A 144,179-nucleotide genomic window follows, 5' to 3' on the forward strand; every position below is an offset into this window, starting at 1 on the left:
AAAACAACAAGATGTGCTAGTTTGCTCTTATGAAAGTCGAACGTCTCCATGTTAAATCATGCATCTTTTTTTGGCATGTATTTTTACACTTGCAAACCTCTGCCATGGCCTTATCATGGCCTTATACCAATGTTAAATAAGTCACACAGTTTATGATTACAGCATATATAACAGTTAGATTACAGTATTGAATCGAGAGAGTGAAATAAGATCTAAGCCTGCTGAGTGGCACATGAGCAAAGCTTTCACTCAATCATTGGGAGATGCAAGTTTGAATCGCGACAATGCCATAGCCATCCATGGCCATGAGTCGAAAAGAGCATATTTGGTTGTGCTGTCTGTGTGGGAGGGATGGTCTTACTCTCTCCCCTGTTGATCAGAGCGATGCTAACTAATTGTGGGTGTTCTGTGAGCTCATGCATGTGGAAAGGGCAGTTCGTGCTTTGCTCTGAGTTCAGCTGTCCTTTGACATACTGTAGCATGAGCAGCAGTTTGAGATGCAGTGTCTGGCTTCATATGTCTCAGAAAAGTGTTAGCCTCTGTTCACCCTCTCTGGTTGGTTGTGTGACAGAAGAGAACCAGCCAGTGGGTGTGAATTGGCAATGAACAATGGGGTAAAATCCCCCAAAAGTCCACTGGATGCAAATAAATGATGTAAAATTTATTTTAACACTGTCAACTTTACAATTATTGCATAAACATTTCTTGACATACATCTGGATATACAGTAAGTCTGACAGATCTGCCCCACTCAGTCCTAACCCCTGGATTTATTTGTACATTTTTTTTCACACAGTAGTAGGCAGTACAACTGTGGTAGACTAGCCGCATGGTAATTTATTCATCATTCATAATGTTGGCTTGGCGTAATGTTGACTCTTCACTCCAATTGACAATGATGAAAATAAGAGCAGGACAGGATGTGAAAGCAAATGCTCTGTTGGTATGAAGCAGAGTCTCAACTCATCACAGCAGAGGGGAAAGTCCCAGAGAGACTGACAAAAGAAGAAGAGAGTGAGAGAGAGACAGAGCGGGAGAGAAAGAGGTAGAGATAGACAGCGTTATCTTATATCATGTTTTAATTTTTGTCATGTCATTGCAGTGCATGGTTGTTTTGCTGTGTCTTTGGCAGTTTGTTCTTGTGATAGCACGGCTAGAAGATGACGCAGTGCGTTGTGTCTTGTTTCACCTTTGACCAACTTACGTGCTTTTGCTTGTGATGTTTTACATCTTATTCAGCATCTACAACACAGTACAAAGAATATATGGCACAGGCACTAATTAAATGCTTTTCTGTGGTAACCTAATATCTGTTATTATAACACTACCTGTTGTTGCAGCACTGAGGTAAGTTCCAAGCAAAGTCACTAGCAGCTTATGTCCTGTCATAATAAACTCTTGTTTAATACAAAGCGTATTAGCAGGTTTGTAAATGAAATCTTTTGCCAAGTATAAAAGAATGAAATAGAAAAAAAAAAATAAATAAATAAAGCAAGGGTAAATAAAAGAAGAAAAGAAAACAAATCTCAGTTACGCTGCGTGAAAACAGTCTACTTTTGAACGTAGAAGTAGAGAAGTATAGGAGGAGCACTTCTGAGCTATTTTTGTCCATTTGTCTGCTCTACAAATTAAGCAGTGAAGTGCTAGTGTTGAAGTTTAGCTGAACAATGACTGTAACAGTGAAATTTAACTGATAAGCAGCGACCTCCTTTTGAGTCTTATATACTGTACATATATATATATATATATATATATATATATATATATATATATATATGTATACTATTTGCAGAGAGGCATCATTTAAAAATATATTTAACTCAGACATTCTTTTGTTCCATCATGGAGATCAGTTGTTATTATATGTTATGAATTTTCCACTCACTTCTCATCATCTCACTTTCAAATTTAGTACACTGTTTTAGGTTTGTGTGAGGCATTTTGATTTTGCAAAATCAAAACTTATTATATGAAGCTTTATTGTTTTTACTTCCTGCAGGTGTAAAGTGTGTTAAATAACAAGTCAATGACAGTCACTGAATTGGTGCCGACATATTTATTTTAGACCTTTATTAGTGACAGTCTTTGTGGTGTCAGCTTTGTTTAGGATAGTTGCAAAGAAATCTGTTACTAATTAATATTATGTTAAATATAACATTAAAAGACATCTAAATACAAAAAAATCACTTCAGTTGTGGTTTGGCACTGCATTTTTTATCCAGACGTTTTGTCCAGGGGAAGAACTGGCCATTTATGGGTGTTGATTGTGTATGTTAATGACCACTGCTCCCATTGTCTATATCAATAAAGGGCGGGGTTGACTTTGTGCAGGGGTGCTAAGTTTAACAATGTTTGCAGAAGTGAATTGAAACTATGACCACCGATGAGTGCAATAATGGCAAATTCTGGTTGATACTGGGCAAAGTTAAAGAGAAATATTGGCAGTAAATCAGCACTTACACTATTATGTAGAATTTGGTCACTGAAAATAATTTTCAACCATTTTTTTTGTGTGTGTGTGTGTCCTAGCTGGCTGCCTGAGAGAGAATGAACACATGACCCATTGTCACTAATGAAGCCAACAGGGGCATGTTGGTGTCTTTTTACAGTGGATATGATGCAAACTGGGGAAAGTGAAAACAAAATACTGAAAATATAAATTCTGCGTGTTTAATTAGATGGGGTGATTGATCATTTCTGTGTCACAACAAGTGACAAAATCAGCAAGTCTGTAAAGTCACGTTTTCTGAAAATACAACACAGAGACGGTTGTAGTGTTATTTCTACATACAATGACTCACATATCTCTGGACTAGCAGGGAAATGCTATGCTATGTGTCCTTCATTTTAATACTTTTTTGGTAATGTAGCAAAAGATGATACATACATTATATGAATATGAAAATACGACCAATTAATTTGCTGTCTGTAAATAGAAATCAATAAATTAAGGTTTAAAAGGTAGAAATCAGTACATTAAGGTTTCAGGATGTCATTCAGGATTTATCTCACATCACACACAGGATCTCTATTTTTTTTACTTCTCATCTAAACAAATACATGGGATCACACAGATAAATACATGTGCTCAAAATAGTAAGGCTGTGGTGAGAAATGTGACAAACTGAGAGTAGGGCAATGAGGCATGGGCTGTGATGTTTGGGCTGGTTCACAGTGGTCACACTGGCCCTATTAGACACACTGATGTTGTACTGTCGATGGAGTGGGGGGTGGAAACAAGCGAGAGAGCACGAGCGAGAGAGAGAGAGAGAGAGAGAGAGGGAGAGAGAGAGTCAGAGAGCAAAAGCGAGAGAGGGAGAGCAGTCGTCTCTGTGTAAACAGGCTGTCAGAAAAGAAAGTGCAGAGACATTTCTGCACACTGCAGCTGAGAGGAGAGCATTGCATAGAAACAGCAGACGGATAATCACGAGAGGAGAGATGTTTAATTAATTCATGCTGGAAGGGGGAGATGTTGCCACTGAGTAAAAAGGCTCAAGTGCTGTGTGTACACTGCTGCCTGTAGCTTTGTGCTCGTGCCTGCGTGCCAGTAAGCGGGTCTGTGCTCTGACCATTTGAGAAGCTCATGATATCATCACCTGGATTACCAGAGGTAGGATGTGATGCCCTGTTTTTCTGCTGTTTTCTCTTTTTTGTTCTCTGTGAGCCACTTTTGTTTTTCATTCATTTTTGTCTGTATATGTGATACACAGAATGTAGGTACCTGATGACTGACATCCTTGTGACCATTTAGCTCTCGGCATTACACTTGTGCTCTATATACTGTAATGCTTATTACAAGCAGACGGCAGGCGTTTAGGAACTGATTGTCATGTTTAATTTTGGGTCTCATTAGGCTGATTGCATGTTTTGGTTTTCTAAAACTGCATATAAATGCCATGTTTAAGCTTTATTTACCCACATAATTAAACACATACTTACTGTATGTAGCTTGGCTGAATATTGTATATTACATGACATTCTTTTTCAGTATGACTGTATATATGTAGTAGATTGTCAGGTTGGGGAACATGGTTACTACTTCATTATGATCCAATGGTTTATGTAGTCTTCTGTATGGGAAAAACATCAGCCTACTGTGTGTACATTTTACATCCTGCACAGCCTCTTACCAAAAAGATAAATACCATAATAGTAAATTGTAGTGAGTCTGTGGGAATGGATTTCGGTTATGTTGAGACGAATACACCGCTCAACCATTTTGCTTTAGGTTTTGCACTTCTTGCACTGCAACATTGACTACCAGTCTGCCTTGTTTCTAATCAAATACTTCTGTAGAGCTAATATGTACATTCCCAACATGTGGAGGGTGTAATCAATAGCAAGGCTTGCTTGCTTAGATATGATCTAAGAGAAATCTCAAATACCATGCTTAATTACAGCTCATTGTACAAACATATGAGGTTGTGGTTCTTCGGGTCTTGTAAAGATCTATGATACGGACATTAATCGCTCTCTTTATGTGTATGAATGTGTATGTACAAATTATGTCAAATAATATGTCAAAGTCTACTGGGAAAAGAACATCCCAAGAATCTATACAATATTACATACGTTAAGCATATATTAAGTAGTTAACTCAGATGACTTTTTCAGTATGTCCTTAATTTCTTATGATCATGACCAAATAAATGTTGGCATAATGTTAGAAGAATGTTTATTTGACATATTAGGAGAATCAGAGTTGAATCCTGCTAAAGATCAAGTACTCCAGTCATAAGATTTAATCACTAAAATAATAATTCCATTAACTGTTCATTTGAATGCAATTACCGGTCAGTAATTGTGTGTGTGTGTGTGTCTGTGTGTATATGTATATATATATATATGTATGTATATGTCAATATCACTGTTATAATTGTTTATATTACATACATGCTATATCATACATTTTACCAAGTTAAGAGGAGACCATGTTGGTATGTACTTATTCTGATATGTATGTATGTATTTCTTTATTTATTTATATTTATATGCTCCGAGTATCAGAGAGTGAATCAAGTTCTATATGGGTTCTTTGTGCCATTCACCATCTCATTTTACACCTCTTTACTGACTTTTATTTCCATTAAGAGACACTGAAATGAGACTGTACAGAGGGCAGCAAGTTTAAGAGAAATAGAGCATGTCCTGTTTAGATTGTGGCTTTTTTTTTTTTTTTTTGGTCATTGCATTGCAATTTCAAACTAAAACCTTCTGTTGCCATGACATCCATCCAAGCTTTCTCTAAATAGTTGCAGTATTTTTGAGCTCACAAACAACCAGAAGATAGTAAAAGACAGTATTGTAATATCCTTAAATGTATAAATTTATTTATGAGTTCTTATAAGCTTGTATGGTTTTTTTATGTTAAGACAACTATCAATTTTCAGAAATCATGCAATATTAATGAAACATTTGAATCATTATACGAAATGGTCATGAAACTTGGAATTTTCAGAAGAGACAGAACAGACTAATTTATTAATATATTGAGAAAAGATAAAATTGATACAAGATTAAAGCAAAGGCAACTACACATAATTAATTTAAGTGTTTTATGAAAGGCAGGATTTCCCGATTAAGGGTTTCTTAAAGTGTATAATCCATTTGTTGGTACTGGTCTGATATCAGGATATGAATTTTTTTATTTAAAAGAAAAGACTGAAAAAAACCAACAACAAAATGCTATCATATGAATAAAAAACTGTGATAATAAAACTGTGCTTGTTTTGGATAAGTATGACTCACAGATGCTTGAAATCATGTGAAAATGGGTAGAGATGCAAAATGAGTGATATTGCCTGAACAGAGTGATGGCACAGCTCTGCGTTATCGTATTTTGCCTATCCAAAGCAGGCGACTCAAGCACACAAATTAGCCAAGAGGCCTAACAGGTGGTGGTGAATTCACTCTCTTCAAACAGTGCCTTAATTCTGTTAACACTATAGTATTAATGTTGCTATTTTCATAATTGCTTATGAACATGAAGAAAATATGAATCAGCGTTTTAAACTTTTCCCATCAATCAGAACACCAGCTATGTGATAAAGATGTAAACAAATTGACTAGGTTGCTAATGTTGCTAATGCATCATGCAGAAAAATTCCTTCAGTTCCTATAGCAGCAGTAAAACTTTTCGTGGACACCTCCATTGTGTGTGTGTGTGTGTGTGTGTGTGTTTTAATGAGAGATTTGACTGCTTTCCCACTTGTGCCATTGGTGTTTTTGATTTTAAAAAATACTGATTTTGTTTATTAAGCTTTCAGTATACAATATTAGTAAGGTATGTGTTTATATCTAAATCCTCTAAATTATTTTAGGCAATATTGCAGTATAAATTATGCAGTATGTAAGGAATAAAAAACAACTGTGCATATTTTATAGGAAGATAATCAACAACAATGCGGTGTGATGTAGTCCTGTGTAATGCAGAGTTACTGTTATCACCCCAAAGTTGATTCTTTTCTTATAATAATATGCCCCGAAGTGTTTTATTCAGTCTATACCACAGTAATTTGCCAAAGATTACAAATTATTATTTATTAAGAATGACACTTTGTATATTTTATCAGTTTATATTTATGTTTAATGTTGCGGAACATCCAAGAAACAAATTAGTTCCTGTTTTCTCTTGTGTTATAGTAGCTATATACAGTCATTCCCTCACCAGCCTCTCTTTTCTCTCTCTAAAAAAATGCAGCTTGTCATGTTACTGAAAAACCACAAAGTCCTCTAGACTTTCCTGTGTCAGAAAACCTAAAGGAAGAGCTCCGCCTCTAACATGTACACACTTTTTTAAAATTCATTTATAACAGAGCACATTAGTACGAGTGCATTAATATAAAGCTGTGGTGTGTTGCAACCAAATTACCATCCAAGTGATTTGAGAGTTTTGAGAATTTTGAGAGATTTGAGAATTCAGCAGCGCTGTGGTGTAAAATACATAGTACTTTTTTTTCATATGTAATTCAAATGTTTGTAAGATAAATAGGAATGACCTAGGAATCTTATCAGTTATGTTTACTTAATCCAGCCCTTCTACTTTAATTTCCATTTCAGCAAACTAGTAGACTTAAGTACAACATGCCTGCTATCAATCATACTATAACTCCCATCATGTTATTCACTATTTCATGCGGAACACTTGTGAGTGATGTTTCCTACTGTGAAATGTGGCTTTATCACTTCTTACCCAGCCACTTCTGCACAATGTGATAATGGCATATACAGTATTTAGCAGTGCTAATATTACATTACAGTCCAGTGCACTTAAATCTACTACAAATACAAATCATTATGACAAGTCAAGTCAAAGTCTAATGTAACTTGAGTGTTACTGGAGGATCTGGAGGACGGTGTCCTGTGTGTGTGTGTTTGTGTGACTATAGCCACTGCAGCTCCGCCATGCCTGAGGGTGTTTATTACAGTAGCATTGTGTGTGTTTATGGGTGCTCGGTTGTTTGCAAGATCCAAATTACCAACCTCTTAGCCTGTGAGTGTCTTATGATCAGCCACTTTTTTCAGGTTTCTATTTAATGTCTGTGTTTGGCCCTGTTGTAGGATGAGGATGATAGCAATGTGGTGGACAGTACTATATCTCTGCAGCTTTTTTTAATCCCACGTGTGATCAGTGTCCTAATTTGGCAATGCAGCTTCTTCAGCGAAGCAGTTAGAGATTCAGAGATATCATTCAAAATGCTTTCTCAAAGAAACAAATTCCATTAGGGTAGCAGAACTTGTCGCATGACATAAAAAATGTACATAATTCAGTTTCAGGCAGGCCATTTGCCATGAAGAATGCAAAAAAAAAATCTGAAAGGTACATTTAATGCTTTTTAGAGAGAGCTGCATGGAAAATGTGGTGTAATTAAAGTGCCAAGCAGGAATTGAGATCAAATGGTGGCTCTGGATTATGTCAAACAGCACTACAGCATAATATTGCAATTTCAACTGCATTTAAAAACTATGTACAATATTTAACTGTTGATTTTTATGTTGTTTGTGAAATTACTTGACAACGCTGGTCTTTAATCTGTTCTGTTTATGAATGTTTTGAACTAAATATAATATTGGACTATTTTGAAACTGTTCTTTAAATTAGAATGGAAAACTCCTGCTAATGGAGATTGTTTGGAGGGAAAATTTTAGAGGTTTTGTGTTTTAAGATTTGTGGTGTTTTGCTTTAGGACTAAATAATCTTAAGACTGTGATAGCAACGCGGTGCTTTATTCGCTAAACAGAAAGACAACTGTGTTTTAGGTACTGTGTGTGGGGTAATATAACTGTCGTCATTAAGAGTTTAATGGGTACATTTCTGCTACTTTCCATAAACTGTCTAATATAATCAGTGGATGAGAGAAAAGCTTTTATTAGATCAGCCGTGTTGTGTAGACAATCATTGGGTGTGGCTGTCATAAAGAGGTGAGCGAGAGGCACAGGCACATAAATTCTACTTCAACAGAAGTGTAATTAAAAACCAGTCTGCTTGTTCAAGGGGGAAAATGAGATACAGAGGGAGGCAGATAGACAGAGAGTGAGAGAAAGAGGAAGAGAGGGGATAAGATGGAGAGCATGACTTAAAATTGATATGAGGGGGAGATTTAAACAGGCTACTATATTGGGGAGAATATAATGGAGTGTCAGTGGAATAGGCAATCAGGGAAAGTACATGGAGGTTCTGCTGTGAGACAAAGAAAGAGCAAACAGGCCGTTATTATAAGACACCTACTGTTTAATTAAGCAAAAGAAGATATAACCCTGAACTTGACTATCATTGAAAAGTCTTCTTGTTTGACCGCACAAAAGAAAAAAAGAAAAATGTGGCTCTGATTGTCCCTTAAGTGGCCGTACAAAATATGTATTTTAAAAGCCAAGCCGAATTCAGAGAAATGTAGTCCGTGCCAGGATAGTTGACAGATGAAATGTGAAAGAGAGACTGTCCAACAGGGAAATGTTCATTCCTCTTTTTCTTTCTGTGTAGCCTGAATACCTGAATGACTCAGGCTCATTATCTCTGTGAATAGAGGTGAGCTATGGAGGACGACAGCGCAGTTGACGCTGACTCTGTCTAAGAGCCTTTTCTTTAAAGTCTCCCTTCTTATGTTTTAAACATGAACATGCTCCGATTTGTCTCTCAATGTGTTCAAATATAGAACATAGTATTAATAAACCAGATGAAATCCTACCTCATCTAACCTGTTCCTGTTCCTGTTCCAACAAACTCTAGCCTTATAATACAAAGTACAGCGTCCTAAAACTGTACATACACTGTCTGTTACAAGTTCAGAACTGAAACGTTGGCACTTTGCTTTTTTTATTTTTATTTTTTAAGCAATGTTCGCCTTTAAACAACCCTAAAAACACTTAAGACAGAGATGTAAGACATATAATAATATGTATTATCACACATACGTATGCATACACATAAATAAAGGTGCAGTTTAAATTATTTTCTTTGCATCTGTGTGCTGGGGTCAGAGGGCAGGGTCAGTCATACTGTGGTGTCTCTGGAGAACAGACGGTTGCTCAAGGGCCCAACAGTGGCGGCTTGGCAGTGCCGGGATTTAAGGAGGTATCTGGAGAGGAAGGAGGCGGTGCTATCCTTGACCTGGTTGTTCTCAGAGCAGCATCAGGCGAAAAGTATAAAATGAGCCATCACTGATACTTTCTGGAAATAGGAAAAACAAGAGCTTTAACTGACAATCAAAAGTGATTTAAATAATATGTGGTATATTTGATGTGCATTGCATTTCCTGATTGCTTTTGTTCTTATATTGTTATGCTGCTAGGCTACAGACAGGTACTCTAATAGTCACACAGAGACACACACACACACACACACATACACACACACACACACACACACACCAAACCTTCCTGTTTCACTTCATCTCCTTGCAAATGTATGACGTCAGGTTGCTAGGCAACTGGATGAGCAAACAGAATCCCTCTCTGCATGGAGGGGTCGCCCCATCCTTCAGATCAGCACGTGCCTGTAGCAGCCCATTAACAATGTACACGTATATAAACACACACACATACGCACATACACACACACACCTGTTAACCTTGACTCTTCTTTTTTCAATGCTTTATATGTTTACTGGCTTTACCGGTCTTACTGCATCCTGCATCCTAGTCTCTAATGTTGTCTGAGAAAACAACTGAATGAGAACAAAAAATATGTATTTTATGCATTTTGAGAAAAAGGAAAGAATGCAAAAGAAAAATGGTTATATTCAACTTTGCTGGTAGCTTTCAAATATTATAACATGCATACATCAGTTTTAAAAATTAGATCTGATGTATTTAACATATCTGTTAAATATCGTATCTTTCCTTGCACAGTATTAATCCAGCATTACTATCTGTCAGTTTGATAACCACAATATGTCAACCTAAAATTTATGTCTTGGGCATTGTGAATACACTCAGCAAACAATGGAATGCCATTTTTATGGCAAATATTAAATTTAAAAAAGTTAATAAATAAAAAATAAAATAAAAAAAATAATTAATTAAGTAATTAATGGTCACTGGCTCTCAACAGTAGATAACACATTTTCCCCTGCAGCAAAAGCTTCACATTACTGTACATCCCTGTACTTCTAGTTTATCAAGCAAAAAATAGGATGTGATAGATAGAGTGCTAATTTGTAAGCTACTGTATAACATTCATGGAAGCCATATTGTTAAAGTAAACTCAATTTGCAGTGATTAACATGATAATTACCATTATGACTATTCATGCAGCAATATATCGGAAATATACAAGATTCCTAAAAACATATTTATCTTTTAATTATATTTCATCGTATTAGTCTGTTATGTATTTGTTTATTTTTAAATTGTCTCATTGTGTTTATAATAATAATAATATCTTAATTTACAATTACAAGACAGAGACAAACAAGAAATAAAAAAAAAAAACAGACATATACAGAGTCCTTCAAAAGCTGCCGTGATTTTTTCAGTGGCGTAGCTGCTCACAGTCCCACTAAAGGCCTCCGCAACGTCTCATACAGCCTGCACAGCTGCTGCGCCACCAGGCACAACCGTACTGAACGCTGCACCATGGACCTACAAAGCAACACAGACACATTGTTGAAGGGAGAGCTAAGTACTGAGAATGTCAAACTGTGCCATCAAGGAAAGAAACAGATACATGGAGACTGATCAAACACTGCACTGCGAGCAGACGGACACATGCCATGCATGTTGGCTCAAGGCCTTAGGAAATCCACAGCAACAGAGGACAAATTCGACTAACATCCAAGAATTAATAAAACAGTAAATAAATACCAAAAATACAAATACAGAAAAATGAAAAAGAAAGAGTAAAATAAAAACTCCCTGATTTCTAGCACTCCAGATTAAAGTCAAGTGTTGAAAAGTGATGGAGTAGATGCTACTGAAAAAACAGGTCTCGGATATTTCTACTCAAGAAAAATCTGACAATCTTAGAGTCTTGAACTACGCACAGGTAATTTAATAATATGAATGGCTGGCTCAAACTTAAGCACTTGCGTAAACAAAGTCTGAATACAGAGAACTTTCCCTGCATAAGTATTGGTCAAATGTTTGAATTTAACTCACTGACTTTTAATATGGTTTTTATTCCTTATCCCATCTCTAATCCCTAATCTGTTCTTAGAACTAGAACTTTGGTGTCTTTCTACACAGGTAATTGAATCACTGTGCCAGAATACACACAGACACTATATTATGCCCGCTATCAATCATATTATAATCCCCATCATATTGTTCACTTTATTCATAAGTAACTCTTGTAACTGACATTTCTGCAGTCAACCACTCTGAACTGTGACTTTATCAGTTCTTACCCAGCCAGTTCTGTGCAATGTGATAATGACACATATTTAACAGTGCTAATATTACAATACCGTCCAGTGTACATAAATTGACTAAATACAGTCAAATAAATATCACCATGACCAAAATGTCAAGCTAAAATTTAATGTAACTTGTAACAGCAACTGAGTGATACTGAAGAACTTGAGTCTTGTATGTGTATGCGTGTGTGGACTACAGCCATTACAGCTCCACCATACCTTAGGGCATTTCTTACAGTAACATTGTGTGTATCTGTGTTTATGGATGCTCAGTTATTTGCTAGGGTGACATTACCAAACTGCCTCTCAGCTTCTTCACCGTAATTGTATTTCACCATAATTGGTATCTGCATACATGCAATGTAGAATCACAATCACAATGACAGAATACATGAAACTGAGATAAGAATTTTCCCCTGAATTTGATATTTGCACAGCTAATGTTTAATTGATTTATTTGTTATGGTCATAGCAGAAGATTAGTGTAGCTTCTATAGTCTTCTACAAGTCTACACTGGCATATGGCTATAAAAATATTAAACAATTAAAACGGGCTCTTAAGTCAGCAGCAGCTAGCAGACGGAAATTATACTCATCTGTTTATATTCCATCATATTATTTCTGGCTCAGGATGATGGAAAAAACTATAAACAGAGTATCACCTTTGCATCATTTAAGAAACTTCATAGGTCAAAGTTACAGTAGAACTAAAATAGGTTCATTCATTTCTGATTAAAAATAAAAACAAAGTCAGGAATGGAAACAGTTATAAACACAGCAAAAAAGATAACTCTACATTTATGACTAAAAAAAGAGAAAAGGAAAGAGATGGTAAGATTGTTATAGATGAAGAAATGTTCAGCTAAGAGACCAAAGCTCTGTTGTGTGATTTTGACATTCTCCTTATCTTACTTATCAGTATTCCACCTTTGATTGTCTTTGAATTTTGTTTCTTTGGAAGTTGCACACCTAGTTTGACTCAAAGGTTTGGGGACATTTTAATAAATGACAAATTTCTTGTTAATATGGAACATGATAAAAACTAATTAGAGTTTGGAGAAAAATATCATACACTGAAACAATGAAATCTATACATTTCTCAGTGATATTTTGCTTTTTTGTGTGTGTGTGTGTTTTTTTGCAGGAGATTTGTGGAGATGGTTAGACATCTCTCTTAAATTAGTGTGATTGGTTTAAGGTGTGGTGGAGCAGGCCTGTGTCTGTTGTCTCCAAATATTTTTTGTATGACTTTGTGTCCACAAAATTTTCACTGGCAGTGATATATACAGAAGTAATGCTAATACTAGTTTTTAAAGAAACACCAGTCTCCAAAAATTATATACTAAAATATCCTGTTCTGATAGAACTCAGTGTATGTTTGACTTTCAAGAAGCAGAAGTACAAAGTTTTATTTAAAGCCATTCTCTTTAAGGCTAAAGCTTGTGTTGATGACTACGGAGGTACCAACAAATCAGTCACCAACAAATCATGTTGCAAGTCATGCTAATACTACATATATGTATCTGAATCTCATGTTTCCAAATTAGGATTCATAATGAGTCTGATGTCACATTTGGCAGGACTATAAAGAGTTTCGATTATAGGCACTCAAAAATGACGTCTGTTCAGTGATCCATGGTTATCCCATAGGAATAGTAAAATCTATTTTTCCATTTCTCCCGGAAATTCTTGAGTTCGGATATTCTAGGAGAAATAGAAATGCATAACTGTTGTTATGGGATAGCAACAAACGTAACACCCCTGATTTATAGACAAAAATATATTGTAAGATTAAATACATAATGTGAATTTTAAACATATACTGTATACGTACATACGGTTGCCATTCATTAGGAGCTATTGTTGTTATTTATATAGCCGTTGTCATTTTCAGACCATCACATACCCTTATCAGATTCTTTTAAATCAAATCATTTAATTAAACATGAATAAGCACCACTAATCAAACCCAATCTAAATCAGTGTTTCAATCAGTGTCCATCTTTGAAAGATTAACATGCCCTATATTAAGTTCCTGTGATGGTTAGCTGCCTCTCTGATGAGACAAAGATAAAACAAAGTGATGGGTTACAATGAAAATCTATGGATGGTTATGGATAGTCTCACAGCTAAACAGCAACTAAAGAGCGCTTATCAAGCTTACATTAACCAGAATATCTGGCAACACCTCCAAGTTCTGGAACGATTTCCTGTTTAATGTGTTTAAAGTACACCAGCATCACTTATTGTGAATATATTCTCACGGCCTTGAATATATCGAAAACTCCAGCATAATATAAATCAATATTTTATTAATGACAGTTTTTGTGAAAAGACATTTGAATTTATTCATTATGATTAGGCATGTATTCATGATTTCACTATAGTTTCCCAACCTTTAATCATGGTTTATAAATATAATATTAGATTTTTTTCTGACCACAATTACTAGTACTTTCCATGTCATCACATGTATTTGCACTGGTTATATCTACTGTATAACTATCATAATTATATGAATCTACCATATAACTGATTATTTACACATCTAATTCATTATACATACAGGCCAAAAGCAGGGAACCAGGCAGTGATTTTTAACCATAGAATAGAAATGGCATAAAATCCTTTTGTTCTTTGTCAATAAAAACGTTACTTTGTCTTATATCTCAATAAAAATAAGTTTTTTCATGTTTTTTCATTATTTTTAAATGCCATTTTTACAGAGTTTGTGCACTCCAGACTGCTCTCAAAAACCTGTTGATAGTAGCAGGGGTGTTTCTAGGATGAATGTGATACTTGGCCAATATCTTTTCTCACTAGTTTAGTCTATGTTAAATGTCATGTTTTTAAAAGGGACTAAACAGGTATAACAGATGTCAGTCGTGTCCATGCAAGGTTGACACATTACCATCAGCTGCACTAAGACTGTGTGACACTATTAGATTTTTTTCTTAATGCGTTCTTGTGCCAGAATTATAGTGGAACAAAAACATCACTATGGCTATTTTGGATGCACTACTTTTCCATTTATTATGTGCTTAAAATAAAACCCAGTGAGTTTACATTTATCAACCTGATATAAATGTTGTGGCATGTGTGTGGGCCCTTAAGTCTTTAGACCTGCCTGTACTATATTTAGTATATATGTATACATAGAAATGTTATAATGTTCAGAAAATTGGAAGTTAGAAAATTAACATTAAAATTTTAAAACATTATACATTATACAAAAAAATAAACATTAAATTAAATTAAATATTTAAAATATTAAAATAATTACATTTTCATAATGTTTCTAAGACAATTACACAGACTAAGTGCTAATTGTGCAGCACGGAGTCTTGATTATGGTCATGTTTTAAAACTAGGTGTCAAATTCATTTGTGTGAATGGCGAGTAGAGCTGAGCTCTACAGTCATTTCTTCAGTCAAAGACACTGGCTGCATATGTAAGATTGATCGGCAAAGTGTGTGTTCATTTTGAAAGTTTATGTATTTTGACAAAGCTGCAAATAATTAAAGTCTGGGCACCCAATAGTGAATTAAACATTTAGGACATAAACAGATTTGTTAGAAACTTGTTTTAATCATATTTTCATTTGATGAATTTTGGCAACTCCAAACAGCAACATATAAATGAAATGATACTTTTCCCATATTACTGGCATGCCCCAACTTCCTAAATCCCAATTTAACTCCTGCTGTCCTCTTGCTCTTTTGCCTCTTGATATTTGCTTGCAGCTAATTAATTTTTATCCCAACTGCCAGAGGCGAAGATTTATCAAATTTATCAAATCAACCAATCAACACTAACACTATGTAATAAATATGTTGATTTCAGTTAAACAAAAAGGTATTCTGATTATGTCACTGCGATGAATTGTTTTGTTTGAGATTGTACAGTAGAACTGATACTGATTCTAGATAGTAAGCAGTAATGAGAAAGTAAAGAGATGTATAATTCAGGAAGCATCTTACATACACTTGTGTGCTGTTAATCCATGAAATCTGTTGGTTTTCCACAAAATAAAACAGAATGAATATTCATCTTTGGCATGCCTTAGCAAATAGAACATCACCTATAGATTTTTCATTTCTTTTCTCTTTGCTTCTACCCACTTCATCATTGCAGTTCCTCTTGATCAGTCTCCTAACAGAGGTTTTATGGGCCTTGATCTCCTGTTCTTCCCATTCCCCATGGCAGTGCTGGGAAACTGCTGTTGATTTTTCACTGCGCTAAACCTCACTCTGTTCTCAGAGAGGGAGATGCATTGATTGGTGCTGCACACTGAGCGCAGAGGCAGGCCATGCACATATGTGATTCAGCTACTAACCGGCCCTTTGAACATGAAATGGTGTGGAAGACCAATGCTATGTTGTTTTCTATGGAGTAGAATTTGGGATTAATGATATAGACACCTTTTCAGCAATATAAAATGAAGAAATGTTTATATGTATAGCACTTCTTCCTATATTGAATTTAAATAATTATTTAAATTTTAATGATACTCCGATGCTGAATATCATTATTGGGCCAAAACTGATTTGAAATTTTGGATCAGTATCATATCAGATTTGACATAAGCTCCCTGGCCAAAAGAATTAGTTGCATCCACCAATAGCATAGCCTTATTGTATGCAGGGTGTCCCAATGGTCTCCGTACGTAGGGGACTATGTATGCCGGCACCACGTCAGTCGTGCCTTCGTCAGTTCATGTTTGTGGACGTCCATTTCTCGGTTGGTCTGCAACACTTCAAGTCTTTTTGAATTTGTTGATAAGTTTGGCAACAGTGTTGTGTGTGATCTGCTTGCTATGTTTCCTGTTAAAGTCTATCGCAACCTTGTGACAGCTTCCTTATCCAGCCATGAGAATGATTTCAATATATTCTTCTTTTGTCAAAGGCATTCCTAAAGGCTATTTAAAAAAAATATATATATATGTATATATATATATATATATATATATATATATATATATATATATATATATATATATATATATATATATATATATATATATTTATATATTTATATTTTTATGTCCAAGCAGAACACAAACAATGTCATTGCTACATTCCAGGATGAAGACTGCAATGTGTGACTTGTTCAAAAAACATGATGGAATACTCAGACCCTTTGGCAATATGACAGTGGATTTAATAAAATGTAGTTTGTTGAATTTGAATTTGACATGCCAAATAAACCCACACTGAGGTCTGGTGATCAGTGACTGGGTCAGTCACTCTGTCCCAGTGTTCTGTCATACTTGTCAAACAAGTCACACACAGATTTGGCCCTACAGTTGTTATTCTGGAATGTGGGATAGGATAAGGCACTGCTATTGGTGGATGCAAATTTTTTCAGATTTTTTTCAATCTGACCTAGTACTGTACTATGTTGACTGACACTTTAATACACATGAATAAAGGACACTAATTGTCTTAAAGCATTTAATTGTTGTGCCTCTGATATTTGTATAACTTACAAAAACTCTGGTTACTTATACTTACTAGTAAATACAGAGTAGTTATTCACACTATTAATTTATATTATGAAGCCATTAATGATTATTGATTACTGTATATACATTTACCCGAAGACTCTATGATTGAAGTAGGTATAATAGTATTTAATTGTCTGTTTGTCTCTGTAGGTTGCTGTGATTCATGGACAGTCAGTTCTCTCCTGTGTGAACTTCCCTGCAGTGCAAATCACAACCCCTTCCTGTCACACCTTGTCCGTTTCACCTTGACTCTGCACTTGTGCCCTCTCAGCTCTCCATTCCTGCGCTTCCCCACTCCAGCACCACCTTTTTGCCATCTGGTCACTGAGGGAGTTGGGATGATGCCAGTCATGCACACCTCCATTTCCTATTTCAACCAGGGCTAATCAGAGGCGTCTCCAAACACCCCTCCTCGCCACACACACTGCGGCCAGCGAGATGGGCGACAGTAGCTGGGTGTGTCTGAGCCCAGCCGAGTTCTCTCAACTTCAGCAATACAGCGAGTGTGAGTACCAAGCAAAAGTCATCCACAGAGCAAGTGTGTTCTTGATGGTCTGAATCCTAGGTCTCCATGCTGGCTTTGCTCCTTCATGTTACTCCAGCTGGCTTTGATTATTTAAATTGTATAGTTTAAATGAGCAAAATGAAGCCTTCATAACTCATCACCATTCATAGGGCCCTATGAATTCAATTTTCATATACATCACACATTAAAGAAAAAATTAACACACAGACTCACATCGAATTGTACTTAATACAAGCGTAGATTCTTTGTAATGTCTAGCTGTATAATATTTGCTTTGGTTTGTATTTTAATTTTCACATGTCCACTGAACCATGTTTTTGTCTCCTAAATGCATAAAAATTTATCTAAGAATGAATATTTCTTAGCTCATTCTTGGTCTTTGTGATGCCCACTGGTACATAGCCTATAACTAACTCAATATTAGTATCACAACAATCACTGCCTTGTATAATAAAACAATAAAAAATAGGAAAGTTGAAGCTGTCCTCAGAAATACTGCTATTATACTAATATAATACTAAATTCTCAAAGACATACCCATCTGCACTATTCAAAGACACTCTCAACCATCTTCAGGTGTATACATATCAACATCAATAGCATCAATACCATCCAAGAGACTAATAATAATACGTTTCTGTCAGCCAAGTTTAGGGCCAAGCAGAAATCCAACATGGGCTGGTACACTGTGAGGCCTGTAAACACACCACTGAGTGCAGCCACAAGCACACAGACAATGAGCACCATCACAAAACACAATAACAGGCAATTAACTTTGGCAGAAACAGCAAGAATCCAAATCACATGAAACCAGGGAGTCAGGTGCAAGTGCAGTGATTTTAATGACAAACAACTAATAAAAAGACTGGAAAAGACCCCAAAACTAGAAAAACCTAAAACAAAGGACTTGACTAAAGCAAGACAAGACATACAAAGAAAACTGAACATGAAAACAAATGCTACTCACGGTGCAAATACAACATAACCATAGAAAATACACAGAACTTAAATAGGGTAACTAATTAGGGGAATGCAAAAGAGGTGTGCGTAAACAAGGAAGGACGCAGGGCAGACAACAAAAGAAGAATTTCAAAAAATGTGAGTGAGGGTGCCCTCTGGTGGTCTTGGGGTGGGTGGGGGGATGGGGGGCAGGGTATTGTCCATGGTGGAGATAACAGAAACCTAACAAAAAAAATGGGGGGATTTGGAATATAAGACAGGATTGAAAAATAAAACAGGAAGCATTCATTCTACGTGTAACTGTTCACCCCTGCAGTGATTTTTTTTTCATTCATCTACATTTTGTTTAGAATTTCTAATATTCTGTATTTTATTTTTAGGCAGTTGAATGGTTTTATTAATTTGTAGTCTGTTAGGAACCTAAATGTAATGTTTTGAACATGTAATTTGGTGATATTATGCACAAATGTCTCTGACACCAGGCTTTTGGGAATGTAGGCTATATTGACAGGAAGTATTGATGCTGTGCTAGAGTTGTCTGTGCCATGAAACATCAGGAAAGGGAGCACCATAGGAACACCCATGACCAGATTTTATTTGGGTGGTGAACCAACCACAGCAAAGTGGTGTTATTCACAGTGTGTGTGTGTGTGTCACAGTTTTGGGTTGGGTATTGTCCACAGCTAAAAATATCTATCTAGTTGCAATCTGTGGTCAGAAACCCACCATCAGTGAAGTACTAGAGGATGAATAACATAAATTGTGCATGGAAAAAGATTCTATTTGGAGTACTATAGTACAGTCATTGGAAAAAGAAAGTACGCCCTTTTTCAATTCTGTGTTTTTATTTATCAGGGCCTAAATAACAATTGCGTGGCCCTCATTAACATCTATAAACAAACAAATAACCTCAGGTGACAACAAAAAAAAAACACAACAGATTTCATGTAGTCATTTTTTCCAAAAAGTAAACCAACATTCAGAAACCAGGTTGGAAATAATAAGTGCACTCTATAATTCAGTAACATGTTAGCAACAATACCTTGTAAGTAAACGTTTTCTGTAGGAGTTTCTCAGTCTCTCACATTGTTTTAGAGAAATTTCGGCCCAAGCTTCTTTACAAAATTCCTTCAGTTCATTGATGTTTAAGGGCATTCATTTATGCACAGCTCTCTTAATATCCCACCACAGTATCTCAATGGGGTTTATGTCTGGACTTTGACTTTGCCATTCCAGCACCTTGATTTTTTTCTTCTTTAGCCACTCAGATGTTGATTTGCTGGTATGCTTGGGATCATTGTCCTGGTCTTGGACTGAATTTGCTGGGACACTCACTCCTGGGAAGATTGGTAACTGTCTCAAAGGCTCTCCATTTGTAAACAATCCTTCTCATTGTAGAATGGTGACTTTCAAAGTGGCTGGAGATGGCCTTATAACCCTGACGAACAGCAGCAATTGATTCTCTGAGGTTATGGTTGATGTCCTTTCTTCTTGGCATGATGTAGACTCATACCTGAGTGCTCCAGATCACCAAACTGCCAAAAGTTCTGCTTTAATAGAGGTAGTCACACTTCTTGATGATTAACTAATCTTGTGCATTTCATTAGTAACACCTGCCTGCTAATTACTCTCTTAATGATTGTGGAAGTAGGAAGGGTGTACTTATTTTTCCCACCTGGATTCTGAATATTGGTTTACTTGTTGGTAAAAAATAACTACATATTGAAGACTGCTTTTTTTGTCACCTGTGGACATTTGTTTATTTGTAGAAGTTGGTGAGGACTACACAATCATTATGTAGGCCCTGATAAATAAAAACACAGAATGAAGGAGGGTGTACTTTCTTTTTTCCCGTGACTGTAGGTGCGTCTAATAAAGTTTCCAGTAGGAATATACAATATTTCAAAACCCCAATAACAGTATCAGTGCTGCATACTCTACCATGGCACTACTTTGTCAATAATACTGGGAAAATTAAAGTAGAGCAATACAAAGCAGTTAAAATGAAACTTTTAGCATTTACCAGATAATAAAAGATAATCAAGGCTTAAACAGCCTAGTACAAAAGCTTTGACCCTCTTTTTTTGACCATACACAACAATTTTGTGCTCCTGAAAAAAAATTGATTTACTGTCATTACGAACTTTGTAACATTGTTAATAATTATTAGATCAATTTATTTAGCCATGGAGATTTCTTATTTAAATATTAGATGACTGTTGATGAAAGTTGTGCACATTATGTATCTACCTCCATTATAAATGGTTTGTTATATTACCCCTGCCAGCGCACGGGTTTGTGTGTGTGTTTTGGAAGAATATACGTCACCAGTGGCCCTTACGTTTTGGTCTCTCACACGTACGGGTACAAACACAGAGGGACTTTTTTTTCCCCGAGTCCTCACACTGTTCAGTAGCTCACCTGAGCATAGCATCTACACATTCAATAGTTCTATGCATATGTAACAATGCATTTTTTATTTGTGTCAGCTGTATAAGTGTTAGTGGACAGGTTAATGTACCTTTAGCTAAGTCAGATGGAAATTTGCATTGTGCTCTCAGGTAGATAGACACCCTGCTGTTACCCTGCTGCCGGCTACAGCATTAATGGCACAAGTCACAAAGCAAATAAATAAAACTCTGTAGGTCCTGTCAGATTTACTCTCCTCTGTGACATTCCTTGTGCATGTGTATGTGTGTGTACCTGTATGTGTGTGTGTGTGTGTGTGTGTGTGTGTGTGTGTGTATCGGGGGACTGACTAGTAATCAGTGAAATATATTTGCAAGCTTGAGTCAACGGCAATGACTTTATAGCACAACCTAAAGAGATGTGCTTGTTGATGTTGTCTCAGTATCAGTGTGTGGAGGTTTCTCAAAGTAAGGAGTATAATGGGTCTCTGGGTCTCTGCCTCATGTCAACTCAAAGCTCAGTTTGTTTAGATGTATATAAATCAGTACTAATGGCATTTAGCTGATGTGTTTGTCAGCGCTGCATGGCCCTCAGTCATCATATGTGTTCATCCTCTCTGTCTAATGTCTGGCATTTTGCAGTAAAGAGGATCATTTACATGGAACTGTGATCAAAACTAAACAAACAGTTTATAAATCACAGACTCGGCCAATGCCAGTGTGAGGTCATACTTTCCTATCTCACTAACCACGAGTTTGCTTTGTCGCTGACTGACCCTGTGGAAAATGGCTCGTTTTTGCTTCAGCCGTGAAGAGGTTAGGTTTAGTTTTTGCTCATCGTTATATTTTGTGAATGGTGATTCATTCTGACTAAACTGGCTCCTTCAATTTGGAGGGAAAATATCTTCCGACCACTCACTCAGTAGTAAACTTTCATAGGTGCATTATAACATTTAAATCCAAATATTGATTATAAAAAGTTATGTTCCTTTTGATTGCTTTGTCATTTATTTTTGATATTGTGATCATTTCATGTATTTATATTTTTTATTTTTTATTTATGTAGAAAAAAAAATCACCTAGTATTTAATCTTGATTTTTAAAATTGAATTTAATATTTAGCTTAAATTTAATATTATAACATATTGTATTATAATAGTATACATTATTGTAAGTTTTTTTATGGGGTAGACAGTAAACAGGGGTGCACAAATCATAAATTCAGTCCCATGATCTGGTTGTCCAGAAACTAGTTAGCAAGAGCTAGTAAGCAAGTAAAGTGCATTACACACTACAAGATACATATTTTATATCAGTGTATGATCCTTATTCTCTTCTAAGAGATAAGTGTATGATCCTTGTTCTCTTCCAAGAGTTTCTAATGTGGTACTTCATGTTACAAAAGTCGGCAATTTGTTGGCCAACATTACATCACATGTAAAAGATATTCAAGTTGGGGGATTTTTACACACAACAGTCTTTAGAGTTCACACAGAATGGTCTGAAAAACAAAACAGTTTTGTGGGTGGAAATGCTTTGTTGATGAGAGAGATTAGAGGAGAATGGCCAGACAGGTTTGTGCTAACAGGAAGGCTATGGTAACTCAAATAACCACTCTTCACAAGAAAACCATCTCAGAATATAAACTGAAAGGGGGGCTGGGCTACAGTAACAGCAGAAGATCACATCAGGTTCCACTCCTGTTGGCCAAGAACAGGAATCTGAGGCTGCAGTGGGCACAAGCTCACTGATACTGGTCAGTTGAAGTTTGGAAAAACATTGCCTCATCCTTTTCCAGACATCTTCTACTGTCCAGTTTCAGTGAGCCTATGCAATCTGTAGTGTACAGGTGCTCCTAATAAAGAGGTTGATGAGTGTGTATGACAGATTTGCACTGGATTTTTGATGAAAACTTGGGTTTTACAAAAGTCAAAAAGGAATATGGCTTTTTGTTTCTTTTTCTGGTTGTTGAACCTACTTGTCTGCTGGGTAACTATGAATAAAAGTTAATAGCCTGGACATGAAAGCTGCTTGACCCAGCACCTATTGGTCAATTGGGGAGATTCCAGTGTCTCCCACTGACAATACATCTGACTCAATGTGAATTAACTGTTTACATCTCACGCTATGAGCGTGAGAAACAGTTCATTCACATTTGACCATGTTGACCATGTCCAGTTGACCATGTTCAGACATGAGAATTTGCCTGCAAAAACAACTTCTGCTGTGGCAAACTAAACTACTAATAGACACGATGACTCAAACATAGACTGGTGGGTAAGAGACAACGGAGTGAAGCTGGGGATGGCAAATTATTAGCTAATAATTAATTTTCTTCTGAAATATTCTCTGGCTTAATATCTCTGTTCAGACTGCTCTCTGTGTCTTCTGTAACAGATAAAATCGAAACACCTGAATTTTAACTCTCTTGGATATAACATTTTTAACATGCATTTTAAGTAGAGTTGATACAGAATGACAAAGTAACCTTTAATCATAAACATGTTTCATGATGGTATATTTATAAAACTTTTATCATTAAAGTACATGGTACACAGCACCACTATTTTATATATTATATATTGTATTTCAGAATAATGCATGTGTGCATTATTTGTTGGCATTACAATCCTTATTGTGTTTCTAAAAGTACTGATATGAATATTACAAATGCATAAATAAGGTACAACACATGCCATTTAGAACTACTTTTACTAGGGTTAACTAACACTAGCTAGTTAGTCCTGCTAATCTACAGTGTCTAAGTCTTAGAAACATTCTGTAAAAAAATAATGGCATGAAAAGTTTCCAAATATAAAAACACACACAAAAAAAAATCTATATTTGGTGTGACTGCCTTTAAAATGTCATCAATTCACTTGCATTCAGAAGAAATAGTAGCTTTCCTTGATACCTTTAATGTTGGACCTTTAATGTGTATCCTTTACATGGAAATGTAGATATGGTTTACCTTTGAAATGATTTACTGTACATAAATGTCATTTATTTTTAGCATAAAGCTTTTACGGTTTAACTACATGCACCTTTCTAGGTAAAAGATACACAAGGTACAAAAGGTGTCCTCTTGAGGGTACCACCTGAGTGAGACGGTAAAGTATTGTTTAGTGCCATTTTTTTCAGAGAGTATAGGTATACCATTGTGCAGTTTTATAAGGAATTCACTTATAATTTGTTACAACCATCTCGGAAAAAAACGCCACATTTCTTCTGCAGATGTTCGTTCGCACTTCCTTCTGTCTCTGCAGGTCCTAGACATAGTTCAAGATGATTTTATCTGAGTCAGTGTTCTTTAAGTTAATGTTAATGTTACTTTCTTTATAAATAACAAATCATATATAGCTACAAAAATTTGTTTGTAAGATTAAATTTATTTGAAATTGAATGGGATCTAAATCTAAATGTTACTATTTCTGCTGACCCACTAATACAGAAGATGTCAAATAAACATAGTATTATATGTCTATGGATTTACTGTAATTGACTAAAATCTATATCTATAGTTACATACATAGTTGTATTTAAAATGGCTTTTTATCATACGCAGATTCCTCTAAGAAGCTGAAAGATGTTTTGGAGGAGTTTCATGGAAATGGTGTACTCTCCAAATACAACCCAGAGCAGGTATGTCTCCTATATGATCTGTGGTGTCATTTGATTAAATGCCAGGTAAATACACATTGTGGCCCCAGGCTATGAGGTAGCAGGACCAATCAGCAGTACAGCCTGATTCTGACCCTGAAGTACTTCATCATCAGCTACTCAGTCCGGCCTGGCCCTGAAAAGCCCATGCATCAAGTTACATTACAAAAGGCAGATACACTGATCATTTGCTTTCTTCCACCTTGACACAAATATTACGCTCGTCTGGGTTTGGCGCCACTGGTTGTGACCCAGAGCCTCACCTGGATCAATACAGAATAACAGTGGTACAGTCAGCAGGTCTGCAGGCAGCGTCAGCGAGCCTGTGGTTTAACACTGCGTACATGCTGTCTTTAGTGCAGAGTGCAGGGCTTTCCAACATATCTGCTGTCATGACAAGGGAATCAGACATAACCAGAAAAGGAAGATTTACAGCCTAGAGAAATGCTTTATCCCTAATGTTTTAATACAATAAAGTAAAAGTACTTTGGCTTAGGAGATGCCCACTACCCATCTCAAGCGTAAGTCAGAGCGTGCCAGGTTTGTCAGAATTATTTTTTTTCTATGTCATTTGGTTTAATAGATTAAAAAATAACTTTATTATTAGCAAAAACAGCTTTACTATTAGCCATATGACCTGTTTGGCTGGATATCAAGAAAATATGAAGTCATTTCTTTGACAATTCTATGAGCAATTATTGCCTTCTGCCTCGGAACACATACTGGACGTGTTCTGGTGAATCTCTTTCTCAGTTGCATGTTTTATCAGTTAATGAGACTTTCATTACTTTGGAATTGTTTTTTTTTTAACATACACAGGTATGGGATAAAACTGCTATCCAGTTCATTTATTATCCAGTATATAATATATCCAGTATATTTATTGTCATTGTTATACTTTGATAGTTTTGAGAACTCCTGATCCAGACAGGAGGTTTTTTGTTGCCTCAAGCATTTTTGCACTTTCTATTCTAGAAGATGAACTTACTCGTGCTGGAAGACAGATCTGGCTCAATATAACACTTGTCGTTAGTATTCATATTGGTAATATAATCATTTCAGATTATAAGGAATTCAAACCTGTCGTATGTAGTCATATGCTCGCCACATTAGTAGTGAAGCAGTTCTTAGCTAACTATATGTGTGTACTATATCACATGACTGTAATGGTACTGTATGTAATGGTATGACACTGAATGGTCTAAAAATGTGCAGTAATTTATGGTGAAGTGGTGTAGTGCCCAATGTGGTCCCTTTATAGCAAGCCTCATCTCACTCACTATGTGTAGCAATGGATTTACATGCATTTACATGTATTTGCATTGATTTTATATATGTACACAACAATATAGTAATCTCCCTGTTACCACATGTTCCCATACTGCATTACAGGCATATACACATGTGTGTTTTCCTCAGTGTGGCCTGTGGATTTATACTAGTGTCACTCAGACTTGAATCTTTTCAAGGGAGATCCGATCATGTGAGTTCATGTGCTCCTTCTCCCACTGCTCTGCTTCGTGCCCTCTAGCCTTTTCATCCTTGTCTCTCTGAATTACTTTGTGGCTTTTACAAAAAAAGGTTTTAATTTTAACAACAGGATAGTTCCAGAGGACTCTGTCAAATGGATCACAGTAGGCCCTGTCATGACCCTCAGCATAACTAAGTCTTATCTTAATCCTATGTTTTTGTTTCCTTTTTTTTCTAAGTTATGTGATGACACAAATCAGCACCAAAAAAGGCAAGGAATAGCAATGATGACATTTTAAATGCTGGTCATCAGAAATAACAGCTAGACATCAGTTCACGGAAGCCTACCAAATGCACCTTAGAGCATTAGAACTTAATTCCCTTTCTGCTTCTATCCTCATCCCTGTGACTGCTAAACAGAAGCAAGATGTTCTCAACCAAGTAAGCCAAAGCCCTCTGGGTTTGCATGCTCTGTGCTTCAATGTGTCTACATGCCCAAACATAATACATAACATAGTGCTCCACTCCTGTTTCTGTCAATGCGTCATGCACAGATCATATTGTCTCCTAAATTTTAAAGGTCATATCCAGCTTCTTCTGTAGCTGCCATTTGTTTAATATCTTTAAAATATGTTGAGTGTTGTCTAACACCATTTTATGTCTTAATATCTTTTGCAACTGTACATTCTTTCTTTTTTATCAGCAGCATTTTTGCGGTTTCAATTTATTTGCTCTGTTTCACGGGGTTTTCCAGTCTTCTTTATAATATCTATATGAAATTGTATATTGCTATACAAGTGCAAAAGTACTTCTGGAAATGGGCATCTGGCCTGTCGCATAGTGCTAGCGAAATAATAGATACCCTACTATAATTAACTGAGATGGGGGTATATTTTAAAAAAGTTAGCCATTACATATGTCCAAAAGAAGTCTGTTTCTTGTCTCCGGGAATGTTCTACATCTTCTCTCTCTCATCATATCTTTGTGTGTTGCCTATAGCCTATCGACTATGAGGGCTTCCAGCTCTTCATGACCACCTACTTAGAGAATGACATCCCAGAGGAACTGTGCCAACATCTCTTCACTTCGTTCAAGAGTAAGACCGGAACAAGCAGTTCCCCTGATGTTCCACGCACAGGATCAGCACTGCTCGGTAAATACGCTTCTTAACTTACTGCTAAATTCATAGATATATATATATATATATAGATTGCTAATCCATAGCCACTCTGAAAAGGTTGTGAGATAGCATCTGCAAAAATAGCCTTGTATTTATTTTCACTGTCTAGTGACTGTATAGGTATCACCAGCTTAAAGGTAAAAAGATTAAAAGATTGGAATAGAGTTTGGTCATAATATGTGAAATGTCTAGGGTTATCATCATTTCCTGTATCAGTTTTTTCTTTTTGTAATCACCAAGTGTGCATAAGCAGAATGTTTATGAATTTTAAAATCTGGAAAAAGCCATGATAGTGATCTTTAAAACAAAGCAGGAACTTATTGTTGAAACTTATTACATCACATAAGTTTGAAACTTGTGTTTGCAAAGATTGTATTATACAAGGACATGCACACAGGTCCATATATACTCACTATATTTTTAAAACAATGAAGTTTCGGGTGGCAGAAGACCTTGAGCCAAACTGTTAGGAGATTTTCAAGTGGCTGCTCTGTTGGTGTAGGGAGACCTGTTTTCTCCCTGGCACTGCTTCCTCAGGCTCTGATTCTCTGTTTATACTGGGTGAGTGAATAAACAGTCCAGATGGATGGATCATGCCCCTTTGCATGCTGAAAGGTTTCAGTCCATAAGACCACCTTCTGTTTAAGGGGGTGGGCTTCAAGTCAATGCCTCACAGCCCTCTGCTCTGTCACGACTTTCTCCACAATGTACAGATTGTGCTACAGAGATGGTCAATGGTGCCATCTAGTGCTAGGAAATGTCTACATTTAACAGTTTTTCAGCTGGTGATGAATGTTATCCTCTAGCAATTACAGATAAATACTGTATCTCATTACTTCAGAAACTATAAATATGTCATCAACATTTCTGCCACTAATTATGTGAAATTTTCTCCCTCACTGCCTTACAAACAGCAAAGAACATTTAAAACACACCAACTTTTTCTGATATTTCCAATTTTTCTTAAACTCATAGTGTCCCCAATCTTTGTCTTCTTCTGTCCCCTCCTTTACTTGTCTGTAACTCACTCTGTCTGCAGAACCCAAGTCGATTGATGCAGGTATCTCTATTCAGACAGAAGTGGCCTGCGCTCCTATAACAGGTACCTGTGTGTACAGTGCAGCCAGAGAGGCATCATCTGTAGCAGCTTTCCACTCCAGAGATACCACATCACCTCATCATTGTGTTGGTTTTCAGTGTTTTGGCAAATGTGTGACAAATCATTAGGATTTTGTGTTGTTATTTTATCTTTTTTAATAGTTCATGGTGAAGTGTAATTGTGCTCACATTTCATATTCCCCATATTCTACCCAGTGTTTAAATACTGTGAAGTGTTGCTTTTATTTCTGTGCACTGTGGTGTCATTCCTCCCCTTCAGCTATGCAGCACTAAGACCTCTGAGTCACTCTCCTCACCTGCAGGATTCTTGCAGCAGTCTGGAAACATTTCCTGTTTTTCTCTCTCCTTTGTCACATCTCAGTTATTTCTGTTTCTTGTCTTAATTATTCCCTCCACAGGGATGAATGGGAAAAGTATTCTCAGTGCTATGGGCAGACACACTCCAGAACACCCAGCTGGTGTGATGCCAGGATCAGGTGCCACCACCTCGCCATGCTCCTCCCGCTCCTCCTCACAACGCTCAGGCACAGGGGGTCACACTCCTCATCGCTCGCCCAAACCCTCAGCAGGCAGCAGCTGCAATGCCCTGGCACCCTCCAAGAGTGCCAACTCCCCTCGACTCTCCCCAGGTTAATGTCCTCAAATCCAAATGTGATTGTTCTTTTTCATTCATTCATCTTTAGTAACCGCATTGTTCTGGTCAAGTTCATTGAGAATGTGAGGTCTATCCCAGGACCACTGGGTTTGAGGTGGGAATACACCTTGTAGGAGATGCCAGTCCACTGCAGGGCACCATGGCCACACACTAGGTCAATTTAGATTAGCCAATCAACCTATTAGCATGTTTTTGGGAGTAGGGAGGAAACTGGACAACTCAGAAGAAACCCATATGGACAAAGTGGGAAAAGAATAACTCGAGCTCAGGATCGAACCAGGGACGCTGCTGTGAGGCAGCAGTGCTACCCATTGCATGTTTGTAATAAGGATGTAATCTTTTTATTCCTCACAAATGTTCTTGTCTTTTTCAAGAAAAATGATTGTACATGTAATGCAGGAAGGAGTAAATGCATTTTTTGCTCAGTATTTTTTACTAAAAGTAGAATGGTATTTAAAAATTTTTTTTTTCCTTCACTGAAAGTGTTTGGTTTTATCTCAGTTTCTCAAATGAACACATCATATGGTGCACTCAAATAGATATCATGAATTTGTGCTTTCAGTGTGGAAGCAATTACATTATACACACACTGGTCATCTGATAAAAATTGGGAGAACATTGTTTTTAGGCAACTGTGAAATAAGGAAGCCTTTCTTTGTAGGAAATGGCAGTGGAAATTAAATTATTGGAAATCTAAACTTTTCTCTTAGACGTGTTAGTAAATTTCTAAGAAAAGACTCTGCATGACTAAAATTGCCCTGTAATTACATTAAGCATCAACAAATGCAAGTTATGTAAGTTCTGCCATATTGAGACCCGTCAACAAAAGAAACCAAAAGGTAATTTTACTGCCTGTGCCATGCCATCCATCTCTTATTTGCATTTCCATTACTTGTGCATACTGTACACCTACCATTGGGAGGACTTCCAAACTCATAAAGGGGTTTTGTGTGTTTAATTCCATTAATATTGTTTATGTTTAAATGAACTAAGATTGATTTACTATATTGGGCATTTTAAAATAAATTTTTAAAATGATATTGATATTGATAAATTAAAAGAGTTTGCTTAATATGATATGATGTCCAATATGAGAAGTAAACATGAGGGTTAAGAGACAAAAACTTGTCTTTAGTACGTGGTCACTGTTATGTCCTCAGAGCGAAGTCGATCAGACAAGGGGGTATTTCTGAGGAAAAGTCCATCCCCTCAGAAGAGTTCCACTCCATCCTCGCCACAGATCGTCTTCCTGAAAGACATTGTGTGCTACCTCTCTCTGCTGGAGCGAGGGACTCCAGAGGACAAACTAGAGTGTAAGTGTGGGATTTGTGTTTAGTAATACACTCATTAGCTCCCTGGGCTCATTCCTCAGGCCATTATTCAGTGAAGAAGAACCATTCAAGCAGAGTAAATTTTAGAACCTATATTTTATTGCAGCTTATCATACAAATCACCAGCACACACATCTCTAACAATATAATAAGAACACACAAGAAATAAAAAAAGAAGGATGCAATAGAATAAATTGGTTACGGCTATGGCTTCTTTATCATATGCTTTACTCTTTATAACGTATACTATAAGCCACTGAGATGACAAATATTTTCCCCATTTTTATATTTGTCCATTATAAAAGACATCCTTTCATATGCAGGTTTTTTTTAAGCTCAGCAAGACACATATTTTTTGCTTTTATTAATCCATTTAGCTGTTGAAGCCAAACATAATTTAATACCAATTTCATAGTGGAAAGCATGTGTTTTTGTAAAGATGAAAAGTCTGCTTTTCGGGTGGAATGCGATTTCACAGAAATGAAACATTTTTAGGAAAAAAAGATTTGGTGTCATTTTCAAAAATGCTTAATAAACTGTGAGAGAATTGCTCTCTATTTCCAATTTTTTTCCTTTCAGTCGTTATGAACACTTACATTGTGCTCAGATTGTATGGCTTAGGACCACAATTAGATGTATCCGGTGACTATATTTATCAGACTCTAAACTTGAATGAAGCTTAATGAGATCTGTGGCTCTGTATGCTGGGCTTCTGCCAGTGAGCAGGAGGAAGGAGTAGGAGGAGGAAAGCTGTGCTTATATTCAATCATATACGCTTCTCTGTATGTAAGATCAGCTCCTGCCCTCAGACAGCATCAACCCGCTTAAGCTCAGGTGATACTTAGAGTTATAGCTACTTAGACCATACATTTAAACCACCATTAAAAATGGTGTGTTGTGTTAGGCTCAGGGAGCACCCATCTTTTCTACATGTGGCCTGTGTGTTAATGAAGTCCCTAACATTTACAGGATGGGCTCTCTTATCTCTCTTACTTTTCTCGCTTTGCAGTCATGTTCCGGTTGTATGACACAGATGGCAATGGCCTGCTGGACAGCTCAGTAAGTCAGCTACAGTTCTTCAGTTCTAGGTTTTATATAAACTACAGTCATTTTGGTTCTATTGAACAGCTACAGTATAGTCTTTTGGATTCAGGACTATTGGATTCATGGATTACTGTATACAGCATCATCAGAGTTCATTCCTTACCTCCTTCTTTTAGCATTAGACAGCAGCAACTTAGAGAGGGAACCTCAGATGATGATAAGTCTGGTTTCAGTAGATATTTAAAGGAAGCCTGACAGGAAATCTTACATTGAAAACCAGGGTCATTCAGAGATGGAGTGGTTTCAGTCTGCATAATGCATTTATTATCATTAAATATTAAACTCAATATAACTCTAGCATAAATATCCACTCAGGAACTGGACCGTATCATCAATCAGATGGTCCATGTAGCAGAATACCTGGAATGGGACTCAACAGAGCTGAAGCCAGTAAGTTCACCCTTGTATCTGAAGTTCATTTGTGCTTATAGTCTACTGCAAAAGTTTGTATCCTCCATTCTTTTTTAAATGAAAAAGGAAAATATATATCTATTTTACAATTTATCCACAAATAACAAAAATTCCAAGAAGTTAAAAATGAAATGTTTGTCCAATCCAATATACAGACAGACATAAACACAAAAATAGACTGAAAACAATCAGAAGAAAAATTCAGAGTTTTGCCGTGATGCTCCTGGCATGCATACCTGATTTGATGAAGGCCGTGTATGATATCTGGCTAAGTTATAGCAAATATGTCAATAAGAACATTACAGTTAGAGCAATTCAAAGGACACAGAAGAGGTTGGAGGCAGATAAACAATTTAACAGAGGATATTTGTATCACTGATATCATTTTCATCAATATTACATAGATGAAATGTCACATAGAGTATTTGATTATTGTCCTCTAAGGAGTATGCAGACTTTTGCATTCAACTATAAACTGTTGTTGTACAATACAGACCAATTTTAGTTGCAAGGAAAAGTTGGATTGTCCTGGCAGTATTGGTAATTACTATTACAGATTATTGCAATTATCTTGCAGATAAATAAGAATATCTCAATTTATTACAGAAATATCATATGTCTAGTCATTAGTGTAATCACTTAAGTTTTAGCCAAGTATTTTCTGACGAGATACCCAGTCCAGCAAGAGAAGTGGTTGAAATAAAAACAATGATTTTGGTATTGAGTGTATGAAGTTCAAGTATGTTGAACCATCATTTCTGAACAATGCATGACTACACTGTACACTTTATAGCATATGATTCATGTCTGAATGTACATATGTGTGCTTCTGTTGCAGATCTTGAAGGAGATGATGGAGGAGATTGATTACGACCATGATGGAACAGTCACACTAGAAGAGTGGATCAGAGGAGGAATGACCACTATCCCCTTGCTGGTACTGCTAGGCATGGAGACGGTGCGTCAGAGTTCCTCTGTGTGCATGTGTGTGTCCTTCTGATACTAAAGTTGTGAACCCAGCTGAACTGAAGGCTGAGCACTGGACTCTGAAACATTAGGGTATGTGTGGTATTTGAGTGATTCTTTCCCTTCTCCTCTCACATGCAGTGTTTCAAACATCTATTCTCAGAATGTACAAGAAGATGGGCAGCATGTATGGAGACTGAAGCACTTCAACAAGCCAGCGTACTGTAACTACTGTCACACCATGCTGTTAGGAGTGCGCAAACAAGGCCTTTGCTGCTCACGTAAGCATCTAATCTGTATGCTGAGATACTATGATGATGTGATGGGATTATAAGGGAAATCCAGTAAGTGGCATTCTCCAACAAGAATATAAATGATAAATAGGAGTCAGGAAGATTTTGGGGTTGGGTTTTTGTCATCTTTTTGTATCAGTTTATGGACTTGCTTCATAGTGTCCATCATAAAAGTGCTTTGTCTTTCCATTTAATTTGCCTGACAGCCATAAACATAATTGCATATAAGTATAATCTGATTTATTTGTGGACATCTCACTCCAACCTTCCCTCCAAGCTTTATGAGTAACTTCCCCAATCCACTCTTCTTTGGCAGTATGCAAGTACACAGTCCATGAGCGCTGTGTGTCCAAAGACATTGCTGCTTGCATCAGCACCTATGCCAAGTCCCGCAGACACACCAATGTGAGTAAACCAGATACACTATACACCCTAACATGCTTTTACAGTCTAGCACAGGTCATTAGTGCCCACATAAGTACCTCCTCTACTATACTATACTATACTATACTATACTATACTATACTATACTATACTATAAAGTAGATCATTTTTCCAAGCCTATTAGCATTACACTGTTTATTTTCCTAGCTTCTGTTTTAGAAAGGCATGGCATGGTGTGTTTAAATGTTTGTTTCTCGATAATCTTATCTACCTCTTAAGTTAAGGAACTTACCTCTATTTTTAAACATTTTTTTAAACATACCTCTTAAGGAAGTATGTTTAAAAATCAGTGTTTCTTAGCAACTACAGCATATTCCAGAGCGTATTCCTATAATATTTGCAACTCACTAATGGTCCGACATTCCATTATTTTTACTAATCTGTATCTAAGCCCTACATCTAAGCCCTCATAAATGTGTCAGGGAGGTTATAAGAACATTTTGTGCTTAGTAACAAGTAGCTGTGTGAACAAAGAGAGAGAGAGAGAGAGAGAGAGAGAGAGGGAGTAGTGTAAATCACGTAGCATAGCTTACGCAGTTAACCTCTAACTTGTCTTAGTGATTCAATTAAACTGACTCCTGGGCTTGGCCTGTTTGTGTTTTCAACAACTACAGAAACGATGCTCAGCATAAGCAGAAGATATGTGTACTATGAGATTTTTATCATTTTTGGTTGCTCATTTTATAGCACATCAATGTTAATTTGGTATAGAAGCTGCTATTACTGCATCAGTTGACAAAATTGTGAGATAATAATGAATATTTTAATAAACAAAATGCGCCCATGTAGAAAGTAGAATGATATTTTATAGTCAGTGATGTTTCTCTTTCTTGGTTTAGCAATTTCAGTATAGAATAATAATACTGTTACATCAGATACTCTGTTCTTTGTGTTGTTGTTTTTTTTTTTGACATGAAGACTTAAATAATTTTTGTAACTGAAGTAACCAAACTGTGGCATACAGAGTATTAAATCTGAGAGGTGTGACTGGTTTACATAACAAAGGCAGACAACTGCAGAGAGTAGAGAAAGAGAAATATTTTCCAGAATATGGGTCCAGTCCTTATTTTTATATGTTGATTATCTAACTCTGCTGTTAGATAATCTCAGTCTGTTATCATAAAAGATTGTATAAGGGCTAAATTGAACTCCACTTTGTTATTGCACTCAGTCACTGTTTTGTGGTCAGAAATGAAAGAGTCAGGTGGCACAACATGGGGTGTTACATTGGAAATGTGCCAGAAAAGTGGCATTTTCGAACTGACAGGATGGGAGAGGGGTAATACAACCATAATTTGGAAAATCTGTTTTTGGTACTGAATTGCAGCCTGTTCATCTCTTCTGTAGGTGATATATCCATTTGTGCAGTGAGAATGGAAGCAGATAAATGCAGATTAAATGAACATATTTAAGAGAAGTTGATGTGTTGATGTGTTATTGGTCACTAACCTGATTTTTTGATTTTTTTGATTTGTGGCCCAATACCTACAATGACATTTCGAAAAAAAATTGAAATTTTTATTATATTTTATTTTATTTTAATTTAGTTTGGTTATGTTTTTATGTTTTTGCATGTTTTCTCTTTCCTCTCTGCAGGCTATGCAGCATGTATGGATGGAGGGCAATTCTCCAACCAAGTGTGATCGATGTCACCGCAGTATCAAGTACTACCAGGGCCTTACTGGCCTTCATTGTGTTTGGTGTCAAATTACTGTAAGTATATATCACTGTCTGGTGGCTGATAACACGTTTACGTAAAATTTCTGCTTTGACTTTGAGCTGTCTGTTGGTGATTACAAGCTTAATTGAAAAAGATCTCAGTGTTTCAGTGTTTGAACAGTGACCTCAATTCTGCACAGTATTTAGATGTATTTTACTGTACATTAAGATTTAGTTTTGATGGAATTAATGAACAATTTTAAAGAATAAATATTCTATTTGGTTTCAATAATACAGAGAATATTTTAGATTAAGCTGTTGTAATGTGCAATTTCTTCCTCTTGGTGGCAATATTTTCTTTAGTTTGTACTATCCTGCTTAACATTAGCATGCCCAGAATAAATAATGCCTACGTTCAGTCAAACTAAATGCTACATGTTCGAAAAACCTTTCTCACACACAGAATGCTTGCAAGGTGGCGCTCAGCGAAACATCAAAATTAATTATTTTTACTAACATTGTGTTCCTGTATGAGTCAGGGGAAAGAGGTGCAGACTTTATTAGCTCAGGCCATTGGTGAGTCTCTAGTTCTTTACTGCAGATTTCTATTTTTATCTTCAGCTCCATAATAAGTGTGCATCTCATGTGAAGCCAGACTGTGATGGTGGAGCACTGAAAGACCACACCCTCTTGCCATCTTACATCTGCCCTGTTGTCCTGGTCAGTCCAGCCTTATAATTCTTGCACTGCATGAGTTTAGTGTTTGACATGCTCTAACACGTTGCATGTTATTGCATAATTTGGACACTCTGCCTTTTCTCTTGCCCAGGATCGTCAGTCTGTAGTAAAAAGAGGAGAGGGCGAATCATCCCCCAACACCAGTCCTGATGACTCCAACCAGTGCTTTAAGTTCACTGGAGATGGTCAAGCACTACAGGTCAGCAATCATAGTGCAAGCTGGTTGTTGTTTGAACAGGCTCAGACACTTTAACTGAGTCTTTGTGTTTTAATGTAGATGTGCTCTCTCTGTTTTTCCTTTCCATTTTCAGATCACCCCTCTTCCTGGAACACATCCTCTACTGGTGCTGGTTAATCCGAAGAGTGGTGGTCGACAAGGAGAAAGGTGTGAGGCGCTTCTATTTCATTCACTTTTTCATGTACTGTGGTATCTCTCACATCCATGAAAATGATTAATTTACCTGACCATTATTTCACACCAGAGCATTCTATGTGTTGCTGTGTCTTACAATTTCATGATATTATGTTGTTTAAGTGATTTCAGGACTTGAGTGTCCTTACTCATAACCATTTCTCAGTGGGCAGCATTTCTGCTTTCTGTAATCATAATGTGCATATCTAGCATGTCTACCATGTCTATTCTGCTATTCCTGCTTGTCACTCTGTCCTAAATATCATCAAAGCAAACAGGAGGCAGCACTGCTGTTCAAGAAGGATGAATGTAGGTGTTGTTACCGCTCTCACCGCCTACCACACATCCTCAATTTGCCGAGGGACCAATTTGGGATCCAGCAGGAGCGTCACCATAGCAACGCACTTATAAATACCAATAATGGCCCGATTATTCCCTATTATTAGACTCGCGCTCACACAAAGACGCGTTAACTGCCCCAGATCCAAAAAAGAACACTATTTGAACTGTTCCCTTGATGCAAATAAGTGAATGTAGTGGTCATCAGTGAAACAGATTTGGTGCCTATTGTATTTTTCCACTGTCTTCACGGTGTTCAGTGCTTTAAAAGCTAGCTCAGGAGGTTTAGACTCTTGACGCTGCCCTTATGTTCTATCCAAGTGAAAGACTGGCATTTTTAATGCTTATAAGGGCTCAGATTATCGCTTCTCCCAACATAATTAGTAATGCTCTAGACTAAAAGCTTTTTGTATGATGTGTTTCAGACTTTCAGACTCTCTCTCTCCTCCTCCCTTTGTTTCCACTACTGAGACAAAGAAAGGAGTAGTGAGAGTTCCATCCATCCATCCATTTTCTGTACCGCTTATACTACACAGGGTCGCTGGGACCATGGAGCATATCCCAGGGGAATTGGGGCACAAGGCAGGGCACACCCAATCCCAGGGTACCCATCCCGGGGCACAATCACACACACGCTCACACACTGTGGACAATTTAGAGATGCCAATCAGCTTGCAATGAATGTCTTTGGACTGGGAGAGGAAACCAGAATACCCAGAGGAAACCCCCGAAGCACATGCAAACTCCATGCACACAGGGCACAACCCTGGAGGTGCGAAGCAAACGTGCTAACCTCTAAGCCCCTGTGCCCCCGAGTAGTGAGAGATAAAAAATAAACGTGAAGGGCATTGCAGAGATTTATTCATTTATCATTTCAAGTAGTACCTGCTTGTCACATATACTAAAAAGCTGCTTAACAGTGTTGTGTATGTGTGTGTGTGTGTGTGAGAGAGACTGTATTAGGTGCATCAGTTGGTCTTCATGTTTGCTTGTATTTATTTATATAATTCTTTTTATATAAATCTCTCCATACCTTGTTATCTCACTCACTATAACTCACAGTTGTTTGTTTTTCTCCATAAGGGTATTGCGGAAGTTCCAGTACCTGCTTAACCCCAGACAGGTTTACAGTCTAGATCGTGGAGGACCCATGGTAGGGTAAGTCACCAGAAAGAACACTGAACATGAAAGTTTGAAGGATTAGGGAGAGTACTTTTGTGATCTTTTCTAAAGGCTTGTGGATTTAGTATAGACTGAATGAATTACGCACTTGCCAGCCTTTTTTTTTTGCAGAGTATCTCTGCCTTCTGACTTTGGAGTATGCTACTAGGAAACCAACTGACATATGAATCTGGAATGACTGACAGTTGCATAGGTGTTTTGAATTCCAATGTTAACTGATGACCCAGAAGCCCTGCCCCCTTACCCTCATCTCACATATTAGTAATCTCAACTCGATTTTCTTGCTAGAAAGATATGGTGCACTCACTTTCCATCAAGGTAAATGGAGAAGGTTTTGAGTTCATTAATGTAAAATAAACTCTATCAATGTATGTTTGACTTAGCTAACATTAGACAAGTTAACATCAGTTAATTGTATTTTATTCAACCAAAAACTTCCAGCCAAAAAATCGTCAAAATGGCACTTTTTTAATTGAAAGAGAAGAAAAAAAACAAAAAGTTTAAATAGGCCTACAACAAAGTGTCAAATCTATGACTTTTAATGGTAATGGTAATTAAAAATTGACTAAAAATGCTGTTGGTTCTCCTGCACCATTCAGTACATACATGTTCATGACAGTCATTGGTTCAAATGGTCAAGCCAGTTGCAGTAGAAACTGGAGTGTACATATATACTGGGGTTTATGGTAACTACCAGGCACTTGGAAGAGCACAAGAGCAGCAATTTTTTTCCTCTAAAGCACCTGGTGGTTACAGTAAAAACCCAGTATATACGTTCATTGCAGTTTCAACCTTGGACAAGTGATTTGTGAGAGTACTGTATTGAATATGTTCTGTGTTTCCTCTGTCCACAGAAAGCACATATCACCACTATTTGATCCACCAGTGCTTTTGAAGTCATTGTTTCTTTGGTGTTGAATGCCTTGTCCAAAACCTGGAGCATTCACACCATTTTTTGCAAATACACCCCTGTCACATCTCCCTGCATGTCTGTAGAGCTTAAATCAACTAAAATCAACTTGGCCATAGGGCACTTCAGAAAGCATAGGACCAGCTGGCATCTGACCGAGCAGACACATTTACTGTGACTCACAGAGCCAGTTGTAAAGTCCCGTGTTATGCAATTGTCCTTTTCAAGCACTGTACACTTAAAGCAGGATGAGGTGTTTCTATCTTTTAATTTCCATAAAAAACTGCAAGACCATCACTCCAGCTTCTCTCAGGACTTACTCATAAAAACACCCACCTGTTCCAAGTAAATTAACCTCTGGACCCAACACAATTAAGTAACTGTCAGGCACTCCACAAACCTAACCAATGTGGAGTCTTGTGAACTCTTGTGAGACCCTTCCACAGTATTTTATTTTCTTGTGGTTTAAAGGTGACATCATTATCAAAAGGGGGGTGTAAAAGAGCAGCATTTGTGACCTCCTTTGTTTTTCTCTGAGTTCAGAACTCCAAAAATATAAAAATGGCAAAAGAAATAGGGTCAAGTTAAATGGCTTTATTAAACATGCACAAAAACCCTTTGGAAATTGATTTAGTGCATACGGTATGTATCAACATTGCTGTCTTGAACAGTGAGAGTGTGTTCCTGGGACAAAGAATACATTCTAGTCTGGTGAAGCTAAGAACCAGCCTCAGCCTCTACTGTTCCCAAAAGAAATTTCATTTGTATAGTTCAACAGAGTTTTTTTTTTTTTCAGAAAGACAGAAAATGTTTGCTGGTAGCGCTTTCACCTTCGGAGAAAGACAAACTTGGGCATGTACCACATCTTGAATCTTCATTCATTCATTCATTCACCTTCAGTAAATCCTTTAGCCTGGTCAGGGTTGCGGTGAATCCTGAACCTATCCCAAAATTACTGGGAACATGATGAGAATTCACCTTGCATGAGACATCAGTCCATTGCAGGGCACCATATGTACACATACACACATACTTGTCAAGGGGCAATATAGAGGAGCCAGTCCACCTAATGACATGTTTTTGGGAGGTGAGAGGAAACCATAGAACCTGGAGGGAACCCATGTGACATGGGGAGAGAATACAAAACTCCATACAGACAGTAACCCTAGCTTAGAATAGACCTGGACACCCTGGAGCTCTGAGGTGGCATGTCTGTTATCTTTGATTATCAGGTGGCAGAATGTTGGCAGAAATGATAAAAACATATCTATGAGTCCTCCTTCTTGAAGAAGATTAATCATTGTTTTCTCTGGAACATGAGTCATTGAGTCAGGGATTGAGAGAAACATTTATCTGCCAGACAAGTGATGGAGCCATCTGAACCATCAGTAGCAATATAGATTAATCCACAACAACTTTCTAATGACTAATTCAAAGCATCTGGTACAGAGATGTGATTATCAAGATGTGTGTTGCAGTGAATATTGTAAGAACTGTTATCACGTGGATAAGTTACTCATAGTTTTGCATTTGTGACACTTTAGCAATTAGTGCACTTCACAGAAACATGAACCCATGCACACACACATACACGCACACATACATGCGCACACACACGCACACACACAAACATGCATGCATGTTACGCTTGAGTACATTCTGTACCACTGAGTGAGTTGTTCAACAGGGCATTTCATTCAGGAAAAAAAACAAGAACAAAAGGTGAAGTTGTAACACAGGAGAGCAGCCAACCCATTCTCTCCCACATGCTACCCCCCACCACCCCACATACACACACAGTCACGACCAGAGCTGTGCTCAATTTGAAAAAGCCATTCAGGGAAAAGAAGGAGAGGGAGCTACTGAGAGCTGCTCAGGCAGTGAAGTGGGAGAGCACAAGAGAACTAAAAGTATATATTAAAAATATAAATATAGCAGAAATGTGTAATAATAGTTTTATTATAAGGATCTTTTTGTAAATTAAGCTATTTTTATAGTTACAAGTACACATTGTAATTGTTTTTTGAAAACGGATATGCAATTTTTAGCAATCGTGCTCTCTCTCTCTGATTTTACCATGAATGCCATGCTTCAGGTTTACCTGGGAAATTGAAATTAGGAAGGGATAGCTTTGTGCGTTATGTCATAGCTGTAGGCGTTTTTACTCCAAGACTGAGTGACTAAGACTTTCCTGTTGATTGGACCTTGGAGCTCATGTGTCTCTTGTACCAGGATACAAAGGGTGGGGGGGGGAACTTGTGCTTGGCTGAGTTTCTGCAGAATAAGGTGAATTGTAATGCATTGTGAATACAGACTTCCAGTTTGTTCTTTGCCTAGACCTCAACAACAAAACTCTGTGCCTTTCAAACAAAACATATAACAATCATTCTATGGGTATTGCCACAATGTAATAAATACGACATTTGTCTTGCCACATTTACAGTAATTATGGTCAATCCTTATTTCCTCATAGTTATACTTCTCCATATTGACTCAATGTCTCAATGTTCATCATGTGTGCAAACATGTTTGAATGTAGAGTTCGAATGTGTTGGGAACTTTTTAAAGATTTATTTCAGTCCCTGTGCACATTGCATTATACGGTAAGGGTGGGAGGGTTGGTATAATGTAAACCAGGGCGTGTAAGGTGCCATGTAGGTATTTGGGAGCAGTTAAAGACTTCCATTTAAAACTTAGAACAAATTATGTTTTTGTTTTGTTTTTTCATTTTATATGCTGAAAATGCACAGAAATTTAAACAATATAGATCAATAATGAGTGATATAGCTCAATTACCAATTATTATATTATACAATATATTTTATACTATACTATATTTTAGTATTCTATACTATATTTTATTTTTTCAAGCCCCCATAAAAAAAAATGCAAGACCACTTTCTGCCTGACCTTCAGCCTTTTTTTTTCTTTGCCTTCCAGGTTAAACTTTTTCCGTGATGTGCCTGACTTCCGAGTATTGGCCTGTGGAGGAGATGGAACAGTGGGCTGGATCTTGGATTGCATTGGTAGTGTAGTGTTTAAGTTTTTTCATTTGGCAGATGCTTTTTATCCAATGCCTCTAACAATTGAGCCAAGCATTTGGCGGTTAAGGGTCTGCTCAAGGGCCCAACAGTGACAGCTTGTCAGGATTTGAACTCCCAACCTTCCGATCAGTAATCTAGGGCCCTAACTCAAATTACATATTTGACTATATATTAACTGGAGCTGAAATCATGGGTGAACTAAACTATTTTAAACATTGTCTCACATGTTCTACCACAGACTTTTTAACTATGGCCAGTGATTTGAACATTAAAGCTCAGTGGGCTAAATTGAAGAAAACAAATTGCAGGACTCAGTGAGGAACTTGCACATATAATCATAGTAGCATTTAATGGGCCTCTGAAAGGATTATAAATTCATAAATTACCTAGGAAGTGTGTACACTCATCTGTGACTTCTTTCATATGACTGAGTGGTGGATAGCAGTGAAGAGATAATGGCCTGCTTTTCCCCCCACTGACAACCATGCTGATGTTAATGGGTAAGCATTACAGAGGAGCCAGTGTGTGTGTGTGTGTGTAGGGGGGTGATAGACAGTGCCATTAAGTGCTGATTTAGAATAAGTTTCATCTGATCCTGGATCGGTGATTTTGAGCTGTTATTCTCATGGGAGCAAGTGAGTGTCCATTAGTAGAAGAGCAGGAGAAAGCCGACTTTGTTGAAGTAGCCTGAGTGCTGATTTAAGAGCACCTTCATTGCTCCTTTAATGGCAAAAACTGACTTTTAATTAAATCAGCCTGATCCTCGATCAGCTTTCTGGAGTTTCTGCTAGCTCCTCACCCACACGAGCTTAACATGCATTAGAAAATAGCATCTGATGGCAGACGATGATTAATCTCTGTGGTTAGGCAATAAATCCATGGAGTATCAACAAATACAAGATCTCAGCAGGCCTTGTGCAAACTACAGGACAGAGAGCCACACTAGGAAGATCAGCAAATGAAGAAATACTGCGTGTGCTGTCCTATTGGAATAAATATGAGAGACACCCATGTCTATTGTCTTTTGCCTAGTAGACTTGTATTATGTACTTCATGCTTTTGTGGGCTTTTACTGTCTAACAACATACAATTTATTTTACGTATACTTTATCTAAATAGTGAAAAGTTAACTGGCACCACTGTGATAGGTGAACTGTCAGGATTTTTTTTTTACAGTAAACACAGTAAGCGCTCAGAATGCATTCAAGTACTTTTGGATTATTTGCAGTGTTTTCTCACTTCTGTTCTATTCTCCAGATAAGGCTAATTTTGCCCGCCACCCTCCTGTCGCCATCCTACCGCTGGGCACTGGCAATGACCTGGCACGCTGCCTCCGCTGGGGTGGAGGTGAGAGTCAACTTTATATGTGCTTATGGATTGGGAGGTATTTCCTACTGGAGAACTATTCAGGTTTCTTTTAAGCCTAAAATTTGTACTTGAGTTATTAAAATGTCCTTTTACAATGTCATCCTTAATGACAATACCATAAATATATTTTTCAAAGATTGCCAGATTGACATGAATTAAACACAGGCTATAGTATTGTTTGCTATTTAATGTATCATGAATTACTGTAGGCTTAAATACATTTAATTATTACTTCCATCACAAAATCAGTAAATCTTTTTAAAAGAACATTTTACTTCATCTCTTAGATCTAATCACACAAGTCATACACTGATAATGCCAGAAACCACTCACTGGTATAAGAAACAGGTATAATATACTGTACTGACATCACTTTACACACCAACTGCAAACATGATGTTCTTATGAAGACTATTCTGGCTGCCCATGAAGATTTATTTTTATAATTTTTATAAAAGCATACACATGTTTATTAGGGATATATAGGAATCAATTATGACACATCATCACAACTACAGTATGCCTTACTTGAAGACTATATAAATTGGGGAATGTGTGGAAGATGAAAATGTTGGAGCACAATGTCGGATACAGTGGGCTTTTAGGCCACAGTGGATTAAAGTTAAAAAATGCATTTTCAGCTGTTAGGCAGTTGTGTACTTGTGGGGATTGTGGAATAATTACCCTATTACATCATGTCCCTATTTCCGACGTGAATGAGTTGTGCTTTTTCCACTGGAGAACTGCTGTCAATATATTTTTGCCTTGGCAAGAGTGGCACTATGATATACTGTATAACTACAACCTGACTCAATCTGGTGCCAAGTAGTGGAGTGAAAACTGAAATGTTTATTCAAAAGTTAAAATTAAACCTCCTAAAATTGAGCACATACAAAACAACCTAACCTATGTATATGCAATCATTAATGTTAATGTTAATAATTAATTTTACAAGGCCTCTATATGATTTGTGGTTCCGTGTGAGTGCGAGTGTGCATAGGACTGTGTTCTGTTCATGGAGGAAGAATGAGCTCCAGGTGTCATCACATGTGAGCCCAGGCACACAGGGTTGCCAGGAAAGTGTCAATATTCCTGTTCCAGTCACAGTGTGTTGGCCCTTGTTAAGACATAACGCCTCCACCTTGGTGAAGTAACACCCAGTGCCTGTGCCCTACCCACTACGTACAACTAATACAGTAATATAAGACTGTATTACACACTGGGGAGTCTGTCTCTGGGCAGAGAATGTCAATCACATCATCCATGTAGTGCTGACAGAATGGCCTCAACTTGCAGCTTGATTCACTTGTCTGTTGCAGCACTTCTATTTTTACTTCCCAATATTTATTTTATTTTTTTGTCCACTTGAGTCTCGTGATGGTGCAATAAGTCAAACGTGTTAACCCGCTGTTGTCATTTCTGCGTATCTCTTTTGACGCATACCCAAAAACACAGACACGAACAACATCTTGTGGCATCTAGGAGCTGTGGTTCATTATAATTCCTCTGTTTAATTTTATCACAGTAATTTGCAAATGATGGTGATCATTAAAAAGGGAAAACCACCTCCTTCATGTTTCATTATAGATTTCATTCAAGGATTGCAGAATAAATGTGCAGATGCTACTATGTGTGCATGTTTACAGGTTTCTAACCTACTTGTCATGTAATATGACTATATTCTGTCCTCCAGGCTATGAGGGAGGCAATCTTCTCAAGTTCCTCAGGGACATTGAGCACAGTAGTGAGGTGGTGCTGGACCGTTGGAACATTGACATTTCCCCCGATGACAAGGAGGAAAAGGGAGACCCTGTGCCATACAGCATAGTCAATAACTACTTCTCCATTGGAGTGGTGAGCACTTTTATGCTGTGCACTTTTTTCTTATTAAAATCTTACTTTGCTACTACAGACATGGTGCTCAAAAAGTTCTAGTTAAAAGAGACTGTTTGTACCAGAGCAGATGTCACAACTTTGCCACAAGAGCTATTTTCATTTTTCTAAATAGCATCACAACAGAAACGGATCAGGCTAAGAAAGTATTCAAATATATTTCCCTAATTGTACATTAGGTCTTAAATCTGAATTAAGATGATTTAAAATGGTTTAATTGCCACTCTTAAAAGGGTTATTTGGATAGTTAAGGGTTCTTAGCAGCCTCAAGAGATTATAGTTAGAGTGCTTTCTCTCACAGGGAAACAGTCTGTTGTAGGGTTCTGTGTAAACAGATAAACTGAAGAACCCTTTATTTTTCTAGCTTTAACCTTTTTTTTCCTAAGCGTGTATAATTACTAGTATTTACAACACTGTAATGTGTATGGCCTCTGCAAGAACCTTTCAATAGTTTGACCATGTTATATCACTTGAAAGTCTGACTGTGTTTCAAGTCATGTAGGTTCCACTTTGTTTTGTCTAGAAATTGGGACAGTCCAGTAGAATCCAGGTAAAACCAACAGAAATAATTAGCAATCATTTCATCTTCACCTCTACTGGAGCCAGTTGGAGTTTAATCAAGGTTGTGAATTTTTAGTTCAACACATTTCTGATTATACAAGTTTTAGATTAGATAGATTGTTTTATCCACATGAACAACTTCCTATTCACGTTCCATAAAATACTTTATATATTTTTACGTACTTCCCAAAGGCTGTAGTTAATTCATTGTCAAATGATATTTGTAAGTTTATGAGATATCATTATGTGTTCATTAGACCTAATGGGCATTTAATGGGATACTTACCATATGTAATGTTAAAGGTAAGCATCATTACATTAGAGGAATAATAACTTGCCCAAAGTTGAGCAGCATGATTTTCTGTGGAATGGAGAAAATAAGGAAATAAGTAGCCTGCACTCAGTTACTTAGCAACCGCACTGTTCATTGCAATGTTATAAATGCCATTTGTTCACAAGTTTGGTGGGAAAAGATCAAATTGATGCTAACCTATTCACTGTGAAGTGCAGCCTTTCACAGCAATTATGGCAAGAACTTCAACCAACATTCTGATTCTTGTTCAAGAAGACACCACTGTTGAATTGCACAAAAGATATCTGAGGAATTCAGCATAATTTAATTTAGGATGATTTAGAAAGATTATCATAATACAACATGTGACTTTAATGCTTTTCCTACTTTAAGGCCCTCAAACTATGTAATTTTGATCAACCCTTTTAAGACTCAGGTTGTTGTTATTATTATTATTATTATTATTATTATTATTATTATTATTATTATTATTCATTTGTTATGTGTTTTAATGCATATTATTTAGTAATTACAATGAATTATTTAGTAACTACAGTAAAAGTGAGGAATGTACATATATTTTGCACACTTACTGGAGGGTTCTGTGAGTTTAAGAGTTAATACATTTAGTTCCTGGAATATATAAAAGCAAAGGCAAAAATATATGATCTTTTTGCTTATGAGTATATACAAATCTAAATGGATTTTAGAAGAACACTAGACAGTCTCCAGTTCTAGTCTGTCACATTATGAGTGCCCACGTACTCCCCTCCTTCCTTTAGACAATGATTAATCCTTAGATTAATTTCTGTGCTGTTCATAGATGGGTGCGCTATAAATAGTGTGTTTCATTTTGGGGAAAAAATATATTTCAATCTGACTCATGCCAGGTGTGTTGGTTACATGCTGCTTCATCACTGTGAGGGATACCAGGTAGCCCAGGTCACATTTAGAATATCCAGAAATAGAGAAGAGAACTGAAATAGACCACCTGATTTGAATGAAAGGGGTGTGTGAATTGGCAGGGTCAGACACAGGAAGGATTAGGCAAGGTAGTGTGCAAAAATAAAGAAAAAAAAAACTCACAGGAATGTGACACACTGCAGTGCCATTATGTAACTAAATTCAGCCTCCTACTGACTAGAGCTCAGGCTCGGTTTTCCTCAGCTATCAACATCCACCGACTCAGGAGAAGCTGTGCTAGTGTAATACTCTGACTCTTCAGAATGCTGAACTAATGGAAAATAACACCTAGAGATCAGATTTGACCAATCTATCAGCACTACTTAAAAAATTTATCATCACGTTCCCACTGTACCAAACAGCATGCTCTTTCTTTATTATCATAAAATACAGGAAGAAACTAAGTAACAGTGTTGTGTATTGAGAGTATGAGGCGTGCATCAGTGATGTGGTGGAGTGGCAGTGTGACTGCTGACTGTGGACAATGGATGCTCTGTGAATCGTGAGTCTTATGATGAGTATAGGCTGCCTGTGCCAGGAGGCTCCATGCATGGCTTGGCACCAGTTCTGGTCCTCACAAGGCGAATAAATAAATCACATTAAAATTTAAACAGGCTTTTTTGGATGTGATTTGAAATAACCCATTGGGGAAGTATGTAGCACTTTGTAGATGGTTATTTATGATGGATACATGGATGTGTATTGTGTATGCATTGAAAGTATTTCAACATGTGCTGCTGAATTCTCAATTCTGAAGGTGCTGATTTTTTGTTTTTTTTAATAACTGCATGGCTCTGACAGAAGTGCCAGCTATAATTCAAATCTCAGGTTTTTATTATTTCGTAGGTTTTTTAAATTTGTTATAGTACATTATGGTCTATATTAACAACATATTCACTAGGATGTATATAGCAGATGCTTACATAATTTAAACCTAACAATAAGTGGATATAATAATTGATATAATAATTGTTTAGGTGAAGCTTCCTGTATGGAGACATGTCAGCTTTAAGTGAAGCTGTTAAGTTTTCTGCCATGGAAAAAGCTGTTATAGGTGTCATAATGAAAGTGATAAAGGGAACTAACTTGTTTCTAAAATATTCCAAAACATTAAATGTAACTGTAAAAGGATAAAACATACAACGTCATTCTTTAATAAATAAAAAAATGGTTAAATCGCTGAAAATGGGCAAATTGCTGTAATAAATTGGGACGTGCTGTTGGAACATGCTGTTTTTGAAAAATGATAAACTTTGGGGTCATAACAGTAACTCCATCACCCCGATTGATTATTTTCCTATAACAGCTCATTACATCATGTTATATTCCACTTATATTACATAGTATATTACAATATTACTTATTGCAAGCTTTGCATCCAACTTTTTAATTTTATTCCTAGTGTATACCTTGAGTAATAAATTATAGCTTCAGTGATGGTCACAGCACTGTGGCAACAGAGGCCCTGCTCTCTGTCGCACAGTCATGGCATGGTGTTGGAGCAAAGGGACATGGTGCTGAGCGTCCATGAGGAGAGGACAGATGGCTCCACATCGGGAGCCACTGACACCTGAGCAAACCAGTGTGGTGACTCATGTGCTGATGTAATCATTAGCAATGCTGCACTGCCTCATAATTCCCAAAAGGGAACATTTTCCTGCCGCCTTCCACCGGGGTTGCCATGGCATTAGTGGTTACCAGGCCACTATTGCTAGCTAGCTTCAGGGTCATCTGTTTCATGTTCACTGCCAGTTAAAAGATTACATTTCATCAAAGAAAAGAACTGCTCAAGTAAGACAGGTAAAAAAGCAGTAATACATTCACATCCTAACTGTTCAGTAGCAAGATACCACGTGCAGATGAAGGTTCGGCATTTGTGATTTTAGTTACTTTGGGCTAAGAGAAAGTCTATTTGACAAGCAGAGAGAGTGATGAAACTTTGCAAATGTGACCTGTTCCAAACTTTGACGTCAGTTTGACCCAGAACGACATTTTGAGTTTTATACAATGGTTTAAAATGGAAAATCTCAGCTATTCAGTTATATAAATGTTAGCTTTTCAGAAGTATTTACCATGATGTCAGTGCTAGTGATGCCTTTATCCCACATGGGAAACATTGTGATTGAGCAGGCAGGAAAGATTATACTTTTTCATCCAATTGTTCTGTATGTTTCATCCCCACAGTTGTTAATTCAAGGTTTTTTTGTTTTTTTTTTACAATGTGTAATACAATAGCAGGGTGGATGAGGTGGTTAAAAAGAGAAAGAAAGATAGATATAAAGTATATCTCACTAGCTTTTGCTAAAGTTTCAGAGGTTTCAATATATATTTATTGTTGACATTTATAATATTATATATGACACAGCATTGAGGAAGAAAATTTGATTTATTTTAATCAATAAAATATAAAAAGAGCCCAGAATTGAGTTTGTGTTTTAAAATCTGATTTCTACATAAATGGACCATTGTGATTTCTGACCCAAAGTGATATGACTTGTTACATGTAATTATTAATCAATAGATACACTAAAGTATGGATTCAAATCAGACATGGGTAATATCATCCATAATACTTTCCTGTGTAGTTTGGACAATTTTTGCTTTAAGTTTCATGTTGATTCTGTATTCGCACTAACATCTGACACCCCAGAAGATATGAGAATGAGTGAGACCCTTTAGTGCAGTCTCAGTTTTACCTCTGGTGACTTCAAGTAAGCAAGTCCAGTTCATGAGTGAGCTATGAATTTTCTAAGACATTTCTTAATGCAGGTTACTTAATACAGTGTAGTGATCCTGCTGAAAAGTGTTTGCTGCTTGATCAAGTTCCTCCTATTTGGAAAGAGTGTGTCCTGGGGAATTAGCGAAAGCAACCACAGAACGCCAGTAGGCATTAAACACACGTCACCTTGCTCTGCCCATAGCAGGGGTCTGCTCCCATAGGCCTGGCAGATGAAATCTAACCTCATCTCCTGCCATCAACAAGCTATCTGTGTCCCTGTTCTTTCCTCCCTAGATTGGCAGTGGGTGAAGCATAGCTCTGGTATCATGTTCTCTTGTATCATGTCACACTCAGTTTTTCCCTTCATTTAGCTGATTTCAGATGAGTTCAGTTGTATTAATGGTCTTTGCTCCATATATGCTGTGCAGTCTAGCAGCTCAGGCATGTGGTAGGGTTATTGCTGAAAGAGGCTGCCGTGGTAAGAGGAATAATCAGGGATCAGAAACAGCCAGGAAACAACAGTATGATAAGTGTGTTTGCCCTATGCTGCGTGTATGTGTATGTGTGTGTGTGTGTGTGTGTGTGTGTGTTTCTCTGGCACAGGCTGAAGGTCAGAGGAAGTATCAGTGTCAGGAAGTGTTTGTCTGCCAGGTTCAGACCAGGTTACTGCTGTAACGAATGGCTGTGCTGAGTAACACCTCGAGAGTCTTAAAGAGAGAAAGAACACAGAACTTTTCCCCTCAAGCAAACATGAAAACCAAATGCAAAAATACATACATACACTACAAATGCATACATTTATTACCAGGCTGATGATTAGTCCCATGTGCACATTCTGTGAGAACCACAGATTAACAGTAACACAGTGGACTAATATAATAACTCTGTATGTCAATCACTGTGACATGAATATCACCACATTAAACGTTCTAAGACTTTGTACACTTGCAGTACTCTCCCAGATGTGTAGTATGGACTGTCTGCATTTTTTCAAAAGCAGCCCATGAAGACCTTGGTAATTGGCTAAATAGTGAGGTTAAATGAGGTTGAATGCTAAACTCTTGTGTCTCACACCCACTATTCAGGAGAACGTTTATACTGTGGGTGTTAGTGGACTGTCACTCTCTCTCTCTCTCTGTGTGTGTGTGTGTGTGTGTCTGAGACAACTGTGTCTTATAGACACTTAGAGGCCGTGCAGAGTTTGTTTTTTTGTACTGCAAACACACCCGATCCAACTGATCAGCTAATTATCAAGCCCTTCATGAGTTGGCTCGGGTGTGTTGTGCCAGGGGAAAGTTCACTCTGCAGGCCAGTTGGTTCCAAGGGCTGGATGTTCCTTGGCTTATGGGAGGGGTTATCTACCCGAAGACATACTGTTACCTTTGTTGAGGGACCATGACATCACTCTGAAATATTGGTAAATTTTACTCAGTGATGTCCTTCAAAAGGCTACATGACACCTGCATAAGCCATTTATGACAACTGACATACAATAGATCTACATAATGCATTTTCATTCATTCATATTCAGTAAGCAGTTTATCATGCTTACGGTCACTGTGGATCTGGAGCCCACCCCAGGAACAATGGGCACAAGGCGGGAATACATCCCAGATGGGACACCAGTCCATCGTATACCATTCACATACTGAATCACACCTTGGGGCAATTTTTAGAGTAGCTAATTCATCTACTGGCATGTGCTTTTGGAAGTTTAAAGAAACCCACAGGAAACCCACGTGGATCCAGGGAACATGTGAAACTCCACACAGACAGTAACCCAAACTCCAGATCGAACCAGGGACCCAATATACCACTTTGCCATACACATGAACATTTTAACTCTTTTTACCAGAGTCCAAAAAAATGGAATTCCCACCTGTTAGGAGGTGTCTGTGTTCAGCATCGAATTTTTTTCTGATGTGGCCCAGCAGTGGGCTCACACCCCTCCATTTTCACATCACCCTGCTCACCAGCATGTCATGATACTCTACACACAGAAACCCAGCAGTGTCCTCATTAGTCTTTATAATAGCGTTGCAGTGAAAAAATAATTCGTTTGTTTATACTGATTGAAAATGTCTGATAAGTCAATTTCCATTTCTTGGACGTATTAGGCATCATCACCAATATATGACTTTGATGTACCAGAATTACACTGATACAATGTCAGTTGTCATGATGTACTAATGGAAGTCAGTTTGGAAAGTGTCATAACACAACAAAAACCTGTCACTTGACTCAGGTTTTATATCAACTTGAGTTCAATTTTTTTTTAATATTTACATTAGTTGTCAGGAAGGGCTTATGTAGGTTTCATGCAGCCCATATGAACCCCAGCTTTAAGTAAGGTGCTAGTATAGCACTTCAGTAGTGCTATAGCATACATAGCAGTATACCACATCTGTGTCTGAAAGTATAAGTTACAGAAATGAAGGCTGAAGAATTAACTTAACCCACTGTTGATGTGAGTGACATTCTCTGGTGCATGACTTGGTTATTTGTCTCTATTCTTTCCCTAGTGCCCCCTTACTGCAAAGGTTCAAACAGATAAAATCAAAACAACATTCACTGGTGTCCAACTAGAAATGTCACTGCACTGTGCCACATATCTAAAGAAATGCTGGCAAACATTAGATTGTACACTGTAGGCCAGTGTCACTTAGTGTCACTTAGTGTCACATCATGTCATGATATTAGCTGCCTTGGCTTTCTTCAGCCACACACATCTAGTTTTGCTGTAGATACAGTACATGCTGTACTTCCACATCACAAAAACATCAGCTTGAGCTTATGCAGGCTAAAACAGTCTAAAACTTTTACAACCAAAAAAATGCTCAGTATTCTTTCTTGTGAGATGTAAGATACTTAAAATGTTACTATTGGTGCAAATTCAGTATTTGTATTAATACATCAGGAAAGTCTTATAAAACTGCTCATACAATTCCTGTGGTGATGCAAGTATTCTGTGATAATCTAGCAGGTATAATGCTAAAGTTTGAAGATGTGTTCTGCTGTTGTCAGATAGGGGCAGAGTGCAACCCAAAGTTGTCCTCCCTTAAACCCTCCACCCTGCATGTTTCCTGTTTCTCCCGTCGCTGCACCTGCAGAGCCAGGCAGGAAGCCAGCGCAGGTGCTAACGTAGCTTGGTCCGTTCGTGGCTTCATCAGCGCACCGTCAGCTATCAAACTGTGCAAATCCTGCGCTCGCTCACTTCCTGTCTGTCTGAGAGAGTGAAACAGTATGCACCGTGAGGCGCTGAGACCCTGCTCCATGTCACTCGCTGAGACAGGCGGTGTGCGTGTGTGCATTATTGAGCTTGGGCCTACTAAAGGATGTGGTGGCTTTTAAGCTCCCTTGACTAGGTGCATGCCTGCATCTAAATATAGGGATGGATCTGTTACAGTTAGAAGCCTGACTTATCAATTGGCTTCTCTTCTTTGGCTCTGTTGCTTTGATTTTAATCAAGGTTTAGTGGTTGACAGCAGCACGTACCCTTGAGACAACATCGCTGTGACAACAGCGTGTTGCTAGACAAGGAAGCAGCAAACAACCTCTGACGCTGTTTGCTCAGTGTGTCATAACTCTCTGCAGTCGTGAATTAATTTAATCATAAGAATCAGTCTTCATCCAAGCATTATGTTGGGATGTATCTTAGATATGATGCAGTACTACTAAAGGCAGTAAACAGCCTTGATATTAATCTATAAGTATTATGTGTTATCTATACCCTATATGTGTTATAAGTAATATTATTATCAACCTTTTTTTAAAAAAAAAAAAAAAAAAAACATTATCAAAGCTGCTTTGCTCTGGTTTTCTCCAGTGGTGGAAGGTGGGGCACAGCCCCATCATATACAGTACATCAGCTATTCAACAAATGTTAATCTTCCTCATCAAAAGTTCTCAATCAGAATTCTATACATTTTGAATTTCACTCAAATACAAATTACCTCTTTTGAGTGACCAATATTTTTTCAAAAATGTTGCAACTTGAGAGAAATAAGCCAATCATGCTGCACCATTCTCATGCTATGAACATTTTCAGTGGAAGAGGAGCAGCAGACAGTTAATGACAGGGTTGCTAAATTGGCCTAGTTTAAAAATACTCCACAACTGCTGTTTTTTTTTATAGATCTGGTTTTGTAGCAAATAATAAGAATTAAATCTAATACATTTCCACAAACAACGGCAAAGTAGGAGTGCAGATAGTGTGTCTATGATATACAGAATCATTTCTATTGGAATATATATTGATTAGGAGAGGGAAAGGGAGATTATGTGTAATGTCTGTAATGCTGGACATTAAAGTGGATAATGTCTGTACATCAGAAATGTGAGTGCACCACGGTGACCTTTTTTTCCCACCCAAAGGCTGAGAAAAAGATGCTTGAATTTAGGATCATCTCAGGTGTTTTGTGTGGTATAAGCTGGTAGACTGTATGATGGATGACTGCATGTTGTCAGCTCTCAGCTGCCTATTATGCGGTTATTCTAAAAATTCAGCAGTAGCCTATAGCATGAGTCAAGTGTCATACCCTCTCGACTTCATTTTGTCTGAGGCTATGTCATTATTAATGTCCTGCCCCACCAGAAGTGGGGCTTTTACTACCACATTGCTTGCATAGGCAAACACAGCAGCTCTATGTAGCTAGAGAAGTGCAGGACTTGTGATGAGTCACTGTAGTTTATATTTCATGTACCATAGAGACCATGCCCTTGTCCTGCTGCCTATATACTTTGCAATTAAACTACATTAGATCCATTTCAGGTCTGTAGCATCAACGATGCACATTTCTGTTGCCATTTCTCGTCTTCTATCTCTGTTGATTAAAGTAAATGAGTGTAAATGATTGATGTTCAACAAAAAAGCTGGAAGCTAAAGATAAATTGAAATTTTCGGTTGATAAATGAATTAGATAGTTTCATTAAACATACGCCTGCCCCTCAAGAGATATGTTTCCTAAAGGAGGCTGATTAAGACAATGAGCTCATATCATTAAACCGAAATTTAGCATCATGACTCATTACACTGTAGACTAGTGATATTATAGAAGGAATATTGACCATCATTGGCTCATTATATCATGCAAGCTTGAGTGGCTTAGTGCCATTTTTCAATCCACTATTAAGAACGATCTTTGATAGGTTTACTGTCAGAAATAGAATTAGTTTGTTTCTTCCTGTTGAACATTGAAGAGTCTGTCAAATGTTGTTTTGAATGTTAAATTTCTTATTGTTGCATTCTAAATGAGGTATGTTGTTAATAACCACACCTGAGAAGACAGGAAATGGAGTTATAACGTGTGCATTAAGTATGCTCTGAGAAAAAGTGTTCCTTAAGGGTTTTTTAGATAGTTATTGATTGATTAAGTGTCCTTAATTAGTCCTACTTAGAATGCTGTCTTAAGAGAAAAGACCTCTGTTGAAAGAATTTTGTAATGAAGAGAATATGAACAGTGGCCATCCGTTGTTTTCAGTTGCTGTTGTTATACTGAAGAACCTATGAAATTACACAAAGGAAAAATAGTTTGCCTTTGAAAAATATATGAGTGAGATTTTAATATGGTTTTGCTCTGTCACTGACATGATGTTCGACATCGACATGATGTTCATTTCGTTAATCCTCTGCCCTTTCTACTTCCCCTCAACCCAAGTTCCTGGAATGTTTTCTGTCTGACTGACACTGTCACTTATTTATTAAGATAAGTCACTCTGTGGCCTCACTGACAGGCCTGTGTACTTTTTCCAGTCTGACAGGACTATCTGCTGAAACATCTTCTCATCAGACCGCAGAAACAGGGCTTTCATTCACCTCTCCCCCTCTTGGCCCTAAATACATGAGTATGCTTCATTTTTTAGTGGCAGTCATTTTCATTGAAAAAAAAAAGAAAAAACACTCACCCCAATCACTGACCTGGGAACAGGATACAGCACATTTAAACCACATGGAATAAAACATGGAATATTTTAAAACTGGTGATGGATCAGGTTTCCATGAAGCTTTGCACTAACACTTGATCTTTGCTAAGGGCAATAGGCAGACATGTCTGAGTCACGTCTTGGCAATGTAATGATTGTGCTCTTATGCCCTACAGAACAATATATTTTCAGCTCATAATGCGTGATTTAGAGTCAAAGCTTTTTATACACAACCATGTAGTAGTGCATGCGTTCTGGAACAGTTTCTAAATGTGCAAAGCCTAAATTCCTATTTTACAGTTATGTAAGCTAATCTGTTTTTTTTTCTGCCTCTGTAGGATGCGTCAATAGCTCACCGATTCCACTTGATGAGGGAAAAACATCCTGAAAAGTTCAACAGCAGGTAAAGCTCTATCAGTGTAAATGAGTTAGAAAAAACTGAGTGACATGTTTCAAATTCATTAATTAAAAGAAGAAATAACTACATTTAAATCTTAAACATTGTTATCTGTTTTACGTACTTCGCTGTCCGTCCTGATTGTTTTAGATACCCATTATTTAAGACTTTCTCCTTAAAAAGATGAAATAGTGTGCTATTTCTGGTCTTTCTCCCTTACAATGCTGCGGTATTGTGCCTCTTGTGGCTGCAGCTTTATCTACTGGGCAATTCACCGAAATCAATACATGAATAAATGCCACCTACCTGGCAAGATCAATTGATTACTGTTGCTTGGCTACAGTCAGAAATTGCAACCAGTTTATAATATGTAGCAGTTTTATACAACCAGCCTTTTCAGTGCTGAGTTCTTGACCTTTTCTAGTTTGTATAGCTTATGACGTCTGATATTTCCTTCCTCGCATACAGTATGTTTCAGGGGTCTCGAGTTTTTTTTGTCCACAGTAAAAAGTGATCAGGAACATAAACTTATGCTCCATTAGTCAACATCCTCAAACACAAAGACAATGTTGGAGTGAGTTTGCCTTGTAACCTTCAAAAGAAACTTTGACACAGAAGAGCTTCATTCCTCTTTGAAAACTGTCTGGGTCATTGTCAGGTTGAGCACAATGACGCTTGTGGCCGAGCTGCAGGAAGAGGTGGAGTGAATGTCACTTCATAATTAAATGTTATGTAATGCATCTCTTGTCAATTCAGAATCTGAAGCTTGCAGGGCAGTGGAAGTAAACTAACATTTCTAGTGAGAAGGAAAAGATACAGAACCTTATTTGAACTGCTTTTCTGTATTCTTCTAATTGTACCATTTCATCTGAAATGTAGAGACAGACAAATTTATCAAAGGAGCAAATTTTCTTGATGAAAAAAAAAGTTAGTTTCTGTTATCACTGACATTATAGCAACTATAAACAGTCGTTCCCTCACCAGCCTCTCCTTTTTTTCTGTCTTATGAAGTTAATGGGACAAAAAACACAGCTTGGCATTACTGAGAAACCCCTTCCAAAAATGTTAAATATACATCTCCTTACAGAAAGCTTCACCATATCAATGATTATATGTTTTTCTTAGTTAAATAACATTAGCCTTTCGTTTAGGTTACAGCCAGAACTACTGTCTGAGACTGTCACAGAAAATTAATCCACACCTTCTGATTCGAGAATTCAACCATGCTGTGGTATAAATGAATTAAAATATCATATATTTGTATGTTTTATGGCCTGTTTGTTAGAAAAGTAAAACTTAAAATTCATTAGATATAATATTCACCGATATCATATACCATGTATTCACTGATACCATTTCATACTGTAACTGCCCCCTGAAGACACTGATGTTTCTAAAAAAAATAAATAAATCTATATTCACGCTATACTGCTGAATCAAATTAAAATTTTAAGTATCGCCAGATACCATATTCTGAATAAGAAAAAAACTTTTGGAGGCTTTACATGTAGTTAACCATCACACCGACACTGCATTGTAGCTAATACTGGAACAGCACTTACAGGTGACCACTAGCAGTACCACAATACAATGCATTTGTCACTTAAGAAAGAGGTATTTTGTGCCTCTAGTGCTCTTTACAGTGGCTGGACATAGTCTGCTTTGAAGTGGAGCTGCTGCATTGTCCCGCACTCTCATCAGATGCTGCATCTATTGAGAAAGTAAAAAGCCTATGTAGCCCCTGGCAGGTCAACTTAAGAGAAGTCCTCCACTAGAATAGGGCTGTTTTTTAGTGGCCAGTCATGCTTGGTAGTTCTTCCCTCAAGGCTTCAGCATAATGTGCAGCGAATGTCAGCTTGCAGTAGTTGAACTCTTACAGGGCAGAGAATAAAAGCTATAATTTCAGCTCCAACTTTTAATTTCTCAAAGCACATTTGAGGGTACAGGGAACAGTACAGGGAATAGAGTGGCATAAAGTGCTGTGCAAAAGGCTTCAGCACCCTAATTTCTTTATATAAATTTTGACATTCTCTCTCTCCCCTGTAAATCACATCAGCACTAGCCAGTCATGTGCACCTGTGAGCTTATGTGTGTAGAAGAGGGCAAATAGTGCTTTCCTTTGAGTGTGTTATGTTACCCTGTGGCACAGTGTTTCACAAAGATGCAAATGGCTGTCTTCATATGTCTCGGAGGAAAATGAGGAAAAATAATTTAAGAAAAAAGAAACTTTAATTTCATTATTTTTGAAAAGCATCTGTCTGTGACTTTTGCATAGTACTGTGAGAGAGCATGGGCCTTTTAAACAGATATCTCTTGTATGATGTTGAATAGTTAGATTCAGATTTACGTAAAGACAAGCAGCAAGCTCACCTATTCAGTGAGGCTCATGTTGTTTACAATCTAACAATGTCAGTTTCGATGGCAATAGTGGGACAAAGGCATTATAATCAGATCCTTATGCCTCACGCTGTTGTAGTATGGTAGAACCCAGCTGGGTGAATTAGCTGGTTTAGTCCAGATCTAGTCCCATTATTCCTAATTTATGGACACAACTACCCATATTAAAGTAATATAAAAGACATGTGGCTTCTTCTTGGACAGTTTTTTAGCAGCCTGTCAGTGGTGTCGGTTTCTTGCTGCAGTATTTGGTGAGCTGATTCAAATAGCTGAAGGACAGAGAGACGAGATGAGATGAGATGTGATGTGAAGGGAAAAAATGTTATGAGCATATTGTATTGTTCAATGCCAGGTCCCAGAGTTAGTCAAGTAAGAAGAGGAAAAACTATGTTTCCACTTTATTTGAAACACTATCATAACTGCATACAGTATGTAAGGAATAATGCACAATGGGGCATACTGTTATAGAATAATTCCAATATGTTATCATACCTATAGTAACAGCTAACACAGGGATTGAAAAACATGTGTAATTGTCAGTATGGTACAGCTTTCGGTGAGGAGACATTTATTTTTGGATAGAGTCTACACTGTCTGCTGACATTCCACAATGTTATAAAACAGGAATAAAAAGAGAAATAAAACACGTTGGGACATGAAAATAATCAGCTTCACACTGCCCCATGATTGATTAGTTTCCTGTAGCAGCATGTCCCAATACATTTTAATTCTTACTTAATTTATTTTATTATTGTCCCTAATATTTTTTTCACCCTTTTATGTAATACTTATTCTTTAAAAAATGGAACGAGGCTACTCTGACATCTCTGACACAAACTGCCATCACATTTGGTGAATATTTAAATTTTCTAAGCTGTCCTAGATCACTTCTTCATTGTTTATCTTTTTGCTGTTTTATCATAATACTCTGCATGATCATACACCTTCTACTGCTGCAGGGCAAAATTATATAGAAAATGAATTAAATTTCATAATTTAATAAATATATTAACTATAGGTCATATATTGATAAAAAATTATAGATATAGATATAGGTATGTTAAAAATGTTTTGAACCATTATTCTCCCACAATGACATCATGCATTTGTATTTCCACTCTGTTAGGCCTGCGCTTCCTAACAGAATGGAATAAACATATAACATGCAAATGTTCTGTGTAGGTGGGCATGGTGGCTTAGTGGTTAGCACATTTTTTTTGCATGTCTGTGGATGGAGGTTCAAATACTGCCTCTGCCTTGTGTGTGTGGAGCTTGCATATTTTCTGTGTGCTTTCCTCGGGGTACTCTGGTTTCCTTCCCAGTCCAAAGACATGCATTATAGTCTGACTGGCATTTTCTGTAGTGTGTGAATGTGTGTGTGATTGCCCCCCTGTGATGGGTTGGCAGTCTGTCCAGTACCCTGGGATAGGATCCAGGCTCCCTGCTACCCTGTGTAGGATAAGTGGTACAGAAAATGGATGGAGGGATGTTCTTCTCACAGCACTATATATATATTTCATTCACTTTATGCAAAAGACATGTGGCTGGTACTGGAGTTCAGCTGTTGACAAATTGATTGTTATTTGGATTATCTGGCCCTTGGTGGACCTTGTGTGATATTCTGGTTGGAAAATGTATTACCAGTATGGAGAAGAGGTGAGCAAGCGTCTGCATAGTCCTTTAGAATGGGTTTGTCATAGTATTAATTTATATTAGTCTGATCATAGTTTGTGTGTGCATGTGTTTATACATGTACAACACCTCACTATATGCGTTTGGTGATCTTACTACACTAGCTTGTGAACTCCACAAGGAGTATGTAGACCAAGCACTAATGATCATACATATCACAATGGACCAGGGATCTGTGTCCAATTCCACTCCCACCTCTTCATTATGGGGACAGAGAGGAAGTTTTGGATTAAGAGATATCTGGTTGCCCTGTGGAAAAGGGGGAAAATGTCTTTGCCTGTTTGATTACAATAACAATAGAGATTCTGGCATTCAGTTTCCAAGCAGAACAATGATAAGAAGAGAAAACACTGCTATAGAATCATGAGTGGAAGGTTTATGGTTTATTATATTGCATTCTCACATTCAATTTTTTTTACCCTACTCTAATGATTTATATGCAAAACAGTTTATATGAAATCCATATCTAGAACTGTGAACTCATTCTTCATAGTTACAATGCATTCATAAGCCATTATGCACACTGTAGTGCTTGTAACACAATTTAGCACTAATACGAAAAAAAAAACTCAACCCAATATTGCATAATGCTTTATGTTTAATCATTGTTTTGATGTATATTTTCCCCTGATAATACCAGAGGCATTATCAGAAAATAAACAAATAAATAAATAAATCTCATTTAAAAAAACACTTTTTATTTAAGTATGTCTCATATTACTTACAGCTCACAAATACAACTTTCCAACTATAAGTATTTATAATTAGATTATTTGATTATTAATAGTAATGATCTAATAAGTAATTAATAAATAATTAATAATAATAATCAATGGGTAAATGCACTTTTTGAAACTGAGACTGTGTTTCTTAAGTGTTGATGATGTAATGTGTAATGAACAGTACTGCATTCTGTTCACAGTATATATTGCATTATGAATATGCATACAATAAGCCACCTACAGAATCGTGTAGCTGTATACATACACAATAAGAGGCTGGGTTGAGTAATTATAATAACATGTACAATGTCATAAATACAATATAATATGGCCTTCATAAAGTGTTATAGAGATTTTTCCTCTTTAAAATGTTTACATAATCTATATGGAATGATTATCCATTATTATCAGTGTATGGCTTTTCCAGTCCTCACAAAAACCCTTATTTCCCTGTATATTTCATATTGTTCATATGCATTAGATTTTACGTAAAATGGGTATGGGTGTGAGTTGAGGTTAATACTGAAATGCTGAATGTTGGCCTTGTTGTGAGGTATTGATTATTAGCACATTGTGTTGTGGTCAGTAATGCAGTCGGTTATTGCGTTTTGCTATTGATCGCTGAACAGTGGGTTCTCGATATTGTTGAAATGAGAATAGTGGCTTAAGGTACACACACCACTAGCAAAGTAATAAACAAATGTCAAGACTGCTTAGAGTATGACTCTTAAGCATGTGTTTGCCATGTGAATACAGTGATTAATATTAGGTTAAATATTTTCATAAGACCTGGCAATAAATGGTATTTATGGTTTATTTCAGTCAATTCATGGCTAAAATAAATAACTTCAGGAAAATGGATGACACTCATTCATTCAATCCTTTTCTAGCTTTTAGTGTCCTTTATCTGCCATAAGCCATTGATTTAAATAGCATAGAATGAGGGTTTTTGGATAAAGGTCCAATAATCACGTGACATGAGAGAGGAAAATACCAAATATGGTCCTAAATCCAGCCCCTGCTTGTCATACCAGCTTGGGTTTCATAAGCCATATGTCTGTGTTTGCATTGTCTGTGAGTGTGCCATGTGCCCATGAGTGTACGAGTGTGATGACTGCATATATACGTAGGTGTGCGAATGTGTGTGTGTGTGTGTTTTGTGTGTGTGCGTGTGTGTGTGTGCACACGCCAGGGTCCAGAAGAGACCCAGTGTGGCTGTGTTCTGGAACGTGTCATTCCCTGCTGCTCCGTGCCTGCGGTGTGGAGGGATAAATATACTCCTCTCCTCCTCTCCTGCCAAAAGAACAGCCCGACAAAGCCTCACGCCTCTCTCCTGCTGCTCCTCAGTCGTATACACTCTGCAAGGGGCTGTTACACACCACAGGCTACCTGAACCCAGACCTGAGTCATCCCTCTGCTTTGCCTTTGCATTTTTCTGTGAAGCTGCACAGCTCTGTGTATGCAATTTAGTGTCTAATAAGTGTCTAATAAATTTACATGTCACTGCAAATAGCTGTTTGACCATGACTTGCATTTGGCCCATGCCATTGTTAACAATTCAAGGCACAGTTCAGTCTTTATCAGGAGCAAGTGTGTTGATCTAAAGCAAATTGAAACAGTGGCACATTGCCAGGAAGTCTGCAACTGCAAGGTCAGAGGTTCATATAGTAGGTGTGAGGCTCAAATTACAGCCTGAAGCAAGGGTTCATAAGGGTGATATAGTGCCTGAAAAAGGGAAAATAGTAGAATATAACAATGTGAAAATCTGTAGAAGGGTTTAGAAATCAAATCTTTATTTTGAGCATATCAGCCTCTACATTGTGTGATCTTTTATATTGTCTTTATCTGTTGAATGGAAATGAATGGAAATGAATGGACATCAGTCATGTGGATGGGTGGAGCGGATGGTCAGTGTGGACATTCAGACTGCTGTCTCTCCTCCCCCAACTCGTCTTAAATGTCCTGAACACCCTCCAGGCTCCCCAACACTCCATCCCTTCATACATCACCCAGAGGCTGTCTAGATTGCTTAACTAGATTAGGATCAGTTACTGGAGCACTAAGCTGCATTGTGACTGGTCACCATAGTGACCCAGAGTGAGAGAGCGCCACAGGTCATCGGCCTCTGAGGGGATTATAGGAGATGGCTATCTTGAGATAGTAACACTGAGTTAAGTGTCTGTTAGTGTGGGGGTGTGTTTGGTACTTGTGTGTGTTGGGCTTGAGTAATGTGGTTGTGTAATCCGAAAGGTTCGCTGACCTTTGGCCTATGTACGTCCACATGCTGACCAATGCTGTGATAAGGTCACACATTTGAGCACTCAAGTCTTCATTTGTTCTTTCCACTGATCCGAAGCCGTAGTACCAAAGTGAAATACAGAGGAATCACAATGACAGAGGTACCTGTTAACTTTTGATGACTGGACATTTACATTTATGGCATTTGGCAGACGCCCTTATCCATAGCAACTTACAATTATCTCATTTATACAACTGAGCAGTTGAGGGTTAAGGGCCTTGCTCAAGGGCCCAGCAGAGGCAGCTTGGTGGTGCTGGGATTTGAACTCTCAACCTTCCGATCAAAAGTCTTAACCACTAAGCCACCACGTCCCCTCACTGGACCTACCAGTGCCAACAAAAACTATTTACTTCTAAAAGAAAGCCCATTTTAAACATAATTTCCTAGAACTTTTTGGGTGGGCGTCTCTGCTTTTGGCAAAATGAATGCTTATATGCTGATAACATGCTGCTAAAGAAACTCAATTTTGTAAGCCTTAATTCCAAAGCCAAGAAAAAATCACAGCCTAATTGTTTTGTTACAGGGCTTCTCAAGTGGAAGCACGCTAATGAGGTTAGGCAGCTTGCCCCATTGAGAATGCAAAGCATGTCTAATTGTGATCTCAAATATGCTCATAATCCTTTAATTTGACAGAGTAAAGGTAGCGAGCTGCTGGAGGTGAGAGAGACAAAGAGGCCTAAAGTGATAATGCAGTCTAACATTAAACATGAATGGAGCAGTGAATTTGACAATAATATAGTTGAATGGTAAAGTATTTTTATGGCGTTTATATAATAAATAGTAGATATTGTATATTATATAGCCCTGGGTAGCTCTATGTTTGGATCTGTGGGTTCTCTTTAAATCTCATGACTAACAGATGCAATCCATCATTTGCACTGTCAGCCTCTAGATGCACCAGGGCTCGTTGATTAAACACTCATACCATTATTATCGGCAGTGCTCCACTGTGCTGGACTCTCTCATGGGTAGGCATAGGTGTAAATTGCTTATTTTGTTAGCAAAGTGAAAATACAACACTTTTATGTAGGATGGAGATTCGAAAGGACCCTGTGGTACTGTGTTCATTCAAATGTTCTGATTTCTGTTTCTAAAATTATTCCTCTCTCTGGTACTCTTTCAAATTTACCCACACACACTGCACCAAACGCCCTTCTCTTTCCTCTCTCCGCTCCACACTGTTTCCTTCCTCACAAGCTCTCAGGGCTCATGTGGGATGTCATGCTCAGGTTGTTGTCCACGGCTCTGGTCTCTCTCTGGGATTGAAGCTGTGTTCAGTGCCACTCATGATCTCTCACACCTGTCTGCCCAGGCTTTCAGTGTTGCACATCAATATTTCAGCAGCAAAGGAAGGGCACAGGGTGGGAGATAAGCGCAAAGCTCCTTTGGCAGAGGTAGCCATGTCCTCTGGGACAGGAGAGATTGTAACTGGATACCAAAGAGATAAGATGTGATTCACAAAAAGGCTCTCCTGGTATGACTTAACCTATTTGAAAACAAATTCACTTACCTTTAGGCTATTTGGATAAATTCAGAGAGCTTTGTGAAATACACAAACTCATGACAATATAAAAGAGTAAAGAACAGTTACTGTGGCACATCGATGGCTGGGATAAACATAAATATCTGTACTTGTTGGAAGTGTGTTGTATGCTGGAGATCAGTGGGGGTAACCTGTTTGCTCTGTTGACAACCCAAGGCAGCGTTTTTTCCACAGTGTTTGTTGTCACACCAGCATTAGAATACGGGTGTGTCAACACAAACTTGTTTGTTGTTCCAATGACAGAGCAGCTGCATATTCAGATACTAGTTTAACTTTTAGTCAGTGTGATTGTCAAAAGACAGTATTGTGATTCACACAATGTTATATTGTCTTGAGGGTTTTTAGATTGTTACCATCGCAGATTTATTTAAAACTTTAAGGTCACTACTTGTTTCCTGAATATCTGTTTATCAGTCTATATGTCACTAATTATATATTTCTTACTCCAACTCAGGATGAAAAATAAGCTCTGGTACTTTGAATTCGGCACCACAGAGACCATTTCAGCCACGTGCAAGAAGCTCAACGAGAGTGTGGAAGTGGAGGTGAGTTCAGCCCATAAATCATTTTAAAAAGTGTATCTAAAGGCCACATGGAGTCCCATATTAACTCTATTTTGGCTATCAACTGGCATGTTCAGAATTTTAGTAAAGGCGTTGAAGGCGTGTGGTGCCAGTCACTCTCAAAATACTATTCCACTGATCTACTATCAACTACAAGGTGTTTCTAAAGACATAAACTGTGATTTGTCATTCCAGCCACAGGCTTTTTACAGATACAACAGATTTCAGGCTACTCCTACTGGTCTTATCAGGTATCTGTGCTGTGATGAGAAAACACATCAGCATGAATGGCCCAAAGCACCAAGTCACAGCAAAGTTCTGGTAATCTAGACCAGGCCATAGGCACACAAAGAAAGGAGCTGACCTAATTTGAAGTGGGGAATGAAGTGGGGAATAACACAGGACATATTTAATCAGTGAGGGGCGGGCCTGTGTGACTTTAATTTCAAGTGTTTAAAGAAATCTAAACGAAATGTGAAACAGTGAGCCACTCTGGCTTCACTTAATACAGCTATAATCATACTACATATACTGTAATACAGTATATGGTGTACTGTATTAGGTACATCAACATGTTTTACTCCACTGGTTGTAATAGTTTATGTAAAGGATAAAAAAATAACAGGGCATGCTGTAATAGGGAGACAATTAACAACATGTTTGTGTGACACTTCGAAATTTGTTTTTATCACATCTTAAAATGTTTTATTCCTTTAAAACAACAGCAATTTGCCAATGCTAACATTTTTTTAATTTATTAAATAACAACACATCATACATTTTACGCATTTAATGGAATGTAATAAATGTAATAAATACATGTAGGGGAATGTCTGCAAACAAGCTTAGCTCCTCTTATCACTTAAGTTATAGCAACTATAAACTGTTGTTCCCTCACCAGCCTCTCTTTTCCTATCTCTCTAGAAGTTAATAATACTTATTTAAAAAAAAAAAAAAAAAAATCCAGAAACCAAAAAGCACAAAGTCCTCTGTCCTGAAGACTTTCCTGTTGCAGAAAACTTACTGACTATTACAAAGCACTGACACTGGAGTCTCCTTCCCTAAATGTTAAATAGATGTCTCCTCAAAGAAGGCTTTACTACATCAACAGTTGTAGCCTATATTTTCTTTGTCAAATAACAACACATTTTAAATCTGTTTAGCATTAGTCTTAGATTATGTGGAGCACCCTCCATATGAGTCCCGGTGAATGAATTGTTACTACAGAAAGGATAGAATATTAGAAAGAACACATTAATATAACCTGCGATTTGTTTTGCAGTCGGAACTATTGCCAGAGCTGTGCTGTTATGGTGAATTATAGTAACTTCTGAGCAAACATATTTGAGAATTCATCAGTGCTGTGCTATAAGCTGTATTAAATCACTGTTCACTTCAGGGCAAAGAGAGGACAGCAATTGATTTCTCATTATACATTACATTCCCTTGCGTTGCACTGGCTAAATACCCTTAACATTAAATTAGAATAATTTTAGCTTCTTCATTGTTTGGTACCAAATGTAACCCAAGAGTAAGTGCTTTTATCATCTTATCTTTTCCTAACATCTTGGTTAATTCAAAATGGACTGAAGTACATGGAAAGAAGGAGATATTAGAAACTGCATTTAGCAGCTCACGTACATCATTCATTGCTATGACATTAGGCTTCTTCAGCTTGGTCAGGCAGCATTTTATTTTCACACTTGAATGGTTGCATCCAGAATTTAGGGATCATCAAGAACCCGCTTGTCAAACTATAAATGCTCCAACAAAATGCTAAATTTGCAGAGTGGAACTGTGAAGAGTAAAGTCTCCAAAGCTGTGTGTTCTTATTGCTGCACTCTGTGGGTTCTTCTTAATGGATGTTTCACACTGAAGCATCTCATTATGTCATAAATGTGTCAGCTTTCAGCTTTTTTTAAGTTTGTGTATTTTGGAGTTTAAATCATGGTGGTCACTGACATCATACAGTAGTGTGAATTTTTTTTTAGCTTCTTCTCCTTGGGTATTTTCTCAAGTTTATTTTGGGTAATCTTGGAGAGTTTTATAAGAAGCTTAACAAAAAGCCTTTGCTATTGAATGACTGAATGCATATTGTTCTTATTCTTCTTTATTTGTGTCTCTCCCAGTAGTGTTGTGAATAGAGAGTTTTTAAACTCAATAGTCATGTTGGACTGTGACATTATGGTTGTTCAGCCTCTTCAGGAAGAAGGTTTTTCATGTTTGTATGGTTGCAGCCAAACATTCTTGGGAAAACTGAATACTTGATCTGTATCTGTAGATATATAGTGGGTTCCTTTTAAAACTGCTGTACAGTCATGCCAATGTTTTCCACTATTACAAACCAATAACATGTGTCACATGAGAGCTTCAACTGACAATATTTTGGGCAGCTGATACAGGAGTTTTGCAGTTTATACCTAGCTGGTAGTTACAGTCCCCGTGCATAGTAACTATTAAGTAATTACCATGAATTATTTAGTAAGAACAGTAAAACTAGGTAAGTTAGTCTGGACCCACCTGTTAGGCATTTCAGGCAAAATTTCTATTTAATGTTTTCAAAGCATTATTGAAAATATATACCAATGTCACCCACACACATGAAATATGACAAGTATGCCACAAAAAATTTTTTTAATCTACTGCAGTGTGTGTTCATGTTTAGAGTACACATTAAAATTACTACAGCTGTTTCACCATCATATTCCACTTTTAAGCTTAATTACATTTGATATACTTTGAGGTGTTGAGTCAACTTAAGGCATGTAAAAGTGAACTGCCTCTATACTGCCTCACCACATAGGTAGTTTCATACAGATGATGAGCGACAAAATCACTTCACCACCATTTTTCTATGGAGAGAAAGCTTTGGAGTTTATGCTTTGCAGCTGTAATTATGGTTTTAATCAAACTCAAATCTGTCTCCGTTTGCTGCATACCTTTCAATGCTCAACCACTGAAACAAACCACTTTACTGGCAAGAAGCATCTTAGTTTATACAGGCATGGAGAAAACACTGCAGGCACCTACACACCTGCGTGCAGATGGTGTGCTTTTCTGCAACTACTGTGATTCCTATTACATAACACTTATAAATGCCTAATTTATTATTTGAATTTCAAAATATTCAAATATATGGATTCATCCTTACTAACAATGGGTCTTGGGAAGTGTGACATGAACAAGGTAGTGTGATAAGATAAACAGAAATAAGTTTTACCCTATCTTGGTTTAAACTGGAGCACACAAAACCTTGCATATTATTAGTCTCAGATAGTTTATGTAAGGAAGCATTAAAAAAGAATCTTACATACATGTGTCATGGAACAGTTGCAAATATTGCAAGTATGGTATGTTATATTTTTCATGGAAGGATTGATTTGAATTTTTACTCTTAGTGTGATGGCATCATCCTGGACCTCAGCAGCACGTCTCTGGAGGGGATTGCTGTGCTCAATATTCCCAGCATGCATGGCGGCTCCAACTTGTGGGGAGAGACCAAGAAGAGACGCAACTACAACCGCATGAGTAAGAAACTACCTGAAAGGATGTGTGTCAGTACCGTCACCGACGCCAAGGAACTTAAATTCTGTGTGCAAGGTAAGTCAGAGTCTGGGAACATTCCAATCTTTGGTGCATTTTATATGAGAGATTATTTATATGAGAGAAGCCTTAGGTCCACTTACTCCCCTAAAACTATCAATTTTCACTGTTGGGATACGTTTGAGGTAATTTGCCTGAAGTGGTTTGAGTGAAATCAGATTTCCAGCCATTTCCATTCGAGTATAAAACTGGCAGTTGTCTCTGTGGAGCAACTGGCAATTCAGAGTTGCTTAATGTGCATTATCACTAGCAGCAGCTCTGACTCACCAATAGCTCTTTCACGGCTTTCCTGAGTGAGGCTACCACTCCACCTCTTTCCAGTCTCACTGTGTTTTGGGACTTTACTAATCATTTAGCCTGCAGCACTAATGAAACAGTGTTAATCGGCATTTAGGGAACTGGGTCAGATGCACCACTTTGCAGCCTCTCACAATGTCACATTTGATGCTGGTTTTCAGCACACAGAGTTCCCTCCAAGAAGAATTTTACAGCACACACCTTTGGGACGCTTCCTTCGGTGCACAGCGTCACTATTCACTGCTCAGAGGGAAGAACACACTGTGCTGTATTAGTGGTGCCCAAGGTCAGAGCAGGAGCAGCTGTTGTATGTCATCAGCGGATAACTTCAAACACCCTGAATCTTTGGCATTCTGGTCATTTGGGTCAGATTTGTGTGTCAAACATGGTTTCTTTTTGGATATTCTTTATATAGCCTTCATTTGAGTATCCTTCTGTGGCACATAGGGCAATTAAAAATTTTTCTTTGAGGTGTTATTCATTATCGAGGAGATGCCAGCTGTGAACTGTGTGAGAAGTAAATCATAATGTTGATGCGTTTATGTTTCAGGAGAAACTGACACCTCAGCCTTTTTTATTTGCCTTCTCACCCTTGATAACATCTTTTTGATTTATCACTATCCTATTTATACTTCTCTCTCTTTTTCTCTCACACATTATCTTGCTCTCTCATCCTGACTCCATTCCTGTCTTTCTTATTGTGCAAGGCCTGGGGGTCTCCATAGTAACAGGACTGATGGGAGTCACTAATGTACAAAGAAATCGAGGGGAGGTGTGGTAGGATGGAGGGATCGGTGGGAGGATGGTGTTGGTGCAGTAACATGACTCATATCTGTAATCTGCCCTAGAGGCAGTAATACTCATCCCAGCACATAATACAGCATGTACCAGGATGGAGTGTAGCTCTGTGCACACATCACTTTCGTCCACTTTCACTGAATCATATTTTCAGTCTATCATTAATGCTGTTCTACAAGAAAACTGCATTAACTTCCTGCTGTCCAGGAGTAGTAGGAGAACGCTGCCAGGATTGTTGATTTCCTCAGCTGGTTTTGCTATTTACAGCTGTAAAGGTGGCTGGTATCATTTGACCTCTTCATCCAATTTTTTGAACCCTAAGGAATTTAATAAATTTAATAATTTAAAAAAAAAAACTTCTTAACATATTTTTTCCAATAGAGTATGTCTTATTAAAGACCCTAGAAAGCATCTAGCAGTCAGTTATATATTTGAATGAGACCAAAGTTACTGTATGATGTGATTAATACACAGCTACACAATTAAATTAATTAATTAATTAAATTAATTAAGAATCTTCAATTCAAGCTACCACATCTACAGTAAGTAAAGACAGGTCAAATGAATTTATTGATCAAATCATTTGATTAAATCTAGCATCTGTGTTTAATCATGACTTCTTTTGAGAAGCTGCAATATGGTTCAGTTTATATGTGTTTGTTAAAAGCATAGTGATAGACACATGTGTACAGACTCAGTTGCCTTCTGAGAGATGAGATCATGCTTTGAAGTTGCTATTCTGCTGTTGATATAATCAGGAAGTTTAAACTTTTCCTTAAAACAGCTCTTAAATCAGCATATCAGTAAATCAGCAATCAGCGTATCAGCAAATCAGTCTTTAATTACATTCAGTGTCTGCAATTTTTTAGCCATAATAATCCAACTGAAAAATACTGATTTCTTTATAAAATCATATATTTTGATCATTTTAATAAGGTAGGATTAATGCAGCAGTCATATGGCAGGCATTCCTCTCACTGATCTTTTATCGAGCTCTCCATTTCCCCTCACCTCTCTTTGTGACAGGGTCAAACAGGAGCAGTGACACTAATCGCTTGGCCTGCTTCCCATACCCTCTCACTGTCTCTCTCTCACTGTCTCTCTCTCTCACACACACACACACACACAGTAGAAGTCGAATGCAAGAAGTAGAATCGTTGTGGAAACTGAGATGTAGTTGAAGAGTCTCTTCTACCAGCAATCATCACCAGCCATTCAGCAATCACTCACATTCAACAGACCAATGGCATCTTTAAGAATGACTCTCATCCTTCTGGAGTTCATATTGATTGAGGATGCTTTTGACCTGAAAGGCTGTTTCCCATGATCTGTCTCTTCACAGTTGTGTTTGTGGGACTACTTTGTGAGAGAAGCTTTGTTTGTGAATGGCATGGGAAACAGAGGTTGAGAGTGTGACAAGCGCTTGGGTAAGCAGGGAGCACGTGAACAGTGTGTTAGCACAGAGTGCATAAGAGAGCGTGTGAATAAAGAGCCTTAGTTTTAAATAATTAAGATGCGATGCGTTTATGTAGGCAGCACTAGCATATATTATGCCTCAAGTGGGCTCTCACAGGATACAAGGGAAGAAAATGGATGCCAATACTTAATTAAATAGAAGATGATTTTCACAGTAGTCTATATATTTTTATTAGCTTCTGCAGTTTTGCTTTTTTTTTCTGCAAACTAAGTCATACGATAACCTAAAAAGAAAGAAGATTAAAAAGGGTGCTTGTGTTTTTATGACTTGTGAATTGCTCTTAGCTTGAAAGTTCATAGGATATACATAGCATGCAAAGGAAGAGATCAGATGACCTTGGAAAGAGTGGACTAGAAGAATGAGATCAGTATGCAACTGCAGAAAAACATCTCTTGATTTTTTTGGTATATTTACGTAATGATAGTATTCATAGGGCTACATAACACCTATATAATCCCATGTTATATGTTACGTTGTTATGTTATATTGTTATGTATCTAACTAAAATTAGTATAATTTTACAAATTAATTTTTTACCTTAAATTAGAGGTTGGTTTTAATGTTTGGTGTGTCACCTTGCCATCATTATGTGGCTCTCGCATACCTGAAATACACCGGGCTACAAAGTCAAATGATCTGTCACTTATGTAGGTGTCAGGTGGCTTTATAAACTCTCCCCTTAAGTAAAGTGTTGCCAATTTTAACATATTAGCATATATTAGCATCTCCCTCAAGCAGCCCCCCCCCTCTCTCTCTCTCTCTCTCTCTCTCTCTCTCTCTCTCTGTCTCTCTCTGTCTCTCTCTCTCTTTCTCTCTCTCTCTCTTTCTCTCTCTCTCTCTCTAAACATGTGCGATGGTGAAATAGAGGCAGCTCTTGCACTCTATCCTCATGCCAAGCTACGGGCCGCCCCCGCACCTCCACTACGACTCCACCACGGCCAGTTCCTCCTGACCATCTGCCATTGCTCTAAGCAGCCCAAGAAATTGAGAGTAGAGCTCAGGGACAAGGAGATCGGAAACACAAAATAAATACACTTGTTCAGCTGCATAACAGGGAGTCCTCACACACTGGGTGAAGGCTGACATTTTGGCTACGCTGGAGAAAAGTACATGGTTTTATAAAAGCTCTCATTAAAAAAAAAAAAAATCCAAAATTTCCATAATTGTCACAAATTATGGGTTTGTAGTTATTTTTAAAATTTTACTGTCATTTTTTTACAATTCAGTCACACCCTTTTTTATTGCTAATATTTTTGGAGCTATGGCAGATTTCAATGTACAGAAAGAAATACCTGACACTTTTCTTCTTTTAAATGGACCACATTTGCAAACAGATGCTTTTCAGAGCAGAACTAAATTTGCCTACCAATTCCAGTGCGTTTTGGAGCCGTTGCTGTGAGGTTAGGTGTGTCTCTACTCTACGTCTGGGCTATTGTTTTGAGCCTGTCTGTGTCTTTTGGCATGGCCCCAGAGTAAGCACTTAGGCTGTTGGCAGAGCCGATTTAAGAGCTGATTTGAGATTCGTCACAGTGATCTAATTTGATGTTGGTTAATCTGGTTCGAGCCTGGTGCAAAAAAAAGCCAATTCAGTATGGCTAGGATCTGCCATCCTCACCAGAATACATTCTGCGGGGTTATGTAAGAAGCTGTTTCTGAGTTATTCTTAGCTCGGCCTTTCTGTAATGAACAGCCTGGTATAAAAAAGCCCAGATGAGGCTATGAACATTTATGATGTGAAGAAAATACAAGGAAAAATTGAAGGAAAAAGAAGAAAAGAAGATTACTAATACCTAAATGTATAAATGCTTATGCTTATTGATAAGCTGTGGCACTCAAAATAGATAGGAAGCCATTTTCATATTCATGGTACTCTGGGAAAATTTAAAAAATGCTTATCAGTTTGGCATATAAGTATAAGATCAACTGGATAAAGCTACAGATTGTTCCATTAGGCTTAGGCAATTATCCAGCCAAAGTATTGGTGTGTATTTGCCTTTCAGACTAACTTTGCTAATAGAGCAGACTTTAGGGGAGGGCCACAAGGTCATGGCTCACCAGTCAAGGACAGTCAGCTGTTGCTATTTAAAAATTCTCTGTGCAGTAGTAAAATCATTTTCAAACTTTGTTTTTGCAGTAAGTCAAGGTTAAAACTCAGTCTGCATTTAAAACTGGAAAAACTGCACTCTTAAAATCGATGTGTTAATTAAGAACATTTTCTGTCTTCCCTGTTTAACACGGTTTGTGTTAAGTATGTGTTAACATGAGGGAGAAAAAATATACAACTGGCCAGGATATCATGTGTTAATTTATAACTCAGTCATATTTCTGGCTGCCATTAACTTACCCCCCAACATCTGCATTACTGCTTTTAGATCTTTGCATGAGTCAAGTTGCTATTTTTCTTATTTCCTAATACATATTTTTGTAAAAATAATTTTAAAAAAATAATAAAAATCTGACCACAGTGCTTATGTTAGATATTATACAGCTGGTGTGTTAAATGTCCTACAAAATGAGTTAAATAGATACACAGATGCATTCAAAAAATAACACATCAACGGCGTACATTTTTTTATTACTCTCTTACATATGCTGTAAATTGTTTATAGGTTTATACCTGCTTATATCTTGCAACTATCTCTTTTTTGTGTTATACTGTCTGAGCTGCTCTGGTTATTATATAAATGAAAGTAGGAGTAGGCGTAAGCAGCTTGTTCTTGGCTCAGTTTAACAGTTAGTAATGTTCACCCAAAGGACTTGCTGTGTTACATGTGCCATGATATTTGCTTTTTCAAACATTTAATGACTCACTAACTTGCTTAACTTAATATTCCAATATTCAAGGCTGCTTTCATTAGTTCACAGGGCTAATAGAAAACAGATTTATATTATTATACATACACTCTGAAGGGCTACCATTTTAATGCAACCCTTATGTTTTTTTTTAATATCAGGTGTATTAATGATCTTTGGATACTCCAGGTCTTGGCCATTATCTCAGCCATGGGTTTGACTTTATTGTTGCCTTAAACACTGAACAATTCCGAGATCTATAGTGGTTATAGTATCTACTATAGTATAGTAGCTTGCTTGTTTTAAAAAATTCTGTAAATATTTTATATGCAGGGACTAATTTATCTATTAAAAATATTCAGTTTACAAACCGCCTAGCAAAATCCCACCCAGTCTCTAAAACGGCCCAGATTTTGCCTGATCAGCATGGAGTGTCCCTGTGCTGACCTTCCTGCACAGTTGAGACTTGCATCACTGACCTTGTGTAAACCATCATGCTCTAACATCGTCCAGAATGAGCCAGGAATAATCTTCTCTCTTAGAAAAACATATCTGTCTTATGTCAGGTGACAGTGTGCAATTATTAATACTGTTTGTACTCTGGCACAGAGTATAGGGTTGCATGCCAGCTACATATTTGTTGGTTTCCCATTTAGATTGCAGAATGCATTGTTTCTGTGGTGTAATGATATAGCAGGGCTTTGAATTATAGAGATTACTTGTCTTGAATTGGCAATCTTGCCTAACAGTGTTTTAGATGGTTGAGAAAACTGACCATACTGATGGGTGTGTGGAGTTGAAGCCATTTCTGCATGGTTGTGTTGTCTACTAATTGGCTGAATGGCCACTGAGCAGTGAGAGTACACACCGATTATCAGGGAATGTAGGTCAGGTTTTATAAAGGGACCTGAGAGAGAGGGGGAATGAGAGAGAGAGAGAGAGAGAGAGAGAGAGAAGGGGGAGAGACACATGCCTGACTTGCTGGTTGGTTGCCCCAACAAGCCTTTGGAGCCAAGTATTACTGTATTGTGTATCACTCTCTCTACATGTATATGACTACAGTACATCTGTGCTTTACCTGCCCTTTATCTGAAGTTAAAAACACCCATTGAGTTAGCGTTCCTACATGTTCTCAGGAACACTATTCCAGACATTACGGGCAATGTAGGAAAAACATCTTCCACCAGCTGATCTGCAACTAATCCTCAGGATTAAAAGTAGGCCTGCCTCAGCTGAGTGAAGTGCTCGGGATGGGCTATCCTGTTTCAGGAGATCAGCGAGATATGCTGGACCTAAACCATTCAGAGCTTTAAACGTCAGAAGCAAGTCTTTATAGTCAATGTGGACCTTAACAGCCAGTCAGTGTACTTCAGAGCACAGAGCATTGAATAAGACTGAGGTAATGTGCTCTGATTTTCTTTTCCTGGTAAGGACACTGCATTCTGAAAATACTGAAACTTCCTTAGAGAAGCCAGCCAAGAACACATTACAATAATCCAATCTAGAGTTTATGAAAGTATGAATATGTGTTATTTTATCGAAGTTTCTCAGGTGATAATATGCAGTTGCAGTTGCAGACATGTTACCTGTATGGGAGTTGAATGATAAACCAGCATCTGGAGTTAAACCAACCTGTTTAACTGTAGCCTTTTGTTTCAGAGAATAGCCACTGAGCTTTAGGGTGAAAACAGCAACCTGACTGCCGAAGACTTTTACTCAACATCAGTATTTCAGTTTTGGAGGAGGACGTTTCTATTCATTCATGCTTTATATCTTTTTATACAATATTCCTTTCAGCATACCTATGCCCTTATATCTGGCTGAACTAATAAATAGTGTATCATCACTGTAGAAGCGAACACCAACGTGATGTTTGAGACACTATACTGCACTTTTTTAAGCTCCAAGATATCTCTATTTATGCTAACAAACTTGTAACAGTCTCTTTCGGGTTGGATTAAACCAAAACTAGAACTCGTCTGTGTGAGCTGGCTGTGTTTTGAAGTCATTTCATGATCAATAGTGCGAAATGATGCACTTAAATCGAACTGTACCAAATCAGAAACATGTTCACAGTCCAAGACAAGCAGTGGGTCACTGACCACTTTAGCCAGCCCTGATTTTGTACTACATGTTTGCAGTAAGTGTATGATTTTCACAGAGGTACTTTATAACTCATACATGTCCTGCCCCAGAACCTTGCTCTCTACGCAGATACTGCGTCATTACCATGGCGCGTGTCGCTATGCTTGCATGACCCTGTGTGTGCATGCCTACATGAGCAAGACAGAGAGTTAATGAGTGTGTGTAAAGTGATTAAACAGTGTTCTACAAGCAAGTACTAAAGCTCAGCCTTGTCTAGTGCTAACCCATTGATCTTATTATTTCTGATACTTCTATCTGTCTGTGTTTATCTCAGTCACTTCTAACTTTATAATACATTTTTGCATATTATAATAGTCTTAGCCATAACTCATTAGTTACTCTCTCTCTTTATCTGTTTTTATGGACAGATCTGAGTGACCAGCTGCTTGAAGTGGTGGGCTTAGAAGGGGCCATAGAGATGGGCCAGATCTACACAGGCCTCAAGAGTGCTGGTCGACGTCTCGCCCAGTGTGCCAGTGTCACCATCAGGTTAGTATCTAACAAACACTCTGACTACATTGTCACCATCTTTCCATCTCATATACATATACCCTCTATATACCTATCCTTCAATGTTCATTTGCCTCTCTTTGTGCTCATACGCCCACACAGAAGTGGCCCTTGCCCTCCCTCACAGCCATGATGACACAACAGAAGGTCTCTTTCTGCTGAGCACTTCAGCCAATAACTTTAACCTTTAGCCTTGCACCACTCTACTCAGTCAAGCAGCTTCAGCATTCCCAGCAGCCAGGCCTGATGAATAATAATGTTGGCACAAAAACAGTGATAATGACCGAGCATGCACTGAATGTTTATGCTAGTTTATGTTAATTTACCAGCAGAGAGTTTAAGTAGATTGGCCTATTTGCCTTTAACATTGAAAATGAACAGTTTGCATTTCACTGATAGGAAAAGTTTGTAAACAGTTTTCTCCCTTTCACCTGCTGTCTACCTAATATTTAAAAAAATAAAATAAATAAAGGGCCATTCATTGTCCATCTTCTCCCATGCAGCATTGCATTTATATTCAGTGGGCCAGCTGAAAAGGCTAAACTAACTTTGTGGAAGTGTGTATATATGGGGGCAGGGGTGCTGAATTGTGTGTGTGTGTGTGTGTGTGTTGAGTTTAGTGAAACTGGGGCCCACTGTGGGAAATGACTCGTGGGAACAAAGAAAGCAGTGTGCAGAATCATCCCGCAACGGTGTTGCAGAGGAACCTCATGGCTATATGCTGCCTGCAAACTGACCCATGACAGCCTCTGTCTCTCTGTTTCTCTCTCTCTGTCTCTCTCTCTCTCTCTCTCTCTCTCTCTCTCAGGACATCCAGACCGCTGCCTATGCAGATTGATGGGGAGCCATGGATGCAGCCTCCATGCACGGTGAGGTGACTTTGGGTTCCATTCAGTGTTTTCTCTCATATACATGTGTCAGCCAAAATTTCAGCTCACCCCTTCTTTCTACAAACCATAGCTCATTACACTGTTTCTGTCCTTCTGACAACAATGCCTTTTTTATTCATTTATATAGTTATGTATTAATTACGTACTAAGCATAAGTATCAAAAAGATATATATTTATGGTTTATACAAAATGAAAGACAGACCATTTGGTTAACTGTGTTTTTACATCCATAGCAGCCCCAATCCCTCTATTCGACACATGCAGGCATCTCAGCAAGCTCCCTGTTAATTAAAACACTGTCATGTCACACCCCACCACTTACTGATTATGTTATTAAATAGAGAGGAGTGTGCACAGAGAAGTCTGTCTGCACATATAGCAGCTACAGCACAAAGTCCTCTGCTAAGTATATATAACCCTACAACCCATTATTAGTCTTCTCTCATTTGTCCAGTTGTGCAGAGATAAAGCCCTTGCACAGTAACTGTGTTGTTTTAGTTTCAAAGCCTTTGCACTCACATTATCAAATTTGAATGCTTCTATTAGGCTGAAAATGGCACTGACAGAGCAATGAGCTCATACAGTGTGAGGGCCAGTGTTGCAAAGTAAATTAAATTAACTCTACATGCTTTGTGAAATATATAATACAGTTCACACCCACAAAGCATTTCCTAAGTCTTCTTAGTTGTCTGTTTTAACCAGCATTTATTTTGACCAGGTTTCATTCCTTGAGTTGGGTGACTCACATCTGTCAAAGCACAACCCCCTTCAACCTGCTCTGTTTTTCACACTGTGCATAATTTTTTGCACATGTGCATACGTGAAGCATAAAGTCCAGACCGAAACATTCAAATCACACACTGCCACTTTCCATGCTTTCAATCATAAAATCATAAAGTACAGAAGTATTATGAGTATGTGAACATAAAGATCTTAGAGAAAAATGTTCACGAAGGGTTCTTTGACTAGTTTAAAATTCTTTTTAATGGGGTTCTATTGGAACATTTTCTGAAAGAAAAACCCTCTCCTGTAAGGTTCTACACAGAATCTTTGGAGGATCCCCAGAGGTGCAAACTGATGAACTCTTTGGGTGCTAGATGGAACCAATTTTTAAGAGTGAAGCAGCAGAGCAAAGTGATTGCACAGTAATGATACAGTAAATTCATCTTGCCCCCAACCTATGTTCTATTGACTACACACTGGTATCATTTACACATCCAGTGTCACATCCAGTGTGAATTTCAGGTAACAGGCAACCTGAATGTCCATAGGATTAATGTCCTAACCTTTTTTTCTGTTCTATCCACAGATACGAATTACACACAAGAATCAGGTGCCCATGCTGATGGGTCCTCCACAGAAAACCCCCTTCTTCTTCTTCAAGAAGCGCAACAGAAGTCGAGACTAGGCTCACCTCTAACACACAGACATATCTTCACTAATCTCAGCCACTGTATCTGCTCTGCTGGGGAGGTGAAGAGGGACATCTGAGTGGAAAAATAGTTCTTTGGTGATGGACAAATAGTTCTTTGGTGATGGACAAAAATTAAACTCATACCTTTATCTTGCATGGACAAAGGACTCTGATGCCTGTAGTAGCCTAACCATTAGAGAGACTTCAGTGAATGAAGAAGCCAACCCAGCATCTTGACCAATTCCTGTGTGTTTGAATCTCTGATATTCCTACAATGGGCTGCATAGGCTGTAAATTTTTAATTATTCCTGCCAGAGCCAGGACCACCAGACCATTGACTTTGTATCATACTGCGCTCTCTCACTTCCTGTGAGTGGGTTCATCAGACAATACTGACTTGCAGAGAGAAAAGGGAAGGGATATATGAAGAATAAACTAAAGTGCTCAGGAACATCTTCAAAAAGAGTGCTACAGGTAGTGCTAAGGCCAGGGATGACAACTTGAAATATTCACCCTGTTATGAAAGTTAGAGTGGGTGGGGCAGAGCAAACTGTCGTCCTGAAGGAGTCTGCTGAATTATATATCAGTTCATGGAGAGTGTTCACACAAACACCTCTTTAAAGCCACACAACATGCCACTACTTACAGAGACAAAACAGTGAGCTCATATTTTATGCAGTGTGTAGTTTATGGGCTGTGGGCTGATGAGAAGAGGAAGGCCCTATCATTTGCTTCTGACCTATCTGGTGTCCACCTTCAGACCACTGATATCCAAAGGTAGCCAGTGTCAATTTTGTAAAATAATACATAGCTTACCGGTAGGTGCAGACACCACAGACACTGTTAGGAGGATAATCTACGGAGGTAAAAGAAAGATGTGTTTAGCAAAAAGTCTTTTTTTAGCAATTTACAAATCAAGAGGCTGGACCTTTCCCTAGCCTCAATTTCTCATCGCTCTGGGTATGCACTATAGGTTGAGTAAATAAGTGTCAGAAATGAATCTCTCAGGCCATGTCTACAATATTAAGTAGACCAGATTAAAACCAGCCCTATGGTCCTGCATGGGTATCTGACTGAACATAACCCTAAATATATCACCCTATTTCAGGCACTATCTTTCCCATGAAACACTATACCTAAATACACCATGAAACCATCAGCTCGTAATTTTCAAGTCTGCTGACAGGGGTGTTAAAACACCTAAATCATCCAAGTAGGAAAACAAATCTATGTTACTGTGTTTGTGCCAATGTCCAAGCTTAGAAAATATTCATGTTCTGATGGCTGGACACCATATATGCTGTGAAGTAAACTTTTTTTAACCTTTCTTATATAGCCGATCGAAATGATATCAGCGTTAGACTAAAGATGCCTACCATCATGTATATGAATACACAGTAGTTGTATATTCTGAGAACCTTGTGTGCATATATATGAATGTGTTTGATGATATAACTTGTAGAGTAATGTAATATAGCTTTAGAGATTAGTAGTGTTATCTCACGGGTGACATGAATGACTGACATATTGTCCCCGATATAGATAAGCACTCTATGATAGTCAGATATATTGGCACTGTGTAGAACTGTGCGTCTAAAAGTTAAATTACTTAAGCTTCTCCATTTTAGATCTGGGATCAGATAAGTTTTTTTTTGTCTGAAATGATTTAACTTCGAGTTTGACATTTTTAAGGTAATTTCAGATCAGCACTGATTGTACAGCTGATGTTCTCAAAACACAATTCTTCAAACAGGCAGACTACTCTGCCTCTGGTTCCCTTTAATGAACACCAAATCAAAGATACAGTATCAAGGTCCTTCAAAGTGCAAATTTGTCTAGATAACCACAGGATATGACTTTGTCATTCCAATAAAAAGTTATAGTGTATTTCACTAGAACTCCATTGTCTCCTGTGGTCATCAGACAGTTGCCTTTTATGGTCCTCTGGTGCTTAAGGAATGTTGGTTTGGTTATGAGTGCATGTTTACAATTTCTTTTCATTTTACAATTTAGATGATGTTTGTTGTATAGATATTTTATCTAACGTGACATCACTGCATGCCTACTAAAGCAAAGAAGACAACAATGTCTGCTCAAAGAGAGACCATGTTGAACTTTCTCAAGAGTCTGCCATCTTCTCATGATTATATTCCTAGGCCTTTTCTACCTTTGCTTAATTGTTGTACCCTACTGTCTTTATTCATTGTGTTTTCCCATAATATGTTTGAAACATGTTCATGGTAAAAACACCAATGTGGCTGTTCTTTGTTAGGTTCTCAATAGAGAAATGTCTGGCACCCAGATAATGTATCAACAGGGAACAGAAGTAACATTCGTCCCACAGGCATCATCCCTGATACATATCACTGTCATGATCTTCATTATTTATGTTAATATACAGTAAATAACTAGTAGTCTTAATCAGGAAACACAAAATAGCATTTTGCCTGGAGTAGAACACATTCAATACAAACTGAAAATTCAACCAAAAAGTCATCGAACTTTTGTACTGTGTTGCAAGATTAGTTACCTATTAACATTACTTAGTGGTTGATTAGTATAATTTTGGCCTTCCCTATTATAAAGAACATCAGCCACTGTGTGTCTTAACATCACAAATTTCTTCAGAGTCTTTTGTCATTAATATTTCACATGCACATTTTCTCTAGCTTGTCCTAGTTATTAATGTTTAATACTATTATTGTCTTACATCTGTTCTTACATGTAACACTGTGATATAATCTTTAAAAAAAATGCTACTTCCTGTCTGAATACTTTATTCATATATTAGGAACTGAATCTAAGGAAAACCAATCTCAGAGCAACACATCTTTTAACAGAAACAGCAAGAACGCTATTAAAATGCCTAGTCTCCTTTCTGCATTGTTTCTTTACTCTGGTTTTGGCCTTGTTTGTGGGTCCGACAAAGGCCAAATGCACACGTATACTTAATTAGGGCAGATAAACAGTATTAAATAACAACACAAATGCAGTAGAGCCAGTATTATCCCTCAGTGTGATTGTCCTACATGTCTGTATAAAGCCATGTACTTTGACTTAGTGGGCTTGCAGGAACTCTATCTGTGTAGCAGCAAGGGTCAAGGGCACTGTTCAAACCCTGAGCCATGAACTGAGTCATGTGCTTCATGAGAAAAGATTGATTGCTTCTTCTCTTGACCCTTTTATCACCTGTCCACTCCAGCACTCATTCATTCTAGGCATCTATGTTGATGGACAAAGGATTTATTGAATTAAAGGGCAGGTTGTGAATGGACTTCGGTGTTGTTGATTGGAAAAGAGCTGCTGAAATGCACTTATCCAATAATGGCTCTCAGTTACTGGGTTTATCCTCCATTTAACCTGATTGAATTTCAATTTAATCAAAGTCACAGCTTTTATGCTAATGATGTGAATCCCACTTGGGGAATACTATTTAGTTTGGTTAGTGTTATACTAACAGGACAGAAAGGATCTCCAATATTGTCTCATGCCAACCTCACTATGCCTGTTAGCTTATTTGTTTCATATTGTTTCACAATTACACAAAATACCAAGTATACAGATTATCGCTATGGTCATATGTCAGATTGTCTCCATGGTCATATGTCATGAGCAAAAGGGTGTATTCTCTAGTTCTAACCCTCCAGCCCACTCTGTAGTATGGAGTACACCATTCATATATTTTATACCCTCCTTCGAGCTCATCTGGAGGTGACCTTTATTTTTATTATATAAGGTGACATATGTTCATCATGATTATTACACATATTTAACAGAAAACTTAGGGTAAAGACAGCAAAAATGTGGTTTTTTTTTAAGTCTAATGTATGTCAAATTGGTGTTTTCACAGGAATAAATAAACCAAATACAATATATGATATGTTTACACAATGAACCAGAGTACAGATTGCAAAACACTTGTTTTTCATCGTATGTCCTTTGCTTGCCAAAATAGGTCTTTAAGTATGTGCTGAATATACAAGAAGAAGCTCAGCCCTGGGGTGAAGGCTGGGCATCTTGGGCATGCACAGATAATGAGACAGGAATTATCTCTGTATGAGCTATTAATAGTATGCAAGTCACATCTCGTCTTTGCTTTGGAGACTACCACTGGCCTGAAGCTGCTACCTCCCCTCATTTCACTTTCACCAACCATCTGCATCTGACAGATTTCACATCAAGGTTACAGACATGTGACTCAGCTATGCTTAAAATAGATCATTTTGATTGACTGGGTATTAACATATTCAAATAGTACTGTGACACTATAATAGCTTTTGGGCTTTATAGCACATTTGTAACTATTGAGCAGATGTGCTGCAATATCAACAATGCTTCCTCATTCTTTAATAAATCTAGAATCGAAGTTTTATGTGATGTCTACGTAGAAAACTTTTTCCAAAAAGAGGCAAACTTGTGCACTAACCCTGTCAGAGTAACCACATCACACCACCCAGCAAATATGTGTACTAAAGGAAAGAAAAAAATGGGCCCGTTCCCTTCCCCTTGGACCCTTTCCCTTGTCTCAGTAATCTTTTCCTGGCTCTCTTAAATTTTGTCTGTAAAAAAATTTTCAATGGGAGATATTCTGTAGTGACTCTGTAGTATGTGTCACCACTTTGGATTTATTTAAGGAAAGAATCGGAATAGAAACACAATATGCTCTTGCCCGCCCCCCCTCACCTCCCACCACATCCGCAGAGACCGACTGAAGCATACTATAAAAAGGAGATGTCCACAGTACGGTGTAATTGACAGACCCTCCTTCAGAGGCAATAATAACATCGGTAATGTATCTGTTTTATAATATTGTCTGCCTCAAACAATATAAGCTTGAATCCAATGCTCGACATTGAATGAAGGATTTCTCTCACTCATGCTCAGAGTTGTCTTGATAAATAGAGCCCATAGGCTGTCTGAAAAAATTACATGGTCTCACTTTATACTGTGTAACCACAGATATTGCATGTCAGACTTCTTCCACATCACAAGAGCAAGATCAGTATACAGAATTTGTACAAAAACTGAATTAATTTGGTTTATGAATCTGTGATATCCTGTAAAAACATGTTGTGCCTATTCTATCATATTTGAGCAAAACATAGTTCATAAGCGGATGCACAGTCATGCAGTGGGTAGCATTGCCATCTCACAGCTCCAGGGTCCTCGGTTTGATCCTGGGCTTAGGTTTCCTCTGGGTTCTCCGGTTTCCTCCCATCTCCCAAAAACATGAAGGTAAGTAGATTGGCTATGCTAAACTGCCTCTTGGTGTAAATGAATGTGTGAATGTACGTATGCACGGTGACCTGCAATGAACAGGCATTCCATCCAGGGAGTATTCACGCCTCACAACCAGTGTTCTTGGGATAGGCTCTGGATAGACTAAGTTGGGAACAGGATAAAATAATCTAATAATATTGAATAATCTGCTTGTAAAATAATATATACCCTGTTGAACTATTAGCGGTCTGTTGTAAGACATACTCTTTTGGTGATACAGTGGCCTACCTAGAGAATATAGTGTCCTATATTTCATAGTGTATTCTATATTATCTTTTAGTAGATTGTTGGTTACATATTTTGTGATATACAACGGTGCCAGACCTTTTCAAAGCTGGACGTATTTGGGCAAACGTGTCGTGACTGTTAAAGATAAGCTCGAGGATAATTTTACGTGTGATTTGAATTTTCGGTGCGTGTCTCTTTAAGAGCCTGCGGCGAGGGAGGGAAAAAACAACAAGCTGAATGTGAATGAAACCCAGTCATTCATAAAAATAGGACAAACGCGTACTGTGATTGGTCAAAGCACACCTCATGCATAATTCATTAGCTTCCACCAATCATTGGTTGTTGACTTGACTGACAGGTCAATTTAGCCAATGGAGAACAAAAACTCTTGTCCGTGGAACCCAAGGGGAAACAAGAGCAGTCCATTTACTAAATCCCATTCAAGTTTTGTATCGGGAGCAGAGCGCATCTACTGACTGAGCGGAACGGACGCTAGTTTTTCTCGCGGATTTACAGTCTTTAGCGCTTTTTCAGGACGTCCACACTGGCACGGCATTTTCTATACGGTGAGAGGAGAGTTAATGGTTGTTGTTTTTTTTCATCGTTTCAGATGAAATTGCGTGTTATGGAAGCTTTTCGACATTGTTTAAGTTTATCCTCGACTCTGAACCGCGAATCCAGCAGCTACTGCGCGCTGAGGGAAAGCGCAACGCCATTTTATCTTACACGGGCTTACTTTGGCAACCATATTTTTTGACATGAAGTTTTCTGAGGGTTTTTTTTTTGTAATATTGATGTCGAGGAGGTTTTTAAGCTCGGTGTTCTCGGTGAGCTCAGTCTGGTCTCAGCTGTGTTTGTGGGTTAGTGAATGGAGGGCTCGGTTTATTCCTCACACAGGTCGGGTTTCATTTCATTGAGAAAAACAAGGGGGCCATGAGAGGGCTGGGAGAGAGGGAGAGAAGTTGATACTGCCATGCTGGAAAATAATAATAATAATAATAATAATTATTATTATTATTATTATTATTATTATTCCTATTATCACTATTATTATTGTTGTTGTTGTTGTTAATAATAATAATAATAATAATAATAATAATAATAATAATACTCTTGTGGTTGTTGTTGTTGTTAAGATTTTGGTTTGGATTGGTCTCTCAAACTTGATATTCTGACTGAACTTTTGCCAGTTTTTTTTTTTTTTTTTTTTTTTTAAATAAAATATTTTTAGACATCATCGACTAGATTTGACTGTAGATCTTTCTGTTGCCTTGAACTTGGCCCCTGGAAAGCTATTAGGACAGCTTTAGGATAGTAAACGCTGTGTTTTGTACACATTGTTGCTAACTTAATGATGCGGGTAATGGAAACATGCTCTATTAAACTGTACAGTTTATACCCTGAACTTGCGTCACGCGCACTTTTGATCTTCCCTTCTCTCACTATCCTCCTCTCAGAGTAAATATTTCCCCCCAGATGGTAGTTGTTACCCGTTAAAGCCAGGTTTGACCAGCTTAAAGAACGACTGGGCTGTTTTTCCACTTTCTCGTTGCTTCTTTTTTGTGCTTTAAATATGCTCTTCTGGAGAAGAAAACTCTTAGATATTACTCCTGTGTGTTTTGGTGTGCTCTGGATCCCTCTAGGCTAGATGATGGAATTGCTGTTCGTTGACATTAAAAAGTAATACAATTACAAATGCAATATATTTTCTGCACTGGCAAAATATAAGCATGCCTTTGGGTATGCAAGAGAATATTTCCAAGCCTGTGATTATGTGTTCCTTCATAATCTTGAGCACAGATGGTTGGCTTTTTGATTATATAAGGGTTTTGTTCTCAATGTGTGTTTACATGGTGCAGCACATACACTGTTCCCTCAACACACACTCCGATGTTGTAATGAACAACAGAAGGAGAAAGAGGAGAAGGGAGCAGGTCAAGTTGAAGATTCCCTCAGACTCTAAGCAGGACAGTATAGTGAAGTGATTGTGTGTACCGAGTGGCTCTCTGACCTGTAGATCTGTTCTTTCTGTAGAGAAAAGAGAGACCAGAAAGAGATCTGCAGCTATCGCTTTTGAGCGAAGACCCACTGCTGGGATTTGTAAAGACCCAGATATCATGGACAGATTTTACGACCAGCAAGTACCATTTATGGTTCCATCAAATGTGAGTAATTGTTTTTCTCCACTGGTAGTCAGATGATATGAGAGAGAGCTTTTGTCATATGGATCAAATCGCTCTAACTAGTCTGCTCCACAGCAGAAATCATCCCAAGTGGAGGAACCATACAACAGAACCATTAATGAGAGGAAAAGGAAGTTTGTAGACACTGAACTTGCTCAGGACACAGAAGGTAATATAACACACATGCATTGTAATTTAGCCATAGTGCTTTTGTGTTATTTGGTGTTTTTAATTCAATTAAATAGCATTTCAATGTCATGAAAAATAGCTTTTACTTCCTTTTTTGAGACATATTCTCAGTTTTCTTGTTATGTCCTAGCAGTATGTTGTATTCAGACTGAGTTTCCTGTGTGTGTCTACTGCAGAACTCTTCCAGGACCTCAGTCAGCTGCAGGAAATCTGGATTGCAGAAGGTGAGGGTCCCTTTCTTATATTCCCTTCTCAGCAAAGGAAAACTGCAAGTTTTCTTTAAATTCCACAGCATTTTTTTTCTCTGTGCATATTTTTTGAAACAATTCAACCCTGGTCTACCCAACTTTTTAGGTTTCAATTCACAACATTTTATGGAAAAACACTTCTGTTTTTTTCTCTTTCCTATAGAACAGTTTATGGGTTTTGGCTTTCAAGTTTCATCTGTATTCATGGGAGCACAATAGTTCTTTTTTTTTTTTTTTTTTTTTTTTTTTTTTTTTTTTTTTTTTTTTTTGCCTGCTGGTAATAGTGACAGGCTTGCTGTGTTGTTCCTTTATGGCAACTTTACAGCGGGACAGCTGATGCTTATGCCAATGCTTGCTTTCGTGCCTGCATTACTGATCAGTGAGGTCTGTGTGTTCATTTTTTATATCAGCATCTCTGGTTTTGCCTCCACAGCCCAGGTGCCCGATGATGAACAGTTTGTCCCAGACTTTCAGCCGGACAGCTGTGAGTACCTGAGATTTAATATTTATACTCCATTGCCATGTACACTGGATGAAGTCCAGAGAAAGCAAGGACCACTCAGGGAGATATTCATTATTCATGTCTTGTTCCAATTTCTAGTCAAGTCTTTTGAGAGGACAAAGGCCACAATAAAACAAAAAATGGTGTCAAGTACCCAGGCAATCTTGTTGATTTGGTTGGGTTGTGAATTCTCAGTAGAGATCCTAATGATGGATGTTACTGGTCAGGTTCCCAGGGAAACGTTGATATCAGACCCTAACCTGGACCTTTTTTTTTTTTTTCTTTTTTTCAAAGTACCTGATTTGGTATAAGGCAAGCTCCTAATATGATTTCATGCTTTCATGCACTCAGCTTAGCCTGGAATGGACTGAATTCCAGAGGGTGGAGGTGCCTGCACGCTGCAGCCTCACCCTGCACCACACAGAGCTGCTGAAACTGAGTAAAGGTGTTCTTACCAGCACCCTTCCTGACACCATTTCAGCTCTAAATAGGGGATTTGTTAGAACCTGGCCACTGTATTGCAGCCAAGTGAAATGCTTGTGCAATATTCAGTGGTGCATTTTATAGCTTCCCATTTCTCTTGTTTGACTTACATAAGTTTATTTGTGTTTTGGTCTGATGCTGAAGCTGGAAGTCAGGGTGTGGTGTTTTTGTGTCAGACCTCATTATTTCAGTCCTGTTTTGTTTATCCAGTATGGTGAAGACTGATATAGTACAGTATCTTTTTCTATGATTTATTATTTACACAGAGAGGCCCTTTGTGGGTGTGTAGACACTCTCTTGGCTGTGGCCATACAGTGCAATGTGAAATTTTTCAAGTGTGTATGATGGTCATCTTGGAATAGGCCTTGGGCACTTGGCAGCAATCCACTTCTCTCTACAGGCTTCTATTCTGCAGAGCTGTGCCATTCCTCTGGTCATCTGCAGGACATCCCATGCACTACCGTAGCCTGCATTAGGAGAGTGGGAAAATCCATCTACCATTAGGTTTCATTTAAGGGAGTGTCTAATGTTCACCATAGTGCAATGCACTGTAGCTTTCAGCACACTTTTTGAGCATTCACATGCCCGTTATGTGGTTTCCTAAGCTCAGTATAGTCAACTTGATTTATCTTGCTAGTGTTGCGCTGTGCCCAGGGATCCAGTTTCTTTGGCCATTATGTGGCGCCGGATATGGGAGCTGATGCAGAGATCCAGCAGCTAATGGTTACAGTGCGGGGAGGAAAATCATTCACAATCATTGAATTACAGCTGCTGTGATTCATGAGTATCGACTTGCCCATGATGGAAATCAGAAGGGAGCACTTTGATTGCGCATGTTTTGCAAAGCCACAGTACTGATGGGCGAAGGATGTATCTTTTATACCCAGCAGTCAGCCAATTAATGGTGTTGAGTAGGACACTCCTTCAGAATATCAGCACGGTACTGCTGCTGATGTGTTCGATTAGATGCACTGTATTATATACTTCCATTCCATTGTCTTTTTCAGTGACGTTTCATGGCCCTCCTCCAACCAAGATTAAACGGGAACTGAGTCCTTCCAAAGAGCTCTCTCCCTGTAGTGAGGACAGGAGTCCAATGCTGTATGGAGAGAAGTGCCTTTATAACTACAGGTAAGCATGCGGTGCAAATTTGTCCTTAAGCTGGCTTGATAATTACTGTTCTGAAACTGACACCTCATATCATAATAGCTTTTATACTAAAGTTCACTGTGCTCCTTCAGTCCTGCCTAACTTTTCACTCCATCCCACACCCCCTGTGCTAGCACCCTCCACTCCTCCTCCTTCTTGCCTTTCTATTCTTTCATTCATTGTGTTGCCATGGCAACTCTTGGTTTCATTTGTTTGCCACTTTTACCATCACTTGTATTACTGTTTTGCTCTCACACTGGCATTCAAATATTACTTTCATCTGTATACAGATTTCTACTCTTTATTCCAGCATGCCTTTCATATGAGCAAAGTTATAAACTATAGTTTAGAAATATTTCTCAAAAGAAATAGTTATGTCATGTACTATAATTCTTCAAGCGCACATATTTTTGTACATTTATTACTACTTCTAGAGTTTTTTAATCTATTTCCATGCTTTCTTTTTATTTTTTTCCTAGATTTTATTATGGTTATTAGTGCATCAGTTTTCATGTGTGTTACTGCTAGAGTTTAGTGTTTCACTAAAGCACTTCTTTATCATTGAAACATTGTTTAAATCTATAAATATTCACACACTATAAAACATGATCGCGCTATCGTCACTCAGGGATGCCATTTCTCCTTCTATATTTACTTCAACAACCTTGGAAAAAAGTTAAATCTAATGTCCTAAAGGGTTATTTTTATGTTTAGAAAGCGAGACTCTAACTATTCAAAGAACCCATGAGAACCATGTTATTAGAATTCATCACTATCAAGCAACCACTAATGGTTTTACTGGAAAGCAGCTTTCCAAAAACTTTGTTTATTTTCAAACTTTCTTTTCTAGTTTAGTTTTGTCTTTGTATCATCACTGTGCCATTAACTGCATGCAGGGAGCTCCCCCTTACGTGACAGACTGTTTCCTTCCTTTTACTCCTCACAGTGCCTATGAAAGGAAAACCTCTGTTGGGTTCAAGCCATTGACTCCTCCTTCAACGCCTGTGTCACCATGCAGTTCCACCAACACGCACCCCATGCATGAACAGACGCCTCCTCTTGTCCATAATTCCACATTAGGGCAACACTCCCTACACGGACAGCCTGCTGTGACCAACTCCACCCTCAGTCAGAGGGCCCTCCCACTACACAGCCAGACTCCACCTTTTGCAGTGCCATGTCCACCTCAAAACCACAATGCCCCCTTTAACAACGAGCACAGGTGACTGTCTGTATTGTTTACAGCAATGACCCAGGGTCAACTCCACAATTTATCAGCACCCTTCAGAAAACAAGCAAAAATGATTATATAAATTGAGGAACACATAAGAGATCTATTGAGCTAAAAAAAAAACATTAGGGCACTATACCTTTGACTCAATATTTTTTTAATACATACGTTTTTTTTTTTTTGTGCATTCAGTTTTTTCCATCTATGGCCAAGTTTTTGCTTCTATTATTAGGTTAAAACTGTGATTATTTTTTGTTTGGCTTCCCCAATAATTCTGGGGTGCTAGTAATTTTTGACATGTTTTGAGAGAAAATACTATTAATTCTATTACGTTCTTAAGAGAATCTTCTCATAGGTGAATTCAGCAGATTCTTCAATTTTGTGAGTGGAAAATATGAATATGAATTATTTATTTTTCAGTGTCTCCTCTGCTGCACTTACTATAAAAGACACCATGGTTTAAAAAAAAAATGCCTGTGGTGTTATAACACGGATGATGTGATGCTGTGGTAGAATTACTGTTCCTCTGTAGGAGGGCTGTCTTAATTTGACCCCCGTGGGAATAGAGAGGTTGGCTGTGCACCCTGCCAGCTGCACTATGATTACTGGGAGCATGCCGAGGAATTTGTGGCATGTCATTAGCAGTTAGTAATATGGAGCTAGGAACTCCATGTTAAGCAACAGACCAGAACGCTCCAGAATGTCTGCTAAGCTCTCCTTTAAAATAGCTGTCCCTTAGCTTTGACCAGGCCCCATTTTCTCATTTTATATACTGCATATACTGTACTAGCAAATACAGTGAACTTGTGAATTTTTGGAATCTTCCTTGATTTTAATCTTTGATATTGATTTGTTAAAATATTCTTTTGGTGATTTAAACATTTTCTACTTACTTTCTTCAATAGGTTTCAGCGCCAGCTCTCGGAACCCTGTTTGCCATTCCCGCCTTCCGAGACCCAGGGAAAACCAAACTACATTCCCCAGGCATCAAGCACTTCACCTAGAGATGGCCGGCCACCGTATCATCGGCAGTTGTCAGAGCCGGTGGTTCCTGTTCATCCTCAGGGTTTTAAACAGGAGCTGTTGGACCCTCGCTACACTGAGCAGGGTGTCCCCAACATGGGTCGACCCCAGGCTGCCTTCCACACAATGGCCATCAAGCAAGAGCCACGAGACTTTGGCTTTGACTCTGGTTAGTATTAATAAATGTCTACTTTTTAAAAGGAACAGTGACCTTATCCAGCCCTCATCAGACCATACTGGCCAGCTTTGGTGGGAAGAGACGGGGCTCAGGCTGTGGAATCTTCCATGTGTGCTTGTCTCTGCCTCACCAGGCTCTGCTAAAACTCACAGATCCATGCAAATACTCACACACTAACTTTCAGAGAACAGACAGTCTGACGTGGCAATATTCTTTGCCCTTGTAGAAATTCTCTCCAAGCAGTATCTCTCACCCATGTAGTTGAATGAAAGGCAGAAAATCGACATTGTGAGGTTTATAAAACTTAATCAAATTACAACTCTGTCTAACTTGATCATCAGTCTAAAGTGGTGAATTGAAGCCTTTAATACAGATAAGACCTTCTGTAGTTCAGTAGTTGTGCTTCATTCTAACTCAAACACCCTGTTCCTTGCCTTTTCATGATCATCAACAAATCTAACCAATTTAAACTGAAAAAGAACACTATTGCTAGAGTTCATTATACATGTTGGCCAGTGATGTTGTTCCAAATTATCTTGATCTACTGTCTATAAATACATACATAGGTGTGTAGGACCTTACGTTTTCGTTGACCTGAAGTGAATCGTTGACATTGCTTTGTTCTGTTATGTTTTCATTTTAATATCCAAAGTTACCAAAAGCACAAGCACAGAATGTCATTGTGGTGATATTTTTTTTCCCACATGCATATAATGTGTTGCATGTTACATTAGTGCATTGATGGAGACTAATTATGTCAGATGTGTGGGTAATTGTTTTTGATTAATGGTTTATTTGTTTGATTTTCAGAAGTGCCTAACTGCCGGTCTTCATTTGGGAGAGGAGCAAGCTTTTACCAAAGCCAAGAAAGTAAGTAATCACATGTACAATTATGTCACTTTTGGGTGCAAAGTCTGTTTCACAAGATCAAAGATTTGTTTTGGTTCCTGTTTTCTGTTCTTGTTTCTCTAAGTTACTTGTTCATTTCTCAATGAACCCAAACTACATGTAATACTAAATATAGATATTGTCCAAACACAGATTTACCCTGAATTTGCTCAACTCCTTCCTTTTTCTTGCAGGTTTTTCATTTGACAGAGATCAGCACTTGTATTATGACGATACATGTGTAGTACCTGAACGACTTGAAGGTAAGACTCCCTAATGATATTTATGCACACAACTCATGTTAGATTTTATTTATATGATTACAGGGAAATCATTGGTGTAGAGGTGTTGTGTTTTTTTTTTTTTTTTTTTTTTTTTTTTTACATCATCAAAATGCAAAAAGATTGAATGTATCAGGCTTAGACTTTTCTTCTACCTGAGAATGTTGGCAGGCTTTCATCATTAATATTCTCTAAACAGGGAAAGTAAAGCAGGAGCCTTCGGTATTTCGTGAGGGCCTACCTTACCAACGTCGTGGATCTCTCCAGCTCTGGCAGTTTCTGGTCACACTTCTCGATGACCCTGCCAACGGTCACTTTATTGCTTGGACAGGACGTGGCATGGAGTTTAAGCTCATTGAGCCAGAAGAGGTCAGTCTTGAATACAAAATATAAAGTACACTACACATCTCTGTCATTTATATACCATCTTTAAATCATTTTAAAATGATGTATAACTTGCACACTAGGTGGCTCGACGTTGGGGAATTCAGAAAAACCGACCAGCCATGAATTATGACAAGCTGAGTCGCTCTCTGCGCTACTACTATGAGAAGGGCATCATGCAGAAGGTAAAGACAAGTTCACATTTATGTTTTATGATACTCGGCTGACATTTATAAAATGCATTGGATTCTTTCAATTGGGTTTTTTTGTAATTTCTCTTTTTTTTTTTTTTTTTTTTTTTAAACTCCTCAGGTTGCTGGTGAGAGGTACGTCTACAAGTTTGTGTGCGACCCTGAGGCCCTCTTCTCTATGGCCTTTCCAGACAACCAGAGGCCAAACATTAAGGCTGATCCTGATGGCCTGCCTGTCGTGGACGATGAAACACTCCCCATCACTCACTATGATGAAGGAGGCTCTTACCTGATAGATGGAGGAGAGCAGTGTGTCACTGGGATGCCTTTCCCTGATGGCTATGTGTACTGACTCTCATCCCCAATCCTAAACCTGAACTGTTGAGCAGACTGGAGCATGTCTGTCCCTGCTGCCTCTACTTCTGCCCTGTTGTCCATTTACAGATTAGCCCTCCCCCAAAAGTTGCATTAAATTAATGGAGAGATCTGCAAACCATCAAATCTCTGGCATTGGCCCATGAGAAAGTGTCTGGGAAGTGAGGGGTATCTGGACTTCTGCAGCTTGACCTGCTTTGTGGTAGATGGTTACTTGATGCTGCAGAAAATGCAAAGTCAGTGTGCTGAAGGACTGTTGGGTCTCTGCACAGACTGAAAGAATTGTAGCAATTCTGTTTTGACAATCTGTTTTTTAAAAAATGATGAAATATTAAGAGGTGCCCTAACAAAAAAAACAAACAAAAAAAAAATCAAAACACAGCACTATTTAACAGCTGCCTATTTGGGTACTAATAGATTTGTGTTACCTCAAAATCATGTAGACATCTATTAGAAGTGAAAAGGGCTTTATTTTGCAAATGAGAAAAAGACCCAGTCATTTCTTTAGTTTTGGTTAGACTTGTTTAGAAAGCTGGCTTTTATACAATACTTCGGTTTAACTAAATGCAGGACTGCTTCAAAGGAATTTCTATACAATATACTGTTTTGTTTTTTTTTTTTTTAAATGTTGGCTTGTTTTTAGTCATTGTAAGTGTTGTGGGGTTGTTTTTGTATCATTAGCTCGCTCTCTCCCACTGGATTATTCAAAGGTTATTGCTCTATAATGAAGCTGAACCAGATACACTATTAAAGACATTCAGTCAGATTACAGTGACTGTTAACCCATTGTTAAACTCATATTTCATATGCATTGGTATTTCCTTGAAAATTGGTACATTGTGTAAAACAAGAATACAATATTCAAAAAGGGATGCACTAGAGAAACTTTCTTCAAGAGAGTTACAGCCTCTGACTACTTAAAATGTATTTAAGGGTCAATGTTTTTATCCTGTTTTGTATTATCTTTGGCTTACTTTTCTTTGGCACTGTACAAGTTTTAAAATGCACCAAGATGGCAGGACAGCCAGGACTTTGCATGCAATAAGGTGAAAAGAACGCCTTCTCCTGGACTCCTTTTCACTGCCAATATGAAGTTGACGAAAGACCACTGCTTCCTTTTTGCATGGTACTCAACTGACAATTGTCCACTAACATATCGCTTTATGCTGGACAAAGATGAAATTAATTTCTCTGCATTGTTTTCCTTTTTTTTTTTTTTGAGAAAGATGAACTTATATAAATATATATTTTTGCAAAGTCTGCATTGGTTTGATTTCATTGTATCAGCTGTATAGTACTGCCTAAAACATGTTTTAAATTTGGGATGCTTGTGGTGCTTTCACTGCAGATCAGGGCTTAATGGACTCCTTTTGTGTTGGATTACAGCAACGTTTTCCATAACGGTCCTCAGACACATAAAGACAAGCCACGTTAATGCTTACTCCAGGTTCCCAGCACACCTGAACCATGTATTCAGTGTTCTTAACGACTTTGGTACAAATGAGGACTGTTTGGGAAACACTCAGTTAGAGGAAAGTATGCTTTGTTATGAAAACTGATCTATATGTATTAGGCTTTCTCACTGAATGAGAGGTTTCTTAACCTCAAGCCCTATCACCAGAAGGGGGAGTCTGCATGTGTATAGGCTTCACCTTCTTCCTTCATATTGTGTACCTTTTAGTTTATAATCTGTTCTGGGTACAATAAACTATTCTTTCTGCTTCACATCCACTGGAATTTTTCATCATTTCTCTCACCCTTAGCCAGCCAGTTGCTGTGACTTTACCATCCTAAACTTTAGTGACTTGCCACGTGTTTGGCAAAGTTCACTAATTCTGATAAAGTGAGAAATTATGCCTGTTATATGGAAGAAAGGGTTGGTAAATTTCAGGTATTTTATGAAGACATGAAAGACTCAATGTTTTCCTTCCATGCATTTGTAGCATGTATCGATCACATACTCAAGAAGTGCTTCTCGATCTTATTATGGCCCTCTGTTCTCCCAGAAGTGCTTGTTTCATCTTTACATTAAGGGCTGGCTACTTTACTAATGTGCGTCTGCCCTTGTGGCCAGAAAGCAGCCCTCCATTTGTAAGTATTATATAATCATATCCATCTTCACTGAGCAAGCAATGCTTATGGACCAGAAGGTTCATACAGATGAGCTTACAGTATGAGAGTGTCTTAATGTAACTGCTTAACATTTATTAATCCATGGTGCAACAATAATAGTACTGTCACCCATGGCATGGTTATAACAGCTTGAGGATGAAGGAAGTGATCACTGCTACTATTGCACTAGTTAATATATTTAAAAAGGATCACACATCATAATTTTTTATTGTTATCATGACCATTTGGCTTCCTCAATTAACTTTAGTTGCTATTTCATCAATATGGCTTTAATTAATTACGTGAGCTTTGCAAAATCCGACTTTGAGAAGAAACCACAGGTTCACTTGCACCCCGTGTATATTCATTCCTTCAGCTTCAGTAACTGCGGTGGATCTGGAGGCTATCCCAGAAACACTGGGTGTGAGGCAGGAATACACCCAGGATTGGACACCAGTCCATCGCAGGGCCTATGCACACACTTGTACAACTTACAAAGCATTTAAAAGCATAACTTGCTTAACCAACATGGTCTCTCACTCGCAAATTCATAACAATTTGCATGACTCAATTTGTACAAAGTCCTACTAAGGTTAGGGCTGGGGTTAGTGTTTGCACCTTTTTCTTTTTCTACAACTTCATATGAACCAAACAAAATCAAGACATCAGGTTCCAGTTTATGTGCCTAGAGTGCAAGCTTATTGTGATATCAAATATATACATTTGAAGAAATCTAAGCTTATAATGTGTATTGTTAAAGTAAAGCCCATTTTCTTCTCATTTGAAATGAAGTGCAATAATACGATTGTGTTCCTAAACTGGCTTAATATTCTGTATCATTTTAGCCATCTTATTTTGCAGCTCAATTAGGCAAAAAAAAAAAAAAAAACTGCTGTCAAGATGGTTATATAATCATTACAGTATAATTTTAGATAGTAATGACTTCCTAGTAAATGTAACATTGTTCAGAAAGTGATGGTAGCATGTGAAAAGTATTCTAAGTGAGGCCTAGATTCAGTAACCAACACAGGCACCATGCTTGCAGTATGAAACGAACAATATCTGAGCTACTTGCTCTAGTAATAAACTCACTTCTATCCGTTCTGCCCTATTTCCTTAAAAGAAATAAACTTTCTGCTAGTGTCAAATTCACAGCTGCTGTCACTCAATTTAATATCATTCTTAATATGTAAATATGACAGTTTATTCTGTGTAATAGTGATTAAAAACATTCAAAGTTTATTTCTTCAATACATGCACCAGATAGCTTTTTGTTTTTCCACAGCAAGCAATTATTGACTTCATACTTTATAACTTTTCTTAACATTACTCTAACACAGAGTGACATGACAGGATGCGAATAACCGTTTTTGTTTTTTGTTTGTTTGTTTTGATGTTGTAAATGGTGATACTGAGCCTACTGTTGATTGCAGGATGAATGGTAATGATTGCATTTTTACACCCTCCACACTTCTTGATGATGCCAGTTCAAGTCCATTTAGGAACCCAATCCAGCAAACAAGACGATCAAATCAGGCTGGAATATTAGAAGACAAGCTATAACATCTCAGCATGGCAGTCTGAAAAATTTTGTCTTCTTTTACCCCTAACACACAGGCAGACTGAAGCAGAATAATTCTTCTTCATTGACGCTTGTTTCCCACCAAGATCGCTCAGCTGTTTGTTTTTAATGCAGCCCCTGCTGGTCACGCCACAGTATTACAACAACGGCTTTTTTTTTTTTTTTTTTTTTTTTTTTTTTTTTTTAAATATATAAATAGACTTGGTACCTGAGCTGGTTACCATGGATAGAGTAATAACGAATTACACAACTTTGGTAATTATGTGGCATTTTGCATTATTATATATTCCTTAAACGTACGTTATAATAAATAATTTGTAATTAAATGTGTTTAGAGACCCCTGCTTGCTAACATACCTAGCTAGCGAGATGTCTCGTGCTAACTAGCGTCTGGGTAGCTAGCTTTATAGCATGTGACCAACTTGTACAAGACTCGAAGAGTCTCTGATATTAGCCACCATTAATGAACATATCAAATGCAGTGGCATTTATCCCAATTGGCTTAGTTTAGCTCTTAGCCAGTCCCCTATTCTTGCTTATCAGTTTAGCTACAGCATATAAACTAACTTAACTACAGATAACTAGCGAGGTCCATGTTATTTCGATGGTAACACGTTAGCCAGATTAACGTCAGACACAGCTAGCAAATGTTCTCAAATTCTAAAATATAACTACTTTTATCAACCATTAGCAAAATATAAACACAAGAAATGGCTTAACTTGACCGAGTAATGTTTAGTTTCCCCCACAGCATGGTAAAGTTGTGCTCATTTTAGCTGAGAGAGCTAAAGTAGGTTATTAAGCTACTTGTAAATGGCTGGTTAATAACGCGTTTCATCCGCCATTGCTTATCTCTTAGAAAACGTAAATACATCAGTCTGAATGTTTTAGGAGTTAAACAGGTATTTAAACCCCACAGTGCTATTTCTGCTGTAATTGTTTTAGCCATTAAATGGGCTAAATTGCTGGATGGTTCTGATTGGTCAGTGATGTGATCAGGCCGCGTGCACGTGCAGAGCTGGGACTGATCAAGCTGACCCCAGAATTGAGCTCGTCATGCTGTCTGTATTACTGAGTGAAGGTTAAAGCAGCTAAAACCTGGAGCGTTTCTCAGATCTGGAGGCTTAATTGACAGCCGCAGATATTTGCATTTAGTGATTGAAACTTAAACGGGTTGTAGAACATGTGGTACCCTCCTTCCATGATGGTACCAGTTTACTTAGAGGCAAGCGCGCGCAGAACTGCAGATGTGCCTGCTGCAGTCATGTGGCCCGTCATACCGTTTGAACAGCACTTGTGCTTTGCTATTAACGACATGGTCGGTAAGTTTTCCTGTAGCCAAATTAAGTTCAACTATTAGCACAGTGGTCTAGCAGTGCATACAACCTCAATCCCATTGCATGCATGCATGTATGCATTGTCGTGCAGTCACTCTCACTAACTCTCTTATTTACTCACAGACCTATTGCTTTTTCACCTAATCAATTATTTGTTCAGTCACCCATTAATCCACACTATAACAATAATGAACAGACTAAACATTTATAATGTTTTGCATGTATTCCAAGGGTTTCGGGAGCATCGCCTGTCTGTTGAGGATGGAAGGAAATTTTTGTTGAGCAAGTAGGTTTTTACTCTTTTCTCCACACACTGTACCTCACTAGTAAATGTGAAATTCACATGGATTACTGTAGTGTGCATTACAGTTCTTACAATGCACTTTTTCTAGGTCTGTGTATGATCTTGTGAAAGTGAGCCACTTTCTGGAGTTGACTGATCCAAAGTTGCTTGGTTGGTATCTCTCCTTACCTGTGGAAGACAGGAAACTGATACAAGGCATGGACAACATATCTAATTAGCATTTCATATTAAATGCATGTCTCTGTTTCATGAGATGTAAGCTAAATTATATACTGCCGCATTATTTACAGAAGAAGGAGGACTCCTTCAGTTTCTGCATAGACATCCTGCTCTTGAAGTATCTAGACATATTGTTCATTTAAAGCGTGAGTATACTGGATCAAATTAGTCAGTTCTGGTTAAAGTTTTTCAGTAAAGCAGATTGTTTTATGTCTTTTTATACCATTTTAGAGCACGTTATAGGAAATTGCCTTCCCCTTCCAGCACCTGATATGTCTTCAAAACTCGATAGGTATTTTTTCATATTTTGCTTAAGAAATTGTACATATTGTGCTGAAGTGAGTTATGGGATTCTATTTGCATGTCATTTCCATAATGCTTCTCTAGATCAAGACGTGCCACATTTTATGGCATGTCACAGTGTGTAAATTGTGGCACGAGTTGTCCGTCTGGTGCTAAAAAGTGCAGACGCTGTAGCACGCTGATCCTAAACCCAGAGGAAAATGTTTGCATATCTGGTAAGAGATGTTTGATATGATGTCTGCTTCATTTCTAGTACAGATTGCTGTTTGCTACATATTTTTGTCCATGTGTAGAGGAAGAAAAGACACTTCAGTTGCTACCAAACAACGTACGAGAGGAGCTGAATCTCTTAAAATCCAAGGGACATGTCAGTGAGGATATGTCAATGAAAAGTTCTCAGCAGTATGATTGCACGCAGAGCACCTCGAATAATTTGTCTGCCACTCGGATCACCCTTTTAAACAGTTTCCAGCAATCGGAGCATCCAAGGAAGAACTCTAGTGATGGCCAGCTTCTGTGTCAGATGTGGGAGGAAAGAGTGCCGTGTGATGGCAAGGATTTCAGAGTATTTAAAGATCCCTCAGCACAAGCAAGCTTTTTGCTTGACAGGGAGCTTGAGATGCAAGGCCACAGTCAAAGTGCTCATGACCAGGTACCTCTGCTGCCAGATACCAGTTCAGATTTTCCTAATCTAGAAGAGGAGACATTGCCAGAGTATTACAGTTTTAACAGCACCACAATGGAGCACACGTCTGCCCAGTGGAGTGACGCCACTAATACCTCCATGATGGCCACTAAAGGCAGCACTGAGGCATCCACCACTGATGAGTCTGTGGCCTGTGGTGCAGAGAATGGTACATTCCCTGATTCTGTATCGTTCCTCAGCAATTCCTCGGAGTGGACCGATCTCACAGAGGATTGCCAAAATCTCAGTAATGAGGATGACCTGGAATGTGAGACAAAGACAGATGAGTATCATAGTGTGATTGAAGAAGAAGCCTCAAGCTCAGCAGCCTGCATTCCATGCATTAATCCCAGCTGGTCAGCATCTGGCCAGTGTACTCGAGAGAGTGAGTTTACATGTGAGGGGTGCATTTCGTCTGCCAGCCTGAGTGAGCTAAATGTCAAAACCACAACAGCGTGTGAGGTCGCTCCTGTTTCCCTCAGTGTGAGCCAGGCAGTGGATGCCAGCAATGAGTTTAGAGCTTGTTTTACATCCACCCGGGCAACAGAAATCACTCAGGACTTCTTTGTGAAGCATTGCCAAGATGTTTCCACTGGTACTGACTCATGTCCTGTTAACCAGGAGACACAGACAATTCAAAGGCCCACTTCTGAAAAATACACTATTACTGACGTCTACATGTCTGACTTGGATGCTCTTTGTGAGGTAATATATCCTAGAGACGCAAAATTTATTTTTTTTTTTTTGGTGAGATGAAGTACTTACTTGCTAACACTTATCTCTTCCTTGTCTAGGAATTTGGGAAACTCAGAATGATGGAAGAAGAGCTAATGCATTTAAAGGATGAAATGGCAAGGTAACAGACTCAACTACAAGACTGATTCATTTGCCAAAATTACCTCTCATTTCCAGTTCTTAGGATGCATTGAAAGGAAGGCTGTTATGCTCAAATTAGATGTTTTGGGAATTTTTTTTTGTAAGCAAATTTGTGTTTAGTCAAGTAATGTGCGTATGAGTATTTGTTGAAATTTGAAATGTGATTGTGGTCTAAGTCGTAATTGAAAATATCAGATTTGCACAGTTGTTCTTAAACTGTAGTGGGAAGATGACTCACTAAATATTTTGAGTAAAATTTAGAATAGCTGCCTGTATAAACAAAGCCTAAATGTTTTGAAATGCATAATGCAGATCTGGTCCTGGTACTGCTGGAGGGCCCAGGAGTGAACAACAGAAGAGTAGCTGTGGATGCGGTGCTGTTCCACGTGCTAGATGGGCAGAGCTGCGTCTGCTGGCTCTGCAGTTTGCCATGTGCCAGCAACATTGCTGGAGGCGCTTCTACACATCACCACAGGGTGAAACTTCACTTGAGGGGTAAAAGACAGAATCTGAAGTGATGTCCTAAGATTCAGACCAAAAATTTAGGAAAGGATCGCATTGTTGTTTTTTTTGAGTGTTCCTGTCTTCATGCAGAACCAAAGCACTGCCTGATGCAATGTCACAGACCCTGAAGAGCCTGGAGGACAATTACTTCAAGATGAAGAGGAAGATACTGGAAGGGGTTCCTCTGGATAATCTCAAGCCTCTGTCTGTGGACACTAAGAGATTAACAGCTGCAACGTGCTACAGGCCGTCTTTGGTATGCAGGTTGCACATGTTTAAAGGGGAAAAAAAAAAAAAAAAAAAAACACCAAAGGAAGGATTTACTTTTAGCATCACAATTTGAACAAGTTTTGTTTCTTTTCAGATTTATGAGGCTTTTTTAGGTGACAGTCTGCCTGAGTTTTCATTCAAGTAAGTGTAATTTATTCTGGAAATAATTAAATCAAGGATTTCAATTACCTGTGAAATTTGTAATCGACTGTCATTTTTATCTTTTATGTTAATTGTGACCGTCAAAAGGCCCAGTGGTCTTGAAGATGAGGGCCAGACTAACCAAGCCGATGAGGTGTTGAATATAAACACCACAGACAGAGGACACCTCAACAAGAATACAACAGCTTCTTGGGTATTTATTGTGTTTGTGGGTGTGTGTAAACTATTCATTTAAAAAAAAAAAAAAAAATCAAAGTTTGGTCAGGATTTACCGAACAGATACAGAAATTTAACTCAACATAAGATACAATAGTAAAATATGCTGGTAACTGAGTGAATTTTGTCTTTGAATACTTATGGGAACTTTGCAAGTTAAGGTTTATTTTTCAGTGTGGACGAAGGGAGGGGGGTTTCTATGAAAGTTTCAGTCCTTGATCCTGATTTTCCTTCTTCCCCTGCTCGTGGACAAAACTGGCAGCATGATTCTGCAACATTGTCTAAAACTGCAAGCAGTAAGAGAAGTAGAGGCGTGCCTGGTTCCAGCCAACAACCAGGAATCTCTAGTGATGCCAAGCCTGGTAAAGAAGCATTAAAACCCACATTGGCTGTGCACTATAAACTGGTGTATACACTCACTGAGCACTTTATTAGGAACACCCGTTCATTCATGCAATTATCTAATCAGCCAGTCGTGTGGCAGCAGTGCAGTGCATAAAATCACACAGATACGGGCCAGCAGCTTTGGGTAATGTTCACATAAACCATCAGATTGGGGGGAAAAATGTCAGTGAATTTGACCGTTGCATGATTGTTGGAGCCAGACAGGCTGGTTTGAGTATTTCTATAACTGCTGATCTCATGGAATTTTCACACACAACAGTCTCTACAGTTTATTCAGAATGGTGCAATAAAGATAAAACATCCAGTGAGCAGCAGCGCTGCGAACAGAAACACCTTGTTCATGAGAGGTCAAAAGTGAATGGCAAGACTGGTTCGAGCTGACAGTCTATAGTAACTCAAATAGCCGCTCTGTATAATGTCAACATGTCAAACCTTGAGGTGGATGGGCTACAACAGCAGAAGACCACCTCAGGTTCCACTGTTCAGCCAAGAACAGAAAGCTGGTCCTGCAGTGGGCACAGGCTCACCAAAGCTGGACAGCTGAAGACTGGAAAAACATAGCCTGGTCTGATGAATATCAATTTCTGCTGAGGCGCACAGATGGTAGGGTCAGAATTTGGCACCAACAGCATGAATCCATGGACTCAACCTGCCGTGTGTCGACAGTCCAGGCTGGTGGAGGTGGTGTAATGGTGTGGGGAATGTTTTCTTGGCACACTTTGGGCCCGTTAATACTAATCAATCATCGCTTGATTCTGACAGCCTATTTGAGTATTGTTGCTGTCCATGCGCATCCCTTCATGGCCACAGTTTACTCATCATCTAATAGCTACTTCCAGCATGATAATACACCATGTCGTCCCAAATTGGTTTCATGAACGTGACAATGAGTTCAGTGTTCTTCAGTGGCCTTCCCTGTTACCGGATCTGAATCCAGTAGAACACCTTTGGGATGTGGTAGAACAGGAGATTCAAAGCATGAAAGTGCACCTAAAAATCTGCAGGAATTGACATGATTGCATCAAACATTATCCAGAATCTCAAACGAATATTTCCAACATCGTGTGGAATCCATGCCATGAAGAATTGAGGCCATTTTGAAATCAAAGGGAGGCCCTACCCAATATTAGTATAGTGTTCCTAATAAAGTGTTTGGTGAGAGTAGATTCTACCATGTCTATAAGTTTCATCCTTGTGGAATGGTCTTAAATTCTTTGGTACCACTGTAGGTTTTTAAGTCATTTATATACACATTTCTTAAGGTGCTCCTAAAGACCTCAACAGCAGTGATGCCTGGTTTGATGCAGAGGAAGAACTTGGATGTCCTAGTCAGAGTTGTAAAGAAGACAAACAAACAGGGCAGAGAGATCAAGGGGACTCGGAGAAGGAACAAAAAGGTTGTAGTTGTTTAAACGATTGATATGAAACTTTTTTTTTTCCCTTAAGTTTGAAAGCAACCCTAATATACTTCATTTGCATTTTGTTGTAGTAGATGCAAACAGAAAGAAAGATCAGTGTTTCTTGCTTTGTGTCTCAAACTTGCCAAACAGTATTACTGAGGTGAGGATGATTGCTTAAATTACTTCAATTTGCAAAGTCATGTATGACACCGTGTGTGTGTGTGTGTAAGTCATCAGGATGATCTCCAGATGGCAGCAAAACTCACTAAATTATTTACTGATTGTAGCATGATCTGCTGCTTTGGTTTGCGAAGTACCATACCAATCAAGTGTCCCTTTCCAATTTTAGTAACACCAGGTAAGGCTTTGTTTATGTTTTATTTAAGTTTTAAATATATATCAACATAATGGTGGTTATATTCTAACTTTATATAAGGGAATATTCATTGGGGAAAAAAAGCAACACATGATTGGCATTTGTTGGACATTTAATCTTGGTGAGGTTTATGTGTCTTCCACGGTTGGTACCACAGGGTTGCAATAGTGAGTGTGAGAAACCCCAAGGATGCTGAGGCTGCAGTACGAGAGATGAATGGCCGATCCATTCAAGGCCACACTCTTCATGTGGAACACATCCACAAGTCTCCCGCAGATGGTCAGGCCTCCGTCAAAAAGTCCTGCGTTCAGCTTTCCCCAGCTGCCCATAAAGCAGGAGAAGGGCCAATCACACAATGCTCAAATAATAACTTTCATGGCTCCAGAGTGAGTATAACCCACTAGACACTTTCAAAGATGAGAGAAAGCATTACCAGAATATATGCATTTGAGTTTCTAATTCATCCCTACCACTTGTCTTTAAATTACTTTAGTCCCCTTGAGAAGTTAACTCTGTTTTCTTTCTCTTCTTTTTTTTTTTCTTTTTTTTTTTTTCTTCTAAGCCACTCCGCTCCAGTCTGGATAAGCTTACCAACATATGCACTACACCCACTGCATCAGGTACCTGTGTACCACAGCACTACGGAACCATGGGCAGCTTCGACACAATCATGGCCCAGTTAACAGAGCGCCACCCAAAAATGGGCAGACAGCGGATCGTCAGTGCTTTGCTGGAGCTGCGGGCAAAGCATCATGGTGTCCTCAGTGGCCTGCCCCTCAGAGATATAGTGGATATGACCTCTGAACTTCTCACTCACTCAACCACAGACTAAGCAAGACAAAGGTCACATTCTTTATTGGTGTATGTTTGAGTTTTTGTGTTATTTGCGTTGGTTTGGTATTTTTAGGCATTGAATAGGTGTCTTGGTTCTTTTAGGCATTTAATAGCCTTATGATTCTAACTATATGTTTGGCTTTTTAATTTGTGGATTTTCAGAAAGTGTTGTTACATGGTAGAATTTCTATTTTGCGAAAAGATGTACTAAGAAAAAATGATAATTGTTACTTTTTATAGTAGGCTTACCCAGTTAGAATTCAGTTAGAAAATAGTCTGTTCAAAACTGTTCAATATACAGTGGAGTGTCAGTTTGTTAGGAACACCTAGCTTGCACTAATTGGCCATTTCAGCAGGTACACCTACCAAACATGTCTACTGACTGGAATTTCTGTTCAGTTTGTCAACCACTGCAAGTCATTGATTGACAGGATAGAGGGGGACAAAATATACAGATAACTTCTGATTGGCTTCACTCAGTAATTACTTAAGGTTGTCTTGTAGGTGTATCTACAAAAAAGGTAATAAATCAAGGAATGCATATCTAATTAACTGGCAGCCCACTGTGTTTAGTTTTCAGTACTATGTATATAGTTGGCCAGAAAGGTGAATCATATGAAAAGCAAAACCAATTTCCTTATGTTCCATTATCAATAAAAACATTCTGTGCCTGAAATGTAACACTGATATATGTTGATGTATGTGATTATTTCTGAACAGTTTCAGTCCTGCTTATCTATTTTGCTGATTCTTATTGCATTACTACACTGTCCTTGGTATTTTTGATCCAATACCAAGTAATACCAACACAAATCATGGTGAAAAAGGGAAAACCTGCCATTTTTCTGGTGAGAATTTGCAAACTTAGATAATGAAGAATATGTGATTTGTATGTGTGTTGAAATGGAACACTTCTTTAGGAACACAATAGTAATTCTGGGTAGGTCCTCCCTTTGCTCTCAAAACAGCTTCAATTCTTCATGATGGTTCATCTCATAGATTCCATGAGATGTTGGAAACATTCCTTTGAGATTCTGTTCCATGTTAACATGATTGCTTTTTCAGGTGCACTTTCATCCTGCGAATCTCCTGTTCTGCCACATCCCAAAAGTGTTCTATTGGATTCAGATCTGGTGACTGGGAAGGCCACTGAAGAACACTGAACTCATTGTCAAGTTCATGAATCCAGTTTGAGATGAATTTTGCTTTGTGACATGGTGCGTTATCATGCTGAAAGTCGCTATTAGAAGATGAGTAAATGGTGGTCATGAAGGGATGTGCATGGTCAGTAGCAATACTTAAATAGGCTGTGGCATTCAAGCGATTGATTGATTGGTATTAATGGGTCCAGAGTGTGCCAAGAAAATATTCCCCACACCATTACACCACCTCCACCAGCCTGGACTGTTGACACAAGGCAGGTTGGGTCCACATTCTGACCCTACCTTCTGTATGCCTTACCAGAAATTAAGATTCATCAGACCAGGCTACATTTTTCCTGTCTTCAACTGTCCAGTTTTGGTGAGCCTGTGCCCACTACAACCTCAGCTTTCTGTTCTTAGCTGACAGAAGTGGAATCCGATGTGGTCTTCTGCTGTTGTAGCCCATCCGCCTCAAGGTTCAATGTGTTCGAACCACTTTGAACATTCACTGTTGATCTCTCATCAACAAGGCATTTTTGTCTGCAGAACTGCCACTCACTGGATGGTTTTTCTTTATTGCACCATTCTGAGTAAACTCTAGACTCTAGACTGTTGTGTGTGAAAATCCCAGGAGATCAGCAGTTATAGAAATACTCAAACCAGCCTGTCTGGCACCATCAAGCATGCTACGGTCAGAATAGCGGAGATCACTTTTTTCCCCATTCTGATAGGTGATGTGAACATTACCTGAAGCTCATGGCCTGTATCTGCATTTTATGCATTGCACTGCTGTCACATGATTGGCTGATTGGATAATTGCATGAATGAGTAGGTGTACAGGTAATAAAGTGCTCAGTGAGTGTATCTCCTGTTTAGTTACAGAAATAAGCCATATACCATATAACTTACAGTTAGGGTTGCCAACTTGGTGTGACCAAATTCCAGGAGATTTTTAACTGCATTGTTAATGTATAAATAATTCATATTCAGTAGTTTGGTCAAGGTTGCAGTGGATCCAGAGCCTATCCTGGGAACACTAGACATGATTTGGGAATACACCCTGGATGGGATGCCAGTCCATCACAGGGCACTTAGGGGCAATTTACAGTAGCCAGTCCATGTAAAGGTATGTTTTGGGAGATAGGAGGAAGCCAAAGCAAATGTATGAAATTCAGCAGAGACAGGGCACACTGGAACTGTACCCACTTCACCCATGTGCAGCACTAAAATGTATATTGCTTTAAACAGCCTATTAAAATGCATCTGGCAACAATAGCTGGAATTAAATTTTTATTCTTTTTTTATTCTTATTACTTTGTATATTAGTCTGGTCCCTGGAGGACTAGTGGTTAGGCCTCTGCGCTCTCACCGCCATGGCCTGGGTTTGATTCCCAGCCAGGGAACCAACCCAAGCCACTAGGGTTTGCACCAGTGCACTCCCAGCGCCGGTCCAAAGCCCGGATAAAATTGAGGAGGGTTGCCTCAGGAAGGGCATCCAGAGTAAAAACTGTGCCAAATCAAATATGCAGACCAATGATCTGCTGTGGCCACCCCTAATGGGAGCAGCCAAGAGAAGAACAACAACTTTGTATATTAATCCCTTTAAGCTGCATTATTATTATTATTATTATTATTATTATTAATCCCATGTAGTAGCCAGGTACATTTATCAGCTCACAATGCAGAGTTTCCCAGCTGCCATTTCAAAGTGCATTGGAATGTACAAAGGTTGAGAGAGGTAGAGAGAAGAAAGAAACAAGACAAGACAAAGAAGAGGAGGAAGAGAAAAGTGCAGGGTAATGTATGTTAGAGTGTTTTAGAGGAAAAAAGGCAAAGATGCTAAACGGAAGTGAGTGTTGTCATTTAAATGTTCCTTACCAGGCATGGAGACTTAATATGGGTCAACTGCTGGTACAGTCGTCCCTGGAAACTGCACCATCTGATGAATATAATTCACACAGTAATACGGTGTGGTATAGTATAGGAATTAACAGGAAAATACTTATACACTTGTTATACCTGGCCAGATGGGATGCAGTAAGAGTGGCCTTGCTGCTCCTGGTTGGTACAGGGTGTGGCAGGTGTGTGGGGAAGGGTGGGACAGGGTGTAGCATCCACCCATCCAGCCTCCACCCATGGGCCAGAGTTGGAAAAACTGTCCCAGCTAGGATTATATGGCTGTGGCAGGAGGGGAAGAAGCAAACAGGGTTTGGTCAGTTCCCTTTACAAAACTAAATAATCTTATTTTATTCTTGGCATTTCCGTTTAGGTTATTGAGTGTAAATTCAATGTTTACATTGGAGTCAAACAGTTGAGTGGCAGGCATACAAGTTACTAGAGAATATTTATATTGCATTCAGAAGAGGAAATGCTAACTTTTGAATTGATATGGGTTTTCACTATTAATATCTTACCTACACTATTTGACCATTTTTGTCACTTGTGATAATACACCAAGTGGCTTGTTGCTATACATTACATTTAATGTCCTAAGGGTATGCCTTTTTGCACTCAACTGCATTTCTGGAAGTGTAAATACTACGTACCTACTTACTTACTTACTTACTTAACAAATTGACTTTACATCAAAATTAAACTGAAAACAAACCAAAAAAATATTATTGTATTATTTCCCACTATTTTTAGAATAATAATGGAGACATTAAAACTATGAAAGTATATATTAACCAAGGAAAATTTAAACAAATCAAAACTATTTTTCTTTTGAACAATATTCTTAATAAATCTTTGGACAGTCTTGGTATCTTCACTGCATGATGGAGCTTCACTCAGGAGGCCTTTGTTAAAGTTCCCCCAAAAGGAAGTTAAAATGAAAGAGTACTGTTTCCATATTGTTAGCAGGCAGAAGAGCTACCCCAACTCCAAAATCCCAATTTAAGCCCTGGCCCTTTTTAGTGGGTGATTTTCACTAATGATTTTCTGACCAGAAGAGGGACACATCATAACGATACATTTTTTTCAGCTGTTTCTTTACATATGAATGTGATGTGTAATTTTGTGACTCAAATAACTAGATTACATTATTTCTACAGAGTTCAGATTTGTGTATCTGAAGCATTTATATACAGTATACACAAATCGTCTTAACATATACGCTATAAAGTATATGTATATAAAATTGCCCACAAGACCAGCACTGATCATCATAAATCAGCTTGAAACATGCATGTGGAAATGTTTGGGTCATAAACTATACGGCCGAAAGTAAGTCGACACCTGGCCATGACACCCATATGTGAGGCTCCTCATATGTGAGAACTGTTGCCACAAAGTTCTAAGCACTCAGTTGCCTTTCTATGCTGTAGCATTAAGATTTCCCTTCACTGGAACTAAGGGGCCCAACCTGTTTCAGCATTACAATGCCCCTGTGCACAAAACAAGGTCCATAAAGACATGGTTTGCCAAGGTTGATGTGGAGGAACTCAAGTGGTCCGAGCCCTGACCTTAACCCCACTGAACACCTTTGGGATGAACTGGAATGCTGACTACTCACCAGACCTTCTATACTTGACATCAGTGCCTGATCTCACTAATGTGCTTGTGGCTGAATGAGCACAAATTGGGGGTTATTGTAACAGAAAAAGGAGGACCAGCTATGTGCCAATGCTCATGGTTTTGGAATGGGCACATATGGGTGTGATGATCAGGGGTCCACATTCTTTTGGCCATGTAGTATATTCTGTTTTGTGAAGAGTTGACTGTCATTGTGAAGCTAAATTTTAGGTTGTGTATATTTTCTCTAATAATCAGTTGCTTATTGCAATACAACTAAAATTGCATTTTTAATGGTTGGGTGGTTCGGTTAGGATTCATTAGCTTTCGTGTTCTCTCATGTGGACTGTAAACTATGAGTAAAAGGTTGTGAAATAATCTAAAACCCTCAAGAGGATTTCTTGACGTTAATTGAAGATAGTTGTCTATCTAAGTTGTCTGTTTTTATGCTACAGCAATCAGAAATACAGGCTGGTTAAAGGAACTTGAAGCTTTTAAGTTTCAAGCTCAAACATCAACACACTTATCATAAATTTAGCAAAACCTAAATATTTATTCACAGGTTTTGATTAATTTGGGGCCCTCTTTTTGCCCAGGCCCCCCAGCTTTTTAAAACTGATACAGTGACATAGCAGCAGCATATAAAATCACCAAAAAATAATTTCAACAAACAAACAAACAGAAAGCTGGGTGTGTTTGAATTCTTCTTGAATATTGTGCTCTGTATTGTACAGTTGTGTATCTTGCATTCCACTACTGAGTGTTTGTGGAGTTTTGCACTGGCTGTCACAGTTTAATTTTCATTTCAGCAGTGCAGCGAGTGTGTCAGTCCCCATTCTCTTACTTTGTTTTTGATTTTAATGTCGAACATACTTAACACCGTGATCTGTACATCACGCCTACACACTTTACAAAATGCATAGTGTTCCCCTAGATTTTACTTCATATGGCCAAACTGAACTCTCATTTTAGCAGGAAATTTTGTCGCATATCTGGGCTGTTTAGCACGAGCTCCAATGTTATAGATAGTCTGAGGACAAAATGAGCTTTAACTCAAGGAGCAGAAGAGAGAAGATCATTAACACATGCTGAAGAAACTCCCAATGGGAGGAACATAACTCCAAATGGGAGGGACATAACACCAAATGGGAAGAACAAACTCCAAATGTGAGGAACATAACTTCAAATGGGAGGGACAAACTCCAAATGGGAGGGGCAAACTCCAAATGGGAGGGACAAACTCCAAATGGGATAGATATAACTAGTGCTGTTGGCTGTTAAGAAGTCTGGTGGGGTTTTTTTATTATTTATTTAGTTTTTGAACATGTGTGCATACAATACACGGAGTAAACTCACAGATCCCTATGTGTATTTGATTTTTTTTTAAATAATCTAAAATATGTGTAGTTAAACGGGTTAGATCCGGGTTTGATCCACATCATAGCCTAATGTATTTCATTCATCATAAAATGTAAAGTGCTTAAACCTCTAGGAAATATGCATATGTGTGAAAATAAACTCTCAATCTACCAGTGTTTGTGCTCTGACAGGTGAACGTTCACACAGCTGAACAGACAGATTTGCTCATTTTCAGAAATGTAATCTGTCAGACTGGGTCTGAGCTCCATGACTTTTTGGTCAGAATATATCAGTGACATAAATATTTGCTTCTATTCTCATGTGTTTATCAGAAAGGGAAAACAGATTTCATATTAGCCTATTTAATCATTTAGCCTCAGAAAACAAATTTGAATAATTTATATTTCAGATAATAACTCAGATGATAACACACTTCTTTTAGTTTGAGAAATGGCTTCATTGTGATACCCTGCTCTTACCCAGAATGCAGGAAATTGTTGTCCTCTTCAGGGCCAGTTTCTGCCAGAAAGACATCTTGGTAGCAGGGATGGACCCAGAAGCCAAGGGCCCCCTAAAAAATGCAAATTATATATATGTATTTAATTATTAATGCTTAATAATGTATGCTGAAAATTTAAATATCGATGTTAAAACACTGAAATGAGGGCCACATTCCTATTTTCCTAGGGCCCCTTTTCCGCCCCTGCTTGGTAGCCTCCCTAATCAATGTTTTACTTGTCCTGTCACTTTTCACTTAGTTTTCTTAATTAACAACTGTTTATCACTTCAGTTTTGTTGGTCGCAAATTCACACAGAGATCGAAAAAATCTGGCACTTACACTGGGTCTTAAAATCAGAAAAAATCACTGCAATTTGAAGTGTAGATGTTTTATATTTGCTGTATATAAATTATTGTTTAGCTTAAAAGGTCAACATTTCACAGCCTTAACTGGTATAATTCAGGCCATGAGTTTTCCATAATATTTCTGTTATTTTATTATTCAGCACAGTAAAATCTGTGAGAACTAATCGCTAACCTGAGTTATCTAAGCTAAAACCACAAAAATACGACAAAAATTCAATGTTTGCAATGATATGCCAACATGATATTTATCAAGAAAAGTTTTATTCTTTATATATTTGAATGTGAGCGAGATATTCAGTTTACGTCAGTTTACGACAGTATGGCTGGAGCAGAGCCTATTTGCATATACGTTCGAATTAGACCAATAAGAAAGCGTTTAACAGAATGCCCTCCCATTTGGGAGGGGCTAAATAAGAAACTGTCGAATGCGCCACTATTTTGTGAATAAAAGTTTCCGTGGTATGTTTTAAGTGTAAAAAACCCGTGAGGTGTTAAAAAACGTGTGATTTGCATTCACTGCCGTGAGACAGCAATAAAAGCAAATAACCGTGAGACTTGACAGGTACGCAAAACCACTACCAGTGTTACTACTGCAGCTGTGGCTTTTGGGCTCGCTTAATGAGGGTCACGTGACCGCCAGTGCCTGGCGGAAATAATCTCTGCTTGTTAACGTCACAGTTGGCACGAATCCAAATCACCAGCTGGAGAAGTGTTGGGTAGGATTGGTGGTAGGTGGTGTGGCCTAGCTTGAAATAAACCTCAACATTGCTGGTAGCTATTTTCTTCCATTTCCTTTCTAGTATAATGTTGTTGTTGTTGTTGTTGTTGTTTTTTTTTGAAGGCTACATGAAGAACTAAACACACTCGGGCGGAGAGTCAGTCATTAAGCGCTGAGCTTCAGTGTGCATGTCAGTTGTAGGGTGTTAGGGATTGTAATGTAACTCTGAGATGTGTACCCTGACCCTAGTGTATAATGAAAACTGGAATATGATGCAGCACGCGCACTGAACAGCTTGACATGGCACTGTGGTTAAATGAGAGCGCCTCCTCTCTAGTGGGCGGAGCTAATGAAAAGCAGCTCCAAACTTCTGCAGTGAAAACAGCCGGAGACTCGGATCAGGATCTGGATCTCACTAGAATTCTTTTCTTTCTTTCCTTCTTTCTTTCTTTCTTTCTTTCCTTCTTTAAAAAACATTTCTCGTGTTGGGGATGTGTTTTGCATGTGTTTTTGAAAGTGACACGCAGTTAATGTGGCTTATTGAAGTTGAATGGAAATGCATGACGGGAAGGCGATGAGCCGATATGGATTAAAGCCTGTGCATTACAAAGAGCAGTTTCTGTGCGGGTTTGTTCAGAGCCAGCTCGCCACTTCGGTAGAGTTGGGATGGACCGAGAGAGAAGTGCTCCACTCAGGCATCTAAGGGATAACGTTTGCTGTTGGTGATTCAGCCCAGTTTGTCTCAGATTTTACTCAGAGGTCGTCGCCTTTCTCGACCTTTTTTCCAGCCATCATGTGGAGTTTTCAGCTTGGTGGCCATCTCGCAGTTCTTTTAGCCGGCATTATTCTGCACATCTGGATTCACACAGCCAGAGGTGAGAGGTTTCCTCATTATGAAATGCTTTAGGTATCCACCTGCATCTGTTTGAGAGTTACTGTAACTTTAACCCCATGTCTGCTTATACTAAATCTATGCATAAACTTGTTAGATCTTCATATTCTCTAAATGTCTATTTTATCTACTATTCCATGGTGTAGGTGTTAATGTGTGTGTTAGTGGCAGTGCCACATCATGTGAAGAATGTCTACTGCTTCACCCGAGCTGCGCCTGGTGCGCCCAAGAGGTAAGGCACAATAAGACACAAAGTTCACTTTATAATGGTTCACTTGTTGTAGCCTATAGATACACAGTCAGATAAAAAAGTACTAAACTGTACCTTGGGGTGATATCCTCTAAAACAGGGGTTCTCAGGCTTTCTGCAGTCACAAACCCCTTTAACTGTAAAATAAATTCCACAAACCTATTCTATATTCCATAAAATAGCCCACCTATTCAAATATTAGTCTCATGTACAATAATATTCTGGCTATTTATTGCATCCATAGAGCTTTTCATTCTGCCTGAAATTTCCACTGAGTGAACACATGTCCAAGTTGGTATTATTTCCAAACCTACTTGTTTTTGAGTTATTGAGGTTTAAACCCATAAAACTCAACAATAACTATAACAGCACTGATAATGGTGGGCTGTGATTTCCACCACTGTAACAAAGTAAAAGCCATAGACCCGCTGCTTTGTGCTTCATTTACCCCTTGAGTTCTTGGATCCCGCTTTGATAACCACTGCTCTAGAGTACATATTTTGTATCTGTAGAATGTATCTTTTAAATGGTAACATGAATGTAATGTACATTTTAAATGATTTAAAGTATATCGTTGCAACCTTAGGCCCACTGATGCAACTTTATCTAGCTTGTAGGGTAAAAATTTGAAATGTACAGAATCACATTATAAAGATGCACTGAGCTGATACTGAATGCAGATTGAAGCCCAATGCCATCCCACCTCTGATGTTTCTAAGAACCTGGCAACAGAAGCTTGCAAAGATTGGTTACTAAAATATCAGTGTTGGATCAGTATTTGGTATTGACCAAGCTATGATATGCCTACTTCTGAAACAACTGAACTCAAAATATTGAAATTCTTTGAGATTCTGAAGCTGTCGCACAAGAATTGGTGTTTTTTCATAGGCACTGGTGAGATATTGATGCAGTGGTGCATAGTGGCTGTTCAGAAGCTGTCAGTAAGCCTGTTCTACCCCATATCTTCTCCCTGCAGCAGGACCAACTAACAGCTGTGTTGTTTTTTAGAACTTTGGAAGGGGAAGGACATTCATGTCACAATGTGATTTGAGCCAGAACTTGCTGAAAAGGGGCTGCAAGGCTCATTATATTGAAAACCCAAGGAGTATCACTTCCATCCTCAAGAACAAACCTTTGAGCTCCAAAGGCTCAATGTCTGCCCAGTATGACGTCATCCAGATCCAGCCACAGAAGATTTCACTCAGTCTAAGGCCGGGTATGGCTTTTGTGTGCAAGTATGGATGGATACGGGATTTGTCAAATTGTCTAAAGTGTACACTTGATGGAATGTCACTGCTTGGAGAAACTGATCAAAGTGTGTGTTTTAAACTTACTCAGGTCATCCGACCTCGTTTGAGGTGCAGGTCCGCCCCGTTGAGGATTATCCTGTCGATCTGTACTACCTGATGGACCTCTCGCTATCCATGAAGGACGACCTGGATACCATTCGCAACCTGGGAACAAAACTGGCTGAAGAGATGAAGAAGCTCACTAGTAACTTCCGTCTTGCGTTTGGGACGTTTGTGGATAAGAACTTGTCTCCTTTTTCATACACAGCTCCCAAGTATAAGGAGAACCCCTGCAACGGGTAAGCTAAGAAGCCTTCACGTGCCTGCACAAGCGTCTCTGTGATATTTAAAGCTTTTCTTTTGTAGTGCTTTTGTAATTATGTAGTGTCCTTGTGTTCCCTTATGTTTACACGTGAAAAGCAAGAGCATAACCTGATTAACAAAGAGGGTGTGTTGCAGTTTCATTCTAACATGCTATTGAAATGTAATAGCATCAAAGGAAGGAAATAGGACTATTATTCTTGCAATTAGTATTTTGCTTGATACTGGTCAGTGGTTCAGGTGGAGCTATATAAAAATAATTAAGCACTGCAGTCACTTTCATTTAAATGCCTTACTCACTTTATATACAATGTCCAATACCAATGCTCAGGTGGAAAGTGTTATAGATAGCATTCCATATCCTTTGCAGGAGACCACAACATCCACTTTCCAGCCATTGTGAAACTCAAAACAGGAAGTTATGTGATGAGTTCAACCAATTACATGTCTAGTCCTGGAAGTGGGTTGTCTCTGGTGTAGACAGCACCCGAGTTCACTTGAAGCAAACCTCAGAACATCATTTTTCAAGCAAACCAGCAGTCAGTCCTCTGTATCAGAGCTGAGTTTGAATACAGCATGAGTATTCAACTAAAAATTTTTGAAGTTCCAGTTTGACAAAATGCCTTGCTTACAAAAGTCCAGATAAGCACCTAACATGATTGAATGGGGCCAGCAGTTACCTTTTAATGCTTAGGCATTAGTGGTTAGTGATACAAGGGGTTATGTTTCATAGTGGTACTTCACAGACTCTCACCAGATGAATTATATCAGTTTGAAACTTGAAGCGAGGAAAATAAATGTATACTTCTCTGTCCATTTGTCTTTAAACATTCTGTTTTCATCTTTTTTTTTTTTTTGAGATCAAGCCACGTCATCAATTCACTAATCAGACCAGACAGGGAATTGAAAATTCTTCTCTTTTTGATGAGCTTGCCTTCAGCTAAAAATTTATATAAATGCATATAATTGGATCTGCCACAACAGAGGATCTGCTACAGAAGCCAAGGTGGTTCATATTTAGAAAAAACCCAAACTTTTTTGCTATATATTGAATGGCTCTGTTACCTTTTTTTTCTTATTTTTTTTAGCCCACTAAAATACTTTGCTAGGTGTGCATTGGTCTGAGGTTCACCAGTTTACAACCACCGGAATACAGCCTTCACACTTGTGCCAAACACTTGATGTGGTGTGAAAACGCTCTAGAAGTATGTTTGCAGAAATAAATGATGTAGACTAAACCTGTCACTTTGAGCATTTTTAAAAAACAGTATTAAGTAAGTATTAAGATACTGGGCTTTTAAATACACACATTTCACAAATAGCACAATACAGTGACCCAGGAAAGCTGCCAGATTGCACATTTGGCCCAAGGGGCAATTACATTACTGCCAGCATGCATCAGTGCCCATGTAGGTTAGTCCTCTTTTGTTATCATTTGTGGGTGGCTCTTAGTGTTTTGCCCATAACACACCTCTTCCTGGTATAATAGTGACTCAGTGTATGTTAAGCTACACCTTTGTTAAAGCACATCTCTGTGCTTGGAATATAGTTGAACTAAGAAATCTACAGTATACACCTCATACAGCAGAGGTGGTAAAAGACGAACTACAGCTTCAAATTCTTCACTCAAGTTAAATTAGAAATCTATAAACTCTTAAATTCACTAAAACTGAAAACTGAAAGGAAATTTACAAGAAAGATTCCCACAAGAAAAAGACTCCCAAATCCCACACTGATTATAGTTACTGATGGTAAATTAGTGCCCCTTTCACCAAGCAACCAAGAAATATGGAAAAACATTAGCTCAGGCTAACAGCAGCCTTATTCCTAATCTCTCAAATGTTAGCTAGCATGATAACTCTGATACAAATAAACTGCCTTGATAAATGTAAAGTACACATAGCAACAAACAGAGTACAGTACTAGGTATCATGTCTTGTTCTTGCTGTCACATCTTTTAATTTTTTTGGAATTTAGATGTACTGTCTGATGCTAAAATGTGATTTTAAAAATATTTAATATAGAGAAATATAGTGATACAGTGAGTGGAAAGTATGGATTTTTTTTGATCTGTAATAAGTAAAAGTCAAAAGTATTAGGTAAAAGAAAAACCCCTGTAAAGTACATGTACTTAGAAATTAGACTTCAGTACAGGAACAAAGTAATTGTGCTTTGTTACTTTCCACGTCTGGCATACAAAGTAAATAGTGGAAAGTGTATGAAATCTTTATGTTAAAGATGAAACATCATAATAAAGGGATTATTCTGATATCGTTTGTAATGAAACCTTTCCTGGGTTTTTTTTAATACCATTACAGATACAAGCCATTCCCAAACTGTGTCCCCTCCTTTGGGTTCCGTAATCACTTATCTCTGACTGACAAAGTGGACCGTTTCAATGAGGAGGTGCAGAAGCAGGTGGTGTCACGGAACAGGGACGCGCCTGAGGGTGGATTTGATGCTATTCTACAGGCTGCCGTCTGCAAGGTCAGTTATCTGTCATGCCAGACATTTTGTCCCTCTGTCTACCTAGATTATTTGCACACTGAATCATATCCCAACCCTAAAAGCCAGTAGAGATCATACACTATATTTGGGCAAACTTTACTGGAAGAGTCAAGGTTAAAAGAATTGTTTGGTCTGGGTGGGAGTGGCTCACTCGTATCTCTTTGTGATATTGGTTTGCTCTGTACAGTCACTTATTTCTCTCCGTGGTAAAAAGGTCAGGTTTGTGTAGCTCTGTGAACAATGATAAGACTTGCCTTTGGTTTGCTTCTTCTTCATGTCATCATTTGACCAAAGCACATGTCATTTGTCCCTTAGTTTTTGTTTGATATTATGTCTTTTTAAAAATAATTATTTTGATAAAAGTGGTAGAAATGACAGTTAAATAGAGAGTTGTTATGTTTGTATCTAAGTTGCTTAACATTTCTGCTTATGTAACCAATTTTAAAATGTTTAAAAGGCTATGTGTCCTGTATGCAATAACATGGTTCTTGTATCTTTTTTACATCTAAATCTTTCTTACAATTCTTATGATTTGACCCTTCATTCTTTGTAATTTACTGTAAATAACAGATCAGAGTAGGGCCTAAAACTAGTTTCTTCTCATTTTTGCTAGGAGAGAATTGGTTGGAGGAAGGAGGCCTATCACCTGCTGGTCTTTGCTACAGATGACGTACCCCACCTTGCTTTGGATGGCAAACTGGCAGGCCTCGTTCAACCTCATGATGGACAGTGCCACCTGAATGATGCAAACGAGTACAGTGCTTCAACCAAGATGGTAGGAGGCGCCTCATTTTAAAATTCTAGCATAATGACTTAAATCTGGTGAACCAAATGGCAGTAAAACATCTGTGCTGTACGGTTTTTCATGGGCACATGTGAACACCACTTGTTGAATTAGACTTTCACTAAATAGGTTTGGCTCTTTATTTTTATTAGATGCACATTTAATGCCCCATTGCTTTCTTTGTTAGCTGTAAATACTTGAGGTAAAGGGCCAAGTTTGCTTGAAAAGTTATTTTCAGTTCACAAGTGAGGCCTAAGGTGTGCTAGGGAATGGTGCAGAGAAAATTCACTGGCAAATGGAAGATCACTTCAAGTTTATTCTAACTATTGATAGTAAACAAACCCTGAAATAAGCATTTGATGCATCTGAAGGAAAGGAGTCTTCAGTGATTTAGGAGTGGAGAAAAATCAGTAGCCTGTGTACCTGGAACAAGCAGGTTTCATGTTTGGGCTATTAGGGCTATTATTTTTTATTTATTTATTTATATATATATTTTTTTAGTTGCCCAGCGGACAAGTAGGTTCAAAAACCAGAAAGAGAGAAAATTCTACCCCTTACTGACTTCCACAAAAGAAGAGATTTCATGTTTAAACATGTTTAAACATAATGTGCTTCACACCACTTTATCAGCCAATCCCAGTGGATTAATTAGATTAAAGGGTGACGGATGATTTTTTTTCAGAATCAGGAACACGGAGGTATGTGGAAACGCTGACTGTAAGGATGGACATAGTCAAACTGTTCACAGATAGATGTTTGTTGTGCAAACACAAAGTGATGTATTTATTTGTTTCCTTTAGTCTGCACTACATTATTTAAGCTACTACTTTTTAGCCTAGTCAATTAGGTTCATGGGCATCCAGAACATGGGACTGGGCAGCACATCAGAGCTTTACTAGCTAATTCTAACTAATGGATTTATGATTTTTCCACCCCTGTTGAGTAAAAACTTTGGTTCTCTAAATTACTAGTCTGTTTTAATGCATTGTTTCTCTTTAAAAGCTTAAATTTAATTGAGGTGAATATAAGTAAATAAGATTATCATTGCATGGTTCTCTTGGTGGATATAAAGGCAGAAGTATGTAGTCAGATCAGACTCTTTGTTTTAATATAAACTCATAAAAGAGTAAAGAAGAAGGCGAGTACATTACACCACAACACAATGTCATTAATTGCTTTTAAAAATGTTATACATTGACAGTAGCGTGCATATCTTGCACATATGTCTGTGAATATCTTTACTAATAAAATAATAAACCAGAGGGTATAAAAATAGATTTTTTTTTTTTTTATCAGTTACATCTCCCTCTCACGACCACATTTTGTCATGTGTCCAGTTTTAATAAGGCCTAACTATTTTGAAAGGAAGTGGATGGAATGAGTCCTGTAAACAAAGCAAAAGCACCCAAAGAGTGGTCATTTCCTTTTAAAAACTTTTGGACAAGAAGAATAATGTTCCTGTAATGGAGGGATGAATGTATTTAGCATGCTCACATATGGCTTTCTATATGTTTTTCTCCTCAGGACTACCCTTCATTAGCTCTTCTTGGAGAGAAGCTGGCTGAAAACAACATTTTCCTGATTTTTGCAGTGACCAAAAGACATTATGTTCTTTATAAGGTATAGTAAGTGAATCAGCTCATAATGCTTGGTAATGTGTCTTGAATCATGCATTATATAATTATTGTTTTTTTAATACCCATATTTTTTTTTCTAGAACTTCACTGCATTAATTCCAGGAACTACAGTGGAGATCCTTGACCAAAGCTCAAAAAACATAATCCAGCTGATCGTCACTGCCTATAATGTACGTTTACACCTTTTTTAACATAAAATCTATAAATAAAAAAATATCTATAAATAAATAATATAGCTAACAGTGATGTAGGCTACATCCTTAAATTTAGTCAGCCTATGTAATTAAAAACTAATTTAAAAATCCAGATGTAGTGTGTCTTGAACAGGATTATAAGTAAAGGTAGCAGCAGTATGCATATTTTTAACTTAACTTTTTTTCTTAGAAAGGATTAAATAAAGGTAGTAGCAAACTTCATATATTTTCTGATCAAACTGTAGGTTAACCTAACTGTACCTAACAAGCAAAAGTCAAAGTTAGCTAGGCCAAAGAAAGTAGCAAAAGTGTTTGTTAGTTAAATAACATAATTTAAAACAATAGTATTTGCTTAACTTTAGGTTCAGTTTTATTTGTAGAGTGCTTTTAATGAAAAACATTATCATAAAGCAGCTTCACAAAAATGTGTAGATTTCGATCCTTAATGAGCAAGCCAGAGGCAAGAAAAGAAAACTCCCTGAGATGACATGAAGTCAACATACTCAAGGGTTAGTCTCACACACCGCTGATAGTCTAATAGTCAGACTGATGATTAAGAATTGCCCTGATGTGTACCACTTACAAATGCTCCTCACATCTTGGAAAAAAAAAAACCCTCCAATTCAAATTTTAAGCATTTTAACAGGAAAAAAATTTTTAACAGAGGACAAGACCTGTGTGATCCGGTCTTTGTGGGTAGTTTGTGCTTTTCTAACAATTGTCGCATTAAGCTGTTACTTCAAAACACCCCAGTGAGAATAGTAAAGTGCAGATAAAGCCACCTTTACAAACACCAGATGTCTGCGCTCCCCTTTTTGGCCAATTTGTTAATTTGGGGTCCCCAGGCTATGATAATGTTATTATTAGGATGACAGTAAGATCTTAATGCCCTGTGTTTTATGGAATGGATTGTTTTGGTCCAGTGAAATCTGATGTTTACAAAAAGGGGAGGAAAAAGAACACTATTACTGTATGAAGCAGACTGGGTAGATAAGTACATTTTTCACAGTCTGACCTCTAGTTTACATAACTTCTCACTTAAAGACTGTACTTTGAGATGGCATGCAGTCATGAGTTGATGGCCTAAAACTAGGGAACTGTCATGTAAAATGGTTGATGTATATGTATAGGAACATTTGCGTTGGATACAACATCAGTCAGGCTAAAATCAGTATTTGTACCACTATTTAATATCCAAAAGGCTTCCAGACTATGTTAAGAACTATGGGAAAATATCTGAAGCACCACCACAGAGAAACAGACTAAAATGAATAGCCATGGATAAACTGCATTGTTTAGAATGTGAGTAACATAATCTGTGAGGCCATGTTATTACAACATGCTCTTTGAATTTATCTGGTTGCTTCCAGTATTTTTCGTCATGGAACCAAATTGTTTGGGCTCCATACTTGATTTTTGTAGCTATATTTGAGAATTAAGTAACATAACATATAGGTGTCATTTAACAAACTTGTTGTTTTTCCCTTCTCTATGTGTAGAACATCCGCTCTAAGGTGGAGCTGAGTGTATGGGATCATCCTGAGGACCTCAGCCTGGCCTTCACTGCCACGTGTCAAGATGGCAAGCCTCTTTCAGGCCTGAGCAAGTGCGCTGATTTAAAGATTGGAGACACGGTGAGATAGATGTTGCTTATCAATTGTTACCTTTAAATTTTTCATTACAGAGGATTCTTTCTTTGTATTTTTTCTTTGCCTGGAGGAAGAATTAAGTGTCAGATGAGTGCTGTGACATTAATTTTAACATGAACTTATGATCTTAATTTAGACTTTGGCAAGATTATCATAGTAAGCACTTTCAGTGAGCACTGCCCTGAAACCTCAGCTGAAAGAAGGGAGGGGGGTTACTGTGCACCATTTTCTAGCAATACCCTGAAAATGAGAAGGTCAGACGTGCCTGAAGTGTACCTAGAGATTTGAAAAGAGTGATTCAGAGGATTTAAAATGGTTGGTTATTTGTAGGTTTGTATTTGATTCTGGAAGTTTTTTCTCTTAAGATATGGAGCACATCCAATGGCCAAGGGTTTATACTTACCATGAGGTCAGAGCAGGTACCAAAAGATGGACACCAACATTGTTGTGGTTTTTGGCAGAGCTAGATCCGAGTAATGTTTTGTCACTTTGGCTTACTGTATCTTTCACTGTGTGTTCATTTGGCCAGTACTAGCTGTTCTGTGCCTTCACACTGATAATGTGAATGACCCTGATCAGCCTGCTTGGGATTGTATCTGTCTCAGCCAGCATTTCTTGTTCAGTTTTGGTATTTCAGTTATTTGGAATGAGAACAATGTTAAAATATCTGAGGGAGCAGTAATATTCCTGGCACTTTTAATAACTATTTTAAATATTAGATATAGTACAAGCTTATCAACTGTGTAGAGTTTAAAAATAGTTAGACATTTACTTGTACTGGCTCAGGAGGAGATTAGACGAATGGAATGTTTTTGACTTCCAGGTGATTACATATATAAAAACTTCTACTTGGTACACGCCACCACACAGTGAGTTGGCCTCCAAGGATCCATCCCTCAAGCTCTTCAGTGGCCCCCCTCCTGTTTCTTTAACGTAACTGAATGTAGGCTAAGACAAAAAAAAAACAAAAAAAAAAACAGAATGAATAGCCTGAGTGAATGGTAAAGCCCAACATTGCCTAACCAGCGGAATAAGCTTGGCTCTGTCTGTCTTTTTCATGGGGGAACCATGGAAAAACATGCCAGTTTGTCCTCTAAAGCAGGACACAGCATAGGCAGGAGCCCATGTGTCATTTGCAGGCCTCCAGCAGCCTCTCTGAGGAGCCTGACGCTGCATGTCAATGGCCTCGCACAATAGTGGAGAGTCCTGTCTGAGCAGAGAAGAGCCTTAGTAACAAGCTCTTGTGTGGATTCTAAAGCTAAGCTTAGTTCCTTTTCACCACAGTAGGATTCAAATCTGTGAGTCTACTAAGAGCCCTATGCATAACAGACTGAACCAATCCTATGAATAATTGGTAAGATGTTGCTTTTGCATGTTGTGTGTGTGTGTATTACATACATATACACAATATTGTTTATTGTGTATGTATTGCATTGCTTTTATTAAATCATATGATGGAGATTACTGTCAACTAGTATCAAGGTCGTTATAGTTGAAATGAAAGGAGTTCATCTAAAACCCAATAACTAAAAAACAAGTATAAATAATGTTAACTAATGTTAATGTTAATATACTGTCTTTTTAAATCTACATTATATGGCCAAAAGTATGCCTCTATGTACATGCTCAGACTTGGGGTCAGGCACTCTTTTTTTTTTTTTTTTTTTTTTTTTTGGAAAATGGCTCCCTTGATTAAACATTGTGATCATGCACCTTTTTCTTCCCCCTAAAATCAAATCTGCCACAAGGAAGTAACACGATTAAAACATGCATACTCTAGAGAAACAGTAAAGAAAGGAAGTGACCATTCAGCCATCACGTGGCTAATTCTGTCCTATCTTTACCCTCTGGACCTACACAGCCCACTTCCTCTGTCCCTCCACCCTCCTTTGTGGTCTTTCTTTTATCCCTGTCTCATCGATGCTGGCATCTCAACCATGCTTTGCCCTCGTGATTCATATACCCTGCTAATCCAATTCTGCATCTCATTACGTTGTTAAAGAATCACTGCTTTTGTTGACTTCCATCCACTCTGATTTTAATCAAGTATCCTTGTGACTCACCATCACTTGCCTCTTCAATTATCATTTCTAATCATTCACTTATCTTTGTTTTCTGAGGATAAATAAAGTAAGGATAAAGCTATTTCTTGTAGATTGATAGCAGAGGCTTGGTATCTCTGTGGTAGAGCTGAGCAATAGGACAATACTGTATTGATGCCGCAGTGCTCTTCATTGGTCCCCACAGTAACAAGTAATTCTTTTAATTCTGTGCAGATTCTTTGAGTCTTTATTTTATTTGTCAAATTAAATTAAACATAGTTCCTGTATGTGGCACTACAGTTTTGCTGGTACTTTTCTTAGCAAGACTAAATGTCATGATGTATGTCAGGAAATGTGAAAATGTATTGAAAAATGAAGAACATAATGTTTGCCTTATTAAGGAAATGTGGAAATCAGGGTTGCCAGATTGGATTGAATATTTTTAATCCAATTAAATTTAGATTTTTCACAATTTGGCCACTACTCATAGTTCAGTTCTATTGCGAAGCATTTAATTTTCCCTGTACAGAAGGAGATTGAATGTATCATACCTCTTCTTATCTCTCTGAAAATCGCCATGACACTAAATCTGCTGTTTGCTTGGTACTGCTGGCAAGCTTCACCATGCTTCATGCCTAAAGATACATCACGCATCAGAGCACCAAAAGCTCAGCTCATGTTGAGCCTGTTTTCTCTTTCAGTTCCTAGCTAGCAAAGGGCAGGCAGGCTTTGTGGTTCTGAAGGTGTTTTTGTTCTCTAACACTCACAGCTGGGCTTTAAAGCCACCTCAATGACTCACTCGTATATGTGTGATTCTTCGGCAGCTGTGTAAGGGTTGTGCAAGCAGACACATTTCAACCAAGCTTCTGGTGTAGACCACTATTGAAGTATTGCTTTAATAAAGTCTGTTTGTGTATACTTCTCCTAGTGTATACTTAAAAGTCATTTGGTACAGATATTCATAGTTATGACAGAGTGAAACCATCACAAATCGAATAGTTTGAGGAATTGATTGAATGCCTCTGTGCAACTCTGAACAGGCAGGGCTAGTGTCAGCTGTTTCTCATGTCAGGACTTCCTTCCTTATTCAAAAGGGTGGGGTTGATGTCATCTACTGTAATTATATGTGAATTATTTTGAACTCATAAGTCAGAGAGCTGGCCCTGATCCCTCACAGTGAGGAAAGATTAAGATCATGCATAAGAAACTGAGCCAGACAAAGCTTGCCTTCACCTTCAAGTAACACATCCCTTAAATCAATGCATATTTAAACTGTGTCCGAATTAATTATTGCTTACTTCCAGTGTCTTTGGACATAAATCTTTTATCTTCATGCTTAGAAGTCATTATTTGTGGTTTTTATTGTGTTTATTTATTAATTTACGTATTCATTATTTGACCTTCTTTAGTTGAACTTAACATGTATGAAATAACAGAATATTTTGTTAAGATGCCAACTTAAAATTGAAAGGGAGCTCCTCTCTGCTTCAGGTCTCCTTCAACATAAGCGTGGCTGCCCATAGCTGTCCTCCACCAGGCACCCAGAAGAGTTTCACCATTAAGCCTGTGGGCTTTAAAGATAGTCTGGAAGTCTCTGTGGATTATCAGTGTGGTTGCAACTGCACACGCTACGCTCAGGCCAACAGCAACCACTGTAGCTCTGCGGGCACCTACACATGCGGCACATGCCACTGTGAACCGGGCTACCATGGCACCAACTGTGAGTGCGAGGAGGAAGAAGTAGGCAGCCTGAACCTCGCCGCCTGCCGTGAAGCTAAAGGCAAGCAGGTGTGCAGTGGGCGCGGGGAATGCAGCTGTAACTACTGCCGGTGCTATGAGTCCGAGTTTGGCAAAATCTACGGCAAGTACTGCGAGTGTGATGACTTCTCCTGCGCTCGCCACAAGGGCATTCTTTGTTCAGGTGAGTGATGTGGAAGCTGAGCAGCATGCCTCTAAGAATCCCACTTCTGAAAAAGGTGTCATGTTGTTGTGTGGTAAACATTTGAACATTGATGTTTGATATTCCATGGAGTGTTATGGCATGTATTATTTATGATTAGGCATACATCAACATTAAGAACAAAGAACCTGCAATAAGGTGTGTCTGAACCTCACTTGAACTCTCGTGTTGTGTGACTTGGCTTGTAGCCAGAGTACATAGTTGGAGAAAAATGCAGTTTATAAGTAACCAGTGGCTGGAAGTAGTGTTTCAGTACAGCAACAAATATTTGAGTACAAAGCCAAATTTCAGAAAAACACTGGGCAAAAACTTTTTTGATGCAATAGTAATGCCATCCAGGGTGTATTCCCATCTTGCTCACAAGGTTCCCTGTTGTGATTGGCTGGCATGTTGGTCTTTCCTAATTAAAAAAAAAAATTGAACCAATTGCAGCATGTGTGGAGAAGGTGATACTGACGTAGTGTTGTGACATGGTATGTATCGAGGGGAATGCGGACACAAGTCATGTGGTCCTCTTTATTTATATAAATTTTTATTGGAGTGATTTTCAGTGCTTAACTAATATGTAATGGGAAGTGAACAGATGTACACAGGCTCTTGGATTTAGATTAGCAGCCATACTGTCTGCAATGGAAAAGCAGTAATTGCAGCTATTATAACTAACAAAAATCTACACATTTTCATCTTTGTTCCAGATCACCACATGTGCAAAGAAACTGATGTATAAACTATACTCTGCACTTAAAGCCACATTTATTGTTGCTCTGGTCAACTCAGTATTTATATAAAAAAATAAGCTGTTAAAGAGGCGAATTGTTTTGATCATCTTCCCACAGCTTGACCAACCAAGTTGTTTCTCTGACAGCAGCAGGATCACAGTCCCTTCATGTACACTAACTTCTCTCTGAGTTTTAGCTTCATGTATATTTAGATGCCGACCTTTGTTTCCTAGCAGGGAGGATTTGTTTTTTGATGAAGACTAGGGTGTCTGCTAAATGCTTTAATTGCAATGTAAATGTAAAAACACGAATTTCGAAATTTCACACATGGATGCATTATACTAAGCCAAATGTGGATATTTTGTGTACTTAGCCTGTTTGTTTGGGGTGTTGTATTTTGAAATGGTGGAGAATTTGTGTGGGACTGTGCTGTCACTTTGAATGAGTCAGAGCAGAACAGTGAAAACAGTGAGACATGTTCAGTCAAAATATTTAGCATCATTACTCATTCAGCTGAACACTCAGTATGCTCTTTTTGATTATATCCATCCAAAAATGTTTGTGCATCCCTAAATGAAACATCATCCTTCTTCTTCTTTTTTTTTTTTTTTTTTTTTTAAGCAAGTTAAAATGGTTTCTCTGCATGTCAGCTCTCCACTGCTCCATTCACTAAATTGCAGTATGAATTAAAGTGGGATGCCCTAATACCAGCTGAGAGCATGCAAGAAGGTTCATCTGAAGCCTAGTAAATGTGGCAGATGCTAGATGCTGCCTGCTAGCATCCTAACTTGCCAAACTCAAGCCCTTTGTGGCCTCCCACACGAGAGAATGCCCACTATGCCACAGTGGATGCTTTGTAACTGGCTGAATACTGTTTATCTGTGTGCACAATTGGTGCTTTATAACCTATGAAGCTCTGTGTTTTCCTTTAGCCAGAAACTGCCAGCTTGGTCATCAAAATGGTTATTTGTTAGGGAGTGGGCTGCCGGCAGGTCTGTACAAGTGCTGATGAGCGAGGGAGTGTTAATTAAACAGTAGCAGTCCAGCAACGCCTTTCCTGCTGCCTCACCCATGGAAAACTTCTCTCCCACGTAAAGTCTTAATCCGTCTTTCCCACCTTTATGCAGTGGGGAGCTAATTGTCAGGAGTGCTGTAAACTCCTTGATAATAATTTTGAGAAAGTTAGTGTTGATGGGAAAGTTCTCCATGCACTCTTGTTAAATGCCTTGTAAGTGTACCTTGTGGTTTTTCGTTTTGGCTTTGCTCACATGAGCCTGGCTTAATGGTGTATAAGGGAGAAACAGGTTTGGGATAAAATCCCTTCCTTTAAAGCACTCATAAAGTAATCCAAGGTTTGGCATATGGCAGGATGTTCAACTGGATGCTATTTTATTGCCATCTTTTAGTTACTGCTCAACTCTGTATAAACATGGGCATTTAAAACCGTTGGGACACACATGGTATGCAGCAGTTCGGCTGTGGCGAGATATAAGCAAATGGTAATTTGACTATCCAGTGCTAGCAATAAACAGTATCAGTGCACCAAAATAAAGTGGTCTTCAGGGTACTCTGGACTGGAACATAACCAAAACTGAAAACTCCATACTGAATTTTTTGTTATTATTAAGTAGCTTTTTGAACTTTAGGGCTGCTGTAGGGATTCTGGATGAAATAGGGATCAGTGTTTCAGTTTAGAATTGAGTATTCTCACTGACGATTCTCTGTCGTAGCTACATTTTCCTAGCAGATATTTGTGCGTGACGGCTCGTCTGCATTTGAATCATTGATTTACTGTGACATTTGCACTCAAACAGACTAAAGCATGAGTAAAAATAACTTCTATTTAGCATAAAACTTTAATTTTGGGAGGACTCAGTGCCTTGTTGGCAACCATATATAAACACGCTTAAACAGAAACCAGCAATAGGATAAATAATAAATTGTTAATCATTAAATGCAGTCTTTCTGTTTTTCTACCAGTAGCAACTTATAAACCACTGGTGAGGCCTTACATACTCTCTGTATACTCTGTATACATACTCGCAAACTCATTTCTCAATTGAAACATTATACAATTTATACTTATACAATTTTCTTTATTGTAATAACTAATTTAGCTTTTTATGAAAATAATACATCAATGCGTAATTGAAAAGGTAGCCAAAAAATCCCATTGTTAGTTGTAAGTCCAACATTGCAGTAGGACAAGAAATAAAATCAATACCATCAAATGGGTGAAACAGGACATGTTTGTTTTTTTTTTTTGTTTTTTTTTTTTTTTGTGGCCAAAACCCAACTTTTGGTGTGTCCCTAAGAATTAGTAAAACCATCTGAGGTCAACCAAATGTACTGTAGTATGATGTATCCTTAAGAAATGGATATGAAATGTGCACAGATAACCTAGTAGCTCATGAGACAAGCTGCATAATTAGTGGTTGTGGTGTATTATGTCTAAGGTAAGGGGGCCAACTCAGTGCTCGGTAGTTATTATTGAATATTAACCTCTGCACAACCTCTCTGCAAAGGAGACAGTATTTTTTATTTTTTTTTTTTTGCCATAGTATGGAGTAAACAAGAATTAATGTTTAAATCTTCGTCTGTTCCAACTACTTTATATTGCCTACTAATATTTGTGTACAGTCTGTTGTATGATTGAAGAGCACGCAGAAAAAAATAAGCTGGAGACAACAAATGTGGTGTTCTTTTCAAGCAGTGTTTAAAGTTTGCTCATAAAGCTTGATTTTAAATGAGCTTTTTCGATGTATGTTTGCTTGGTTTAATTTTACACAAAGCATACACTGCACTCCACACCCTACCATTGCTCCTGTCAGAGCTGCATTTTTTTCACAAACAAAGGCAATACTGTGTCATTTGTGTACCCCATTGTGGTATTCCTGTTCTTCTTGTTTAAATAAATACAGACAGGCAAATAAGATTTAGTCAGCCCATGACGAATATTGTAGATTGGTTCAGTACTGCCAGTTTTTTTTGTTTTTTTTTAGGTTGGTAAGATGTGACCAGGTCCATTAATGTTTAATGTTACACTATAACCAAAACATTAAAGTATCAGGCAGATGCTCATGAGAAGTCAGTGGATTGACACTTTTCTTTGGCCCCTGTTGTAAAAGAAGGGTACTTCTCCTCAAATCAGTGGCAGTAGTGTGTGCCACATAGAGACCTAAAGCCTTTCATTGCTGGAGCTGATTGTGTTCCTGAGGCTGTGAGGTAGGGAATACATCATTCAGACTGTACGCTTCTAGTTCTGAGATAATCTTGAATGTATATCGTGTTTAAGATCTGTCTACATATTTTCAATAATGTTCAAATCAGAAGACTGAGGGTTATTCCATAAGCTTCAGGATGCATTTCATGAAGTAATTCATGGTGGATTTTGAGGAATGTTTTGGATCATTGTCCTGTTATAGAAGCTGACCTCCTTCAGTTTCAGTGTCACATTTGCTTCCAGAATTTCCTGATATTTACCAGAATATTTGGAGCACAAAACAAATACAGATACAGATCGTGGCTTTGCTTTACATCACTACTTCAAGTCTATGTGGCAACGAAGTTTAGTTTATTTTGGATTTTATTCAGTTTTGGAGTGTGGGTTTTGTACTACATTTTTGTACATTACTTTGAACTTATACCCAACTTTGGCCTGTTATATCTGTTATCTAACACATCTGTGTTAGCTGAACTTATCTGGAACTAGAATGGTGTATTTCAGCAGTTCACGGAGTTGTGCATGTTGCGTGTTGTAAGAGCACATAAATTTCATGACAGTGTCAGGTACTGTATTACGGCGGTGTCTGTCTGTCTGTCTGTCTGTTTTGTTATTAGAAGGTTTAAATTGTACGCTTGGGCGTGCACGCATGTGTTGGCATGTCTCTGTGCAGTAATTCTGCAAAAACAAAATTTTCATGTGGCCTTTTGGAACTTGTAGTACGTTGTCAAACATCTGTAGCTGATTTGCAGTGTAATGCCACAAACATTCTGTAATTCAGAACGTCAGAAATAGTATGACTTGACTTTAAACTTTTCCTATAAATTGGTAAACTTGAAGAGTGCATCTGTTTTTGTGTGTGTGTGTGTTTCACAGCCAAACTGAAAGCATGTTTGCGCACAAGTTTGCCACATGTCCAGCATGAATTTCCATGTTAAAATTAAGATTGGTGCTTGCAAAACCTTGAGGGGATTTTATTACTTTTATTAACCCAGGGTGGTTTTTCATCTGTTCTGTTTTTTAAAGTTTGGTTTATTTTAGTACTTGAAGAGTTTGCTTCTCTTTGTGCACACAAAGGAAGCATGCTGGAGTTGGCTTGAAACCAGTCATTTTATTTGTCTGTTGCATTCTTGCTTGTAGTTCACAGACGTGTTTTTTAAAATAATTTTTAATCTGTTAAATCTAAAACAATAAGAAAAAAGTTAACACAGCAATACTTCTTCAGATACGCCTGATCTTCTTTAAAACATTGGTTCAGAGTTAGGATTTTGTATTTTAAACTTCAAGCTCTTTTGCTCCAGCGAAAAAAAAAAAAAAAAAAAAAAAAAAAAAAAAAAAAAAAAAAAGCCCAGCTGTATAAACGCAACACTGATTGGCGGAGACCTTCAGGGAACTTCAAACATCTGACTTAGGCTGCTATTGTGAAAATTAAAAATGCCAGCTGCTGCTGGTTTTGTTTGCTGTTCATGGGGCTTTCTGATAAATCATTATTTTAACAGTGGCAGGAACACTTCTTCCTATACCAAAGCAATGTATTATTTTTATACCACAGCAATTTTTACTAACAATTACAATTTTTTAATGAATTAAAGCCCTACATGTTTATAGCTACATTTACTGTGTGGAATGTCCATGAAAAAAGCACCTCTGTCCTGAAGAAAAATTAGCTGACCATACAGCGCACTGACACCCAAGACTCCTTCCATAAATATTACATAAATGTGTCTTTACAGAAAACCTCACATCAGTGATTACACATTTTCCTTTATGTGTAATCTTTTTTAATCATTTTTTTTTATCTGTTTAACTGAGCATCCACAGTGCAAGGCCCCGCGTCAGAAATGATAACGTTAGATAAGCGCATCGATATAAACCTGTGATTTTGAATGACAGCCAACACAGCACTTCTGTTATAGAAAATTAATCAACACCTTCTGACCAATCAGATTTCAGAATTCAACATGAGCACTCAATTACTTAACCACTCAACCAAGATGAACTGTCGCTCCTCGTTTACCCAAATGATCACTGTGCTACAGGGTTATTTTTATGCCATACTACTTTGCAGAGCTGCTCTGGCTAACAGATGTGGAGAGATAATGCATTTAGCATTACAACCCTGAGGGTGTGTTTTTTTTTTTTTTTGTTTTTTTTTTTTGGCTGTTGCAAAACACTGCGCTGTGGTTGCATTTACAAGATATATTGAACATGTCTGATTTTGTATTTTTTATTACTATATTTTTTTATCTAACAACAAATTAGTTGTTGGACAGCAAAATATAACCAAAATATTGGTTTCTTTATGCAGACATCTTAGTCATATTATTAGTCTATATATTTTTTTTTAAATCTAGTCTTAGTATAGCTCACTTAAATTAAAGGTTGCTCATAATATTGCTGAGGGCAAGACACAAAATTTAATGACGCAGAGTTTCCTTTTGCCACGTGTTTGCCTGAAGTTGCAACCATATACAAAAAGTCCAGCATGTCCCATATATGCATACACAAAACATGTCCTCTCAGCATATTGCAAAACAAGCAGTCTGCATTTGTTGGAAAATCATGTTGATGACACCACTCCTATCACACCATTGTCTAAGGTGGGATGACCCATTTGAACTTAAACCTACGGCTTTCAAAATGTCTGTTCAAATCTGTTCTTTTCTAAACTCTTAGATTAGACAAAATTAGACAATAAATTTTACTTGTAAATTTTTAATTTTACAACGTATTTGTCCTGCTCTTTTGTCTAACTCTGTGACACATACACAGGTGTTTGGCACTGTGCTACATTCTGCACGATTCTGTTTTAATTATAATGTGCTACTGTTCAAATGTGATTTTTTTTTTCTTGCCCTTTTTCAAGACGGCACTGAAGTAGAGATCAACAGTAGCCCTTATGATGACAGGAGAGCATGTGAGAATCTTGTGGATAAATCAATAATAACTGGATAGTATCAACTCTGTGACCTCTATATGAACTATATTAGTTCTCCTTTAGTCAGGAGATGTTCAGGTACTGGGTATTCACTGCCTTTTATGAATGTATCTTTAAGCATGAAGAACATCATGCAGGCAACTCTCATTACAGAAAATCTGAAGATGGTTGTACATGATAAGAATACAGTATATGAGGTGATCTTACATACTGAAGTGTGATAAGACATTGAAATTATTGTGAGAATAAAAACATTTTTCTACCTTTCTGTGTCAGATATTCACAAAAGCAGGGCCTTGTTGTGTAGTGTCATAGAATGTGCACGAATCGAATTTAGTGTAAAAGCGGGTGGTCGGTCTGGGGTATTCGCCAGACTCTGCGGCTGCCTTTTGTGCTTCGTGTTTGAGCAGAATACAACACTGACATTCCAGAAAGACAACTGTAGGATGCGTAGAACCAAATCTGTGTGTGGCTTGTTTGATGAGTATGACAGACACAGGCACAGTTTGACTAAACTGGGAAATTACCAGACCTCAATCCAGTAGAAATCTTGTGGGATTATGTAGCACAGCCACCAGTCAACACTACAAAATCCAACTGAATTCGCATCCAGTCAGTGTCTTCCACGGACTGGATGCGAATTCGGTAGATTAAAACTGACATTATACAACAGTTAGTTCCAGTCCACTAATTTGATTGGTCGTGCTGCGTTCCACGATTGCTTATATTTACTATATCTGCACAGGGATGTTTCCCTTTGTGTATCACTCCACTCGTCTGTGTGTTTGCCACATAAAATTCCACTTCCTAGTTTGAAACCGTGACTACAGTAGTGTTGGTGACATCATCAGAGGACATGGCAAACGAAGAAATATAACTTTTGACTTAAAATATGAAAGCTCGTCAGATGACGATGAAAAGGAAGAACGGAAGCCAGTTTTACTGGAAGGACCTTTAACGGGAATGTACAAATCAGTGTCAGCTAGTTAGCCTGCTAGCTGACAGGTGTGAGCGTGAGTGAGTGTGGCTTCAATGGAGAAAACTGAACATTTGGCTATTACTTACTCGATATTAATTTCATGTTTATAGAACTGTTGTATAAAAGCAATATCACTCGCCATCATGTGCTTATACTGAATAACAGCATCGCTGTGATTTGACCCAAAGCATGAGCACTGTGGGGTTAGAACCTCGTAATCAACTGCCAATCACTGAAACAGTAATGAGTGTGACTGACTTCCCAACCTTAAATATGTCAGCACCAGTCAGACAGAGGGCTCAGAGCAGCAGTACTGATCAGTAGACTAATGCATAATAGTTTTATGCAACTAGTATAGCTTGTTATTTTATCTTTGTAAGTGGTAAATATTTCAAATAAATTGTAAGTATAAAGTTATTGATTATTTGCTTTCATTTCAGTTTTTTTTTTTTTTTTTTGTTCAGTAACAGACACCAATGCTTCCCCTATTTAGAAGAATCCTTTATTTGCCACATATAAATTACAGTACAGTGGAATTCTGTCTTTGCATATCCAAACCTTTTTGGACGTTTGGAAGGGTCAGAGCGCAGACACAGTGCCCCTGAAGCAGAGAGGGTTAAGGGCCTTGCTCAAGGACCCAACAGTGGCAGCTTGGCAGTGCTGGAGCTTGAACCACTGACCTTCTGATCAGTAACCCAGAGCCTTTAACCACTGATACCCCACTGCCCCACCACTGCTTCCCCTGTTTTAGTTTAAAACCACCAGCCGCCACTGATCCAAAGTGACATTCATACAAATTTCCCACCGGTTCTTACCTGACAGCCAAGACTGACTGCAAATTATTTGTACAGGTCTGTCAGGGCACCAGCACAAGAGCATCATATTACACAGTATTTTTTTTTAACCTATAAATCTAAATAATTCTTCTTCCTTGTCTCCATCTTCCTCCGTTTGTAACAAAAAATCTTAGCACCCTACCATTAAGTGCTTTGTTGTTTTGGTCTAATAATACTGTTGCTTATTTTTAGCAGCACTTTTATGTAAAGGTTTGCTGAAAATGTTTGTAAATGAGTACCTTCACACACAAGTAGGATGTCAGTATTCCTTGGAATGGTGTTGTTTTTGCCTTATGTTAACCACAAACGTGTCAGTGTGTCATTCTGGCCATGTTATTATGAACGTAAAGAAGAAACGCTCAATGAGTCCACTGACGCATTGTGTTTGATGTCGGTAAGAGCCAAGTACCCCTCATCACTTGCGCACTGTAACTGTGGCTCCTTTCGTTTTTGTAGATCACTCTGTCAGAAAGGCTTGAGTTACAGTAAAGTATAGAGCATCCCATTTTAGAGGAGCTGCCGGTCTTTGTGATTAGCTGGATCTTGTGTTCCCTTCCCCTGCCAGATCCACAGACTGCAATTTATCTGCTTACTGTCAGGGGCCAGAGGGTCACTCCAACAGGAAGGATGTAAGCATTCACAAGGTCAGACAGTTAATCACTAGAATTTCAAACCCATCATTAACAAAGTCCCTGTACTCCTTATGGATGTTATGAAAGCAGATTTAACTATATATTTTTTAAAGATTTAGCTAGTATTAAATCAGGTATCACCATCTTCTATACTAACTAATTAGTTTATTGTAATTAATTTAACTAGATAATCTATTACTGGTGTTTTTAAAGCTTCTGTTATCCTAGAAATTTCAAAAAACAATGCATTTGCAATAGCAGTGAGAGTAGCGCTGTTGCAGAAAGTAGCTATATGTGTGAAACTGGAACAAGTACTCCTACTCAAATGTCATGCAGGAAATAACTGGAAACATTGTGGGGCTTCCAGATTTCAGAAATAACCTTCAGAGGAAAGTTTGGGTTTATTTTAAGGAAAAAATGGTCCTCAAAGAGGGCAAGGGTTGTGTACTTTTCCAGTGAGAGACATTCTGACACTCACAGCATTCACCAGTGGGCTCATTACAAGTAATGGCTTCGTTTTGCTTTTATTCATCACATTCCACCATAAACAAGTTCATAGCTTTTTAGATTTCTTTGGTTCAAATACAGAGAAAAATGAAAACTCTTTTCCAACATGCAAACACTCTCCTAATATAGTATGAAGTGTTTTAGCCATTTAAGCTGTATACATATTTTTAGTGTTTTATCCATAAACTTTTTTGTTTTTGTTTTTTTTTTTTTAGACCAACAATTTTTGGTATTAAACAATTTCATTGAAAGAGTTGCTGGAAATTTGTAATCATTTTTCTCTATTTTTTTCAGTTTGTATTGTTTGCATTATGTTACACCTAGTAAGTGGTGGTTCAGGTCTTCAGGTGTGTTCCTTTAAACACAACCCTTCGCTAATCGACACTCTATCTTCGCTGTGAAACTTTACACTTCAAATCTGAAGGTCTTCGAGTCTGAAGGTCTACTATAATTTCAATAGCTAAATGGTGGTGTTTGTGCTTTATTCCGCCATGTGTGAGTTTAGTGGCAGTGACCATGTATGTGCTAAAACTGGGCTAGTTTATTTGCCTGAGGCTTTGCTGCATTGAGCTGCATTGAGCTGCATTTTCTGTTAGTGCAGCAGTACATGGTGCATAATTACACAGTGACCTGTAGCAGTCAGGGTGAGGAATTCTGGGACAGATGGTTTGTAGGACGTTACCCTCATATCATGCACAGGCAGTATTTAAATAGGATGTGCATTTCCTTTACTGGGATTGATCCTTTGCAGTAACATGCATGCTAAAACCTGCAAACTGTATTACTGTGAATGTTTTTCTGTTTCAGGTTCTATTTCCTTCGTCTGCTTTCTAATAAGAGTTTTGCTCAAACGCATATACAGACACATGCATGCGGGCTTACTAGCTAATATTTTTATTTACTTTTTTTTTTCTTTTTCAAAGGAAACTAAACAAACAAGTGAGAAGAAAGCATGCCACTACTTTACTTTTCTAACAGTTTGTGATTGAGCATCGTAACATATGATGTTGTATGCCCTGTTATATTCTAAGGTGCCGTAAAGCCAGTTCACACTGGGCACATTGTGTCCAGCGTTGCGTAAAGCGTCATGTCATGCGCTGCGTTAGAAGCACGTCAATGAAGCGTCAGATTCCAGCTTGCATGCAACACTGCCCTTCTATTTCTTTTGTCTGTAAACACCATGAAATCCCTTTGCAACTACAAAACCACACTTTTTATACACTAGGTACTTTATTTAAAATGATAATCTACAAAGATACCATAATTGTGCAACCTGTAGTTTCATACGGTGGTGTTTTTACGCTATAATACTCATTTTCCACAAACATGGGAAAACAAAATAAACACAAATATACAGGTTGTTCACTGACTCACTGTCTCATGTCATACTTTTAGGTTTTGTAATCACAAATGGCAGATTCCTTTGGACAAAATGAGGACAAAATGGCTCATTTGCTCCAGAGCAAATGAGCCATGGGAGTGCTTCTTGTTGCTGTTGTTTTTTTGGGTGCTTTACATCCACTCCGTTGTATTAGTGCCCTCTTTACATTTGGCAAAAATGTTGTGCGCCTCTTTTGGTGGAGCCTGGAACAGATTTCCTCATTGTGTTCTTACATTACATTATACAATCTTTATAGCAATGTGAGTTACAAACTGGGGGATATTTATAAAGGACTCTATTAAAGTAATGAGCAAAAGGTGTGTGTGATTAATTATTAAACAGGAATGTGTTTGGCTTGGCTTGTGGTGGTTGTTGAGGGTTTCCGATAGTTCTCAAACTAGGCCTGTTTCTTTAATTATTAATATTAAACATTATCTGTCTCAGAGCAAAAAAAAAGCTACGAAATGTAAATTCACTTTATTTACTGTATTCACATTATTTAGATTAACTTAATTTCACTTACTTATAAGTGGTATTAAAATACTAGATTAAATGAAGTGTGGATGGACTGAGGTTTTAACATGACCCTTGAAGTGACCTTTGATGTGACCCTTGATGTGACACTTACGTGACTCATCCGGTCTGAATTTATCATAACAGAACCATTGGGTTATCATAGATCAGAATGTACACAGATTCAAATTCTCATAGTGTTATAAATTTATTCATCTTCAGTAAGCACTTTATCCTGGTCAGGGTCACAGAGGATCCTGAGCTTATCCTGGGCACAGATTAGGAATACACTCTGAATCAGAGTCCAGTGCATTATAAGACATCACGCATGCACGCACAAATAAGTCAACCTGTGATGTGTAACAGATAGAAGGTGGCCTTTTTATTTATTTTTTTTTTATTTACATCAATTTATCAGCACATCCACATAAAACCTGTTTAGCACTGATATCAGTAGCCCTCAGATAGGGTCCCTGGAGGACTAGTGGTTAGGCCTTGGCGCTCTCACCGCCGTGGCCTGGGTTGGATTCCCGGCCAGGGAACTGACCCCAGCCGCTGGGGTTGCACAAGTGCACTCCCAGTGCCGGTCCCAAGCCCAGATAAAAATGGAGGAGGGTTATATCAGGAAGTGCTTCTGGCATTAAAAACTATGCCCAATCATATATGCACATCAGTGATCCGCCATGCCGATTCCTAGCGGGAACAGCTGAAGTAAAAATAACTCAATAGCCCTCAGAGTGGTCAGTATTGCAAAAGCCAACATTGCAATAATGATTAACAAATTATATACTGTTCAGCCCAAAGTAAACAGTAGCACTGATGTTTGTTTTTGTATGTATTATTCTGTTTGATACATTTTATTTTTGATATGCTTGATATATTGATATTTTCTGCATGTTTAACCCAATTCCATTTTTTCTTGTAAACTAGTTGCTTTTTGGCAATTATATATACAATGAAAGCTTCCATACTGAAGCAAATGAGCAGTTTTCTTTGGGTTTGCATTTTTAAACAATTCATGGACCACTTAAAACCAGGTCATGCTGTACAAGGCATAAATCTCCAGTGTCTCCCTGAAAACTACAAATCCTTCTCTTGCTAATATTGAGCTGAGCGAGTGTTATGTAATGCTTCCTTTGCCAATCAGAGCACAGAGAGTTCAACAGATGATGTTTCAGACAGCAACCTGGTGTACTGTTGTACATCCATCCAGTTCTGGTTATTCATCAGTAGTGTGGAATTAGATGCAGTGCCAAGATGGATGCTTTCCATTGCACTCTTTATGTTTGATAAAGCAGTCCATTTATGTCTCTTAGCTTAGTTAAATGTTCACCTGCATTTATTATATTCAGATTGTAACAAAATTTAGGCTGATAAAAAAATTATTTACATGATTTTGTGTTATTTACAAGGGTGGTTCTTAAAGAGGTATTATACAGTTGGTGAAATGTCTGTACATATTGCATTGTTTGTGTTGTATTGCAGCTGTACTGAGCTTCCAGAAGCTGAGGCTCTTGTTGTATGCATTTTTTTTTTTACATTCATTGCTCAACAACATGGAATATTGCCTCAGTTTTAATCTCATCTGACTGTTTTCTGATATTTAAAGTTTTTTTTTTCCCCATGTCCTCTTCTGTACCATTGGACCTGCTATTTGGGTTCCAGGCCTAATCTGTATAAATAATGATTTTCACTACTCTAATTTCTGCTGCCTCATCAGGCTTTAATGACCTCAAGCTTCTTTCACAATCGCACATCAATATGCCGTTCAGTTGTACTGTGTACTGTTCACAGTACAGACTGTACACTTATACTTTTGTTGTGAACACACAAGGCTTTCCTGTAAGAGGAACTGTGTGTAATTGCTCCAGTTGTTATGTGCTGATCAGGAATGTGGCAGAGGTTTCTCTTCCACAAAGTCTTTCTGAGTTTCATGAAAGTAGCTCAAGTAGATTTGGTTCCTTCATCATGGCTAGTATAAAATGAAGAAAATTAAAAAGTTCTTGTTAGTGCAAATGCAGTGACCTGCAAGGGTTATAACCCTGAATACCAGTACTATTGTTTATTGTTACAGATTATATTTTTTTTACCATCCAACAACTGTCTTGGAATCCTGTCCTTGCCTGGTTTAACAAGGCACCATTAGTTTTGAGCATTGCATTTCGTTACTTTTTAGCACTAACTTTAGTTATTAACTGTTTGCGTCGCTGGACTTATCTTTGTGCCACTCTCTTCCTGTCTCTCTCTCCGTAGGTCATGGTGATTGTCACTGTGGGGAGTGTAAGTGTCATGCTGGCTATGTTGGAGACAACTGTAACTGCTCAATAGAAACAACTGGGTGTGTCTCCGAAGATGGCAGAATGTGTAGCGGACGGGGCAGCTGTGTGTGCGGCCGCTGCCAGTGCACTGAGCCGGGGGCATTTGGGGACTTGTGTGAGAAATGCCCCACCTGCGGTGACGCCTGTGCTGCAAAGAGGTACGTCATAGAGCTGCTATTCAGTCACATGTGCAAATTAATAATATTGGACACTCCTCGAAAGTCTTGTATTCATTGGGCTGTTCTTTGCTTTCCTCCTCCTCATCCTCCTCACTGTGGATTTAGGCAGTGTGTTTCCTCTTCCCTGCATTTTTAACTGTTCCAGACTTTTGAATCCTGATTGTACTAAATGACATTTTATATCCACTGCCTGACATGTGCAGGGCAACAACCATCTGTTTGGTGTTAAAATGACAAAGAGCCATTGCACGTGTGCCAGCTCATATATTTTCTACAGCAAGACCAGAATTTCTGGACACTGACATCATTTTTGAAGGATGGCAATTTGTTTGTACAGTTGTGAGAAAATGTTTGTGAATCATTTGGAATTACCGGGGTTTTTTGATTGCTCATAAAATGTGGTACGATCTTTATCTAAGTCACAATTATAAACACAATTTGACTAAACTAATAACATACATACAGTAGTAGTTTTCAGGTCTTTTTCAAGTATATTGAGTAATCGTTTGCAGTGCAGGGTGTAGTAAGTAAGCAAACATCTGTGCTAACAACCGAGGTGTCTGAATTAAGGAGATGAGATTGGAGGTGTGGGTGGTACAAGCGCTTTGCCCTTTAAATAAAGACACACAAAGTGTGGTTACTGGCAAATCTATTGTTCTCAAGAACAATTGATTACTGTGAACCCTGCCTTGATCCCATCAACTTTCATAGGACCTTAGAAGACACATTATAGAGATGCACAAAGATGGAAAAAACTACAAAAGAATTCCTAAATACCTGGGTGATGTTCATCAATCCACAATAAGACAGAATGTCTACAAATGGAGGAAATTTAGGTTGCTGCTTTTCCTAGGAATGGGCATCCTGCAAAGATCCCACCAAGAGCACAATGGGGAATCCTGAAAGAGGTGAAAAATAATCCAAGGGTACCAGCAAAAGACCTGCAGAAAAATCTACAAAGTGTGAAAGTCTTTGTTCATGTGTCCACTATCAGGGAAACACTGAAGAAGAATGGTGTTAATGGACGGACACCATAAGGGAAACCACTGTTGTCCAAAAAAACAATGTGGCACATCTCAAGTTTGGCAAAGATCACTGGGTGTTCCACAATGCTTCTAGTACAATACTCTGTGGACAGATGAGACAAAAGTTTAACTTTTTTTTTTGGCAAAAATGTGCAATGCTATGTTTGGAGGAAAAAGGGCACTGAACACCAACACCAAAACCTCATCCCAACTGTGAAGCATGGTGCCGGGAGCATCATGGTTTGGAGCAGCTTTGCTGCCTCAGGGCCTGGACACCTTGCAACCACTGAGGGAATAATGAATTCAAAACTACATCAAGACATGTTACTGGAGAATGTCATGGCAATACTCCATGACCTCAAGCTTAAGAGAGGTTGGATGATCCAACAACACAACGACCCAAAGCACAAGTAAATCAACTAAAAATGGCTGACAAAGAAGAAAAGTTGTGTTTTGGAATGGCCAAATTGGAGTCCTAACCTCAACCTAATTGAGATGCTGTTGCATGAACGGAAGAGAGCTGGTCAATCAAGACAGCCCAAAAATGTTGATGAACTGAAACTGTTTGTGTGGAAGAAATGGTCCAAATTGCCTCCTCTTTGTTGTGCCAGTCTTATAAACAGCTATAGGAAATATTTGGTGGAGGTCGTCACTGCTAAAGGAGAAAATACAAGTTACTGAATTCAAGGGTTCACTTACTTTTTCCAGCCTGCACTGTGAACGATTACTCAATGTGTTTAATAAAAATGTGAAAAGTACCACTGTTTGAGTGTTATTAGTTTAGTCAGATTGTGTTTGTCTATAATTGTGACGTAGATGAAGATCAGACCACGTTTTATGAATAACTAGTGTTAAAAACTCTGGTAACTTTCACAGGTAGGATTCACAAACTTTTTTTGCAACTGTATATTTTAACAGTTCAAGGGGTGTTGATAATTATTTCACCTGTACTTTTGAGAGAAAATTCTATTATATAAAAAAAGGAAGTTGAGGAAAGTAGTTTGGGTATTTATTTTCATTTTAAAATAAAAAATTTTAATTTTAATTATTGTGTGTAATGTTTATACAGTAGTTTTTTCTCATTGTCTTCAAGGGTACTAATAATTCTGAAGCTGACCGTATAGCTGAAAATTTATATCCTTAGGTTTACTGGACCCACTCAGCAGTTAGTGCTTAGTTTGTATAGTTTATTTTATGCTCAGCATCATTTCTAAACCCGACTGAAAGGTGCTTTGACTCCTCTTGATCACCACGTTACCAAGAGCAATGTGTACACAGTTGTCATTCCTTAGATGACTTTTGCTCCTTGAAGCTTTTTCCTGCACTGGACCTTCTATGGCCTGATGTGGTCCTTTGAGGGAATCTCCCTATGCATGTATAGATGTATGGCCTGGATTAGTGGTATATCATACTCATCATACCAGCTTTGTAGTGAATACCAGTTAGTGGATAATAATTAACATTTTTCTCCAGGGAATGCATCGAGTGCACCCTCTTCAACACGGGGAAATTTGCAGACAACCACACCTGCCAGCGCATGTGCAAGGATAAGATCATTGTCACGGAGACTCTTGGTGAGTATATATGCATGGAACAAAGAATTGTTTCAGGACTCTTTATGGTTTTACTTACAGTAATAATGGTGTTTAAGGACATTTAATTATTCCCTCAAAACTTTAACCTCAAATGACTACCCTGCACAGGATATCCGAATCTGAGAAGGAAGGTGAACCTTAATTAACTCAGATCATATTATGAAGCTCTTATATGTATGAAGCTCCTGGGAAAACCTTTCAAGTGGTCAAATGATGACATTTTCAACTATATACAGTTCTGCACTACAGATCTCTACACATATCTATAGTTCTCTACTACAAACTTTTCCTGAACTGAAATATGTTTAGCATTTATATGTATAGCAGCCAATAGTAAAGTTATCCCACATAAAGTTATGTGGGGATTTGTGCTTATTCAGCAATA

General features: G+C 38.1%; 4 protein-coding genes and 1 long non-coding RNA gene across 11 annotated transcripts in view; all 5 read left to right on the top strand.

Moving 5' to 3' along the window:
* The first annotated feature begins 938 nt into the window (after window positions 1-938).
* LOC113525843 (diacylglycerol kinase beta) lies at window positions 939-82,192 on the top strand. 4 transcript variants are annotated; one of them, XM_053234289.1, is made up of 27 exons: window positions 939-1,045; window positions 17,509-17,863; window positions 24,818-24,894; window positions 26,803-26,823; window positions 27,382-27,535; window positions 28,602-28,664; window positions 29,080-29,310; window positions 30,497-30,649; window positions 31,677-31,726; window positions 32,087-32,161; window positions 33,021-33,140; window positions 33,312-33,429; window positions 33,758-33,846; window positions 35,482-35,598; window positions 36,166-36,264; window positions 36,374-36,481; window positions 36,594-36,667; window positions 38,117-38,191; window positions 42,066-42,151; window positions 43,427-43,516; window positions 45,231-45,391; window positions 56,226-56,290; window positions 65,392-65,482; window positions 68,899-69,100; window positions 76,982-77,102; window positions 77,932-77,992; window positions 79,324-82,192. In XM_053234289.1, the coding sequence occupies exons 2-27, from the start codon at window positions 17,797-17,799 to the stop codon at window positions 79,420-79,422; spliced, it is 2,667 nt and encodes an 888-aa protein (XP_053090264.1). In that variant the 5' UTR covers window positions 939-1,045; window positions 17,509-17,796; the 3' UTR covers window positions 79,423-82,192. The 4 variants fall into 4 exon arrangements, with proteins under 4 accessions (XP_053090264.1, XP_053090263.1, XP_053090266.1 ...); XM_053234288.1 differs by lacking the exon at window positions 939-1,045 and adding an exon at window positions 3,059-3,610; XM_053234291.1 differs by lacking the exons at window positions 939-1,045; window positions 28,602-28,664 and adding an exon at window positions 3,060-3,610.
* Window positions 82,193-85,349: 3,157 nt separating this feature from the next.
* On the top strand, window positions 85,350-95,966 carry etv5a (ETS variant transcription factor 5a). Of its 2 annotated transcripts, none has more exons than XM_034304705.2 (13): window positions 85,350-85,502; window positions 86,971-87,101; window positions 87,195-87,288; window positions 87,485-87,532; window positions 87,990-88,040; window positions 89,549-89,672; window positions 90,637-90,912; window positions 91,827-92,113; window positions 92,933-92,992; window positions 93,205-93,273; window positions 93,491-93,660; window positions 93,759-93,860; window positions 93,988-95,966. In XM_034304705.2, exons 2-13 carry the CDS (start codon window positions 87,054-87,056, stop codon window positions 94,216-94,218), a joined length of 1,560 nt encoding a protein of 519 aa, XP_034160596.2. In that variant the 5' UTR covers window positions 85,350-85,502; window positions 86,971-87,053; the 3' UTR covers window positions 94,219-95,966. The 2 variants fall into 2 exon arrangements, with proteins under 2 accessions (XP_034160596.2, XP_034160597.2); XM_034304706.2 differs by having other exon boundaries at window positions 87,198-87,288.
* Window positions 95,967-98,902: 2,936 nt separating this feature from the next.
* On the top strand, window positions 98,903-106,513 carry rbm44 (RNA binding motif protein 44). 2 transcript variants are annotated; one of them, XM_026909973.3, is made up of 18 exons: window positions 98,903-99,257; window positions 99,504-99,558; window positions 99,665-99,771; window positions 99,867-99,941; window positions 100,027-100,087; window positions 100,183-100,313; window positions 100,392-101,488; window positions 101,578-101,639; window positions 101,972-102,154; window positions 102,254-102,419; window positions 102,528-102,574; window positions 102,683-102,788; window positions 103,074-103,173; window positions 104,479-104,613; window positions 104,709-104,776; window positions 104,904-104,974; window positions 105,150-105,378; window positions 105,555-106,513. In XM_026909973.3, exons 1-18 carry the CDS (start codon window positions 99,119-99,121, stop codon window positions 105,822-105,824), a joined length of 3,102 nt encoding a protein of 1,033 aa, XP_026765774.3. In that variant the 5' UTR covers window positions 98,903-99,118; the 3' UTR covers window positions 105,825-106,513. The 2 variants fall into 2 exon arrangements, with proteins under 2 accessions (XP_026765774.3, XP_026765758.3); XM_026909957.3 differs by having other exon boundaries at window positions 98,904-99,257; window positions 104,706-104,776.
* A 6,735-nt stretch (window positions 106,514-113,248) lies between these two features.
* itgb5 (integrin, beta 5) overlaps window positions 113,249-144,179 on the top strand; it is a 34,306-nt gene continuing 3,375 nt past the window's right edge. Inside the window, exons 1-13 of one of the 2 annotated variants that reach the window (XM_026912685.3) lie at window positions 113,249-113,267; window positions 114,212-114,298; window positions 114,462-114,547; window positions 115,574-115,781; window positions 115,904-116,153; window positions 118,494-118,662; window positions 119,297-119,458; window positions 120,992-121,087; window positions 121,185-121,274; window positions 122,798-122,932; window positions 126,481-126,910; window positions 140,931-141,153; window positions 143,673-143,773. In XM_026912685.3, coding sequence (XP_026768486.1) covers window positions 114,217-114,298; window positions 114,462-114,547; window positions 115,574-115,781; window positions 115,904-116,153; window positions 118,494-118,662; window positions 119,297-119,458; window positions 120,992-121,087; window positions 121,185-121,274; window positions 122,798-122,932; window positions 126,481-126,910; window positions 140,931-141,153; window positions 143,673-143,773 — 2,032 coding nt within the window. In that variant the 5' untranslated portion in view covers window positions 113,249-113,267; window positions 114,212-114,216. Of the gene's footprint in view, window positions 113,268-113,371; window positions 113,477-114,211; window positions 114,299-114,461; window positions 114,548-115,573; window positions 115,782-115,903; window positions 116,154-118,493; window positions 118,663-119,296; window positions 119,459-120,991; window positions 121,088-121,184; window positions 121,275-122,797; window positions 122,933-126,480; window positions 126,911-140,930; window positions 141,154-143,672; window positions 143,774-144,179 lie in introns of those variants that run through there. The other variant, XM_026912684.3, reaches the window with a different exon arrangement.
* LOC128318411 (uncharacterized) lies at window positions 116,160-117,413 on the top strand. Its single transcript, XR_008301798.1, has 2 exons — window positions 116,160-117,181; window positions 117,264-117,413. It is a non-coding gene; the product is annotated as an uncharacterized LOC128318411 (long non-coding RNA).

The sequence above is a fragment of the Pangasianodon hypophthalmus genome, chromosome 5, assembly GCF_027358585.1.
Source record: "Pangasianodon hypophthalmus isolate fPanHyp1 chromosome 5, fPanHyp1.pri, whole genome shotgun sequence".
Classification (NCBI taxonomy): Eukaryota; Metazoa; Chordata; class Actinopteri; order Siluriformes; family Pangasiidae; genus Pangasianodon; species Pangasianodon hypophthalmus.

What these genes read in the sequence shown, in the direction of transcription:
- etv5a (XM_034304705.2), top strand. Translation starts at nt 87,054, where the DNA reads ATGGACAGATTTTACGACCAGCAAGTACCATTTATGGTTCCATCAAAT. An exon ending in AGACTTTCAGCCGGACAGCT is followed by an intron (nt 88,041 to 89,548) that starts GTGAGTACCTGA and finishes TGTCTTTTTCAG; the next exon opens with TGACGTTTCATGGCCCTCCT. An exon ending in AAGTGCCTTTATAACTACAG is followed by an intron (nt 89,673 to 90,636) that starts GTAAGCATGCGG and finishes TACTCCTCACAG; the next exon opens with TGCCTATGAAAGGAAAACCT.
- rbm44 (XM_026909957.3), top strand. Translation starts at nt 99,119, where the DNA reads ATGTGGTACCCTCCTTCCATGATGGTACCAGTTTACTTAGAGGCAAGC. An exon ending in ACATATTGTTCATTTAAAGC is followed by an intron (nt 99,942 to 100,026) that starts GTGAGTATACTG and finishes ATACCATTTTAG; the next exon opens with AGCACGTTATAGGAAATTGC. An exon ending in GGTGAAACTTCACTTGAGGG is followed by an intron (nt 102,155 to 102,253) that starts GTAAAAGACAGA and finishes GTCTTCATGCAG; the next exon opens with AACCAAAGCACTGCCTGATG.
- LOC113525843 (XM_053234289.1), top strand. Translation starts at nt 17,797, where the DNA reads ATGGGCGACAGTAGCTGGGTGTGTCTGAGCCCAGCCGAGTTCTCTCAA. An exon ending in ACTTCAGCAATACAGCGAGT is followed by an intron (nt 17,864 to 24,817) that starts GTGAGTACCAAG and finishes TATCATACGCAG; the next exon opens with ATTCCTCTAAGAAGCTGAAA. An exon ending in ACTACTTCTCCATTGGAGTG is followed by an intron (nt 45,392 to 56,225) that starts GTGAGCACTTTT and finishes CTGCCTCTGTAG; the next exon opens with GATGCGTCAATAGCTCACCG.